This window comes from Salmo salar, chromosome 27 (genome assembly GCF_965601325.2).
Source record: "Salmo salar chromosome 27, fSalSal1, whole genome shotgun sequence".
Classification (NCBI taxonomy): domain Eukaryota; kingdom Metazoa; phylum Chordata; class Actinopteri; order Salmoniformes; family Salmonidae; genus Salmo; species Salmo salar.
In genome coordinates this window covers 44,722,149-44,866,327 of record NC_138317.1, presented here as the reverse complement: position 1 = coordinate 44,866,327, position 144,179 = coordinate 44,722,149, and the positions used below count along the sequence as shown (strand labels likewise).

General features: G+C 43.6%; 4 protein-coding genes and 1 long non-coding RNA gene across 15 annotated transcripts; 2 read left to right on the top strand and 3 right to left on the bottom strand.

Moving 5' to 3' along the window:
* Positions 1-9,050: 9,050 nt before the first annotated feature.
* On the bottom strand, positions 9,051-12,916 carry LOC106589133 (large ribosomal subunit protein eL30). Of its 2 annotated transcripts, none has more exons than XM_014178836.3 (5): positions 12,808-12,916; positions 12,646-12,694; positions 11,959-12,104; positions 10,400-10,530; positions 9,051-9,147 (listed from the first exon to the last, which is right to left on the bottom strand). In XM_014178836.3, the coding sequence occupies exons 2-5, from the start codon at positions 12,664-12,666 to the stop codon at positions 9,095-9,097; spliced, it is 351 nt and encodes a 116-aa protein (XP_014034311.1). In that variant the 5' UTR covers positions 12,667-12,694; positions 12,808-12,916; the 3' UTR covers positions 9,051-9,094. The 2 variants fall into 2 exon arrangements, with proteins under 2 accessions (XP_014034311.1, XP_014034312.1); XM_014178837.3 differs by having other exon boundaries at positions 12,646-12,690; positions 12,808-12,862.
* Positions 12,917-31,477: 18,561 nt separating this feature from the next.
* Positions 31,478-34,010, bottom strand: LOC145864413 (uncharacterized). Of its 3 annotated transcripts, none has more exons than XR_014382972.1 (7): positions 33,962-34,010; positions 32,693-33,846; positions 32,455-32,614; positions 32,102-32,368; positions 31,978-32,059; positions 31,637-31,858; positions 31,478-31,550 (listed from the first exon to the last, which is right to left on the bottom strand). It is a non-coding gene; the product is annotated as an uncharacterized LOC145864413 (long non-coding RNA). The 3 variants fall into 3 exon arrangements; XR_014382971.1 differs by having other exon boundaries at positions 32,693-33,887; positions 33,929-34,001; XR_014382970.1 differs by lacking the exon at positions 33,962-34,010 and having other exon boundaries at positions 32,693-33,955.
* Positions 34,011-34,062: 52 nt separating this feature from the next.
* LOC106590679 (serine/threonine-protein kinase 3) lies at positions 34,063-72,690 on the bottom strand. 8 transcript variants are annotated; one of them, XM_082970258.1, is made up of 14 exons: positions 72,504-72,690; positions 71,576-71,656; positions 71,132-71,260; positions 69,518-69,632; positions 69,208-69,372; positions 67,711-67,878; positions 54,388-54,525; positions 44,782-44,904; positions 42,454-42,658; positions 40,516-40,703; positions 34,524-35,221; positions 34,405-34,478; positions 34,167-34,240; positions 34,063-34,121 (listed from the first exon to the last, which is right to left on the bottom strand). In XM_082970258.1, exons 1-11 carry the CDS (start codon positions 72,524-72,526, stop codon positions 35,060-35,062), a joined length of 1,497 nt encoding a protein of 498 aa, XP_082826384.1. In that variant the 5' UTR covers positions 72,527-72,690; the 3' UTR covers positions 34,063-34,121; positions 34,167-34,240; positions 34,405-34,478; positions 34,524-35,059. The 8 variants fall into 8 exon arrangements, with proteins under 8 accessions (XP_082826384.1, XP_082826385.1, XP_082826381.1 ...); XM_082970257.1 differs by lacking the exon at positions 34,167-34,240 and having other exon boundaries at positions 34,071-34,121; positions 34,368-34,478; positions 34,524-34,597; positions 34,643-35,221; XM_082970259.1 differs by lacking the exon at positions 34,167-34,240 and having other exon boundaries at positions 34,070-34,121; positions 34,368-34,437; positions 34,475-35,221.
* Positions 72,691-74,280: 1,590 nt separating this feature from the next.
* On the top strand, positions 74,281-76,933 carry LOC106589136 (DNA-directed RNA polymerases I, II, and III subunit RPABC4). Its single transcript, XM_014178838.3, has 4 exons — positions 74,281-74,394; positions 74,937-75,005; positions 75,526-75,618; positions 76,702-76,933. The coding sequence occupies exons 2-4, from the start codon at positions 74,945-74,947 to the stop codon at positions 76,722-76,724; spliced, it is 177 nt and encodes a 58-aa protein (XP_014034313.1). The 5' UTR covers positions 74,281-74,394; positions 74,937-74,944; the 3' UTR covers positions 76,725-76,933.
* Positions 76,934-83,247: 6,314 nt separating this feature from the next.
* Positions 83,248-108,931, top strand: spag1a (sperm associated antigen 1a). The gene is made up of 8 exons (XM_045709620.2): positions 83,248-84,207; positions 87,293-87,392; positions 88,498-88,650; positions 88,860-88,996; positions 94,095-94,236; positions 96,143-96,269; positions 102,230-102,367; positions 105,230-108,931. Exons 1-8 carry the CDS (start codon positions 83,868-83,870, stop codon positions 105,233-105,235), a joined length of 1,143 nt encoding a protein of 380 aa, XP_045565576.1. The 5' UTR covers positions 83,248-83,867; the 3' UTR covers positions 105,236-108,931.
* Positions 108,932-144,179: the final 35,248 nt, after the last annotated feature.

Here is a 144,179-nt window from a genome sequence, read left to right as displayed (position 1 = left end):
TATTCTATCCTGTGGCAATAGGCCGTGTCATTATAGAATGTAGCTGTATTCTATCCTGTGTCACTATAGAATGTGGCTGTATTCTATCCTGTGGCAGTAGGCCGTGTCATTATAGAATGTAGCTGTAATCTATCCTGTAGGCCGTGTCATTATAGAATGTAGCTGTATTCTATCCTGTAGGCCGTGTCATTATAGAATGTAGCTGTATTCTATCCTGTAGGCCGTGTCATTATAGAATGTAGCTGTATTCTATCCTGTGGCAATAGGCCGTGTCATTATAGAATGTAGCTGTATTCTATCCTGTAGGCCGTGTCATTATAGAATGTGGCTGTATTCTATCCTGTAGGCCGTGTCATTATAGAATGTAGCTGTATTCTATCCTGTGTCACTATAGAATGTGGCTGTATTCTATCCTGTGGCAGTAGGCCGTGTCATTATAGAATGTAGCTGTAATCTATCCTGTAGGCCGTGTCATTATAGAATGTAGCTGTATTCTATCCTGTAGGCCGTGTCATTATAGAATGTAGCTGTATTCTATCCTGTGGCAATAGGCCGTGTCATTATAGAATGTAGCTGTATTCTATCCTGTAGGCCGTGTCATTATAGAATGTGGCTGTATTCTATCCTGTAGGCCGTGTCATTATAGAATGTGGCTGTATTCTATCCTGTAGGCCGTGTCATTATAGAATGTGGCTGTATTCTATCCTGTAGGCCGTGTCATTATAGAATGTAGCTGTATTCTATCCTGTGTCACTATAGAATGTAGCTGTATTCTATCCTGTGGCAATAGGCCGTGTCATTATAGAATGTAGCTGTATTCTATCCTGTAGGCCGTGTCATTATAGAATGTGGCTGTATTCTATCCTGTAGGCCGTGTCATTATAGAATGTAGCTGTATTCTATCCTGTGTCACTATAGAATGTGGCTGTATTCTATCCTGTGGCAGTAGGCCGTGTCATTATAGAATGTAGCTGTAATCTATCCTGTAGGCCGTGTCATTATAGAATGTAGCTGTATTCTATCCTGTAGGCCGTGTCATTATAGAATGTAGCTGTATTCTATCCTGTGGCAATAGGCCGTGTCATTATAGAATGTAGCTGTATTCTATCCTGTAGGCCGTGTCATTATAGAATGTGGCTGTATTCTATCCTGTAGGCCGTGTCATTATAGAATGTGGCTGTATTCTATCCTGTAGGCCGTGTCATTATAGAATGTGGCTGTATTCTATCCTGTAGGCCGTGTCATTATAGAATGTAGCTGTATTCTATCCTGTGTCACTATTGAATGTGGCTGTATTCTATCCTGTAGGCCGTGTCATTATAGAATGTGGCCGTATTCTATCCTGTAGGCCGTGTCATTATAGAATGTAGCTGTATTCTATCCTGTGTCACTATAGAATGTGGCTGTATTCTATCCTGTAGGCCGTGTCATTATAGAATGTAGCTGTATTCTATCCTGTGTCACTATAGAATGTGGCTGTATTCTATCCTGTAGGCCGTGTCATTATAGAATGTAGTTGTAATCTATCCTGTAGGCCGTGTCATTATAGAATGTAGCTGTATTCTATCCTGTAGGCCGTGTCATTATAGAATGTGGCCGTATTCTATCCTGTGGCAGTAGGCCGTGTCATTATAGAATGTAGCTGTATTCTATCCTGTAGGCCGTGTCATTATAGAATGTAGCTGTATTCTATCCTGTAGGCCGTGTCATTATAGAATGTAGCCGTATTCTATCCTGTGGCAGTAGGCCGTGTCATTATAGAATGTAGCTCTATTCTATCCTGTAGGCCGTGTCATTATAGAATGTAGCTGTATTCTATCCTGTGGCAGTAGGCCGTGTCATTATAGAATGTAGCTGTATTCTATCCTGTGGCAGTAGGCCGTGTCATTATAGAATGTAGCTGTATTCTATCCTGTAGGCCGTGTCATTATAGAATGTAGCTGTATTCTATCCTGTAGGCCGTGTCATTATAGAATGTAGCTGTATTCTATCCTGTAGGCCGTGTCATTATAGAATGTAGCTGTATTCTATCCTGTAGGCCGTGTCATTATAGAATGTGGCCGTATTCTATCCTGTGGCAGTAGGCCGTGTCATTATAGAATGTAGTTGTATTCTATCCTGTAGGCCGTGTCATTATAGAATGTAGATGTATTCTATCCTGTGGCAGTAGGCCGTGTCATTATAGAATGTAGCTGTATTCTATCCTGTAGGCCGTGTCATTATAGAATGTAGCTGTATTCTATCCTGTAGGCCGTGTCATTATAGAATGTAGCTGTATTCTATCCTGTAGGCCGTGTCATTATAGAATGTAGCTGTATTCTATCCTGTAGGCCGTGTCATTATAGAATGTGGCTGTATTCTATCCTGTAGGCCGTTTCATTATAGAATGTAGCCGTATTCTATCCTGTGGCAGTAGGCCGTGTCATTATAGAATGTAGCTGTATTCTATCCTGTAGGCCGTGTCATTATAGAATGTAGCTGTATTCTATCCTGTAGAACGTGTCATTATAGAATGTAGCTGTATTCTATCCTGTGTCACTATAGAATGTGGCTGTATTCTATCCTGTGGCAGTAGGCCGTGTCATTATAGAATGTAGCTGTAATCTATCCTGTAGGCCGTGTCATTATAGAATGTAGCTGTATTCTATCCTGTAGAACGTGTCATTATAGAATGTGGCTGTATTCTATCCTGTAGGCCGTGTCATTATAGAATGTGGCTGTATTCTATCCTGTAGGCCGTGTCATTATAGAATGTAGCTGTATTCTATCTTGTGTCACTATAGAATGTGGCTGTATTCTATCCTGTGGCAGTAGGCCGTGTCATTATAGAATGTAGCTGTAATCTATCCTGTAGGCCGTGTCATTATAGAATGTAGCTGTATTCTATCCTGTAGGCCGTGTCATTATAGAATGTAGCTGTATTCTATCCTGTAGGCCGTGTCATTATAGAATGTAGCTGTATTCTATCCTGTGGCAATAGGCCGTGTCATTATAGAATGTAGCTGTATTCTATCCTGTGTCACTATAGAATGTGGCTGTATTCTATCCTGTGGCAGTAGGCCGTGTCATTATAGAATGTAGCTGTAATCTATCCTGTAGGCCGTGTCATTATAGAATGTAGCTGTATTCTATCCTGTAGGCCGTGTCATTATAGAATGTAGCTGTATTCTATCCTGTAGGCCGTGTCATTATAGAATGTAGCTGTATTCTATCCTGTGGCAATAGGCCGTGTCATTATAGAATGTAGCTGTATTCTATCCTGTAGGCCGTGTCATTATAGAATGTGGCTGTATTCTATCCTGTAGGCCGTGTCATTATAGAATGTAGCTGTATTCTATCCTGTGTCACTATAGAATGTGGCTGTATTCTATCCTGTGGCAGTAGGCCGTGTCATTATAGAATGTAGCTATAATCTATCCTGTAGGCCGTGTCATTATAGAATGTAGCTGTATTCTATCCTGTAGGCCGTGTCATTATAGAATGTAGCTGTATTCTATCCTGTGGCAATAGGCCGTGTCATTATAGAATGTAGCTGTATTCTATCCTGTAGGCCGTGTCATTATAGAATGTGGCTGTATTCTATCCTGTAGGCCGTGTCATTATAGAATGTGGCTGTATTCTATCCTGTAGGCCGTGTCATTATAGAATGTGGCTGTATTCTATCCTGTAGGCCGTGTCATTATAGAATGTAGCTGTATTCTATCCTGTGTCACTATAGAATGTGGCTGTATTCTATCCTGTGGCAGTAGGCCGTGTCATTATAGAATGTAGCTGTAATCTATCCTGTAGACCGTGTCATTATAGAATGTAGCTGTATTCTATCCTGTAGGCCGTGTCATTATAGAATGTAGCTGTATTCTATCCTGTGGCAATAGGCCGTGTCATTATAGAATGTAGTTGTATTCTATCCTGTAGGCCGTGTCATTATAGAATGTAGCTGTATTCTATCCTGTAGGCCGTGTCATTATAGAATGTAGCTCTATTCTATCCTGTAGGCCGTGTCATTATAGAATGTAGCTGTATTCTATCCTGTGGCAGTAGGCCGTGTCATTATAGAATGTAGCTGTATTCTATCCTGTGGCAGTAGGCCGTGTCATTATAGAATGTAGCTGTATTCTATCCTGTAGGCCGTGTCATTATAGAATGTAGCTGTATTCTATCCTGTAGGCCGTGTCATTATAGAATGTAATTATAGAATGTAGCTGTATTCTATCCTGTAGGCCGTGTCATTATAGAATGTAGCTGTATTCTATCCTGTAGGCCGTGTCATTATAGAATGTAGCTCTATTCTATCCTGTAGCCGTGTCATTATAGAATGTAGCTGTATTCTATCCTGTGGCAGTAGGCCGTGTCATTATAGAATGTAGCTGTATTCTATCCTGTGGCAGTAGGCCGTGTCATTATAGAATGTAGCTGTATTCTATCCTGTAGGCCGTGTCATTATAGAATGTGGCTGTATTCTATCCTGTAGGCGGTGTCATTATAGAATGTGGCTGTATTCTATCCTGTAGGCCGTGTCATTATAGAATGTGGCTGTATTCTATCCTGTAGGCCGTGTCATTATAGAATGTGGCTGTATTCTATCCTGTGGCAGTAGGCCGTGTCATTATAGAATGTAGCTGTATTCTATCCTGTGGCAGTAGGCCGTGTCATTATAGAATGTAGCTGTATTCTATCCTGTGGCAGTAGGCCGTGTCATTATAGAATGTAGCTGTATTCTATCCTGTAGGCCGTGTCATTATAGAATGTAGCTGTATTCTATCCTGTAGGCCGTGTCATTATAGAATGTAGCTGTATTCTATCCTGTAGGCCGTGTCATTATAGAATGTGGCTGTATTCTATCCTGTAGGCCGTGTCATTATAGAATGTAGCTGTATTCTATCCTGTAGGCCGTGTCATTATAGAATGTAGCTGTATTCTATCCTGTAGGCCGTGTCATTATAGAATGTAGCTGTATTCTATCCTGTGGCAGTAGGCCGTGTCATTATAGAATGTAGCTGTATTCTATCCTGTAGGCCGTGTCATTATAGAATGTAGCTGTATTCTATCCTGTGGCAGTAGGCCGTGTCATTATAGAATGTAGCTGTATTCTATCCTGTAGGCCGTGTCATTATAGAATGTAGCCGTATTCTATCCTGTGGCAGTAGGCCGTGTCATTATAGAATGTAGCTGTATTCTATCCTGTAGGCCGTGTCATTATAGAATGTAGCCGTATTCTATCCTGTGGCAGTAGGCCATGTCATTATAGAATGTAGCCGTATTCTATCCTGTGGCAGTAGGCCGTGTCATTATAGAATGTAGCCGTATTCTATCCTGTGTCATTATAGAATGTAGCTGTATTCTATCCTGTAGGCCGTGTCATTATAGAATGTGGCTGTATTCTATCCTGTAGGCCGTGTCATTATAGAATGTAGCTGTATTCTATCCTGTAGGCCGTGTCATTATAGAATGTAGCCGTATTCTATCCTGTGGCAGTAGGCCGTGTCATTATAGAATGTAGCTGTATTCTATCCTGTAGGCCGTGTCATTATAGAATGTAGCCGTATTCTATCCTGTGGCAGTAGGCCATGTCATTATAGAATGTAGCCGTATTCTATCCTGTGGCAGTAGGCCGTGTCATTATAGAATGTAGCCGTATTCTATCCTGTGGCAGTAGGCCGTGTCATTATAGAATGTAGCTGTATTCTATCCTGTGGCAGTAGGCCGTGTCATTATAGAATGTAGCCGTATTCTATCCTGTGGCAGTAGGCCGTGTCATTATAGAATGTAGCTGTATTCTATCCTGTAGGCCGTGTCATTATAGAATGTGGCTGTATTCTATCCTGTAGGCCGTGTCACTATAGAATGTAGCCGTATTCTATCCTGTGGCAGTAGGCCGTGTCATTATAGAATGTGGCTGTATTCTATCCTGTAGGCCGTGTCATTATAGAATGTAGCTGTATTCTATCCTGTAGGCCGTGTCATTATAGAATGTAGCCGTATTCTATCCTGTGGCAGTAGGCCGTGTCATTATAGAATGTAGCTGTATTCTATCCTGTAGGCCGTGTCATTATAGAATGTAGCCGTATTCTATCCTGTGGCAGTAGGCCGTGTCATTATAGAATGTAGCCGTATTCTATCCTGTGGCAGTAGGCCGTGTCATTATAGAATGTAGCTGTATTCTATCCTGTGGCAGTAGGCCGTGTCATTATAGAATGTAGCTGTATTCTATCCTGTAGGCCGTGTCATTATAGAATGTGGCTGTATTCTATCCTGTAGGCCGTGTCATTATAGAATGTAGCTGTATTCTATCCTGTGTCACTGTGGCTGTATTCTATCCTGTAGGCCGTGTCATTATAGAATGTAGCTGTATTCTATCCTGTAGGCCGTGTCATTATAGAATGTAGCTGTATTCTATCCTGTAGGCCGTGTCATTATAGAATGTAGCCGTATTCTATCCTGTGGCAGTAGGCCGTGTCATTATAGAATGTGGCTGTATTCTATCCTGTAGGCCGTGTCATTATAGAATGTAGCTGTATTCTACCTGTGGCAGTAGGCCGTGTCATTATAGAATGTAGCTGTATTCTATCCTGTAGGCCGTGTCATTATAGAATGTAGCTGTATTCTATCCTGTAGGCCGTGTCATTATAGAATGTAGCCGTATTCTATCCTGTGGCAGTAGGCCGTGTCATTATAGAATGTAGCCGTATTCTATCCTGTGGCAGTAGGCCGTGTCATTATAGAATGTAGCTGTATTCTATCCTGTGGCAGTAGGCCGTGTCATTATAGAATGTAGCTGTATTCTATCCTGTAGGCCGTGTCATTATAGAATGTGGCTGTATTCTATCCGGTAGGCCGTGTCATTATAGAATGTAGCTGTATTCTATCCTGTGTCACTGTGGCTGTATTCTATCCTGTAGGCCGTGTCATTATAGAATGTAGCTGTATTCTATCCTGTAGGCCGTGTCATTATAGAATGTAGCTGTATTCTATCCTGTAGGCCGTGTCATTATAGAATGTAGCCGTATTCTATCCTGTGGCAGTAGGCCGTGTCATTATAGAATGTAGCCGTATTCTATCCTGTGGCAGTAGGCCGTGTCATTATAGAATGTAGCCGTATTCTATCCTGTGGCAGTAGGCGTGTCATTATAGAATGTAGCTGTATTCTATCCTGTAGGCCGTGTCATTATAGAATGTAGCTGTATTCTATCCTGTAGGCCGTGTCATTATAGAATGTGGCTGTATTCTATCCTGTAGGCCGTGTCATTATAGAATGTGGCTGTATTCTATCCTGTGGCAGTAGGCCGTTTCATTATAGAATGTAGCTGTATTCTATCCTGTAGGCCGTGTCATTATAGAATGTAGCTGTATTCTATCCTGTAGGCCGTGTCATTATAGAATGTAGCTGTATTCTATCCTGTAGGCCGTGTCATTATAGAATGTAGCCGTATTCTATCCTGTGGCAGTAGGCCGTGTCATTATAGAATGTAGCCGTATTCTATCCTGTGGCAGTAGGCCGTGTCATTATAGAATGTAGCTGTATTCTATCCTGTGGCAGTAGGCCGTGTCATTATAGAATGTAGCTGTATTCTATCCTGTAGGCCGTGTCATTATAGAATGTGGCTGTATTCTATCCGGTAGGCCGTGTCATTATAGAATGTAGCTGTATTCTATCCTGTGTCACTGTGGCTGTATTCTATCCTGTAGGCCGTGTCATTATAGAATGTAGCTGTATTCTATCCTGTAGGCCGTGTCATTATAGAATGTAGCTGTATTCTATCCTGTAGGCCGTGTCATTATAGAATGTAGCCGTATTCTATCCTGTGGCAGTAGGCCGTGTCATTATAGAATGTAGCCGTATTCTATCCTGTGGCAGTAGGCCGTGTCATTATAGAATGTAGCCGTATTCTATCCTGTGGCAGTAGGCGTGTCATTATAGAATGTAGCTGTATTCTATCCTGTAGGCCGTGTCATTATAGAATGTAGCTGTATTCTATCCTGTAGGCCGTGTCATTATAGAATGTAGCTGTATTCTATCCTGTAGGCCGTGTCATTATAGAATGTGGCCGTATTCTATCCTGTAGGCCGTGTCATTATAGAATGTAGCTGTATTCTATCCTGTAGGCCGTGTCATTATAGAATGTGGCTGTATTCTATCCTGTAGGCCGTGTCATTATAGAATGTAGCTGTATTCTATCCTGTGGCAGTAGGCCGTGTCATTATAGAATGTAGCCGTATTCTATCCTGTGGCAGTAGGCCGTGTCATTATAGAATGTAGCTGTATTCTATCCTGTGGCAGTAGGCCGTGTCATTATAGAATGTAGCTGTATTCTATCCTGTAGGCCGTGTCATTATAGAATGTGGCTGTATTCTATCCTGTAGGCCGTGTCATTATAGAATGTGGCTGTATTCTATCCTGTAGGCCGTGTCATTATAGAATGTAGCTCTATTCTATCCTGTAGGCCGTGTCATTATAGAATGTAGCTGTATTCTATCCTGTGTCACTGTGGCTGTATTCTATCCTGTAGGCCGTGTCATTATAGAATGTAGCTGTATTCTATCCTGTAGGCCGTGTCATTATAGAATGTAGCTGTATTCTATCCTGTGGCAGTAGGCCGTGTCACTATAGAATGTAGCTGTATTCTATCCTGTGGCAGTAGGCCGTGTCATTATAGAATGTGGCTGTATTCTATCCTGTAGGCCGTGTCATTATAGAATGTAGCTCTATTCTATCCTGTAGGCCGTGTCATTATAGAATGTAGCTGTATTCTATCCTGTAGGCCGTGTCATTATAGAATGTGGCTGTATTCTATCCTGTAGGCCGTGTCATTATAGAATGTGGCTGTATTCTATCCTGTGGCAGTAGGCCGTGTCATTATAGAATGTAGCTGTATTCTATCCTGTGGCAGTAGGCCGTGTCATTATAGAATGTAGTTGTATTCTATCCTGTAGGCCGTGTCATTATAGAATGTAGTTTTATTCTATCCTGTGGCAGTAGGCCGTATTCTAACAGTCTACTGCAACAGGACAAGTAGCTAAATGTTTGTGCACAGAAAGACAGACCAAAGAAACACCATTTCAACCAAGTTTATTTGTAACATTTAGAGTGAAATGTCTACTTCTCCCCCTGCGGCTGGTCTGGCATACTCCTGATGATGTCAGAATCACCTGTTAACAGACCAATAATACATGAGCATACAAGATCCAATCAACAACAGGTGATATAGGTAAAACCAGGTGTGTAAAGCACTACATTCCTAAAGAAAATTGTATTTTACTCCATACATTTTGAATGCTTAGGACAGGAAAACGGTCTGATTCACACACTTAAAGGGAACTTCCCTCCGGCAGACTCACTAAACATATATGCTTCATTTGTACATTTTTGGAGTGTGCCCCTGGCTATCGGTAAATAGAAAATGTGGTCATCTGCTTTGCTTAATATAAGGAATTTGAAATGATTTACACATATCAAAAGTACAAGTATATTTAAAAACCAATACTTTCAGACTATTACTCAAATAGTATTTTACTGGGCGACTTGAGTCATTTTCTATTAAAGTATCTGTACTTTTTCCACAACTGCTTAAACCTTAAGTTTGGCAGAGTCTAAACCCTGTCTGAGCTATATGGAATTGTTTTAAGGTCATACCAAGGACCATTTTGCAGTTTGATTTAAGACCCCTTGATAGCCAGATCCACATACTTCTGTGGTGTAACTAGCCAGCCCATAAGAGAGCATTGTGGATTTTGTTGACGACTTGATTTCCATGTTGCTACCATCCTTACTCTAAAAAGCCAAAATGAAACAGTTTTATTTAACAGTAAATGACAGGAATGATGGTTATAGTGGATTTTCCCTGTAGTGTTTTTTTTTTTTTTTTGCATCTGACTTTGGGTTTTGTACACCAGAAAATACAATATTTGTGGTTATAGAAAACATTTCACATCGGTTTAGATGGCACAATGACTCTACACTATACTTGTTTTGTCACAAAATGAAATTAGGCAAACTAATAGAATTTTAGCAACCAGGAAATAGTGGAGCAATTTCTGCATAGTGCGTCTTTAACTTGAGGAGAACTAAGGCAGTGTCACCAATGAAGCAGGAAGTAACTGACGGGAGCAGAACGCCCAGTCAGTTCAGATGCACCATTGGATGTTTAGCACGTGAATCACTAGCGCTGGTCAGACCACCATATATCCAATTGGTGAGCAACAGTGCAAGACAAAAAGATCTACACATTCGTGAAAAACGATTAAATCAAACATATTCATGTGAAAGTAGAGCAGTTTGATAAGGTTGTTTACCATCTTTTGAAAACGATAAAGAAAAATACGCATCAAACTGCTCACTACTAAAGGATTGTCCACAGAATGGGCGTGGTAAACAGGACATGCAGTCTGATTGGACACCTACCGGGGTCGATGATAGCCAGTGTGCACACCCGGAAGTACTTTCCGCAGGCCGTGCCCAGCTCGATGTTGTTCCCACTGTAGTGATGGACGCCAGTCTTGGCCAACATGGCATAGTACTCCACTTCAGACTTCCTGAGGACGGACAAATACCTTTTAGCAAAGTATGACCACAGGTGGGTAGGTAGGTGTGTGTGTGTGTATATATATATGATGTGTATTCATAAAATCGGATTCCATTGCAAAACCCTTTGCAAGGGGAACTGTTAAAAACCTTTTACTCCGGGGACTTACATGAATTCGTCCAACAGCAACTGTAGTTTCCATTTGGTGTAAACAGTTTCCATCGCAAATGTTGAGTAACAGAATCCGACTAATGAAAACAATGCCACTTAATATAATGTTTTCATATCCTACATTACTCATCCCCCCCCCCCCTCCGAGTGGCGCAGCGGTATATGGCACTGCATGTCAGTGCTAGAGGCGTCACTACAGACCCTGGTTCGATTCCGGGCTGAATCACAACCGGCTGATAGGGTTGCGCACATTTGGCCCAGCATCGTCCGGGTTTGGCCGTCATTGTAAAATAAGAATTTGTTCTTAACTGACTTGTCTAGTTAAATAAAGGTACAAAAAGGCTAGGTTGTTTTCTCAAAGTGTCTGATTGCTGAATGACCAACTGCAGGTGCAGCCAGTAACACAATCAGCCCTCATTTGAATGTTCCTCCTGTTCTTACACACCTGCAAGCAGACCAATACAGGTGTGCCTTTGTAGGAGGAGTACAGAAAAATGAATTACCCATAACAACACTTGATATGCTTATTTTTGGTTAATTCAATGTGACTTGTTCGATATCTATTTGAAACACTTATGGAAGTAGAAATTGAAGTATTCCTAGGATTACCCCATCACACCAAGCCTAACTTCTGGGCTGCTTTGAAAACGCATTCAAATGGTCCCAGACACTATGGTGGATGAGGGCCCTGATGTGTATTCATTAAATCGGATTCCGTTGCAAGACTCGATGTCTATGTTAAAACCCTTTGCAACGGGAACTGTTAAAAACCTTTTACTCCAGGGACTTACATGAATTCGTCCAACAGCAACTGTAGTTTCCATTTGGTGTAAACAGTTTCCGGTGCAAAAATGTTTAGTAACAGAATCCGACTAATGAAAACAATGCCACTTTATATAATGTTTACTTACCCTACATTACTCATCTCGTATGTATATACACTGTACTCTATACCATCTACTGCATCTTGCCTATGCTGTTCGGCCATCACTCATTTATATATTTGTATGCACATATTCGTATTCATTCCTTTACACTTGTGTGTACAAGGTAGTTGTGAAATTGTTAAGTTATATTACTTGTTAGATATTACTGCAAGGTCAGAACTAGAAGCACAAGCATTTCACTACACTCGCATTAACATCTGCTAACCATGTGTATGTGACTAGTACAGGCTAGTACAGTAAACTTTAGCTCACCAAAGTTTGCGTGAAGTGTATTATTGATCGTTTTAAGTAATACTGCTCCATAATTGTGATGTAGTTACCTGAGGGCAGGTGTGTTGTTGGCCAGGATGACCAGCTTGGCTTTACCCTGGCGGATCATCTTCTGGGACTGCTTGTATCCCAGAACATATTTACCGCTTTTCATCACCAGCTGGAGACGGGAGTTGATGGACTCCAGGGACTTTTTCTGTCATGTGAAGAAACATGTCAACTATGAATATATCCCACATCCAGTGAACCAAACATGATACGGTCGGTCTTCTAATTGAGATACATGTGATTTCAGTGTATATAACATGCTAGTTTATTTCATCTGTTTGGCTGATTACCAACCAGCCAGCAGAGTAACTTTAACTAATTACACACCAACATGGTGTTGAAGAACAGCTGTTAATTAACTAAGTGGATTTAATCAGACATATTAAACGATAACAGTACTGTTACATCGCGTTTCTCGATAAAACCAACACAAAATACCCCCCCCCCCCCCAAAAAAAATGCTGTCATTGAAATGGCCGTTTGGCTGATGAATTAAACGTTAACTAGTCGGTAGAGTTAGCTATATGGCTAGATGAAACAAGTTGGTCAAAACTAAAAGCTAGACACGTCCTGGGAATTAGAAAAGTGTATGTCGGGTTAAGTTGAACATATGTCGGGTTAACATAAGGCAGTTAGCTCAACATGTGATGGTTTAGCCCAGATAGCACCACGCGTTCAGCGCGACTCACCGTCTTCTTAGCGGCAACCATCGCTGTGATTTACTCCGTTCTGGTCTTTCTGAACAAAATGTGACAAATGGACAATCTTACGTTAGTAATTAACCGAGTGATGTGCACCAAAATGGCGTAAATACATTCATTTTTAAAGATTAAACACAGAGCTCAACTTACAAGTACGTCGCTCCAATATGGCCTGGGAAAGAAAGGAAGTCCCAGCGTGCTTTGCGGCCGGTTGGGGGTGACCATGCGGTACCGCCCGGGGCGGGGCGGCGCGGATCCGCTGATCTGGGGCGAATGGGTACTACATAAAACCGGTGTGCGCCGGTTTCAGGTGATTTGGAGATCAGATCCGGTACACAGCGGCAATTCCCAACCCGAGCATGTTATCGCGAGAAAGCAAAGGTCAATACGCTACAGATCTAGAAACAGCTTTTATAATGGAAAGTGTTAATTTACCAACTAGAGGACAAACACAGAACTGATCCTTGGTCTGTTTTTAAGAGTCTGCTGTTTGTGTCATAATAAATGGCACAGAAGGAAGAGAAAGGTCCACCTCGGCGGATAATATCTCTCTCTCAATGAGTTTGTCGAATTATATCAACAACAAAAATGACTGGGTTATTTTCTACGTGAGGTTTATTTGATGGAATAGAAGTTTCGTAATGCTGAAGTTGATAAGAGTGATACTGATATAAGTAGACCACGTCACTTCCCGGAAACTTTATATCGGAGTTGTCTCGACATGGCTATGCATATTCATGAGGCTAGTCGCATCTCTCTCTGCATTGACATCATCAACCTTTATCGATTATTTAAAAAAAGTATTATTTCAATAATATTTAGCCCTATCATGTGCGGCACAGTCCCGCATTTTGTCCCAAACAATCACGTCCCAAATTTTATCAACAAATTTAAACACAACAAAACAAGTTGATTTGTCCCGTATTTCAGTCAGACATTCCCGACTGGTCTCTTGCAATCACATTGAGCTTATGAAAAGAGTTATAGACTATCATAAGGGATGTGGAAGAGGAAGCCCCTGGTGATGTTGAACACTTGAGTTCTGATATTTTGCAGAGCACAAGAGGAGATGTAGGTCAATAGGCCGATCCTCAACTAACCCTATTTCTCACATCTTTTCGGGCTGAATTTGGAGAGGACAGTGAGGCCTAACAACTTACAAACCACGTGCTGCTGATTAAGAGCTACAACAGTAACTACATAGCCGTATTAGACTGAAAGGTAAGTAACTACATAGCCGTATTAGACTGAAAGGTAAGTAACTACATAGCCGTATTAGACTGAAAGGTAAGTAACTACATAGCCGTATTAGACTGAAAGGTAAGTAACTACATAGCCGTATTAGACTGAAAGGTAAGTAACTACATAGCCGTATTAGACTGAAAGGTAAGTAACTACATAGCCGTATTAGACTGAAAGGTAAGTAACTACATAGCCGAATTAGACTGAAAGGTAAGTAACTACATAGCCGTATTAGACTGAAAGGTAAGTAACTACATAGCCGTATTAGACTGAAAGGTAAGTAACTACATAGCCGTATTAGACTGAAAGGTAAGTAACTACATAGCCGTATTAGACTGAAAGGTAATTTCTTCAAACTTGAGGCTCTCCATCCTCATTATTTGCTCACCATATTGGCTGCTACTCCACTCAATCCTGTTTTAAAAGTCTCCCATCCTAACTGATTTACATTACCTGAGACCAACCAGAAAAGTTTCCTCGGCCAAATATTACCAGATTTCCACCAAATTTTGCTTGAGGGAAAAAAAGAGTAGGAGTTGTGATTGAATTGTTCATTGGGTGCGGTGGACTTCAGGGGTGCAGTGCTGTCTCCCAGGGCGTCGGTCCGCCACATCTCACAATGGTGCTCATTTAGTAAAGTTAGATCAAAGCTGAATCAATTTCATGGAAGATCACAATGATTAATTAGTATTCTACATAACTACAGTGCATTCAGAAAGTATTCAGACCCCTTCACTTTTTCCTAGTTTTGTTACGTTACAGGCTTATTCTAAAATGGATTGAAAAACAATTTTTCCTCACCATTCTACACACAATACCCCACAATGACAAAACGAAAACATTTTTATTTTTTGCACATTTATAATATATATATATGATATATATATATTAGGAGAGTCTGACATTCGGAAAGTATCAGATCCTTTCCTTTTTCCACATTTTGTTACATTACAGCCTTATTTTAAAGTGGATTTTTTATAAACAAATTAATCTGCATACAACACCCCATAATGACATAGCAAAAAACATTTTTTTATACATTTTTGCAAATGTATAAAAATAACTAAACAGAAATACCTTATTTACATAAGTATTCAGACCCTTTGGTATGAGACTCTAAATTGAGTTCAGGTGCATCCTGTTTCCATTGATCATCCTTGAGATGTTTCTACAACTTGATTGGAGTCCACCTGTGGTAAATTCAACTGATTGGACATGATTTGGAAAGGCACACACCTGTCTATATAAGGTCCCACAGTTGACAGTGCATGTCAGAGCAAAAACCAAGCCATGAGGTCGAAGGAATTGTCCCTCCAGCGCTGAGACAGAATTGTGTCGAGGCACAGATCTGGGGAAGGGTACTAAAACATTTCTGCAGCATTGAAGGTACCCAAGAACACAGTGGTCTCCATTATTCTTAAATGGAAGAAGTTTGGAACCACCAAGACTCTTCCTAGAGCTGGCCGCCCGGCCAAACTGAGCAATCGGGGGAGAAGGGCCTTGGTCAGGGAGGTGACCACGAACCTGATGGTCACTCTGACAGAGCTCCAGAGTTCCTCTGTGAAGATGGGAGAACCTTCCAGAAGGACAACGATCTCTGCAGCACTCCACCAATCAGGCCTTATTGGTAGAGTGGCCAGACGGAAGACACTTCTCAGTAAAAGGCACATGACAGCCCACTTGTAGTTTGCCAAAAAGCACCTAAAGAACTATCAGACCATGAGAAACAAGATTCTCTGGTCTGATGAAACCAAGATTGAACTCTTTTGGCCTGATTGCCAAGCGTCACGTCTGGAGGATACCTGGCACCATCCCCTACGGTGAAGCATGGTGGTGGCAGCATCATGCTGTGGGGATGTTTTTCAGCAGCAGGGACTGGGAGACTAGTCAGGATCGATGGAAAGATGAACGGAGCAAAGTACAGAGATCATTGATGAAAACCTGCTCCAGAGCGCTGAGGACCTCAGACTGGGGCGAAGGTTCACCTTCCAACAGGACAACGACCCTAAACACACAGCCAAGACAACGCAGGAGTGGCTTCGGGACAAGTCTCTGAATGTCCTTGAGTGGCCCAGCCAGAACCCAGATTTGAACCTGATCGAATATCTCTGGAGAGACCTGAAAATAGCTGTGCAGCAATGCTCCCCATCCAACCTGACAGCTTGAGAGGATCTACAGAGAAGAATGAGAGAAACTCCCCAAATACAGGTGTGCCAAGCTTGTAGCGTCATACCCAAGAAGACTCGTGGCTGTAATCGCTGCCAAAGGTGCTTCAACAAAGTACTGAGTAAAAGGTCTGAATACTTATGCAAATGTGATATTTCCCATTTTTAATACATTTGCAAAAAATTAAAAAAAAACAGTTTTTGCTTTGTCATTATGGGGTATTGTGATGTCATTATGGGGTATTGTGATGTCATTATGGGGTATTGTGATGTCATTATGGGGTATTGTGATGTCATTATGGGGTATTGTGATGTCATTATGGGGTATTGTGATGTCATTATGGGGTATTGTGATGTCATTATGGGGTATTGTGTGTAGATTGATGAAAAGAAAGAACAATTTCATAAATTTTGAATAAGGCTGTAACATAATGTGGAAAAAGTAAAGGTTCTGAATAATTTTCGAAGGTACTATCTAATTAAGGCAAGTGACACTAGCATCGTATAACGTTACTGTTACACCAAAAACACCACCTAATTTCTCAAGAGATTTTAGGATGGTTAGATGAATAGGATGGTTAGCTGAATAGGATGGTTAGATGAATAGGATGGTTAGATGAATAGGATGGTTAGATGAATAGATTTTAGGATGGTTAGCTGAATAGTTCTAAAAAAATTATCATACTCAACAGCGCACGCCACTAGGCAAAATGTGCTTAAGGCTATATAGCTAGTTAACACCATCTGCTCTAACCTGCTCACTAACAGTAATTCAAGAAGATTTACATCCATATTCCAATGAGACTGATTGAGATCAAATGATTTGCATGTAGATGCAGTTTGGACATTTCACTGGTAAGGGACTACATTATTTCAAATGAGGGATCTCTCTGAAATGAAAATGGATGGCCCTCCCTTCAGTAAAATATATTTTTACCATACCTGAAAAAAAAAAAACTAGTGACCCTCCCCTCTACCCAAAATAATAATCAAAACAAAGTGAATATCAGAGAACACTCCACCATTTACCCTCACGTCTAGGGCAGACCAGAGTAGTTTTATAAACTGTTCTTCATTTTGTAAACATTACATGGCAAAGTAGCCAGAAGGTTGTGGATTCGCAATCCACCGCAGACAAGGGTGTGTGAAAAGATAACCATTATAATAAAAGCACTGCATGAATCTATCATCTTATTTGAGAAAAGGTGTTGTTACACGTGGTCTGCCACTGCGAGGACGATCAGCTGTCCGTCCTGTCTCCCTGTAGCACTGTCTTAGGCGTCTCACAGTACGAACATTGCAATTTATTGCCCTGGCCACATCTGCAGTCCTCATGCCTCCTTGCAGCATGCCTAATGCACGTTCACACAGATGAGCAGGGACCCTGGGCATCTTTCTTTTGGTGTTTTTCAGAGTCAGTAGAAAGGCCTCTTTAGTGTCCTAAGTTTTCATAACTGTGACCTTAATTGCCTACCGTCTGTAAGCTGTTAGTGTCTTAACAACCGTTCCACAGGTGCACCTGTTCATTAATTGTTTATGGTTCATTGAACAAGCATGGGAAACAGAGTTTAAACCCTTTACAATGAAGATCTGTGAAGTTATTTGGATTTTTATTAATTATCTTTGAAAGACAGGGTCCTGAAAAAGGGACGTTTCTTTTTGTTGCTGAGTTTAGATGCGTGTTGACTGGTTAGGACATGGTAATATAAGAGCATATGCTAGGCTAAATTACCAAACTAGTCATGCATAGCTCACCACATGATCCTCAAACATGATAGTGAAAGAATCCAACATCAGGCTACTTTTCAAGGAAAGTAATTTGTCTCCTATAGAAGGTTGTAGCGTAGCCTCCATAATAATCAGAGACACAAACTAAAGATATCCCATATGCATCGATCACGTTTTCCCCCGGCATTTTACAGCTTTTTTCTAGCATAAAGCATTGTGTACTACAGCGTTGCTATAGATCGCTTTATAGAAATCAGGTCCAATTATTTAACAAAAAACCCACAATACCCTCCACGTGCCCCCTCACTTCGAGCCCTGGTTTTAATTTAACACATCAAATCAAATGTATTTATATAGCCCTTCTTACATCAGCTGATATCTCAAAGTGCTGTACAGAAACCCAGCCTAAAACCCCAAACAATGCAGGTGTAGAAGCACGGTGGCTAGGAAAAACTCCCTAGAAAGGCCAAAACCTAGGAAGAAACCTAGAGAGGAACCAGGCTATGAGGGGTGGGCCAGTCCTCTTCTGGCTGTGCCGGGTGGAGATTATAACAGAACATGGCCTAGATGTTCAAATGTTCATAAATGACCAGCATGGTCAAATAATAATCATAGTAGTTGTCGAGGGTGCAACAAGTCAGCAACTCAAGAGTAAGTGTCAGTTGGCTTTTTCATAGCCGATCTCTGAGAGTATCTCTACCTCTAACACATCAAGCTCTTCACTGACACGGAGATATTTAAGGAGTGTATGGTAACTAGGATTGAATAGCAGCGCCGGGGTTACTGAGATTTCCCACTCAAACCCACTCCTTTTTCCAGGAATAAATAACTGAGAAACCGGTAAATTATAATACATTATTTATATGAACAGCATGATGTAATATGGAACTGTTAAATGATATGCAATGTCTAAATCTGGCTTCTCTTTGGCCTTCTCTCTGCTATCTGCATGATCAATCATCAACGCTCAGGGATGGGACAGACAGTGCATTTCAGTACGGAGTGCAGTTCACAATGCATGTAGACCCATCATCTCATCATGGTTACATTTTTCTTGTGACAGGTTGTCGCAACACAATCTCACACTCAATTTGTGTACATATGTACAAAAAGTATTTCAGTAGATTCCGTGAGTTTTGTGCGGCTTTAATTCGTAGGAAAATGTAATTATTGGGGGCAAACTTCGGAACAAACTTTTGAAAGTTATTAGAGCAATGCATGATGGGCAATGGTGTTCTACACTTCCTTTTGTGTCACATTTATTTATATAAAAAACAAAAACAGGTTGTCACCGAAATAATTATAATAGTAGCCTGTATATAGTCTCATTACTAACCTGTTCCCCTGTATATAGCCTCATTACTAACCGGTACCCCCTGTATATAGCCTCATTACTAACCTGTTCCCCTGTATATAGCCTCATTACTAACCTGTATATAGCCTCATTACTAACCTGTTCCCCTGTATATAGCCTCATTACTAACCTGTACCCCCTGTATATAGCCTCATTACTAACCTGTATATAGCCTCATTACTAACCTGTTCCCCTGTATATAGCCTCATTACTAACCTGTTCCCCTGTATATAGCCTCATTACTAACCTGTATATAGCCTCATTACTAACCTGTTCCCCTGTATATAGCCTCATTACTAACCTGTACCCCCTGTATATAGCCTCATTACTAACCTGTACCCCCTGTATATAGCCTCATTACTAACCTGTACCCCTGTATATAGCCTCATTACTAACCGGTACCCCTGTATATAGCCTCATTACTAACCTGTTCCCCTGTATATAGCCTCATTACTAACCTGTTCCCCTGTATATAGCCTCATTACTAACCTGTTCCCCTGTATATAGCCTCATTACTAACCTGTATATAGCCTCATTACTAACCTGTATATAGCCTCATTACTAACCTGTATATAGCCTCATTACTAACCTGTTCCCCTGTATATAGCCTCATTACTAACCTGTATATAGCCTCATTACTAACCTGTACCCCCTGTTTATAGCCTCATTACTAACCTGTACCCCTGTATATAGCCTCATTACTAACCTGTATATAGCCTCATTACTAACCTGTTCCCCTGTATATAGCCTCATTACTAACCTGTTCCCCTGTATATAGCCTCATTACTAACCTGTTCCCCTGTATATAGCCTCATTACTAACCTGTTCCCCTGTATATAGCCTCATTACTAACCTGTATATAGCCTCATTACTAACCTGTATATAGCCTCATTACTAACCTGTATATAGCCTCATTACTAACCTGTTCCCCTGTATATAGCCTCATTACTAACCTGTTCCCCTGTATATAGCCTCATTACTAACCTGTATATAGCCTCATTACTAACCTGTTCCCCTGTATATAGCCTCATTACTAACCTGTTCCCCTGTATATAGCCTCATTACTAACCTGTACCCCTGTATATAGCCTCATTACTAACCTGTACCCCTGTATATAGCCTCATTACTAATCTGTTCCCCTGTATATAGCCTCATTACTAACCTGTACCCCCTGTATATAGCCTCATTACTAACCGGTACCCCCTGTATATAGCCTCATTACTAACCTGTACCCCTGTATATAGCCTCATTACTAACCTGTATATAGCCTCATTACTAACCTGTTCCCCTGTATATAGCCTCATTACTAACCTGTACCCCCTGTATATAGCCTCATTACTAACCGGTACCCCCTGTATATAGTCTCATTACTAACCTGTTCCCCTGTATATAGTCTCATTACTAACCTGTTCCCCTGTATATAGCCTCATTACTAACCTGTTCCCCCTGTATATAGCCTCATTACTAACCTGTTCCCCTGTATATAGCCTCATTACTAACCTGTTCCCCTGTATATAGCCTCATTACTAACCTGTACCCCTGTATATAGTCTCATTACTAACCTGTACCCCTGTATATAGCCTCATTACTAACCTGTTCCCCTGTATATAGCCTCATTACTAACCTGTTCCCCTGTATATAGCCTCATTACTAACCGGTACCCCCTGTATATAGCCTCATTACTAACCTGTTCCCCCTGTATATAGTCTCATTACTAACCTGTTCCCCCCTGTATATAGCCTCATTACTAACCGGTACCCCCTGTATATAGCCTCATTACTAACCGGTACCCCCTGTATATAGCCTCATTACTAACCTGTACCCCCTGTATATAGCCTCATTACTAACCTGTTCCCCTTTATATAGCCTCATTACTAACCTGTACCCCTGTATATAGCCTCATTACTAACCGGTACCCCCTGTATATAGCCTCATTACTAACCTGTACCCCTGTATATAGCCTCATTACTAACCGGTGCCCCCTGTATATAGCCTCATTACTAACCTGTACCCCTGTATATAGCCTCATTACTAACCGGTACCCACCGGTATATAGCCTCATTAATAACCAGTTCCCCTGTATATAGCCTCATTACTAACCTGTTCCCCCTGTATATAGCCTCATTACTAACCGGTACCCCCTGTATATAGCCTCATTACCAACCTGTTCCCCCTGTATATAGCCTCATTACTAACCTGTTCCCCTGTATATAGCCTCATTACTAACCTGTACCCCCTGTATATAGCCTCATTACTAACCTGTCCCCCTGTATATAGCCTCATTACTAACCTGTACCCCTGTATATAGCCTCATTACTAACCTGTTCCCCTGTATATAGCCTCATTACTAACCTGTTCCCCTGTATATAGCCTCATTACTAACCTGTACCCCTGTATATAGCCTCATTACTAACCTGTTCCCCTGTATATAGCCTCATTACTAACCTGTACCCCTGTATATAGCCTCATTACTAACCTGTACCCCCTGTATATAGCCTCATTACTAACCTGTTCCCCTGTATATAGCCTCATTACTAACCTGTTCCCCTGTATATAGCCTCATTACTAACCGGTGCCCCCCCTGTATATAGCCTCATTACTAACCTGTTCCCCTGTATATAGCCTCATTACTAACCTGTTCCCCTGTATATAGTCTCATTACTAACCTGTACCCCTGTATATAGCCTCATTACTAACCTGTACCCCTGTATATAGCCTCATTACTAACCTGTTCCCCTGTATATAGCCTCATTACTAACCTGTTCCCCTGTATATAGTCTCATTACTAACCTGTACCCCTGTATATAGCCTCATTACTAACCTGTACCCCTGTATATAGCCTCATTACTAACCTGTTCCCCTGTATATAGCCTCATTACTAACCTGTACCCCCTGTATATAGCCTCATTACTAACCTGTACCCCTGTATATAGCCTCATTACTAACCTGTACCCCCCTGTATATAGCCTCATTACTAACCTGTACCCCCTGTATATAGCCTCATTACTAACCTGTACCCCTGTATATAGCCTCATTACTAACCTGTACCCCCTGTATATAGCCTCATTACTAACCGGTACCCCCTGTATATAGCCTCATTACTAACCGGTACCCCCTGTATATAGCCTCATTACTAACCTGTACCCCTGTATATAGCCTCATTACTAACCTGTACCCCCTGTATATAGCCTCATTACTAACCTGTACCCCCTGTATATAGCCTCATTACTAACCGGTACCCCCTGTATATAGCCTCATTACTAACCTGTACCCCCTGTATATAGCCTCATTACTAACCGGTGCCCCCCTGTATATAGTCTCATTACTAACCTGTTCCCCTGTATATAGCCTCATTACTAACCGGTGCCCCCCTGTATATAGTCTCATTACTAACCTGTTCCCCTGTATATAGCCTCATTACTAACCTGTACCCCCTGTATATAGCCTCATTACTAACCGGTACCCCCTGTATATAGCCTCATTACTAACCTGTACCCCCTGTATATAGCCTCATTACTAACCGGTACCCCCTGTATATAGCCTCATTACTAACCGGTACCCCCTGTATATAGCCTCATTACTAACCGGTACCCCCTGTATATAGCCTCATTACTAACCTGTACCCCCTGTATATAGCCTCATTACTAACCGGTACCCCCTGTATATAGCCTCATTACTAACCGGTACCCCCTGTATATAGCCTCATTACTAACCGGTACCCCCTGTATATAGCCTCATTACTAACCTGTACCCCTTGTATATAGTCTCATTACTAACCGGTACCCCCTGTATATAGCCTCATTACTAACCGGTACCCCCTGTATATAGCCTCATTACTAACCGGTACCCCCTGTATATAGCCTCTTTACTAACCGGTACCCCCTGTATATAGCCTCATTACTAACCGGTACCCCTGTATATAGCCTCATTACTAACCGGTACCCCCTGTATATAGCCTCATTACTAACCGGTACCCCTGTATATAGCCTCATTACTAACCGGTACCCCCTGTATATAGCCTCATTACTAACCTGTACCCCCTGTATATAGCCTCATTACTAACCTGTACCCCCTGTATATAGCCTCATTACTAACCTGTTCCCCTGTATATAGTCTCATTACTAACCGGTGCCCCCCCTGTATATAGTCTCATTACTAACCGGTACCCCCCTGTATATAGCCTCATTACTAACCGGTACCCCCTGTATATAGCCTCATTACTAACCGGTACCCCCTGCATATAGCCTCATTACTAACCGGTACCCCCTGCATATAGCCTCATTACTTACCTGTACCCCCCTTAGGGGCTCGTAAGCATTTCACTGTGAGGTCTACACCTGTTGTATCCGGGCATGTGACTAATAAAATTGATTTGATTTGAAATAAGCAGGGACACAGGGATAGATTCACTCATTCCAGAATGGGAAATAGTGAAATATAACTAACTGTGTAAATTAATCATGGACATTGAAACTATAGGGTTGTTCAGGGACCTTGGACATTAAGGGATGTGTTACATTAAGGGATAGGAGGGACAGCTATGTGGAAGAGAGGGGTCAGAGACATTAAGGGATAGGAGGGACAGCTATGTGGAAGAGAGGGGTCAGAGACATTAAGGGATAGGAGGGACAGCTATGTGGAAGAGAGGGGTCAGAGACATTAAGGGATAGGAGGGACAGCTATGTGGAAGAGAGGGGTCAGAGACATTAAGCTGTCATTCTTGTTTAGTTTTTTCATTAATGTGATGTTATGTCTGGCCTATGTCATGTCTCACTGCATCTTCTAGTACGCAAAGTAAATATCTCTGAAAATCAGACAAAGGAATATCTAATCTTATCCACTCCTCCGACAGCCTCTCCCTCCCCTCCGACAGCCTCCCCCCCCCTCCGACAGCCTCTCCCTCCCCTCCGACAGCCTCTCCCTCCCCTCCGACAGCCTCTATCCTCCTACAGCCTCTCCCCTCCCCTCCGACAGCCTCTCCCCTCCCCTCCGACAGCCTCTCCCTCCCCTCCGACAGCCTCTCCCCTCCGACAGCCTCTCCCCTCCGACAGCCTCTCCCCTCCGACAGCCTCACCCCTCCGACAGCCTCACCCCTCCGACAGCCTCTCCACGCTCCCCACTCATTTTAAATTCAGGCTGTAACAAAATGCGGAAAAAGTTGAGCGATGTAAATACAATCTGAAGGCACAATGTCTCAGGAAAGAGAGTCTGGGTTTCAATAATCAGTAGCGAAACCTGGACCTAGAGGCCGTGTGGTGAAAGGATCTGTAGCTCCTACAGGCCTCCACGAAGAAGACTATTTGTTTAGGCATTTAGTCAGACAAACCCCACTGAGTTCAACAATAAATAGTGAATTTATCCTCAAGCCGACTACATTGTTCCTCTTAATTTGGCTATTTGATGTGTAATTTTTACAAGTTTATAAATAGCAGCTAAATACTGTATATAGCTATAGATAGTACACTGCCTAATGAAACAATCCCTAGTTAACTAGTGCTGAGGGTGGACTGGTAGTACACTGCCTAATGAAACAATCCCTAGTTAACTAGTGCTGAGGGTGGACTGGTAGTACACTGCCTAATGAAACAATCCCTAGTTAACTAGTGCTGAGGGTGGACTGGTAGTACACTGCCTAATGAAACAATCCCTAGTTAACTAGTGCTGAGGGTGGACTGGTAGTACACTGCCTTATGAAACAATCCCTAGTTAACTAGTGCTGAGGGTGGACTGGTAGTACACTGCCTAATGAAACAATCCCTAGTTAACTAGTGCTGAGGGTGGACTGGTAGTACACTGCCTAATGAAACAATCCCTAGTTAACTAGTGCTGAGGGTGGACTGGTAGTACACTGCCTAATGAAACAATCCCTAGTTAACTAGTGCTGAGGGTGGACTGGTAGTACACTGCCTTATGAAACAATCCCTAGTTAACTAGTGCTGAGGGTGGACTGGTAGTACACTGCCTAATGAAACAATCCCTAGTTAACTAGTGCTGAGGGTGGACTGGTAGTACACTGCCTAATGAAACAATCCCTAGTTAACTAGTGCTGAGGGTGGACTGGTAGTACACTGCCTAATGAAACAATCCCTAGTTAACTAGTGCTGAGGGTGGACTGGTAGTACACTGCCTAATGAAACAATCCCTAGTTAACTAGTGTTGAGGGTGGACTGGTAGCACACTGCCTAATGAAACAATCCCTAGTTAACTAGTGCTGAGGGTGGACTGGTAGTACACTGCCTAATGAAACAATCCCTAGTTAACTAGTGCTGAGGGTGGACTGGTAGTACACTGCCTAATGAAACAATCCCTAGTTAACTAGTGCTGAGGGTGGACTGGTAGTACACTGCCTAATGAAACAATCCCTAGTTAACTAGTGCTGAGGGTGGACTGACTATTATTTGACATTAATAGACAGGTTGTACTTAACTTTCTATCCAAGCTGGGAGAGAGTGAGAGGACATCTCATGTCATGCAGGCTCAGGTGGCCCACGCTCAGGTGGCCCACGCTCAGGTGGCCCACGCTCAGGTGGCCTGTACAGGACAGTTGTGTGTGTTTGTGTGTGTATATATTTGTTTTAAACAAAACTATTATATAACCTGAAAAACTGGAATTTCCTACTTTAATTACTGAACAAGTAATTCCATTATTGCCGCCAGCAGTATAAATGGCACCCGGGCAACACTGCATATTGCTTTATTAAATATTAGGATATATATTTTTTCAAACAACCAATATATATTGAAGCGTTAGCTAAAGCAAAGCTATTAGGCTACATGTGTTTCAATGAAACATGGTGAAACCCCAAAATTGCCCTCGCTAGAAGCCTGTGTTTCAGACATAAGGAAGTGGATGGCTGCAAACTTTCTACTTTTAAACACGGACAAAACAGAGATGCTTGTTCTAGGTCCCAAGAAACAAAGAGATCTTCTGTTGAATCTGACAATTAATCTGGATGGTTGTACAGTCGTCTCAAATAAAACTGTGAAGGACCTCGGCGTTACTCTGGACCCTGATCTCTCTTTTAAAGAACATATCAAGACTGTTTCAAGGACAGCTTTTTTTCCATCTACGTAACATTGCAAAAATCAGAAACTTTCTGTCCAAAAATGATGCAGAAAAATGAATCCATGCCTTTGTTACTTCTAGGTTAGACTACTGCAATGCTCTACTTTCCGGCTACCCGGACAAAGCACTAAATAAACTTCAGTTAGTGCTAAATAATGCTATAATCCTGACGAGAACCAAAAAATTTGATCATATTACTCCAGTGCTAGCCTCCCTACACTGGCTTCCTGTTAATGCAAGGACTGATTTTACTGCTAACCTACAAAGCATTACATGGGCTTGCTCCTACCTATCTCTCCGATTTGGTCCTGCCGTACATACCTACACGTACGCTATGGTCACAAGACGCAGGCCTCCTAATTGTCCCTAGAATTTCTAAGCAAACGGCTGGAGGTAGGGCTTTCTCCTATAGAGATCCATTTTTATGGAATGGTCTGCCTACCCATGTGAGAGACGCAGACGCAGACTCAGTCTCAACCTTTAAGTTTTTACTGAAGACTCATCTCTTCAGTAGGTCCTATGATTGAGTGTAGTCTGGCCCAGGAGTGTGAAGGTGAACGGAAAGGCTCTGGAGCAACGAACCACCCTTGCTGTCTCTGCCTGGCCGGTTCCCCTCTCTCCACTGGGATTCTCTGCCTCTAACCCTATTACAGGGGAGGAGTCACTGACTTACTGGTGTTCTTCCATGCCGTCCCTAGGAGGGGTGCGTCACTTGAGTGGGTTGAGTCACTGACGTGGTCTTCCTGTCTGGGTTGGCGCCCCCCTCGAGTTCGTGCCGTGGGGGAGATCTTCGTGGGCTATACTCGGCCTTGTCTCAGGATAGTAAGTTGGTGGTTGAAGACATCCCTCTAGTGGTGCGGGGGCTGTGCTTTGGCAAAGTGGGTGGGGTTATATCCTGCCTGTTTGGCCGTCTGGGGGTATCATCGGATGGGGCCACAGTGTCTCCTGACCCCTCCTGTCTCAGCCTCCAGTATTTATGCTGCAGTAGTTTATGTGTCGGGGGGCTGGGGTCAGTCTATTATATCTGGAGTATTTCTCCTGTCTTATCCGGTGTCCTGTGTGAATTTAAGTATGCTCTCTCTAATTCTCTTTCTTTCTCTCTCGGAGGACCTGAGCCCTAGGACCATGCCTCAGGACTACCTGGCATGATGACTCCTTGCTGTCCCCAGTCCACCTGGCCGTGCTGCTGCTCCAGTTTCAACTGTTCTGCCTGCGGCTATGGAACCCTGACCTGTTCACCGGACGTGCTACCTGTCCCAGACCTGCTGTTTTCAACTCTCTAGAGACAGCAGGAGCGGTAGAGATACTCTCAATGATCGACTATGAAAAGCCAACTGACATTTACTCCTGAGGTGCTGACTTGTTGCACCCTCGACAACTACTATGATTATTATTATTTGACCATGCTGGTCATTTATGAACATTTGAACATCTTGGCCATGTTCTGTTATAATCTCCACCCGGCACAGCCAGAAGAGGACTGGCCACCCCTCATAGCCTGGTTCCTCTCTAGGTTTCTTCCTAGGTTTTGGCCTTTCTAGGGAGTTTTTCCTAGCCACCGTGCTTCTACACCTGCATTGCTTGCTGTTTGGGGGTTTTAGGCTGGGTTTATGTACAGCACTTTGAGATATCAGCTGATGTAAGAAGGGCTACATAAATACATTTGATAGGAGCTGCTCTCTGTCTGTAGGAATATACAGTCAGAGGCAGTGTTCCAAATGCACCCTATACCCTGTGTAGTACCTATAGTTCCGGGTCAAAAGTAGTGCACTACATAGGGGACAGTGTTCCATTTGGGACAGAACCAGAGTATGGAAATCTTATGACAATGAGAGCACGTTAAGACTCATGAAGCACTAAGAGTACAGGAAACCTAAAGCCTGTGTCTACATTATAGCAGGGGCGGAAATCCCGGGGGGGACACGACCCCCCCATCCTGGGAAAAATATGATTTGTCCCCCCCAATATATCACTGAACATAACTATGTAATTTAAATAATATTAATAATACGCAATGAAAGCAATTGTGCTGATTATAGACACTTAATAGCGCATTTTTAAGTTTCAAAAGATTGCGACCCCCCCCCCCACCCTTTGCCTCACAATGGTTTGATCCACTGCCAGTTCCTTAGCTTGCTACGTAACTGCCGTGAGGTTCATCCAGTCAATCGTGCACACACACACTAGCTGAATATGCAGAGCTAGCGCGCAAATATTAACTATTAAGCTAGCTAGTACCTATTCCATTTATGTGGCGTGGTCAAAGATGGAATCAGCATGCAGATGATGTAAGTTAGTGCTTCAAAGTCCCTGTGATAAGGTTAGCGATAAACTGAAGTCCAAACTGAACAGAACTACACTCTCTTCTACCATTGTCTTAAATATATTTAATGGTCTCGTTGCAAAAGCTAAATTGTCGCAAGGGAACTTATTTATTTATTTTATTTCACCTTTATTTAACCCGGGTAGCAAAGATTATAGCAAACACCACTGAAACTGAATTGGTGCTCGCTAGCTTTGCAAATTCAGCTATTGTTGGAAGCCAGCCAATATGAAACAAACTATTAAAATTACAAAAGGTTGCAGCATATGTTGTGTAAATGGTGAACTCATACAGCTGTCAACTCTTGTCATTTTAATCCGTTTCACATTTGCTAGCTACCTTTTAGATCGAAGCCCATATAGAATGATTGAAGATGATAGAAGCCCATCTCCTACTGTAAATAACCTACACACTGTGTGTGTAGCCAGCCAGCCAGGTAGAAAAATGGCAGAAAAATAAAAGACGGACATCAGAGTATTTTTCAGTACACCAAAACGCATAGTAAGAACCCTAGTAGCCTAATATATCAAAGACAAGTTGATAAAATGTTCATAAGAAAGAAATGAAATTCTAATGGAAATGTTTCACAATGATGTCATTAGGCAGAGCAGGCAACAGATGGCACACAGACAGCAGAGTTGGGGACAGATATGCAGGGACAGACTGGCAGAGACAGGGAGTCTCAGGTAAGTTTGTTGAGTCTTTGTTTGGCAACATTATGAAAGGGTCTCAATTTTTTTTACTTGTAAAATAGGAACACAATTGGAAAATGCCACGGATACCCCCACTCTCAACTTAAACTGGTGACTGAACTAAGATTTGTTAAAGGCAATGGTATTGCTGTTGTGATTAGTTGTGTAGTTTTGGGTACCGGTAGTTAGGAGTACGGCAAACACCTTATTTATTTTGGTTCCTCAATATACATTTACCATATTACAATGTAGGCTATGTGTTACAGCACTACTTGTGGTGTCCCCCTCAGGAATTGCTCTTGAGAAAATTTCATGTAATTGTCCCCTCCAAAGTTGATATCAGATTTTCACCCCTGCATTACAGGGAAAACAATAGTAAACAACTGGCTCAGAATATCAAGCAGAACAGGGAAGGATAAACAACTGGCTCAGAATATCAAGCAGAACAGGAGTTAACTTCATGGAAGACATTCACATAAGATCACATCCCCTCCATTCGGTTTTCAGGTCGAGTTCCTAAACGGGAGAAAAGATTCTGTCCACTCAGATCACATGAATTCATTCCTTTAAAAAAAAAACAAAAAAAACCCCACGTATTTTAAGGCATTTATTCTCATCAAGTTAGTCTTTGGTAGTCCGACAAACTTCCAACAGTTGTTTTGTAACTGGATTATATACAGTATTACATCATGATATATATCAAATACACACCACAGGGTTTCCATCGATGCACTGCTCTATCATCCCCCAGGCGGGCTGCCACGACCATAGTGGAATGTACCAACTGGTGTAGAATAGTAGGGCTATATTCAAGGGTACATGTAGAACGTCCCCCACCCATGTGGAAGCTAGGTGAACTGCAACATCTAGGCTGCATTCCAAACAACTCCAATCCCCTGCCCCGCATCCCATTTCCCTGTAACATGGTGGCTATCTGGGTTTCAGGGAATGTCCCTACCCATAACACTTACCTAACCGTGAACATTTTAAAATGTTCAACTTCAAATGGGGTAACGTTAGAGTTACATTCTCAGGACCTATTGTCGTTATGGCTAGACTGTACTAGGATACCGGATAGCATGGACAATGGTGGTGGACGTCCGAAGGACCCCGGATAACAATTCACTTTCAGTTTCGTCCAACTTTCAACAGCCGTAAAAAAAAAAAAATGTTGTTATTGAAAATATATTTTATAGCGATTTAGACGGTTTCTCACAAACATTATTGTTTTCTCACAAACTGAAATTGAGTGTAGAATTTTATCACCTGGAAATGACTGAGCCATTTCGACATCGGCCGCTTCCCCCAATCTGCCATTTCTCGTTGACGACCACGCCTCTTAGTGACGCCGACGTCAGGAGGGTGAAGCTTCCCCGTCTTCACAACATAAACTAGCTTTTCCTGTCAACTAGAACGTCTGCAGTTTAGAATGCGTTGTTGTATGCTCCTTTAACATTATTTCCATATCGCCGGTCATTTCCCAAGAGGCAAATAAACCCACAGTATTGATCAATCAGAGGATGCTTTGAAGTGGAAAAACGTATCTTTAAGGAAATATGGTTAATCAATCACACTTTGGGATATAAGGTTACCTACAGGTTCATCATTAACAGAGGGGTATAAGGTTACCTACCTACAGGTTCATCATTAACAGAGGGGTATAAGGTTACCTACAGGTTCATCATTAACAGAGGGGTATAAGGTTACCTACCTACAGGTTCATCATTAACAGAGGGGTATAAGGTTACCTACAGGTTCATCATTAACAGAGGGGTATAAGGTTACCTACAGGTTCATAATTAACAGAGGGGTATAAGGTTACCTACAGGTTCATAATTAACAGAGGGGTATAAGGTTACCTACCTACAGGTTCATCATTAACAGAGGGGTATAAGGTTACCTACAGGTTCATAATTAACAGAGGGGTATAAGGTTACCTACCTACAGGTTCATCATTAACAGAGGGGTATAAGGTTACCTACCTACAGGTTCATCATTAACAGAGGGGTATAAGGTTACCTACAGGTTCATAATTAACAGAGGGGTATAAGGTTACCTACAGGTTCATAATTAACAGAGGGGTATAAGGTTACCTACAGGTTCATAATTAACAGAGGGGTATAAGGTTACCTACAGGTTCATCATTAACAGAGGGGTATAAGGTTACCTACAGGTTCATAATTAACAGAGGGGTATAAGGTTACCTACCTACAGGTTCATAATTAACAGAGGGGTATAAGGTTACCTACAGGTTCATAATTAACAGAGGGGTATAAGGTTACCTACAGGTTCATCATTAACAGAGGGGTATAAGGTTACCTACCTACAGGTTCATCATTAACAGAGGGGTATAAGGTTACCTACCTACAGGTTCATAATTAACAGAGGGGTATAAGGTTACCTACCTACAGGTTCATCATTAACAGAGGGGTATAAGGTTACCTACAGGTTCATCATTAACAGAGGGGTATAAGGTTACCTACCTACAGGTTCATCATTAACAGAGGGGTATAAGGTTACCTACAGGTTCATAATTAACAGAGGGGTATAAGGTTACCTACAGGTTCATCATTAACAGAGGGGTATAAGGTTACCTACAGGTTCATAATTAACAGAGGGGTATAAGGTTACCTACAGGTTCATAATTAACAGAGGGGTATAAGGTTACCTACCTACAGGTTCATCATTAACAGAGGGGTATAAGGTTACCTACCTACAGGTTCATAATTAACAGAGGGGTATAAGGTTACCTACCTACAGGTTCATCATTAACAGAGGGGTATAAGGTTACCTACAGGTTCATCATTAACAGAGGGGTATAAGGTTACCTACCTACAGAGTTCATAATTAACAGAGGGGTATAAGGTTACCTACAGGTTCATCATTAACAGAGGGGTATAAGGTTACCTACAGGTTCATCATTAACAGAGGGGTATAAGGTTACCTACAGGTTCATCATTAACAGAGGGGTATAAGGTTACCTACAGGTTCATCATTAACAGAGGGGTATAAGGTTACCTACCTACAGGTTCATCATTAACAGAGGGGTATAAGGTTACCTACCTACAGGTTCATCATTAACAGAGGGGTATAAGGTTACCTACAGGTTCATAATTAACAGAGGGGTATAAGGTTACCTACCTACAGGTTCATCATTAACAGAGGGGTATAAGGTTACCTACCTACAGGTTCATCATTAACAGAGGGGTATAAGGTTACCTACCTACAGGTTCATAATTAACAGAGGGGTATAAGGTTACCTACCTACAGGTTCATCATTAACAGAGGGGTATAAGGTTACCTACCTACAGGTTCATCATTAACAGAGGGGTATAAGGTTACCTACCTACAGGTTCATCATTAACAGAGGGGTATAAGGTTACCTACCTACAGGTTCATAATTAACAGAGGGGTATAAGGTTACCTACAGGTTCATAATTAACAGAGGGGTATAAGGTTACCTACAGGTTCATCATTAACAGAGGGGTATAAGGTTACCTACCTACAGGTTCATAATTAACAGAGGGGTATAAGGTTACCTACCTACAGGTTCATAATTAACAGAGGGGTATAAGGTTACCTACCTACAGGTTCATCATTAACAGAGGGGTATAAGGTTACCTACCTACAGGTTCATCATTAACAGAGGGGTATAAGGTTACCTACCTACAGGTTCATCATTAACAGAGGGGTATAAGGTTACCTACAGGTTCATAATTAACAGAGGGGTATAAGGTTACCTACCTACAGGTTCATCATTAACAGAGGGGTATAAGGTTACCTACCTACAGGTTCATAATTAACAGAGGGGTATAAGGTTACCTACAGGTTCATCATTAACAGAGGGGTATAAGGTTACCTACAGGTTCATCATTAACAGAGGGGTATAAGGTTACCTACAGGTTCATCATTAACAGAGGGGTATAAGGTTACCTACCTACAGGTTCATCATTAACAGAGGGGTATATGGTTACCTACAGGTTCATAATTAACAGAGGGGTATAAGGTTACCTACAGGTTCATCATTAACAGAGGGGTATAAGGTTACCTACAGGTTCATAATTAACAGAGGGGTATATGGTTACCTACAGGTTCATCATTAACAGAGGGGTATAAGGTTACCTACCTACAGGTTCATCATTAACAGAGGGGTATATGGTTACCTACAGGTTCATAATTAACAGAGGGGTATAAGGTTACCTACAGGTTCATCATTAACAGAGGGGTATAAGGTTACCTACCTACAGGTTCATCATTAACAGAGGGGTATATGGTTACCTACAGGTTCATAATTAACAGAGGGGTATAAGGTTACCTACAGGTTCATCATTAACAGAGGGGTATATGGTTACCTACAGGTTCATAATTAACAGAGGGGTATAAGGTTACCTACAGGTTCATCATTAACAGAGGGGTATAAGGTTACCTACAGGTTCATAATTAACAGAGGGGTATAAGGTTACCTACAGGTTCATCATTAACAGAGGGGTATAAGGTTACCTACCTACAGGTTCATCATTAACAGAGGGGTATAAGGTTACCTACCTACAGGTTCATCATTAACAGAGGGGTATAAGGTTACCTACAGGTTCATCATTAACAGAGGGGTATAAGGTTACCTACAGGTTCATAATTAACAGAGGGGTATAAGGTTACCTACCTACAGGTTCATAATTAACAGAGGGGTATATGGTTACCTACAGGTTCATAATTAACAGAGGGGTATAAGGTTACCTACCTACAGGTTCATCATTAACAGAGGGGTATAAGGTTACCTACCTACAGGTTCATCATTAACAGAGGGGTATAAGGTTACCTACAGGTTCATAATTAACAGAGGGGTATATGGTTACCTACAGGTTCATAATTAACAGAGGGGTATAAGGTTACCTACCTACAGGTTCATAATTAACAGAGGGGTATAAGGTTACCTACCTACAGGTTCATCATTAACAGAGGGGTATAAGGTTACCTACAGGTTCATCATTAACAGAGGGGTATAAGGTTACCTACCTACAGGTTCATAATTAACAGAGGGGTATAAGGTTACCTACCTACAGGTTCATCATTAACAGAGGGGTATAAGGTTACCTACCTACAGGTTCATCATTAACAGAGGGGTATAAGGTTACCTACCTACAGGTTCATCATTAACAGAGGGGTATAAGGTTACCTACAGGTTCATAATTAACAGAGGGGTATAAGGTTACCTACAGGTTCATCATTAACAGAGGGGTATAAGGTTACCTACCTACAGGTTCATCATTAACAGAGGGGTATAAGGTTACCTACCTACAGGTTCATCATTAACAGAGGGGTATAAGGTTACCTACAGGTTCATCATTAACAGAGGGGTATAAGGTTACCTACCTACAGGTTCATCATTAACAGAGGGGTATAAGGTTACCTACCTACAGGTTCATAATTAACAGAGGGGTATAAGGTTACCTACCTACAGGTTCATAATTAACAATAATTGTTTAAAATAGTCCTGAGGCCCAGCAGAGCCATGGGAAGATAGAATAACTCCAGGTCACACTGACTACCGGGGTGGTGATGAGAGACAAAAATGGAGGACATTTTAGGAGCACAGGGTGAATAAAATTCCAGACAGGTGTCAGGTCTCTCCTCTCCCTTGGTCAGGTCTTAACAGAAAGCACCAGGTCAGAATGCCTTCCTCAGCAGTTCTGCTGCCAGAGTGCTGATCTAGGATCAGTTCTGTCTTTCAGATCGTAAGGAATGAGATTACATGGAAAGTGGACAACCTTAAGCCCAGATCAGCACTGTATGAACACGGGCCCAGGTCAGAATGTGATCCTCAGGTCATGCTCTTCAGAAGTTCTGCTGTCTGCGTTTCTTGGCGTCCATTGCGTCGAGGATGGGTTGTCTCTTGGCGGTGTAGCGCCGACGCAGCTCCTCGATCTCTCGCTCCATCATGGGGTCCAGAGCCGTCAGACGGAGCTGCAGCTCCTCAAAGTCAAGGTTCTTCAGCTGCTTAGACAGAGAACACACACACACACACACACACACACACGAGAACACACACACACACACACACACACACGGAGAAAGGCAACTTTAGAACACGGCACAACATAAATCACTGTGTCAGTTAGGAAGTAAAGACCAAGGGATGGACAGAGATGAAGTCACGCGACTATTGATCACACAGATAATGTCACGCGACTATTGATCACCGAGATAATTTGATTCCTATTGATCAGAGATGACATCACATACTACTAATCACAGAGATAATATTATATTCCTATTGATCACAGACATGCCATTACATGCCACCAGGGGTCTTTTCACAGTCCCCAAATCCAGAACAAATTCAATAAAGGGTACAGTATTATATAGAGCCCTTATTGCATGGAACTCCCTTCCATCTCATATTGCTCAAATGAACAGCAAACCTGGTTTCAGAAAACAGATGAAGCAACACCTCACAACGCCTCTCCCCTATTGGACCCAGATAGTTTGTGTGTATTGATATGTGGGCTACGTGTGCCTTTAAAAAAATGTTTTGTAGTTCTGTCCTTGAGCTGCTCTTGTCTATTAAGGTTCTGTATTATGTTTCATGTTTTGTGTGGAGCCCCAGGAAGAGTAGCTGCTGCTTTTGCAACAGCAAATGGAGATCCTAATAAAATACCAAATACCACTTTTTAAATGTATTTATCTGTATATGTTATGTACCTATGTACACTACCGGTCAAAAGTTTGGACACACCTACTCATTCAAGGGTTTTTCTTTATTTTTACTATTTTCTACATTGTAGAATAATAGTGAAGAAATCAAAACTGTGAAATAACACATATGGAATCATGTAGTAACCAAAAAAAAAAGTGTTAAACAAATCAAAATAGATTTTATATTTGAGATTCTTCGAAGTAGCCACCCTTTGCCTTGATGACAGCTTTGCACACACTTGGCATTCTCTCAACCAGCTTCACCTGGAATGCTTTTCCAACAGTCTTGAATGAGTTCCCACATATGCTGAGCACTTGTTGTCTGCTTTTCCTTCACTCTGCGGTCCAACTCATCCCAAACCATCTTAATTGAGTTGAGGTCGAGGGATTGCGGAGGCCTGGACATTTGATGCAGCACTCCATCACTCTCCTTCTTGGTCAAATAGCCCTTACACAGCCTGGAGGTGTTTTGGGTCGTTCTCCTGTTGAAAAACAAATGATAGTCCCACTAAGCCCAAACCAGATGGGATGGCGTATCGCTGCAGAATGCTGTGGTAGCATGCTGGTAAAGTCTGCCTTGAATTCTAAATAAATCACAGTGTCACCAGCAAAGCACCCCCACACCTCCTCCTCCATGCTTCACGGTGGGAACCACACATGCGGAGATCATCCGTTCACCTACTCTGAGTCTCACAAAGACACGGTGGTTGGAACCAAAAAATTACAATTTGGACTCATATGTAATTGGTCTTTTACCAAATAGGGCTATCTTCTGTATACCAAACCTACCTTGTCACAACACAACTGATTGGCTCAAACACATTAAGGATAGAAATTACACAAATTAATTTAACAAGGCACACCTGTTAATTGAAATGCATTCCAGGTGACTACCTCATGAAGCTGGTTCAGAGAATGCCAAGAGTGTGCAAAGCTGTCATCAAGGCAAAGCTTGGCTACTTTGAAGAATCTCAAACACTTTTTTGGTTACTACATGATTCCATATGTGTTATTTCATAGTTTTGATGTCTTCACTATTATTGTACAATGTAGAAAATAGTACAAATAAAGAAAACCCTGGAATGAGTAGGTGTGTCCAAACTTTTCACTGGTACTGTAGTTCTATAGATGGTTCTACATGCTGTTCTATGGATGGCCCTAGATGTTGTTCTATATGTAGATCTATGGATGGTTCTATATGTAGTTCTATGGATGGTTCTATATGTAGTTCTATGGATGGTTCTATATGTAGTTCTATGGATGGTTCTATATGTAACTCTATGGATGGTTCTATATGTAGTTCTATGGATGGTTCTATATGTAGTTCTATGGATGGTTCTATATGTAACTCTATGGATGGTTCTATATGTAGTTCTATGGATGGTTCTATATGTAACTCTATGGATGGTTCTATATGTAGTTCTATGGATGGTTCTATATGTAGATCTATGGATGGTTCTATATGTAGTTCTATATGTAACTCTATGGATGGTTCTATATGTAGTTCTATGGATGGTTCTATATGTAGTTCTATGGATGGTTCTATATGTAGTTCTATGGATGGTTCTATATGTAGTTCTATATGTAACTCTATGGATGGTTCTATATGTAGTTCTATGGATGGTTCTATATGTAGTTCTATATGTAACTCTATGGATGGTTCTATATGTAGTTCTATGGATGGTTCTATATGTAGTTCTATGGATGGTTCTATATGTAGTTCTATATGTAACTCTATGGATGGTTCTATATGTAGATCCATGGATGGTTCTATATGTAGTTCTATGGATGGTTCTATATGTAACTCTATGGATGGTTCTATATGTAACTCTATGGATGGTTCTATATGTAGTTCTATGGATGGTTCTATATGTAGTTCTATATGTAACTCTATGGATGGTTCTATATGTAGATCCATGGATGGTTCTATATGTAGATCCATGGATGGTTCTATATGTAGTTCTATGGATGGTTCTATATGTAGTTCTATGGATGGTTCTATATGTAGTTCCATGGATGGTTCTATATGTAACTCTATGGATGGTTCTATATGTAACTCTATGGATGGTTCTATATGTAGTTCTATGGATGGTTCTATATGTAGTTCTATATGTAACTCTATGGATGGTTCTATATGTAACTCTATGGATGGTTCTATATGTAGATCTATGGATGGTTCTATATGTAACTCTATGGATGGTTCTATATGTAACTCTATGGATGGTTCTATATGTAGTTCTATGGATGGTTCTATATGTAGTTCTATATGTAACTCTATGGATGGTTCTATATGTAACTCTATGGATGGTTCTATATGTAGTTCTATGGATGGTTCTATATGTAGTTCTATGGATGGTTCTATATGTAACTCTATGGATGGTTCTATATGTAACTCTATGGATGGTTCTATATGTAGTTCTATATGTAACTCTATGGATGGTTCTATATGTAGTTCTATGGATGGTTCTATATGTAGTTCTATGGATGGTTCTATATGTAGTTCTATGGATGGTTCTATATGTTGTTCTATGGATGGTTCTATATGTAGTTCTATGGATGGTTCTATATGTAGTTCTATGGATGGTTCTATATGTAGTTCTATGGATGGTTCTATATGTAGTTCTATGGATGGTTCTATATGTAGTTCTATGGATGGTTCTATATGTTGTTCTATGGATGGTTCTATGGATGGTTCTATATGTAGTTCCATGGATGGTTCTATATGTAGTTCTATGGATGGTTCTATATGTAGTTCTATATGTAACTCTATGGATGGTTCTATATGTAGTTCTATATGTAACTCTATGGATGGTTCTATATGTAGTTCTATGGATGGTTCTATATGTAGTTCTATATGTAGTTCTATGGATGGTTCTATATGTAGTTCTATATGTAACTCTATGGATGGTTCTATATGTAGTTCTATGGATGGTTCTATATGTAGTTCTATATGTAGTTCTATGGATGGTTCTATATGTAGTTCTATATGTAACTCTATGGATGGTTCTATATGTAGTTCTATGGATGGTTCTATATGTAGTTCTATGGATGGTTCTATATGTAACTCTATGGATGGTTCTATATGTAGATCTATGGATGGTTCTATATGTAGTTCTATATGTAGTTCTATGGATGGTTCTATATGTAGTTCCATGGATGGTTCTATATGTAGTTCTATGGATGGTTCTATATGTAGTTCTATATGTAGATCTATGGATGGTTCTATATGTAGTTCTATGGATGGTTCTATATGTAGTTCTATGGATGGTTCTATATGTTGTTCTATATGTAACTCTATGGATGGTTCTATATGTAGTTCTATGGATGGTTCTATATGTAGTTCCATGGATGGTTCTATATGTAGTTCTATGGATGGTTCTATATGTAGTTCTATATGTAGTTCTATGGATGGTTCTATATGTAGTTCTATGGATGGTTCTATATGTAACTCTATGGATGGTTCTATATGTTGTTCTATGGATGGTTCTATATGTAGTTCTATGGATGGTTCTATATGTAGCTCTATGGATGGTTCTATATGTTGTTCTATGGATGGTTCTATATGTAGTTCTATGGATGGTTCTATATGTAACTCTATGGATGGTTCTATATGTTGTTCTATGGATGGTTCTATATGTAGTTCTATGGATGGTTCTATATGTAACTCTATGGATGGTTCTATATGTAGTTCTATGGATGGTTCTATATGTAGTTCTATGGATGGTTCTATATGTAGTTCCATGGATGGTTCTATATGTAGTTCTATATGTAGTTCTATGGATGGTTCTATATGTAGTTCTATGGATGGTTCTATATGTAGTTCTATGGATGGTTCTATATGTAACTCTATGGATGGTTCTATATGTAGTTCTATGGATGGTTCTATATGTAGTTCTATGGATGGTTCTATATGTAGTTCTATATGTAGTTCTATGGATGGTTCTATATGTAGTTCTATGGATGGTTCTATATGTAGTTCTATGGATGGTTCTATATGTAGTTCTATATGTAGTTCTATGGATGGTTCTATATGTAACTCTATGGATGGTTCTATATGTAGTTCTATGGATGGTTCTATATGTAGTTCTATGGATGGTTCTATATGTAGTTCTATGGATGGTTCTATATGTAGTTCTATGGATGGTTCTATATGTAGTTCTATGGATGGTTCTATATGTAGTTCTATATGTAGTTCTATATGTAACTCTATGGATGGTTCTATATGTAGTTCTATGGATGGTTCTATATGTAGTTCTATATGTAGTTCTATATGTAACTCTATGGATGGTTCTATATGTAGTTCCATGGAAGGGTGATTAGGTGTATAGATGGTTCTATATGTAGTTCCATGGAAGGGTGATTAGGTGTATAGATGGTTCTATATGTAGTTCCATGGAAGGGTGATTAGGTGTATAGATGGTTCTATATGTAGTTCCATGGAAGGGTGATTAGGTGTATAGATGGTTCTATATGTAGTTCCATGGAAGGGTGATTAGGTGTATAGATGGTTCTATATGTAGATCTATGGAAGGGTGATTAGGTGTATAGATGGTTCTATATGTAGTTCCATGGAAGGGTGATTAGGTGTAACTCACAAAGTCAAAGTCTCCGTCCTGAGGAACCTTCCAGTTGTCAGGGAAGACGTTCTTAGCCTGGCTGATGTGATAGGCTGGTTCCTGCTGCTGGTTATGGTTATAGCTCTCCTGTTGGACCTTATTAGAGTCCTGCTTGTCAAAGTAGTCCATGAAGGAGGGTCTCAGGGCCTGCTGGGGGGTGGGGTATCCTAATAGAAAGAAGGAAACATTTACTTTACTCTTTTAGTTTCTGTGTCCAGTATGAAGGAAGGTGGAGGTAGTTTCTGTGTCCAGTATGAAGGAAGTTGGAGCTAGTTTCTGTGTCCAGTATGAAGGAAGTTGGAGCTAGTTTCTGTGTCCAGTATGAAGGAAGTTGGAGCTAGTTTCTGTGTCCAGTATGAAGGAAGTTGGAGCTAGTTTCTGTGTCCAGTATGAAGGAAGGTGGAGCTAGTTTCTGTGTCCAGTATGAAGGAAGGTGGAGCTAGTTTCTGTGTCCAGTATGAAGGAAGTTGGAGCTAGTTTCGTGAGCCGCACGAAACTGGAAGCCTATGGGTATCTGCTAGCATGTTCCATATGCACAAAAAGCTAATTTCTCACAAATGTGTTCAAATTTGTTTATATCCCTGTTAGTGAGCCTTCCCCCCCCCAAGACAATCCACCTGACAGGTGTGGCATATCAAGAAGCTGATTAAACAGCATGATCATTACACAGGTGCACCTTGCGCTGGGGACAATAAAAGGCCACTAAAATGTGCAGTTTTGTCATAACACAATGCCAAAGATATCTATATTTTTGAGGGAGCGTGCAATTGGCATGCTGCCTACAGGAATGTCCACCAGAGCTGTTGCCAGATAATTCAATGTTAATTTCTCTACCACAAGCCGCCTCCCATATTGTTTTAGAGAATTTGGCAGTACGTCCAACCGGCATCACAAACGCAGACCACATGTAACCACGCCAGCCCAGGACCTCCACATCCGGCTTCTTCACCTTACGGAATATTCTGAGACCAGCCACCCGGACAGCTGATGAAATAGAATAGTTCTGTCTGTAATAAAGCCCTTTTGTGGGGAAAAACTCATTCAGATTGGCAGGACCTGTCTCCCCAGTGGGTAGGCCTATGGCTGCGCCCCTGCCCAGTCTTGTGAAATCCATAGATTAGGGTGTAATGAAGTTATTTCAATTGACTGACTTCCTTATATGAACTGTAACTCAGGAATTGTTGTATTTTGCATTGATATATTTGTTTACAGTAGCAACATTGCTATACTAAAGACAGATAAAGCTACAGGACAGGGCATGGGGGTTGGAGCTTGGGGGTTTAAGTCTTTCTCCATGTGCATCTTGTCTCAAATCAAATAAAAATGTATCACAAAATCTAGATAATGTCAGCTACAGCACTACGCTGACAGCTCACTGTAGTAAATATAACTAAATATAACTAAATATAATAACTAAATATAATAAATAATAAATATTACTAAATATAACAAATAACAAATATAATAAATAATAAATATTACTAAATATAACAAATAACAAATATAATAACTAAATATAATAAATAATAAATATTACTAAATATAACAAATAACAAATATAATAACTAAATATAATAAATAATAAATATTACTAAATATAACAAATAACAAATATAATAAATAATTAAATATAACAAATATAACTAAATATAACATAATAAATATTACTAAATATAACTAAATATAATAAATATCTAAATATAACTAAATATAATAAATATAACTAAATATAACATAATAAATATTACTAAATATAACAAATATAACTAAATATAACATAATAAATATTACTAAATATAATAAATATAATAAATATAACTAAATATACTAAATATAATAAATATAACTAAATATAATTAAATATAATAAGTATACTATGCTACAGCCTACGGTACTATCTTGACAAGCTCTACTCACTCCTCATGGAGCCTTCGTCGTTGCCCTCCTCCTCCTCCTCATCACTGTTGATGACCATGGTTCCCAGGTCTGCCTCTAACATGGTACTGCCGTGTTTGATCATGGTCTGAGCCCCGTCACTCATGGTGCTGGTAGCTCTCATGGTCCCAGCTCCCTCTGGTCCAGACTTCACCATGGTGTGGGAGTCCACTTCCACCTCCTCTTCCTGGTCGCAGAGAGAGAGAGGACAGTCAGGAGAATCAAACTAACTTGTAAAGCCCTTTTTACATCAGCAGGTGGACAGTAAGGTACTGGGATTCATTCATACAAATACCCACTAACTGCGGAAAGTGCGGGCCCAAACCTGAGCTGTGAAGAAGGACATGTTACCCAGCAAATATATCAAGTGTGTGCTGGCTCATTATACTGCTTTCATACGAGGTATCTATTAACACAAAAACAACCTTTTAAGTGAAAAATAAGCATTGGTCTTAACCTTCCTGGGCAAGGTGGGACGCTTGCTCCCTGGGCAGTGGAATCGCGTGGCGCGAAATACAAATACCTCATAAATGCTATAACTTCAATTTCTCAAACATATGACTATTTTACACCATTTTAAAGACAAGACTCTCGTTAATCTAACCACATTGTCCGATTTCAAAAAGGCTTTACAGCGAAAGCAAAACATTAGATTATGTCAGGAGAGTACCCTGCCAAAAATAATCACACAGCCATTTTCAAAACAAGCATATATGTCACAAAAACCAAAACCACAGCTAAATGCAGCACTAACCTTTGATGATCTTCATCAGATGACAACCCTAGGACATTATGTTATACAATACATGCATGTTTTGTTCAATCAAGTTCATATTTATATAAAAAAAAAACAGCTTTTTACATTAGCACTTGATGTTCAGAACTAGCATACCCACCGAAAACTTCCGGTGAATTTATTAAATTACTCACGATTAACGTTCACAAAATACATAAATTATTTAAAGAATTATAGATACAGAACTCCTTTATGCAATCGCGGTGTCAGATTAAAAAAATAGCTTTTCGGCGAAAGCACATTTTGCAATATTCTTAGTAGATAGCCCAGCCATCACGGCTAGCTAATTTGACACCCACCAAGTTTGGCCCTCACCAAACTCAGATTTACTATAAGAAAAATTGGATTACCTTTGCTGTTCTTCGTCAGAATGCACTCCCAGGACTTCTACTTCAACAACAAATGTTGTTTTGGTTCCAAATAATCCATAGTTAAAGTCAAATAGCTCCGTTTTGTTTGTGCGTTCAGGTCAGTATCCGAAGGGTGACGCGCGAGCGCATTTCGTGACAAAAAAATTCAAAATATTCCATTACCGTACTTCGAAGCATGTCAAACGCTGTTTAAAATCAATTTTTATGCTATTTTTCTCGTAAAAAAGCGATAATAATCCAACCGGGGGACGTTGTATTCATTCAAATACTGAAAGAAAAACATGGAGTCGTCTCGTGGACGCGCATCTCCAGTGTCATTGTTCCCTGCCTGACCACTCACAAAAACTCCTGCTGTTTTTCGTCCAGAGACTGCAGAGACGTCATTCCACTTTCTGGCGCCTTCTGAGAGCCAATGGAAGCCTTAGAAAATGTCACGTTACAGCACAGATGCTGTATTTTTGATAAAGATGCCACAGAAGGAGAACAAATTGTCAGACAGGGCACTTCCTGTATGGAATCTTCTCAGGTTTTGGCCTGCCATATGAGTTCTGTTATACTCACAGACACCATTCAAACAGTTTTAGAAACTTTAGAGTGTTTTCTATTCATATGCATATTCTCGTTTCTGGGCAAGAGTAGTAACCAGTTTAAATCGGGTACGTTTTTTTATCCGGCCGTGCAAATACTTGTAGAATCTATGCGAAGACGCATTGAATCTGTTCTGGCTCATGGTGGACCAACGCCCTGTTAAGACACTGTTGGTGTTTCCTTTATTTTGACAGTTACATGTAGCTTGTATGTGAAGTGTTAAAGTCAGCTGTTCTCTACCTCTAGCTAGCTAACGGTAAAAGTAATGTGTGTAAACGTTCCATGACCCAATGAAGCTTCCTTTTCTGTGCCTGTTCAGCAGACTGGTTTTAGCTAACTATTACGCTACGTTTTAGTGGTGTCACATTGGCTTAGATGGACTGGTAGGAATATTTGAATATAACATTCAGCATCAACCAATCTCTACTTGTAGTTGACTATCATCAGAACTATAACGGCCCTAGAAGCCCTGCCATTAAGACAGCTTGGTGAACATGTCTGAACCCAGCTGCATTAATGGCTGTGTACGTAGATCCCTGACTATACTATACGCACAGAGTCGTCCTCTTCCTCCAGCTCTCTCTGCTGCTCCTGTTGTCTCTTAGCCTTCATCTCCATGGACTCAGTGATCAGGTCTCTCAGGATGATGACTGGCTTGGCTGCCGTGATGAAGGGATGCTACAGGAGAGAGAGAGAGAGAGCGAGAGGAGGAAGGCAGTTAGTTGGTGAAGCTCCACATGCCTGCCAGTGGTTTAATATGTTGGTAGAGGAAGGGACAGCGTAGACAGATACATGTCAAGGTGCTACGCTCTGATGAGCTACAGAAGACCACACTATGATGCTCTACCAGTATACAGGAGTCTGTCTGTCTGTCTGTCTGACCTAGTATACAGGAGGAGTGTGTCTGTCTGACCCAGTATACAGGAGTCTGCCTGCCTGCCTGCCTGTCTGTCTTAGTATACAGGAGTCTGTCTGACCTGTGGTAGTCGTTTGTCTGTCTGCGTCTCTCCTGCCAAAGCAGCAGCTACTCTTTCTGGGATCCAGCAGAATTAAGGCAGTTTATAAAATGTTAAAAACATTACAATACCTTCACAGATCTCACAACACACTGTGACCTCAAGCCCCTACTCCACCACAGTACCAAATCCATGTGTGTGTATAGTGCGTATGTTATCATGTGTCTGTGCCTATGTTTGTGTTGCATCAGTCCCCGTTGTTCCATAAGGTGTTTTTTATCTGCTTTTTAAATCCATTTTTACTGCTGCATCAGTTACTTGATGTGGAATAGAGTTCCATGTAGTCATGGCTCTATGTAGTACTGTGCTCCTCCCATAGTCTGTTCTGGACTTGGGGACTGTGAAGAGACCTCTGGTGGCATGTCTTGTGGGGTATGTATGGGTGTCTGAGCTGTGTGCCAGTAGTTTAAACAGACCTCTGGTGGCATGTCTTGTGGGGTATGTATGGGTGTCTGAGCTGTGTGCCAGTAGTTTAAACAGACCTCTGGTGGCATGTCTTGTGGGGTATGGATGGGTGTCTGAGCTGTGTGCCAGTAGTTTAAACAGACCTCTGGTGGCATGTCTTGTAGGGTATGTATGGGTGTCTATGAGCTGTGTGCCAGTAGTTTAAACAGACCTCTGGTGGCATGTCTTGTGGGGTATGTATGGGTGTATGAGCTGTGTGCCAGTAGTTTAAACAGACCTCTGGTGGCATGTCTTGTGGGGTATGTATGGGTGTATGAGCTGTGTGCCAGTAGTTTAAACAGACCTCTGGTGGCATGTCTTGTGGGGTATGGATGGGTGTCTGAGCTGTGTGCCAGTAGTTTAAACAGACCTCTGGTGGCATGTCTTGTGGGGTATGTATGGGTGTCTGAGCTGTGTGCCAGTAGTTTAAACAGACCTCTGGTGGCATGTCTTGTGGGGTATGTATGGGTGTCTGAGCTGTGTGCCAGTAGTTTAAACAGACCTCTGGTGGCATGTCTTGTGGGGTATGGATGGGTGTCTGAGCTGTGTGCCAGTAGTTTAAACAGACCTCTGGTGGCATGTCTTGTGGGGTATGTATGGGTGTATGAGCTGTGTGCCAGTAGTTTAAACAGACCTCTGGTGGCATGTCTTGTGGGGTATGTATGGGTGTCTGAGCTGTGTGCCAGTAGTTTAAACAGACCTCTGGTGGCATGTCTTGTGGGGTATGTATGGGTGTCTGAGCTGTGTGCCAGTAGTTTAAACAGACCTCTTGTGGCATGTCTTGTAGGGTATGTATGGGTGTCTGAGCTGTGTGCCAGTAGTTTAAACAGACCTCTGGTGGCATGTCTTGTGGGGTATGTATGGGTGTCTGAGCTGTGTGCCAGTAGTTTAAACAGACCTCTGGTGGCATGTCTTGTGGGGTATGTATGGGTGTCTGAGCTGTGTGCCAGTAGTTTAAACAGACCTCTGGTGGCATGTCTTGTGGGGTATGGATGGGTATCTGAGCTGTGTGCCAGTAGTTTAAACAGACCTCTGGTGGCATGTCTTGTGGGGTATGTATGGGTGTCTGAGCTGTGTGCCAGTAGTTTAAACAGACCTCTGGTGGCATGTCTTGTGGGGTATGGATGGGTGTCTGAGCTGTGTGCCAGTAGTTTAAACAGACCTCTGGTGGCATGTCTTGTGGGGTATGGATGGGTGTCTGAGCTGTGTGCCAGTAGTTTAAACAGACCTCTGGTGGCATGTCTTGTGGGGTATGTATGGGTGTCTGAGCTGTGTGCCAGTAGTTTAAACAGACCTCTGGTGGCATGTCTTGTGGGGTATGTATGGGTGTCTGAGCTGTGTGCCAGTAGTTTAAACAGACCTCTGGTGGCATGTCTTGTGGGGTATGGATGGGTGTCTGAGCTGTGTGCCAGTAGTTTAGACAGACAGCTCAGTACATTCAACATGTCAATACCTCTCATAAATACAAGTAGTGATGAAGTCAATCTCTCTTCCACTTTGAGCCAGGAGAGATTGACATTCATATTATTAATGTTTGCTCTCTGTGTAGTGGTGTGTGTGTGTATATCTCACCTGTACTAGTGGTGTGTGTGTGTATATCTCACCTGTACTAGTGGTGTGTGTGTGTATATCTCACCTGTACTAGTGGTGTGTGTGTGTATATCTCACCTGTACTAGTGGTGTGTGTGTGTGGGATATCTCACCTGTACTAGTGGTGTGTGTGTGTGATATCTCACCTGTACTAGTGGTGTGTGTGTGTGTGGGGGATATCTCACCTGTACTAGTGGTGTGTGTGTGTGTGGATATCTCACCTGTACTAGTGGTGTGTGTGTGTGTGTGTGGTGTGTGTATATCTCACCTGTACTAGTGGTGTGTGTGTGTATATCTCACCTGTACTAGTGGTGTGTGTGTGTGATATCTCACCTGTACTAGTGGTGTGTGTGTGTAATATCTCACCTGTACTAGTGGTGTGTGTGTGTGTGTGAATATCTCACCTGTACTAGTGGTGTGTGTGTGTGTGTGAATATCTCACCTGTACTAGTGGTGTGTGTGTGTGTATATCTCACCTGTACTAGTGGTGTGTGTGTGTGTGTGTGCTGTGGTGTGTGTGTGTGTGTCGCCCTGTCTGTGGTGTGTGTGTGTGTGTGTATATATCTCACCTGTACTAGTGGTGTGTGTGTGTGTGTGTGTGTCCCCGTCGTGGTGTGTGTGTGTGTGTGAGTGATATCTCACCTGTACTAGTGGTGTGTGTGTGTGTGTATATATCTCACCTGTACTAGTGGTGTGTGTGTGTGTGTGTGTATATCTCACCTGTACTAGTGGTGTGTGTGTGTGTGTGTGTATATCTCACCTGTACTAGTGGTGTGTGTGTGTGTGTGTATATATCTCACCTGTACTAGTGGTGTGTGTGTGTGTATATATCTCACCTGTACTAGTGGTGTGTGTGTGTGTGTGATATCTCACCTGTACTAGTGGTGTGTGTGTGTGTGTGTATATATCTCACCTGTACTAGTGGTGTGTGTGTGTGTGTATATCTCACCTGTACTAGTGGTGTGTGTGTGTGTATATCTCACCTGTACTAGTGGTGTGTGTGTGTGTGTATATCTCACCTGTACTAGTGGTGTGTGTGTGTGTATATCTCACCTGTACTAGTGGTGTGTGTGTGTTATATATCTCACCTGTACTAGTGGTGTGTGTGTGTGTATATATCTCACCTGTACTAGTGGTGTGTGTGTGTGTTATATATCTCACCTGTACTAGTGGTGTGTGTGTGTGTGTGTATATCTCACCTGTACTAGTGTGTGTGTGTGTGTGTGTGTATATCTCACCTGTACTAGTGGTGTGTGTGTGTGTGTATATATCTCACCTGTACTAGTGGTGTGTGTGTGTGTGTATATATCTCACCTGTACTAGTGGTGTGTGTGTGTATATATCTCACCTGTACTAGTGGTGTGTGTGTGTGTTATATATATCTCACCTGTACTAGTGGTGTGTGTGTGTGTATGTATATATCTCACCTGTACTAGTGGTGTGTGTGTGTGTGTGTATATATCTCACCTGTACTAGTGGTGTGTGTGTGTGTGTTATATATCTCACCTGTACTAGTGGTGTGTGTGTGTGTATATATCTCACCTGTACTAGTGGTGTGTGTGTGTGTATATATCTCACCTGTACTAGTGGTGTGTGTGTGTGTGTATATATCTCACCTGTACTAGTGGTGTGTGTGTGTGTGTATATATCTCACCTGTACTAGTGGTGTGTGTGTGTGATATATCTCACCTGTACTAGTGGTGTGTGTGTGTGTATATATCTCACCTGTACTAGTGGTGTGTGTGTGTGTGTGTGTGTGTATATATCTCACCTGTACTAGTGGTGTGTGTGTGTGTATATATCTCACCTGTACTAGTGGTGTGTGTGTGTGTATATATCTCACCTGTACTAGTGGTGTGTGTGTGTGTGTTATATATCTCACCTGTACTAGTGGTGTGTGTGTGTGTGTGTGTATATATCTCACCTGTACTAGTGGTGTGTGTGTGTGTGTGTGTGTGTATATATCTCACCTGTACTAGTGGTGTGTGTGTGTTATATCTCACCTGTACTAGTGGTGTGTGTGTGTGTATATCTCACCTGTACTAGTGGTGTGTGTGTGTGTATATATATCTCACCTGTACTAGTGGTGTGTGTGTGTGTATATATCTCACCTGTACTAGTGGTGTGTGTGTGTGTGTGTATATATCTCACCTGTACTAGTGGTGTGTGTGTGTGTGTATATATCTCACCTGTACTAGTGGTGTGTGTGTGTATATATCTCACCTGTACTAGTGGTGTGTGTGTGTATATATCTCACCTGTACTAGTGGTGTGTGTGTGTATGTATATATCTCACCTGTACTAGTGGTGTGTGTGTGTGTATATATCTCACCTGTACTAGTGGTGTGTGTGTGTGTGTGTGATATATCTCACCTGTACTAGTGGTGTGTGTGTGTGTGTTATATATCTCACCTGTACTAGTGGTGTGTGTGTGTGGTATGTATATATCTCACCTGTACTAGTGGTGTGTGTGTGTGTATATATCTCACCTGTACTAGTGGTGTGTGTGTGTGTGTGTGTATATATCTCACCTGTACTAGTGGTGTGTGTGTGTGTGTATATATCTCACCTGTACTAGTGGTGTGTGTGTGTGTATATATCTCACCTGTACTAGTGGTGTGTGTGTGTGTGTGTATATATCTCACCTGTACTAGTGGTGTGTGTGTGTGTGTGTATATATCTCACCTGTACTAGTGGTGTGTGTGTGTGTGTATATATCTCACCTGTACTAGTGGTGTGTGTGTGTGTGGATATATCTCACCTGTACTAGTGGTGTGTGTGTGTATATATCTCACCTGTACTAGTGGTGTGTGTGTGTATATATCTCACCTGTACTAGTGGTGTGTGTGTGTGTGTGTATATATCTCACCTGTACTAGTGGTGTGTGTGTGTATGTATATATCTCACCTGTACTAGTGGTGTGTGTGTGTGTGTGTATATATCTCACCTGTACTAGTGGTGTGTGTGTGTATGTATATATCTCACCTGTACTAGTGGTGTGTGTGTGTGTGTGTATATATCTCACCTGTACTAGTGGTGTGTGTGTGTATGTATATATCTCACCTGTACTAGTGGTGTGTGTGTGTGTATATATCTCACCTGTACTAGTGGTGTGTGTGTGTGTATATATCTCACCTGTACTAGTGGTGTGTGTGTGTGTATATATCTCACCTGTACTAGTGGTGTGTGTGTGTGTGTGTATATATCTCACCTGTACTAGTGGTGTGTGTGTGTATGTATATATCTCACCTGTACTAGTGGTGTGTGTGTGTGTGTGTATATATCTCACCTGTACTAGTGGTGTGTGTGTGTGTGTGTGTATATATCTCACCTGTACTAGTGGTGTGTGTGTGTGTGTGTATATATCTCACCTGTACTAGTGGTGTGTGTGTGTATGTGTATATCTCACCTGTACTAGTGGTGTGTGTGTGTGTGTGTATATATCTCACCTGTACTAGTGGTGTGTGTGTGTATGTATATATCTCACCTGTACTAGTGGTGTGTGTGTGTGTGTGTATATATCTCACCTGTACTAGTGGTGTGTGTGTGTGTGTGTATATATCTCACCTGTACTAGTGGTGTGTGTGTGTGTGTGTGTGTATATATCTCACCTGTACTAGTGGTGTGTGTGTGTGTGTATATATCTCACCTGTACTAGTGGTGTGTGTGTGTGTGTATATATCTCACCTGTACTAGTGGTGTGTGTGTGTGTGTGTATATATCTCACCTGTACTAGTGGTGTGTGTGTGTGTATATCTCACCTGTACTAGTGGTGTGTGTGTGTGTGTGTGTATATCTCACCTGTACTAGTGGTGTGTGTGTGTGTGTGTATATCTCACCTGTACTAGTGGTGTGTGTGTGTGTATGTATATATCACCTGTACTAGTGGTGTGTGTGTGTGTATATATCTCACCTGTACTAGTGGTGTGTGTGTGTGTGTGTATATATCTCACCTGTACTAGTGGTGTGTGTGTGTGTGTGTATATATCTCACCTGTACTAGTGGTGTGTGTGTGTGTGTATATATCTCACCTGTACTAGTGGTGTGTGTGTGTGTGTATATATCTCACCTGTACTAGTGGTGTGTGTGTGTGTGTATATATCTCACCTGTACTAGTGGTGTGTGTGTGTATATATCTCACCTGTACTAGTGGTGTGTGTGTGTATATATCTCACCTGTACTAGTGGTGTGTGTGTGTATATATCTCACCTGTACTAGTGGTGTGTGTGTGTATATATCTCACCTGTACTAGTGGTGTGTGTGTGTATATATCTCACCTGTACTAGTGGTGTGTGTGTGTGTATATCTCACCTGTACTAGTGGTGTGTGTGTGTATATCTCACCTGTACTAGTGGTGTGTGTGTGTATATCTCACCTGTACTAGTGGTGTGCGTGTGTATATCTCACCTGTACTAGTGGTGTGTGTGTGTGTATATCTCACCTGTAGTAGTGTGTGTGCGTGTGTATATCTCACCTGTAGTAGTGTGTGTGCGTGCGTGTATCTCACCTGTAGTAGTGTGCGTGTGTATCTCACCTGTAGTAGTGTGCGTGTGATCTCACCTGTAGTAGTGTGCGTGTGATCTCACCTGTAGTAGTGTGCTGTATCTCACCTGTAGTAGTGTGCTGTATCTCACCTGTAGTAGTGTGCTGTATCTCACCTGTAGTAGTGTGCGTATCTCACCTGTAGTAGTGTGCGTATCTCACCTGTAGTAGTGTGCGTATCTCACCTGTAGTAGTGTGCGTATCTCACCTGTAGTAGTGTGCGTATCTCACCTGTAGTAGTGTGCGTATCTCACCTGTAGTAGTGTGCGTATCTCACCTGTAGTAGTGTGCGTATCTCACCTGTAGTAGTGTGCGTATCTCACCTGTAGTAGTGTGCGTATCTCACCTGTAGTAGTGTGTGTATCTCACCTGTAGTAGTGTGTGTATCTCACCTGTAGTAGTGTGTGTATCTCACCTGTAGTAGTGTGTGTATCTCACCTGTAGTAGTGTGTGTATCTCACCTGTAGTAGTGTGTATATCACCTGTAGTAGAGTGTATATCACCTGTAGTAGTGTGTATATCACCTGTAGTAGTGTGTATATCACCTGTAGTAGTGTGTATATCACCTGTAGTAGTGTGTATCTCACCTGTAGTAGTGTGTATCTCACCTGTAGTAGAGTGTATATCACCTGTAGTAGTAGTAGTAGTGTATATATCACCTGTAGTAGTGTGTATCTCACCTGTAGTAGTGTATATCTCACCTGTAGTAGTAGTAGTAGTGTATATCTCACCTGTAGTAGTAGTAGTAGTAGCGTGTATCTCACCTGTAGTAGTAGTAGTAGTAGTAGTGTATATATCACCTGTAGTAGTGTATATCTCACCTGTAGTAGTAGTAGTAGTAGCGTGTATCTCACCTGTAGTAGTAGTAGTAGTAGTGTATATCTCACCTGTAGTAGTAGTAGTAGTAGTAGTAGTAGTAGTGTATATATATCACCTGTAGTAGTGTATATCTCACCTGTAGTAGTAGTAGTAGTGTGATATCTCACCTGTAGTAGTAGTAGTAGTAGTGTGTATCTCACCTGTAGTAGAGTGTATATCACCTGTAGTAGTGTGTATATCACCTGTAGTAGTAGTAGTAGTAGTAGTGTATATATCACCTGTAGTAGTGTATATCACCTGTAGTAGTGTGTATATCACCTGTAGTAGTGTGTATCTCACCTGTAGTAGTAGTAGTAGTAGCGTGTATCTCACCTGTAGTAGTAGTAGTAGTGTATATATCACCTGTAGTAGTGTATATCTCACCTGTAGTAGTGTGTGGATCTCACCTGTAGTAGTAGTAGTAGTAGTAGTAGTAGTAGTGTATATATCACCTGTAGTAGTGTATATCTCACCTGTAGTAGTAGTAGTAGTAGTAGTGATCTCACCTGTAGTAGTAGTAGTAGTAGTAGTGTATATCTCACCTGTAGTAGAGTGTATCTCACCTGTAGTAGAGTGTATATCACCTGTAGTAGTGTGTATATCACCTGTAGTAGTGTGTATATCACCTGTAGTAGTAGTAGTAGTAGTAGTAGTAGTAGTAGTAGTAGTAGTGTATATATCACCTGTAGTAGTGTATATCTCACCTGTAGTAGTGTGTGTGTATCTCACCTGTAGTAGTGTGTATCTCACCTGTAGTAGTAGTAGTAGTGTATATCTCACCTGTAGTAGTAGTAGTAGTAGTGTATATATATCACCTGTAGTAGTGTATATCTCACCTGTAGTAGTAGTAGTAGTGTATATCTCACCTGTAGTAGTAGTAGTAGTAGCGTGTATCTCACCTGTAGTAGTAGTAGTAGTAGTGATATATATCACCTGTAGTAGTGTATATCTCACCTGTAGTAGTGTGTGTGTATCTCACCTGTAGTAGTAGTAGTAGTAGTAGTAGTAGTAGTGTATATATCACCTGTAGTAGTGTATATCTCACCTGTAGTAGTAGTAGTAGTGTATATCTCACCTGTAGTAGTAGTAGTAGTGTATATATCACCTGTAGTAGTGTGTATATCACCTGTAGTAGAGTGTATCTCACCTGTAGTAGAGTGTATCTCACCTGTAGTAGAGTGTATCTCACCTGTAGTAGAGTATATATCACCTGTAGTAGTAGTAGTAGTAGTAGTAGTAGTAGTAGTAATAGTAGTAGTGTATATCTCACCTGTAGTAGTAGTAGTGTATATATATCACCTGTAGTAGTGTATATCTCACCTGTAGTAGTAGTAGTAGTAGTAGTAGTAGTAGTAGTGTATATCTCACCTGTAGTAGTAGTAGTAGTGTATATATATCACCTGTAGTAGTGTATATCCCACCTGTAGTAGTAGTAGTAGTAGTAGTAGTGTATATATATCACCTGTAGTAGTGTATATCTCACCTGTAGTAGTAGTAGTAGTAGTGTATATATCTCACCTGTAGTAGTAGTAGTAGTGTATATATATCACCTGTAGTAGTGTATATCTCACCTGTAGTAGTAGTAGTGTATATATCTCACCTGTAGTAGTAGTAGTAGTGTATATATATCACCTGTAGTAGTGTATATCTCACCTGTAGTAGTAGTAGTAGTAGTAGTGTATATATATCACCTGTAGTAGTGTATATCTCACCTGTAGTAGCTGCGTGGCTGTAGCTCTCTGTTCTGGGTTCTTCACCAGACATTTCTTTACAAAGTGTGTGAAGTCGTCTGTCCATAACTCAGGCTTCCTGAACGTCGGTGGTGGGTTGGTGGGGATCATGAAAATAGCCTGACAGTAATACAGAGGAAGGAGAGACAGGAAACACCTAGTGAAGCAGGTAGTATAGAAGCCTCTCTGTAACCCCCTAATGAATGTCTATTGGTACGGCACCTCTCTGTAACCCCTTAATGAATGTCTATTGGTACAGCACCTCTCTGTAACCCCCTAATGAATGTCTATTGGTACAGCACCTCTCTGTAACCCCCTAATGAATGTCTATTGGTACAGCACCTCTCTGTAACCCCCTAATGAATGTCTATTGGTACAGCACCTCTCTGTAACCCCCTAATGAATGTCTATTGGTACGGCACCTCTCTGTAACCCTAATGAATGTCTATTGGTACAGCACCTCTCTGTAACCCTAATGAATGTCTATTGGTACAGCACCTCTCTGTAACCCCCTAATGAATGTCTATTGGTACGGCACCTCTCTGTAACCCTAATGAATGTCTATTGGTACAGCACCTCTCTGTAACCCCCTAATGAATGTCTATTGGTACAGCACCTCTCTGTAACCCCCTAATGAATGTCTATTGGTACGGCACCTCTCTGTAACCCTAATGAATGTCTATTGGTACGGCACCTCTCTGTAACCCCTAATGAATGTCTATTGGTACAGCACCTCTCTGTAACCCCCTAATGAATGTCTATTGGTACAGCACCTCTCTGTAACCCCCTAATGAATGTCTATTGGTACAGCACCTCTCTGTAACCCCCTAATGAATGTCTATTGGTACGGCAGCTCTCTGTAACCCCCTAATGAATGTCTATTGGTACAGCACCTCTCTGTAACCCCTAATGAATGTCTATTGGTACGGCACCTCTCTGTAACCCTAATGAATGTCTATTGGTACGGCACCTCTCTGTAACCCCCTAATGAATGTCTATTGGTACGGCACCTCTCTGTAAACCCTAATGAATGTCTATTGGTACAGCACCTCTCTGTAACCCCCTAATGAATGTCTATTGGTACGGCACCTCTCTGTAACCCTAATGAATGTCTATTGGTACGGCACCTCTCTGTAACCCTAATGAATGTCTATTGGTACGGCACCTCTCTGTAACCCCCTAATGAATGTCTATTGGTACGGCACCTCTCTGTAACCCTAATGAATGTCTATTGGTACGGCACCTCTCTGTAACCCCCTAATGAATGTCTATTGGTACGGCACCTCTCTGTAACCCCCTAATGAATGTCTATTGGTACAGCACCTCTCTGTAACCCCTAATGAATGTCTATTGGTACAGCACCTCTCTGTAACCCCTAATGAATGTCTATTGGTACAACACCTCTCTGTAACCCCCTAATGAATGTCTATTGGTACGGCACCTCTCTGTAACCCCCTAATGAATGTCTATTGGTACAGCACCTCTCTGTAACCCCCTAATGAATGTCTATTGGTACAGCACCTCTCTGTAACCCCCTAATGAATGTCTATTGGTACAGCACCTCTCTGTAACCCCCTAATGAATGTCTATTGGTACGGCACCTCTCTGTAACCCTAATGAATGTCTATTGGTACAGCACCTCTCTGTAACCCCCTAATGAATGTCTATTGGTACAGCACCTCTCTGTAACCCCCTAATGAATGTCTATTGGTACGGCACCTCTCTGTAACCCTAATGAATGTCTATTGGTACAGCACCTCTCTGTAACCCCCTAATGAATGTCTATTGGTACAGCACCTCTCTGTAACCCCCTAATGAATGTCTATTGGTACGGCACCTCTCTGTAACCCTAATGAATGTCTATTGGTACGGCACCTCTCTGTAACCCCTAATGAATGTCTATTGGTACAGCACCTCTCTGTAACCCCCTAATGAATGTCTATTGGTACAGCACCTCTCTGTAACCCCCTAATGAATGTCTATTGGTACAGCACCTCTCTGTAACCCCCTAATGAATGTCTATTGGTACGGCACCTCTCTGTAACCCCCTAATGAATGTCTATTGGTACAGCACCTCTCTGTAACCCCTAATGAATGTCTATTGGTACAGCACCTCTCTGTAACCCCTAATGAATGTCTATTGGTACAGCACCTCTCTGTAACCCCCTAATGAATGTCTATTGGTACAGCACCTCTCTGTAACCCCCTAATGAATGTCTATTGGTACAGCACCTCTCTGTAACCCCTAACCCCTAATGAATGTCTATTGGTACAACACCTCTCTGTAACCCCCTAATGAATGTCTATTGGTACAGCACCTCTCTGTAACCCCCTAATGAATGTCTATTGGTACAGCACCTCTCTGTAACCCCCTAATGAATGTCTATTGGTACAGCACCTCTCTGTAACCCCTAATGAATGTCTATTGGTACAGCACCTCTCTGTAACCCCCTAATGAATGTCTATTGGTACAGCACCTCTCTGTAACCCCTAATGAATGTCTATTGGTACAGCACCTCTCTGTAACCCTAATGAATGTCTATTGGTACAGCACCTCTCTGTAACCCTAATGAATGTCTATTGGTACAGCACCTCTCTGTAAACCCTAATGAATGTCTATTGGTACAGCACCTCTCTGTAACCCTAATGAATGTCTATTGGTACAGCACCTCTCTGTAAACCCTAATGAATGTCTATTGGTACAGCACCTCTCTGTAACCCTAATGAATGTCTATTGGTACAGCACCTCTCTGTAACCCTAATGAATGTCTATTGGTACAGCACCTCTCTGTAACCCTAATGAATGTCTATTGGTACAGCACCTCTCTGTAACCCTAATGAATGTCTTGGTACGGCACCTCTCTGTAAACCCCTAATGAATGTCTATTGGTACAGCACCTCTCTGTAACCCTAATGAATGTCTATTGGTACAGCACCTCTCTGTAACCCCCTAATGAATGTCTATTGGTACGGCACCTCTCTGTAACCCCCTAATGAATGTCTATTGGTACGGCACCTCTCTGTAACCCTAATGAATGTCTATTGGTACGGCACCTCTCTGTAACCCCCTAATGAATGTCTATTGGTACGGCACCTCTCTGTAACCCCCTAATGAATGTCTATTGGTACGGCACCTCTCTGTAACCCCCTAATGAATGTCTATTGGTACAGCACCTCTCTGTAACCCCTAATGAATGTCTATTGGTACAGCACCTCTCTGTAACCCCCTAATGAATGTCTATTGGTACAGCACCTCTCTGTAACCCCCTAATGAATGTCTATTGGTACAGCACCTCTCTGTAACCCCCTAATGAATGTCTATTGGTACAGCACCTCTCTGTAACCCCTAATGAATGTCTATTGGTACAGCACCTCTCTGTAACCCTAATGAATGTCTATTGGTACAGCACCTCTCTGTAACCCCTAATGAATGTCTATTGGTACAGCACCTCTCTGTAACCCCCTAATGAATGTCTATTGGTACAGCACCTCTCTGTAACCCCCTAATGAATGTCTATTGGTACAGCACCTCTCTGTAACCCCTAATGAATGTCTATTGGTACAGCACCTCTCTGTAACCCCCTAATGAATGTCTATTGGTACAGCACCTCTCTGTAACCCCCTAATGAATGTCTATTGGTACGGCACCTCTCTGTAACCCTAATGAATGTCTATTGGTACAGCACCTCTCTGTAACCCTAATGAATGTCTATTGGTACAGCACCTCTCTGTAACCCCCTAATGAATGTCTATTGGTACGGCACCTCTCTGTAACCCTAATGAATGTCTATTGGTACAGCACCTCTCTGTAACCCCCTAATGAATGTCTATTGGTACAGCACCTCTCTGTAACCCTAATGAATGTCTATTGGTACAGCACCTCTCTGTAACCCTAATGAATGTCTATTGGTACAGCACCTCTCTGTAACCCCCTAATGAATGTCTATTGGTACAGCACCTCTCTGTAACCCCCTAATGAATGTCTATTGGTACGGCACCTCTCTGTAACCCTAATGAATGTCTATTGGTACGGCACCTCTCTGTAACCCCTAATGAATGTCTATTGGTACAGCACCTCTCTGTAACCCCCTAATGAATGTCTATTGGTACAGCACCTCTCTGTAACCCCCTAATGAATGTCTATTGGTACAGCACCTCTCTGTAACCCCCTAATGAATGTCTATTGGTACGGCAGCTCTCTGTAACCCCCTAATGAATGTCTATTGGTACAGCACCTCTCTGTAACCCCTAATGAATGTCTATTGGTACAGCACCTCTCTGTAACCCCTAATGAATGTCTATTGGTACAGCACCTCTCTGTAACCCCCTAATGAATGTCTATTGGTACAGCACCTCTCTGTAACCCCTAATGAATGTCTATTGGTACAGCACCTCTCTGTAACCCCTAATGAATGTCTATTGGTACAGCACCTCTCTGTAACCCCTAATGAATGTCTATTGGTACAGCACCTCTCTGTAACCCTAATGAATGTCTATTGGTACAGCACCTCTCTGTAACCCCTAATGAATGTCTATTGGTACAGCACCTCTCTGTAACCCTAATGAATGTCTATTGGTACAGCACCTCTGTAACCCTAATGAATGTCTATTGGTACAGCACCTCTCTGTAACCCCTAATGAATGTCTATTGGTACAGCACCTCTCTGTAACCCTAATGAATGTCTATTGGTACAGCACCTCTCTGTAACCCTAATGAATGTCTATTGGTACAGCACCTCTCTGTAACGCCCTAATGAATGTCTATTGGTACAGCACCTCTCTGTAACCCTAATGAATGTCTATTGGTACAGCACCTCTCTGTAACCCTAATGAATGTCTATTGGTACAGCACCTCTCTGTAAACCCTAATGAATGTCTATTGGTACAGCACCTCTCTGTAACCCTAATGAATGTCTATTGGTACAGCACCTCTCTGTAAACCCTAATGAATGTCTATTGGTACAGCACCTCTCTGTAACCCTAATGAATGTCTATTGGTACAGCACCTCTCTGTAACCCTAATGAATGTCTATTGGTACAGCACCTCTCTGTAACCCTAATGAATGTCTATTGGTACAGCACCTCTCTGTAACCCTAATGAATGTCTTGGTACGGCACCTCTCTGTAAACCCCTAATGAATGTCTATTGGTACAGCACCTCTCTGTAACCCTAATGAATGTCTATTGGTACAGCACCTCTCTGTAACCCCCTAATGAATGTCTATTGGTACGGCACCTCTCTGTAACCCCCTAATGAATGTCTATTGGTACGGCACCTCTCTGTAACCCCTAATGAATGTCTATTGGTACAGCACCTCTCTGTAACCCCCTAATGAATGTCTATTGGTACAGCACCTCTCTGTAACCCCTAATGAATGTCTATTGGTACAGCACCTCTCTGTAACCCCCTAATGAATGTCTATTGGTACAGCACCTCTCTGTAACCCCCTAATGAATGTCTATTGGTACAGCACCTCTCTGTAACCCTAATGAATGTCTATTGGTACAGCACCTCTGTAACCCTAATGAATGTCTATTGGTACGGCACCTCTCTGTAACCCCTAATGAATGTCTATTGGTACAGCACCTCTCTGTAACCCTAATGAATGTCTATTGGTACAGCACCTCTCTGTAACCCCCTAATGAATGTCTATTGGTACAGCACCTCTCTGTAACCCCCTAATGAATGTCTATTGGTACAGCACCTCTCTGTAACCCGAATGAATGTCTATTGGTACAGCACCTCTCTGTAACCCGAATGAATGTCTATTGGTACAGCACCTCTCTGTAACCCTAATGAATGTCTATTGGTACAGCACCTCTCTGTAACCCTAATGAATGTCTATTGGTACAGCACCTCTCTGTAACCCCCTAATGAATGTCTATTGGTACAGCACCTCTCTGTAACCCCCTAATGAATGTCTATTGGTACAGCACCTCTCTGTAACCCTAATGAATGTCTATTGGTACAGCACCTCTCTGTAACCCTAATGAATGTCTATTGGTACAGCACCTCTCTGTAACCCCTAATGAATGTCTATTGGTACGGCACCTCTCTGTAACCCCTAATGAATGTCTATTGGTACAGCACCTCTCTGTAACCCTAATGAATGTCTATTGGTACAGCACCTCTCTGTAACCCTAATGAATGTCTATTGGTACAGCACCTCTCTGTAACCCTAATGAATGTCTATTGGTACAGCACCTCTCTGTAACCCCCTAATGAATGTCTATTGGTACAGCACCTCTCTGTAACCCCCTAATGAATGTCTATTGGTACAGCACCTCTCTGTAACCCTAAGGAATGTCTATTGGTACAGCACCTCTCTGTAACCCTAATGAATGTCTATTGGTACAGCACCTCTCTGTAAACCCTAATGAATGTCTATTGGTACAGCACCTCTCTGTAAACCCTAATGAATGTCTATTGGTACAGCACCTCTCTGTAACCCTAATGAATGTCTATTGGTACAGCACCTCTCTGTAACCCTAATGAATGTCTATTGGTACAGCACCTCTCTGTAACCCTAATGAATGTCTATTGGTACGGCACCTCTCTGTAAACCCCTAATGAATGTCTATTGGTACAGCACCTCTCTGTAACCCTAATGAATGTCTATTGGTACAGCACCTCTCTGTAACCCTAATGAATGTCTATTGGTACAGCACCTCTCTGTAACCCTAATGAATGTCTATTGGTACAGCACCTCTCTGTAACCCTAATGAATGTCTATTGGTACAGCACCTCTCTGTAAACCCTAATGAATGTCTATTGGTACGGCACCTCTCTGTAACCCCTAATGAATGTCTATTGGTACAGCACCTCTCTGTAACCCCCTAATGAATGTCTATTGGTACAGCACCTCTCTGTAACCCCCTAATGAATGTCTATTGGTACAGCACCTCTCTGTAACCCCCTAATGAATGTCTATTGGTACGGCAGCTCTCTGTAACCCCCTAATGAATGTCTATTGGTACAGCACCTCTCTGTAACCCCTAATGAATGTCTATTGGTACAGCACCTCTCTGTAACCCTAATGAATGTCTATTGGTACAGCACCTCTCTGTAACGCCCTAATGAATGTCTATTGGTACAGCACCTCTCTGTAACCCTAATGAATGTCTATTGGTACAGCACCTCTCTGTAACCCTAATGAATGTCTATTGGTACAGCACCTCTCTGTAAACCCTAATGAATGTCTATTGGTACAGCACCTCTCTGTAACCCTAATGAATGTCTATTGGTACAGCACCTCTCTGTAAACCCTAATGAATGTCTATTGGTACAGCACCTCTCTGTAACCCTAATGAATGTCTATTGGTACAGCACCTCTCTGTAACCCTAATGAATGTCTATTGGTACAGCACCTCTCTGTAACCCTAATGAATGTCTATTGGTACAGCACCTCTCTGTAACCCTAATGAATGTCTTGGTACGGCACCTCTCTGTAAACCCCTAATGAATGTCTATTGGTACAGCACCTCTCTGTAACCCTAATGAATGTCTATTGGTACAGCACCTCTCTGTAACCCCCTAATGAATGTCTATTGGTACGGCACCTCTCTGTAACCCCCTAATGAATGTCTATTGGTACGGCACCTCTCTGTAACCCTAATGAATGTCTATTGGTACAGCACCTCTCTGTAACCCCCTAATGAATGTCTATTGGTACGGCACCTCTCTGTAACCCCCTAATGAATGTCTATTGGTACGGCACCTCTCTGTAACCCTAATGAATGTCTATTGGTACAGCACCTCTCTGTAACCCTAATGAATGTCTATTGGTACAGCACCTCTCTGTAACCCCCTAATGAATGTCTATTGGTACGGCACCTCTCTGTAACCCTAATGAATGTCTATTGGTACAGCACCTCTCTGTAACCCCCTAATGAATGTCTATTGGTACAGCACCTCTCTGTAACCCTAATGAATGTCTATTGGTACAGCACCTCTCTGTAACCCTAATGAATGTCTATTGGTACAGCACCTCTCTGTAACCCCCTAATGAATGTCTATTGGTACAGCACCTCTCTGTAACCCCCTAATGAATGTCTATTGGTACGGCACCTCTCTGTAACCCTAATGAATGTCTATTGGTACGGCACCTCTCTGTAACCCCTAATGAATGTCTATTGGTACAGCACCTCTCTGTAACCCCCTAATGAATGTCTATTGGTACAGCACCTCTCTGTAACCCCCTAATGAATGTCTATTGGTACAGCACCTCTCTGTAACCCCCTAATGAATGTCTATTGGTACGGCAGCTCTCTGTAACCCCCTAATGAATGTCTATTGGTACAGCACCTCTCTGTAACCCCTAATGAATGTCTATTGGTACAGCACCTCTCTGTAACCCCTAATGAATGTCTATTGGTACAGCACCTCTCTGTAACCCCCTAATGAATGTCTATTGGTACAGCACCTCTCTGTAACCCCCTAATGAATGTCTATTGGTACAACACCTCTCTGTAACCCCCTAATGAATGTCTATTGGTACAGCACCTCTCTGTAACCCCTAATGAATGTCTATTGGTACAGCACCTCTCTGTAACCCTAATGAATGTCTATTGGTACAGCACCTCTGTAACCCTAATGAATGTCTATTGGTACAGCACCTCTCTGTAACCCCCTAATGAATGTCTATTGGTACAGCACCTCTCTGTAACCCCCTAATGAATGTCTATTGGTACGGCACCTCTCTGTAACCCTAATGAATGTCTATTGGTACAGCACCTCTCTGTAACCCTAATGAATGTCTATTGGTACAGCACCTCTCTGTAACCCCCTAATGAATGTCTATTGGTACGGCACCTCTCTGTAACCCTAATGAATGTCTATTGGTACAGCACCTCTCTGTAACCCCCTAATGAATGTCTATTGGTACAGCACCTCTCTGTAACCCTAATGAATGTCTATTGGTACAGCACCTCTCTGTAACCCTAATGAATGTCTATTGGTACAGCACCTCTCTGTAACCCCCTAATGAATGTCTATTGGTACAGCACCTCTCTGTAACCCCCTAATGAATGTCTATTGGTACGGCACCTCTCTGTAACCCTAATGAATGTCTATTGGTACGGCACCTCTCTGTAACCCCTAATGAATGTCTATTGGTACAGCACCTCTCTGTAACCCCCTAATGAATGTCTATTGGTACAGCACCTCTCTGTAACCCCCTAATGAATGTCTATTGGTACAGCACCTCTCTGTAACCCCCTAATGAATGTCTATTGGTACGGCAGCTCTCTGTAACCCCCTAATGAATGTCTATTGGTACAGCACCTCTCTGTAACCCCTAATGAATGTCTATTGGTACAGCACCTCTCTGTAACCCCTAATGAATGTCTATTGGTACAACACCTCTCTGTAACCCCCTAATGAATGTCTATTGGTACAGCACCTCTCTGTAAGCCCCTAATGAATGTCTATTGGTACAGCACCTCTCTGTAACCCCCTAATGAATGTCTATTGGTACAGCACCTCTCTGTAACCCCCTAATGAATGTCTATTGGTACAACACCTCTCTGTAACCCCCTAATGAATGTCTATTGGTACAGCACCTCTCTGTAACCCCTAATGAATGTCTATTGGTACAGCACCTCTCTGTAACCCTAATGAATGTCTATTGGTACAGCACCTCTGTAACCCTAATGAATGTCTATTGGTACAGCACCTCTCTGTAACCCCTAATGAATGTCTATTGGTACAGCACCTCTCTGTAACCCTAATGAATGTCTATTGGTACAGCACCTCTCTGTAACCCTAATGAATGTCTATTGGTACAGCACCTCTCTGTAACGCCCTAATGAATGTCTATTGGTACAGCACCTCTCTGTAACCCTAATGAATGTCTATTGGTACAGCACCTCTCTGTAACCCTAATGAATGTCTATTGGTACAGCACCTCTCTGTAAACCCTAATGAATGTCTATTGGTACAGCACCTCTCTGTAACCCTAATGAATGTCTATTGGTACAGCACCTCTCTGTAAACCCTAATGAATGTCTATTGGTACAGCACCTCTCTGTAACCCTAATGAATGTCTATTGGTACAGCACCTCTCTGTAACCCTAATGAATGTCTATTGGTACAGCACCTCTCTGTAACCCTAATGAATGTCTATTGGTACAGCACCTCTCTGTAACCCTAATGAATGTCTTGGTACGGCACCTCTCTGTAAACCCCTAATGAATGTCTATTGGTACAGCACCTCTCTGTAACCCTAATGAATGTCTATTGGTACAGCACCTCTCTGTAACCCCCTAATGAATGTCTATTGGTACGGCACCTCTCTGTAACCCCCTAATGAATGTCTATTGGTACGGCACCTCTCTGTAACCCTAATGAATGTCTATTGGTACAGCACCTCTCTGTAACCCCCTAATGAATGTCTATTGGTACGGCACCTCTCTGTAACCCCCTAATGAATGTCTATTGGTACGGCACCTCTCTGTAACCCCCTAATGAATGTCTATTGGTACAGCACCTCTCTGTAACCCCTAATGAATGTCTATTGGTACAGCACCTCTCTGTAACCCCTAATGAATGTCTATTGGTACAACACCTCTCTGTAACCCCCTAATGAATGTCTATTGGTACAGCACCTCTCTGTAACCCCCTAATGAATGTCTATTGGTACAGCACCTCTCTGTAACCCTAATGAATGTCTATTGGTACAGCACCTCTGTAACCCTAATGAATGTCTATTGGTACAGCACCTCTCTGTAACCCCTAATGAATGTCTATTGGTACAGCACCTCTCTGTAACCCTAATGAATGTCTATTGGTACAGCACCTCTCTGTAACCCCCTAATGAATGTCTATTGGTACAGCACCTCTCTGTAACCCCCTAATGAATGTCTATTGGTACAGCACCTCTCTGTAACCCGAATGAATGTCTATTGGTACAGCACCTCTCTGTAACCCGAATGAATGTCTATTGGTACAGCACCTCTCTGTAACCCTAATGAATGTCTATTGGTACAGCACCTCTCTGTAACCCTAATGAATGTCTATTGGTACAGCACCTCTCTGTAACCCCCTAATGAATGTCTATTGGTACAGCACCTCTCTGTAACCCCCTAATGAATGTCTATTGGTACAGCACCTCTCTGTAACCCTAATGAATGTCTATTGGTACAGCACCTCTCTGTAACCCTAATGAATGTCTATTGGTACAGCACCTCTCTGTAACCCTAATGAATGTCTATTGGTACGGCACCTCTCTGTAAACCCCTAATGAATGTCTATTGGTACAGCACCTCTCTGTAACCCTAATGAATGTCTATTGGTACAGCACCTCTCTGTAACCCTAATGAATGTCTATTGGTACAGCACCTCTCTGTAACCCTAATGAATGTCTATTGGTACAGCACCTCTCTGTAACCCCCTAATGAATGTCTATTGGTACAGCACCTCTCTGTAACCCCCTAATGAATGTCTATTGGTACAGCACCTCTCTGTAACCCTAAGGAATGTCTATTGGTACAGCACCTCTCTGTAACCCTAATGAATGTCTATTGGTACAGCACCTCTCTGTAAACCCTAATGAATGTCTATTGGTACAGCACCTCTCTGTAAACCCTAATGAATGTCTATTGGTACAGCACCTCTCTGTAACCCTAATGAATGTCTATTGGTACAGCACCTCTCTGTAACCCTAATGAATGTCTATTGGTACAGCACCTCTCTGTAACCCTAATGAATGTCTATTGGTACGGCACCTCTCTGTAAACCCCTAATGAATGTCTATTGGTACAGCACCTCTCTGTAACCCTAATGAATGTCTATTGGTACAGCACCTCTCTGTAACCCTAATGAATGTCTATTGGTACAGCACCTCTCTGTAACCCTAATGAATGTCTATTGGTACAGCACCTCTCTGTAACCCTAATGAATGTCTATTGGTACAGCACCTCTCTGTAAACCCTAATGAATGTCTATTGGTACGGCACCTCTCTGTAAACCCCTAATGAATGTCTATTGGTACAGCACCTCTCTGTAAACCTAATGAATGTCTATTGGTACGGCACCTGCAAGGCACCCGACCGCAAGGCGCTACAAAGTGTGTTGAGGAAAGCCCAGTTCATCACTGGGGCCGAGCTCCCTGCAATCCAGGACCTTTATACCAGGCGGTGTCAGAGGAAGGTCCAAAAATGTGTCAGACTCCAGCCACCCAAGTCATAAACTATTCTGTGTGCTACCGCACGGCAAGCGATACCGCTGCACTAAGCGTGGAACCAACAGGACCCTGAACAGCTTCTACCCCCAAGCCATAAAACTGCTAAACAAGACCGCTAAACAGCTAATCAAATGGCAACCCAGACTACCTGCAGCGAGCCTTTTTCCACTGACTCTATGCACACACACAGTATCATTCAAAAGTTTGGACACACCTACTCATTCAAGAGTTTTTCTTTTTACTATTTTCTACATTGTAGAATAATAGTGAAGACATCACAACTATTAAAACACATATGGAGTCATGTAGTAACCAAAAAAAAAAGTGTTAAACAAATCAAAATATATTTTATATTCTTCAAAGTAGCCACCCTGCTAAGCATATGCGGGAACTCAGCATATGTGAGAACTCCTTCAAGACTGATGGAAAACCATTCCAGGTTAAGCTGGTTGAGAGAATGCCAAGAGTGTGCAAAGCTGTCATCGAGGTAAAGCGTGGCTACTTTGAAGAATCACAAATATATTTTGATTTGTTTATCACTTTTTTTTAGTAACTATATGATTCCATATGTGTTATTTCACAGTTGTGATGTCTTCACTATTATTCTACAATGTAGAAATAGTAAAAATAAAGAAAACCCTGGAATGACCAGTCAAAAGTTGACACCTACTCATTCCAGGGTTTATCTTCATTTTTACTATTTTCTACATTGTAGAATAATAGTGAAGACATCAAAACTATGAAATAACACATATGGAATCATATAGTAACTAAAAATGGGTTATAAAATATATTTGGAATAATCTCAAGTATATTTGTTTATTTGTGATTCTGAGACATCCAGGTGTTTGTGGAGTATTCCAGATGTCTTATTTTTCAGGTATAGTCACCAGCTAGATGAATTATAATCAACATGTAGACTAACATTTTACATTTTGATCATTTAGCAGACGCTCTTATCCAAAGCGACTTACAGTAGTGAATGCATACATTTAATTTCATGCATTTTTTTTTGTACTGGCCCCCCGTGGGAATCGAACCCACAATCCTGGCGTTGCACACACCATGCTCTACCAACTGAGCCACACGGGAAGGCCACTGTCCTGCCCAAACTCAGACTCACCCTCATGGGATGGATATCAGCGTAGGGAGGTTTGCCCTCAGCCATCTCTATAGAGGTGATGCCCAGGGACCAGATGTCTGCCACACAGTTATATCCGATCTCCTGGATGACCTCTGGAGCCATCCAGAACGGAGTCCCGATCACCGTGTTCCGCTTTGCCATCGTGTCCTAGACAGGGACAGAATAATACGAACATTAGTCTAATCCATATAGAAACTTCTGTGATTCACTGCTACAATCACTACAATAAAGGCAAGGATAATCTATATATAAACTTCTGTGATTCACTGCTACAATCACTACAATAAAGGCAAGGATAATCTATATATAAACTTCTGTGATTCACTGCTACAATCACTACAATAAAGGCAAGGATAATCTATATATAAACTTCTGTGATTCACTGCTACAATCACTACAATAAAGGCAAGGATAATCTATATATAAACTTCTGTGATTCACTGCTACAATCACTACAATAAAGGCAAGGATAATCTATATATAAACTTCTGTGATTCACTGCTACAATCACTACAATAAAGGCAAGGATAATCTATATATAAACTTCTGTGATTCACTGCTACAATCACTACAATAAAGGCAAGGATAATCTATATATAAACTTCTGTGATTCACTGCTACAATCACTACAATAAAGGCAAGGATAATCTATATATAAACTTCTGTGATTCACTGCTACAATCACTACAATAAAGGCAAGGATAATCTATATATAAACTTCTGTGATTCACTGCTACAATCACTACAATAAAGGCAAGGATAATCTATATATAAACTTCTGTGATTCACTGCTACAATCACTACAATAAAGGCAAGGATAATCTATATATAAACTTCTGTGATTCACTGCTACAATCACTACAATAAAGGCAAGGATAATCTATATATATACTTCTGTGATTCACTGCTACAATCACTACAATAAAGGCAAGGATAATCTATATATAAACTTCTGTGATTCACTGCTACAATCACTACAATAAAGGCAAGGATAATCTATATATAAACTTCTGTGATTCACTGCTACAATCACTACAATAAAGGCAAGGATAATCTATATATAAACTTCTGTGATTCACTGCTACAATCACTACAATAAAGGCAAGGATAATCTATATATAAACTTCTGTGATTCACTGCTACAATCACTACAATAAAGGCAAGGATAATCTATATATAAACTTCTGTGATTCACTGCTACAATCACTACAATAAAGGCAAGGATAATCTATATATAAACTTCTGTGATTCACTGCTACAGTCACTACAATAAAGTCATGGATAATAAGAACTCCTGATAAAACTGACACCAGATTATATCGTTAGACACAGTCAGAATTCACTTCAGCGAGACAGAGAGTTGAAGACAGACAGACAGACAGACAGGCAGGCAGGCAGGCAGGCAGGCAGGCAGGCAGGCAGGCAGGCAGACAGACAGGCAGGCAGGCAGACAGGCAGGCAGACAGGCAGACAGACCGTGAGTTGTCCCGCTACTCCAAAGTCAGCCAGTTTGGCATGGCCCTCTGTGTTGAGGAGAATGTTGCCTGCTTTTATGTCTCTGTGGATCTTCCTCATGAAATGCAGATACTCCAGACCTTTCAATGTGGACTTGAGGATGGTGGCGATCTCATCCTCTGTGAGCTATACAAGAGGAGACGGTATTAATGATTCATTCTGATAATTCAGTAGTCTATGAATACACATTAACATGAGACATGAATGGTAAAAGGTTACCCGAAGCACCAAAGGTCATCTTTATTCTCACACTTTTCGTCAATATACTGACCGTCTTATTGCGTAGTCTGATGATGTCTGAAACAGAGCCAGCTCCACAGTACTCCATCACTATCCACAGGTCTGTGTTCTTAAAGTAGCTGCCATAGTACTTCACCACATAGGGACTGGACAGGAGACAGAACAAACATTTACTGGTTCTGCCATAGTACTTCACCACATAGGGACTGGACAGGAGACAGAATAAACATTTACTGGTGAAAGGTGACCAAACAGAGTGTGGTACTGGTTATAGTAACAGAGTGTGGTACTGGTTATAGTAACAGAGTGTGGTACTGGTTATAGTAACAGAGTGTGGTACTGGTTATAGTAACAGAGTGTGGTACTGGTTATAGTAACAGAGTGTGGTACTGGTTATAGTAACAGTGTGTGGTACTGGTTATAGTAACAGTGTGTGGTACTGGTTATAGTAACAGTGTGTGGTACTGGTTATAGTAACAGAGTGTGGTACTGGTTATAGTAACAGAGTGTGGTACTGGTTATAGTAACAGTGTGTGGTACTGGTTATAGTAACAGAGTGTGGTGTACTGGTTATAGTAACAGAGTGTGGTACTGGTTATAGTAACAGAGTGTGGTACTGGTTATAGTAACAGAGTGTGGTACTGGTTATAGTAACAGTGTGTGGTACTGGTTATAGTAACAGAGTGTGGTGTACTGGTTATAGTAACAGAGTGTGGTACTGGTTATAGTAACAGAGTGTGGTACTGGTTATAGTAACAGAGTGTGGTACTGGTTATAGTAACAGAGTGTGGTACTGGTTATAGTAACAGAGTGTGGTACTGGTTATAGTAACAGAGTGTGGTACTGGTTATAGTAACAGAGTGTGGTACTGGTTATAGTAACAGAGTGTGGTACTGGTTATAGTAACAGAGTGTGGTACTGGTTATAGTAACAGAGTGTGGTACTGGTTATAGTAACAGAGTGTGGTACTGGTTATAGTAACAGAGTGTGGTACTGGTTATAGTAACAGAGTGTGGTACTGGTTATAGTAACAGAGTGTGGTACTGGTTATAGTAACAGAGTGTGGTACTGGTTATAGTAACAGAGTGTGGTACTGTGTGTGGTACTGGTTATAGTAACAGAGTGTGGTACTGGTTATAGTAACAGAGTGTGGTACTGGTTATAGTAACAGAGTGTGGTACTGGTTATAGTAACAGTGTGTGGTACTGTGTGTGGTACTGGTTATAGTAACAGAGTGTGTGGTACTGGTTATAGTAACAGAGTGTGGTACTGGTTATAGTAACAGTGTGTGGTACTGGTTATAGTAACAGAGTGTGGTGTACTGGTTATAGTAACAGAGTGTGGTACTGGTTATAGTAACAGTGTGTGGTACTGGTTATAGTAACAGAGTGTGGTACTGGTTATAGTAACAGAGTGTGGTACTGGTTATAGTAACAGAGTGTGGTACTGGTTATAGTAACAGAGTGTGGTACTGGTTATAGTAACAGAGTGTGGTACTGTGTGTGGTACTGGTTATAGTAACAGAGTGTGGTACTGGTTATAGTATATTGAAAAATAGCCATGTGATTATGGAGGAGGAGACAATTCTCCTCTCACTAGCCTCTGGAGCCATGCTAGTCTATCCTCTCTCATACATACAGAGTACCTGTCACACTGCTGCATGATGGATATCTCCTTGATGATCTCCTGGAGGTCTGACTCAACAGGCACCTGTTTGATAGCCACCACCTGGCCCGACTCCTTATGGATGGCTTTAAACACACTGCCATAGGACCTGGAGGAGATCAAGAAAAACTGTGGAAATGATGCAGAAAGTACCAAAGACCAGGGCCCAGATTCACAAAACACTTATTATGCAAAAACGTAAGCATCTAATAAGAAAAAAATAATAAGTTCATAAGATAGTTTTTGTAAGGGCAATACCTCAACAATATCTTACTATACATACAAAGTGGTTCCATCAGCTGTTGCATAAATTATCTAGTCATTATTATAAGGTCAATTTTCATGAACATCTCTTTATTTTCATTATAAGTGTTATTCAGGTTATAATGCTGTAAGGAAATGTACGATGAATGAATATTTGTACCCTTCACCAAGTTTTTCCAGAACATCAAAAACCTCCTCTGGTTGTTTTGTGAGACTGTCTTCACTCAGTTTCTTCAGCTTGCTGTGGAGGAAGTTTGAGCATGAACAAATAGAAATATAATGAATAGAACAGACATCCCCAATTTAAAGTCAATGATGGTAGACTGGCAGCCATTGAGTGTACCCATGCCTGGAAGTAAAAGCAGGAAGTGTACCCTTCAATCTGCACTGTGATTTGTTGAGTGAAGAAGAAAGGAAAAAAAAGACATTTCAAGAGCTACATCAGTTAGCGTCATATGAATTAGCATTCTACATTACCATGGCAATCCAGCATCAGTTTTAAGAACATTTTAAATTAGTATGGACATGATTGCACCACAATACCAGGCAGCAATTGCGAGTTTAGCCATTCGTTTTTCTAGTCAAATTGCCCGGGTTAGAGGTTTCAATATCTTTCTATTAATAATTCAATTTCTACAGCATGAACAACATGACTGGGATTGTGGAACTGGGTCTACGTGGATTTTAATGTAATTTATGTCAAAGTATCTAGCTAGCTTTTCAGGCAAAAATGTAAACATTACAAGAACATATAATAATTTTCAGCTAATGTTAGACCGTTTCTGTCTAACTAGACAACTAGCTAACGGTAGCTAGCTAGCCGTTAGCTAAATTAAGGTAATCATAAAATGTCTAGTTAGATAACTACAAGTCAAAATTTGACTAAAAATGGTGAAGTTAACACTCTAGCTAGCTAGCTGGCTTATAAAACATGACAAATATTGTTAGCAAACTCGCTAATGTGTCTAGCTGGTTAACGTAGCCAACGTTACAGATAGAAAACTATTTGCTACAGCTATCAAGGCTAACGTTACTTCATTTAGCTAGCTAGCTAGCTTCTACTCTTCCAAGCGAGCGTATTCACACACCTTTTGGGCGCTGTCGGCTCCATGGTTTACAACTTCAGATAGTCACCCTGGAGATGAAAACGTTAAAATATAACAAATTCAAACTAATATTTGTGATATTTTCATTTTCTGTCGTTGTTTTCAGGCAAAAGGGCCAGCTGTAGTGTCAAATATTCTTCTTCTTTAAGTTTTATCGGCGCATACAACGCCACCTACTGTACTGGAGTGTGAGGCCACTCCACACTTACCACCTCCGATACTTCACCCTCCATCACTTCCATTTCTGCTCCTGTCTTCAGCTCACTCTGCTTACACTTTCTACCATTCTTCTTTAACAAACCATCTCCCATCTCCTTTTTTTTTTTAACCGATTCAAGATTACCCTCTTCCTCCCTCTCTCTCTTAGACCTCCTCTGTCTCTCTTTTTTCCCTCCATTCCTCCTCTGTATTCCAAGTATATGTGTCCTTATGATAATCCTGGTCTTCTCCTGACATATATATTGTTCTTGCCATTTAACAGACTGCCACAATCTCTGTAGCGCTCCCACAGTACATCCAACTGGGTAAAGAAGCTGCTTTGTCTTAATGTTCATCTTTATCAAGATCTACCTCTACGCTTTTCCATTTAAAAAAAAAAAAGCGCACTCTTCCAAACACATCCACCCTTCCACACATCCCCCAGTTGAGTTTCCCTTCCTGTAGAAAAACAGAATTACCTCCATGAACCTTTCTTTGCATTCTAGCCAACGCTCTCTTTCTCTGAAAGACTATCAAGGAATCAAATGTCAAATTATTTTTTAAAGTTTTCATTATCACAATGGCCTTATCACATGCTTCAGTCCACCAAGGAACTGTATTTCGTCTACCCCCCCCCCCCCCCCTCATATTGGAATAGCCTATAAAGCATCTTCAAAGATTTTTTATAACTAACCCATTTTATAACTAACTCATTATGTGGCAGTATTAAAGATAATCAATACAAACCACAGCCTGTCATTTGCAATGGGAACAGTCATAGTGGGCAGAACAAGCAACGAGTTAGCCTATTGGCATGTTCTAGCATATTTTAGCATTTTTCCGTTAGGGAACAACTACTCTGTGAAGTGTTCATGTGCAATAGCTCAATTTTATTTCATTTAACCTTTATTTAACTAGGCCTGTCAGTTATTTACAAAGACGGCCTACCAAAAGACAAAAGGCCTCCTGCATTTGTTTTAAACTTTGGCAAAGGGTGAAGTCTACAATACTTAATCCACTCTGTTTGTAACATATTTTAGTTTTGGGAACAGAAAACTGTATTGATATCAAATGTTTCAACGACGAGAACATTTTTGTAGAATTTCGACCAAAATCCATCTCTTCCCATCTTCCCACACTGCCCGCCACTGGGCTTCCTCTCATCACCATATTTGGTAGTGAATGGAAACGCCAAACGGATGCTTCACATTTATACATCCGGTGAAATATCTGTGTCATTGTTCTATCTGTGGCGGTATCGTCTTCGGATTTGCAGTGTGTAACGGCGCTTACATGAACCGAACAGCGCCCTCTGCTGTTCTGGAGCTATGAACTTAAAATCATCCAGTCCCGTCCAGAAAAAACAACAAAGTATAAGCTAGTGACAAACATAAATAGACTCCTATCTACCGATTGTTATATTTAATTTGACATCAAACTGACAGAAAATATATTGAACAAAGCGTTAATGTAAATAAGAATTTGTTCTTATTAACTGACTTGCCTATTTAAATAAAGGTTAAAAATAATAAATTAAAACTAGCCAAGCATGATGGACCAATTACAATGGAGGATTAGGTAACCAATCACGAATCATGTTGTTGCGACGTCCAGTACGACTGCGCACGTTGGCATGAGAGAAACAAAAAAACATATTGATCAACTTTCTAAACCGGTAGGCTACCTAAATGACAAATTATTTCATATTGCATTGGTTTTAAACAGGCGATATATTCTTTGACATTTCTCCGTTATCATTTTGAAGTTAGCCTGCTAACGCTAGCCAGGAAACCATTCATAGCAGGCTAGTTAGTGAAGGCTAAACTACAGATACAAGGGGCTAGTTATCATAATATTTGGCTAAATTGCTGTGAGATAATTATGCTTTTGGCTCACTTAGCAAACCTGTAATATGTTAGCTAGTCATTACAATCTCATTTATAAGCCATGCTGGTTCCGCTATTTCACAGAAATGTGACATATGGCCACACACACACACACACACACACACACACACAATACACATGTTCACAGTTCTGCGTGGTCGTACAGGAGTGGCCTGAGGGCATACACTTATTGTATTGTGAAATGTATTGTTTTTAAAATTGCATAACTGCCTTCATTTTGCTGGACCCCAGGAAGGCAGCAGCTAGTGGGGATCCATAATAAATACACTCTCAAATGGTACTGGCAATGTTTAATCAGATTTTTCTCCAGATTCAAGCATGGATGCTCAAAAAGACGTCCAACCCCCAAAGCAACAGCCTATGATCTACATATGTGGGGGTAATGTCTGCTCTTCTGAAACTAATATTCTACTCTGGCACCCCTATGGTGGAACAAGCTCCCTCACGACGCCAGGACAGCGGAGTCAATCACCACCTTCCGGAGACACCTGAAACCCCACCTCTTTAAGGAATACCTGGGATAGGATAAAGTAATCCTTCTAACCCCCCCCCCCCCCACTTAAAAGATATAGATGTACTATTGTAAAGTGGTTGTTCCACTGGGTATCATAAGGTGAATGCACCAATTTGTAAGTCGCTCTGGATAAGAGCGTCTGCTAAATGACTTAAATGTAATGTAAATGTATTTTCCGAAAATCCATGCTTTGTCTTTGTACTGTAACTAAGACTGTTAGTGACTTTTCATAACATGCCCCCTCAGTTGTCTACTCTTGTTTTGTTCACCCATATCTATACATGTATCTACGTGGTTTATGTACTACTGCAGCTCCTACCTTACAGAATGCTTACCACTATGTCTGATGTAGTGGCGGCTGAAATGTTGTTTTCTCTCCAAACAGAATGCCACACTGAAAATGAAATTAAGGCTCGTGATCCAATCAGATGCAGAGAGTGTGGATACAGAATCATGTACAAGAAGAGAACAAAGAGATGTATCCTTTTAAATAGTGTTTCTGCTGCACTTATTTTGCTGTGGCGCTGCTATTTGCCACAGAAAAATAATTGCCGCCAAGCAAAAAAAAAAGATGGAATGTGAAAATATATTTCTGCTGAGGCGCACTTTGAAGATGCTATATTAGTATGCATTTTACTTTTCCTGTACAAACAAAACGAGTGATTAATAGAAAAATCTGACAAGCCCATAGTAGAATACTTGATCTATTTACCTAGTCGGCTTGTGTGTTCTATGCGAAAGGAATATTCTATTGTGGCGCAAGTTATGAGTGCCATAGGGCATTGTGTCATGAAGCAGTGCGGCTTGGTTGGGTTGTGTTTCGGAGGACACCCGAGTCCGTACGGGAGTTGCAGCGATGAGACAAGATTGTAACTACCAATTGGATACCATGAAATTGGGGAGAAAAAGGGCAAAAAAAAAAATGTTGTATATTTATTTTATTTTATGTGTGCCATAGGGAATATAGATTCTGACAAGCAGTCAATGAACAACAATTCTTGCAGTTGCAAAAACAAATATTCCCAATATGTTAAAAGAATTCTAACAAAAAGTTTTACCAATGTGTTATCGGGCTCATTTCTGGAGGTGGAAATTCTATTTTAGATGGTGTCTGCATACTTTTATTGTCATTCATTTTGGAGTAGAATGACCTTTTTAAAAAGGTAACCAGAACGGAGCTTCGGTCCTTCTACATAAGAATTCTAGGAGGGACACCCCCCCCCTCCCCCTCCCCCTCCACAGCCTTTTCCCCCTCACACTGCTGCACATTTATCCAGAGGAAACACTGCTTTTAAATATATGCACAGAATGTTCACAGATTTGAAATTGATGCTTTGAAACCTCTGTTTCGAGTGAATCATTAGTGTACATTATAGAAAATTGCCCTGCGGTAGACTAACGTCCTGTCCAGGGGGGGTGTTCTTGTACTGACTCACGCTACAGAAACAGGAGTTAGGCTCCTGCTCATATGAGCCGTTATAACTCGCACAAGCCAAGGCTACTTACTGTATGAAATTATATTTTCCATTCTTCTTGCTATTCCTCGACTCCCAGACTCCAGTGGTTGTGTTTGACGCGCGGTGAAGTGGACGACGACAACATTTGACTCATTTTTGTTCTGTTCGTTTTTTAGTGTGTCACAGTGTTGCACCAAGTCACCAACACTTCATATTCTTTCTAGGAAACCCCACAGGCTTGGGAAGCACTACCACTATGGGTGCCCAGTTGGTTGATTCATGTTCCTGCAACTGTAATCAATGATAGAAATGGTTTATAAAATACATTTTGATTGATTGAACTTGTGGTTTTTGCACATCAAGAAAAGAAACAGTGAACAATATTTTATCATTTGAAAATAAAAATATGCAAATGTATTAATTCGAAACAACAGAATCTATATTAATCAGATTTAAACAACAGTTGCCCTTAGACTCAACAACCCTGAAGCAACTATCAGCAGACAAAAATAATCACAAAAAAATAGATATTGGACACTGTTAAAACATTTGCATGGAGAAAAGCACCAGGAATGGACGGCTTTCTCATAGAATTAACATTTTGGGACAAAGTAGCCCCCCCCTTATTTACACAAATGACAACACACGTCACTCAATTCAGTACTTCCTAGTTCCATGTATGAAACAGTTATTTCAGTTATGTTAAAATCTGGAGAGTCCCCTGTTCATTATAGATCCATAAGTTTAATAAATTGTGACAAAATAATAACAAAGCTCATAAGCAATAGAATGGCAAAAGTCTTACCAGATTTTATACATATCAATCAAACAGGGGTTTATTAAACATTTACACAAACAAATACAAGAACATGTTTCAGTTTAATACAAATACGCTAAAAAAACAAGATCTAGATTGATCAATAATGGCTGTTGATGCCGGCTTTCGGCCGTCTTCAATGGCCGTTTCTATTCAAAACTTTGGAAGCTTTTAACTTTCCAGCTGAAATAATACATTTAATAAAAACATTTCTATAAATGTCCTAAAACAAAAATATACACAAATAATACATTATCTGATAAAATTGCTTTAGAAAGGGGCACAAGACAGGGATGTTTTCTCCCACTCTCATGTTTGCACTGGAAATTGAACCGCTTCCAGAAAGAATTAGACAGGACACAAACATATCAGTGTTGATAAACATGAATATCAACAAAACATATTTGCAGATGATCCCCCTCATATACCTGACCAATATTCAAAACTCGACCCCTTGCTAAAAATATTTTCAGAATGTTCTAAAATCTCAGGATATAAAATGTATGTGGATTCAAAAAGAAAGAAAGCATAAATCATGATCTACAGCTTTAAGTTAGGGGGTTCCTTACTGAGCCCTGGACGACCAGGTGAGGGGTCCTTACTGAGCCCTGGACGACCAGGTGAGGGGTCCTTACTGAGCCCTGGACGACCAGGTGAGGGGTCCTTACTGAGCCCTGGACGACCAGGTGAGGGGTCCTTACTGAGCCCTGGACGACCAGGTGAGGGGTTCCTTACTGAGACCTGGACGACCAGGTGAGGGGTCCTTACTGAGCCCTGGACGACCAGGTGAGGGGTCCTTACTGAGACCTGGACGACCAGGTGAGGGGTCCTTACTGAGCCCTGGACGACCAGGTGAGGGGTCCTTACTGAGCCCTGGATGACCAGGTGGGGGGTCCTTACTGAGCCCTGGATGACCAGGTGAGGGGTCCTTACTGAGCCCTGGACGACCAGGTGAGGGGTCCTTACTGAGCCCTGGACGACCAGGTGAGGGGTCCTTACTGAGCCCTGGACGACCAGGTGAGGGGTCCTTACTGAGCCCTGGACGACCAGGTGAGGGGTCCTTACTGAGCCCTGGACGACCAGGTGAGGGGTCCTTACTGAGCCCTGGACGACCAGGTGAGGGGTCCTTACTGAGCCCTGGACGACCAGGTGAGGGGTCCTTACTGAGCCCTGGACGACCAGGTGAGGGGTCCTTACTGAGCCCTGGACGACCAGGTGAGGGGTCCTTACTGAGCCCTGGACGACCAGGTGAGGGGTCCTTACAGAGCCCTGGACGACCAGGTGAGGGGTCCTTACTGAGCCCTGGACGACCAGGTGAGGGGTCCTTACTGAGCCCTGGACGACCAGGTGAGGGGTCCTTACTGAGACCTGGACGACCAGGTGAGGGGTCCTTACTGAGCCCTGGACGACCAGGTGAGGGGTCCTTACTGAGACCTGGACGACCAGGTGAGGAGAGTTCCTTACTGAGACCTAGACAACCAGGTGAGGGGAGTTCCTTACTGAGACCTAGACAACCAGGTGAGGGGAGTTCCTTACTGAGATCTAGACAACCAGGTGAGGGGAGACCTAGACAACCAGGTGAGGGGAGTTTCTTACTGAGACCTAGACAACCAGGTGAGGGGAGTTCCTTACTGAGACCTGGACAACCAGGTGAGGGGAGACCTAGACAACCAGGCGAGGGGAGTTCCTTACTGAGACCTAGACAACCAGGTGAGGGGAGTTCCTTACTGAGACCTAGACAACCAGGTGAGGGGAGTTCCTTACTGAGACCTAGACAACCAGGTGAGGGGCGTTCCTTACTAATTAGTGACCTTAATTCATCAATCAAGTATTCTATTCTCGTTCTGAGAAATGAAGGCTATTCCATGTTAGAAATTGCCAAGAAACTGAAGAAGCGACTCCGGGATGCTGGCCTTCTAGGCAGAGTTCCTCTGTCCAGTGTCTGTGTTCTTTTGCCCATCTTAATCTTTTCTTTTTATTGGCCAGTCTGAGATATGGCTTTTCCTTTGCAACTCTGCCTAGAAGGCCAGCATCCCGGAGTCGCCTCTTCACTGTTGACGTTGAGACTGGTGTTTTGCGGGTACTATTTAATGAAGCTGCCAGTTGAGGACTTGTGAGGCGTCTGTTTCTCAAACTAGACACTCTAATGTACTTGTCCTCTTGTTCAGTTGTGCACCGGGGCCTCCCACTCCTCTTTCTATTCTGGTTAGAGACAGTTTGCGCTGTTCTGTGAAGGGAGTAGTACACAGCGTTGTACGAGATATTCAGTTTCTTGGCAATTTCTCGCATGGAATAGCCTTCATTTCTCAGAACGAGAATAGGCTGACGAGTTTCAGAAGAAAGTCTGTAATCGAACCTACAAATGCTGATGCTCCAGATACTCAACTAGTCTAAAGAAGGCCCGTTTTATTGCTTCTTTAATTAGAACAACAGTTTTCAGCCGTATCCAGCTACAATAGTCATTTACAACATTAACGATGTCTTCACTGTATTTCTGATCAATTTGATGTTATTTTAATAGTAAAAAAAAAAAAGAGCTTTTCTTTCAAAAACAAGGACATTTCTAAGTGACCCCAAACTTTTGAACGGTAGTGTACATGTTTTCTGCTGGTTAAGACATCTCCACTACAGGACCTTGATGAGTGTGCATGAAGAGAATTCTCTTGGTAGATAATGCGGTCGGCATTTTGATTGTAAGGAATTCTAAGTCAGGTGAACAAAAGTACTTGAGTTCCGGTGTGATCACAACAACATACAGGAACTCAAGTCCTTTTATTCACCTGACTTAGAATTCCTTACGATCAAATGCCGACCGCATTATCTACCAAGAGAATTCTCTTCGATTATAATCACAGTCGTGTATATCCCCCCCTCCAAGCAGACACATCGACGGCCCTGAATGAACTTCAGGTAAACTGGAAACCACATATCCTGAAGCTGCATTTATTGTAGCTGGGGATTTTAACAAGGCTAATCTGAAAACAAGGCACCCTAAATTTTATCAGCATATCGAAAGTGCTATCCAGGGCTGGCAAAAAGCCCTCCCTCGCTCCTCCTTTCAGCAAATCTGACCACGACTCCATTTTGTTGCTCCCAGCCTATAGGCAGAAACTAAAACAGGAAGCGCCCGTGCTCAGGTCTGTTCAACACTGGTCCGACCTAATCAGATTTCACGCTTCAGGATTGCTTCGATCACGTGGACTGGGATATGTTCCGGATAGCCTCAGACAACAACATTTATGTATACGCTGACTCGGTGAGCGAGTTTATTAGCAAGTGCATCGGTGATGTTGTACTCCCTGTGACTATTAAAACCTTCCCCAACCAGAAACCGTGGCTTGATGGCAGCATTCGCGCAAAACTGAAAGCGCGAACCGCTGCTTTTAATCAGGGCAAGGTGACCGGAAACGTGACCGAATACAAACAGTGTAGCTATTCCCTCCGTAAGGCAATCAAACAAGCAGAGCGTCAGTATAGAGACAAAGTGGAGTCGCAATTCAATGACTCAGACACGAGAGGTATGTGGCAGGGTCTACAGTCAATCACGGACTACAAAAAGAAAACCAACCCCGTCGCGGACCCCGATGTCTTGCTCGCAGACAAACTAAACAACTTCTTTGCTCGCTTTGAGGACAGTACAGTGCCACCCGACACGGCCCGCTACCAAAACCTGCGGGCTCTCCTTCCCGCTACCGCAGCCAACGTGAGTAAAACATTTAAACGTGTTAAACCCTCGCAAGGCTGCCGGCCCAGACAGCATCCCCGGCCGCGTCCTCAGAGCATGCGCAGACCAGCTGGCTGGTGTGTTTACGGACATATTCAATCAATCCATATCGCAGTCTGCTGTTCCCACATGCTTCAAGAGGGCCACCATTGTTCCTGTTCCCAAGAAAGCTAAGGTAACTGAGCTAAATGACTATCGCCCCGTAGCACTCACTTCCGTCATCATGAAGTGCTTTGAGAGACTAGTCAAGGATCATATCACCTCCACCCTACCTGATACCCTAGACCCACTCCAATTTGCTTACCGCCCCAATAGGTCCACAGACGATGCAATCGCCATCACACTACACACTGCCCTATCCCATCTGGACAAGAGGAATACCTATGTAAGAATGCTGTTCATCGACTACAGCTCAGCATTCAACACCATAGTACCCTCCAAACTCGTCATTAAGCTCGGGGCCCTGGATCTCGACCCCGCCCTGTGCATCTGGGTCCTGGACTTCCTGACGGGCCGCCCCCAGGTGGTGAGGGTAGGAAACAACATCTCCACCCCGCTGATCCTCAACACTGGGGCCCCCACAAGGGTGCGTTCTCAGCCCTCTCCTGTACTCCCTGTTCACCTATGACTGCGTGGCCATGCACACTTCCAACTCAATCATCAAGTTTGCAGACGACACTACAGTGGTAGGCTTGATTACCAACAACGACGAGACGGCCTACAGGGAGGAGGTGAGGGCCCTCGGAGTGTGGTGTCAGGAAAACAACCTCTCACTCAACGTCAACAAAACAAAGGAGATGATCGTGGACTTCAGGAAACAGCAGAGGGAGCACAACCCTATCAATATCGAAGGGACAGCAGTGGAGAAGGTGGAAAGTTTTAAGTTCCTCGGCGTACACATCACGGACAAACTGAAATGGTCCACCCACACAGACAGTGTGGTGAAGAAGGCGCAACAGCGCCTCTTCAACCTCAGGAGGCTGAAGACATTTGGCTTGTCACCAAAAACACTCACAAACTTTTACAGATGCACAATCGAGAGCATCCTGTCGGGCTGCATCGCCGCCTGGTACGGCAACTGCACCGCCCTCAACCGCAAGGCTCTCCAGAGGGTGGTGCGGTCTGCACAACGCATCACCGGGGGCAAACTACCTGCCCTTCAGGACACCTACACCACCCGATGTCACAGGAAGGCCAAAATATAATCAAGGACATCAACCACCCGAGCCACTGCCTGTTCACCCCGCTATCATCCAGAAGGCAAGGACAGTACTGGTGCATCAAAGCTGGGACCGAGAGACTGAAAAACAGCTTCTATCTCAAGGCCATCAGACTGTTAAACAGCCACATCACTAACATTGAGTGGCTGCTGCCAACATACTGACTCATCTCTAGCCACTTTAATAATTAAACATTGGATGTAATAAATGTATCACTACCCACCTTAAACAATGCCACTTTATTTAATGTTTTCATACCCTACATTACTCATCTCATACTGTACTCTATACCATCTACTGCATCTTGCCTATGCCGTTCGGCCATCGCTCATCCATATATTTATATGTACATATTCTTATTCATTCCTTTACACTTGTGTGTAAAAGGTAGTTGTTGTGAAATTGTTAGATTACTTGTTAGATATTACTGCACGGTCGGAACTAGAAGCACAAGCATTTCGCTACACTCGCATTAACATCTGCTAACCATGTGTATGTGACCAATAAAATTTGATTTGATTTGTAGAATAGTGTCATGTTTCTAATGGCCAAGACATCTCCACTACAGGACCTTGATGAGTGTGGATGTTGAATAGTATCATGTTTATTGTAGTGGCTGAAGGGTTCAGTTGTCTGTTTGTCCCTAAGGAGTCCAAAGTAGGTTAGGAGTTTCCTAGTCTTGGAGTATAACCTTACACATCTATAAATATGCTAATTCTAAGTTAGGAGTTTTCTAGTGTAGGAGTATAATATATAAATATCTATAAATATGCTAATTAGAGGAGTTCCAGCGGAGTTCCTCCTCAGCTGGGCCTGTCGGAGTATGAACGCTTAGGGGCCAGCAGGGTCCTACCTCAAATATGCTAATTATAAGTTAGGAGTTACCTAGTCTAGGAGTATAATATATAAATATCTATAAATATGCTAATTATAAGTTAGGAGTTTCCTAGTCTAGGAGTATAACCTATAAATATCTATAAATATGCTAATTATTTCGACACCCTAAAGAGATACTGGAGCAATAGCACTCATCATTACTACTTACTGGATACGACTTTGAACTGAATACAGAGGCCTATGGGCCCTGGTCAGAAGTAGGGTACTTCATAGGGAATAGGATGCCATTTGGGATGTATAGTAGTGCACTACTTAGGGAATAGGATTCCATTTAGGATGTAGCATATTTTCACTGGTTTCCCAGAGAGTTCTGTTCCTGGAGTGTCCCCAGAGGTAGATCCTCATTCTTCCCTGACATCACCAAACTGCTGGCAGCATAATTGGCTCCTCTCTCCTCCTGCCAAGCACCAGTTCTCCGGCATGCAGTGGCCTCATGAAAACATCTCTCCTCAGCACTGCAATGCAACAACACCGCCCCCCCTTTTGTGACGTCACTGCCGACTCCACCAGTAGGGGCGTGTCCTGACACCAGATCTTACATCCAGCTTATAGACTAGGCTGCTGCTCTAGGGGGAGGAAAGCTTTGACACCGCAGCGTGTACAGAGATAATAATGGGAAATGCACAGGATAAGCCCTCTGGAACTGGAGGGGCTAAAACGGACCAGGCCACCCCAGGATTCAGGAGGAGAAGCAGGGCCGGGAGTACGGAGAAGCCCAAGGCAGGGAAGGGTCCCCCAGAGAAGGGGTCGATGTCCAACGGAGCCACCCAGGGGGACAGGAACCAGAGTAAGGACATCCCACCAGACACCAGCTATCTGGACGCTCCCGCTGGAGCTCTGCCGTCCCACCTGGGCCGGCTGAAGAACGAGGGTAACCACCTCTTCAAAAACGGACAGTTTGCAGATGCTGTGGAGAAATACTCTGCGGCCATCGATGGCTGCTGTGACGCAGGTGGAGTACAATCAATAGCAGTGGCTTGTTACAGAGTTAGATGTCTCAGGATGGGGTTTAGTCTCAGAGTTCATGACCTCATACATGTCTTTGATGTGTGTTTCATCTCAGCAGGCAGCAGCATGTTACTCAATCAGGACCGGCTCTAGCCTTTTGGGGGCCCTAAGCTAGATTTGGTTGGGGGGCCTCACACCTTATGTAAACGGGTGTTTGAAAAAACAGAAATTTCAGCCTGTTTTAGTGGGATGGAGTTTTGGCCTTCCATGGTGACATCACCATGTGTTAAATTAGTTAATAGACCAATAAGAAAGAGAGTTCCCAACCTCTCTCTCAGACCACTCCCAGACAGTTCCAGCAAAATCCTTGATTAAGAAATGGCCTTTTGCTAAGAAGCCTATTTTAGTTAATTTTGAACCATTTTAATTTAAAATGGTTCACTTAAATGTTACAAGAAATGATTTAATATTGAGATAAAAACTGCTGCATTAAAGCATGTTTCCTGCAATTCTTATTCTACACATTTTGACATGGGGCAGAGAGAAAGTTGCAATTGTACAACACATTTTATGCAATTCTACACATTTTGCCATGAGGTGGAGATATTTATTTAGCAGTTTTAGAGCAAATTTCCTGCAATTCTACACATTTTACCATGACTTATGACATGTTAATGATATCTGAGTGAGAATGACGAACAAAATCAATGGGGGGCCCCCCCCCTGGAGGTCAGGGCCCCTGGACACGTGCCCTGCGTGCCCGGGCGGTATTTGGCCATGATTACTACAAGTTTAGATAGTTGGCAAAAGAATTGTTAGCTGACGGCTAATTGAGTGACTGTCGATGATGGACATAAGACAAACCGCTGATACACAACCACGTTTCTAAATGACACCTTGGTGCGTATTCTACTATTTTAACTCTCAATAGTACGTTGAGACCCCGACTGAGTTCCTAATTTACAACAAACAACAAAAGTGTCAAAAGGCCCTAAGTGACCGATTATATCGCTTATACCTGGAACCTGCCCTGAACTCAATATTTCAGGTTCCAGCAGTGAAGGAAAGTGGGTTAGGGTTAGTGCAAAATCCCTTTAGTACAACTGAGGAAACAGGCCTACACTAGATGTTTTAAACAGGAAACAGGCCTACACTAGATGTTTTAAACAGGAAACAGGCCTACACTAGATGTTTTAAACAGGAAACAGCCCTACACTAGATGTTTTAAACAGGAAACAGCCCTACACTAGATGTTTTAAACAGGAAACAGGCCTACACTAGATGTTTTAAACAGGAAACAGCCCTACACTAGATGTTTTAAACAGGAAACAGCCCTACACTAGATGTTTTAAACAGGAAACAGCCCTACACTAGATGTTTTAAACAGGAAACAGGCCTACACTAGATGTTTTAAACAGGAAACAGGCCTACACTAGATGTTTTAACAGGAAACAGCCCTACACTAGATGTTTTAACAGGACACAGCCCTACACTAGATGTTTTAAACAGGAAACAGGCCTACACTAGATGTTTTAAACAGGAAACAGGCCTACACTAGATGTTTTAAACAGGAAACAGGCCTACACTAGATGTTTTAACAGGACACAGCCCTACACTAGATGTTTTAAACAGGAAACAGGCCTACACTAGATGTTTTAAACAGGAAACAGGCCTACACTAGATGTTTTAAACAGGAAACAGCCCTACACTAGATGTTTTAAACAGGAAACAGCCCTACACTAGATGTTTTAAACAGGAAACAGCCCTACACTAGATGTTTTAAACAGGAAACAGCCCTACACTAGATGTTTTAACAGGACACAGCCCTACACTAGATGTTTTAAACAGGACACAGGGCTAGACTAGATGTTTTAACAGGAAACAGGCCTAAGAGGCCCACTGTTAGTGATGTAGGATATTGTGGGTACTTGAATAATGACAGTGAAGGTAGTCATAAGGTCCTGCGACAGGAAGATCATGTTCCTCCCAGCTGCTGGGTGTGTGTCATGGAGGAAAGGGGTATTAGACCCAGGTTCACATTAAGTGTCACTCGTTCCTAGTTTCTACAGGGTCCATTTCCTGGCACACAGGCCTCTTTGTTGTCATTGGGCGTTTTCATCACAGTCATCCCAGAGCCCTCATCAGCCAATCCCTATTGCTGGTAGCGTGCCTGGAGCAGAGGCTAGTGAAATGCTGCTGCGTAGGCATTAACATTACACTCCTGCAAATTGGATTCAGTTGAATTTCCAAAACGTCTTGAAAGCTTATGGTTGGCAACACAAATAGATGCTAGTAGCAGGGGGAAAACACAACAGCCAACAACATTATCCAGACTGACAGGAATCCATCACTACTGTGTAATGACTGATGATGGGCAACAATGGCTGATGCTGCAGATTGAAGTCCTTGGAGAAAAGGCAGTGGAAAGCTTTTTCCTTGTAAATGGATTGACCGTGCAAACTGTACAGTGCGCACACACACACGCACACACACACACACACACACACAACACCATAGTCTGTCCTATTAACACGTTTGACTGAGATCTGAGCAGAGTACGGACAAAATGCTTTCTGCTATTTTCGTTGCTCGCTTTCTTCTTTTTTAAATTATATTTTTTATTTAAATGACTTTGAAATACAAGTTGTGTTTGTTGTTAAAGGTATAGAGAGTGGAGAGGACCTGTGTATTCTCTACTCTAACAGAGCTGTTTGTTGTTAAAGGTATAGAGAGTGGAGAGGACCTGTGTATTCTCTACTCTAACAGAGCTGCTTGTTGTTAAAGGTATAGAGAGTGGAGAGGTCCTGTGTATTCTCTACTCTAACAGAGCTGCTTGTTGTTAAAGGTATAGAGAGTGGAGAGGACCTGTGTATTCTCTACTCTAACAGAGCTGCTTGTTGTTAAAGGTATAGAGAGTGGAGAGGTCCTGTGTATTCTCTACTCTAACAGAGCTGCTTGTTGTTAAAGGTATAGAGAGTGGAGAGGTCCTGTGTATTCTCTACTCTAACAGAGCTGCTTGTTGTTAAAGGTATAGAGAGTGGAGAGGACCTGTGTATTCTCTACTCTAACAGAGCTGCTTGTTGTTAAAGGTATAGAGAGTGGAGAGGACCTGTGTATTCTCTACTCTAACAGAGCTGCTTGCTACCTGAAGGATGGGAGCAACACAGAGTGTATCCAGGACTGCACCAGGTGAGGAGGCCTTGCTATCGTCCCTTCTACAGGCCAATACTCTTCTACATCTGTGTCCCAAATGGCACCCTATTCCAGATATAGTGCATTACTGTTGACCAGGGCCCTGGTTGTAGTGCACTATATAGGGAATATGGTGCCATTTGAAACACATTCCACCTCTCCCTGGGCTCAGTAAACATGTTAACAGTAGCAGGAGTATTAGGCTGTCTGAGAGAGACGAGGGCAGACGAGAGAGAGAGACAGAGAGAGAGAGACAGAGAGAGACAGAGAGAGAGAGAGGCAGAGAGAGACGAGAGAGCGAGAGCGAGAGAGAGACAGAGAGAGACAGACGAGAGAGAGACAGAGAGAGAGGACAGAGAGACGAGAGAGACAGACAGAGAGAGAGACAGAGAGAGACAGAGTATTAGGCTGTCTGAGAGAGACAGAGAGAGAGACAGAGAGAGAGAGTATTAGGCTGTCTGAGAGAGAGAGAGAGAGAGAGAGCAGATTTCCAGTCTGTATTAAACTCATTAATGCTCATCATGTGGTTGTTGTAGTAGTGTTTAACACATGTTCGTGGCACTACAAACACATTATTCACAGACTGTCTGCCTCTGTTCACAGACCGTCTGCCTCTGTTTACAGACCGTCTGCCTCTGTTCACAGACCGTCTGCCTCTGTTCACAGACCGTCTGCCTCTGTTCACAGACCGTCTGCCTCTGTTTACAGACCGTCTGCCTCTGTTCACAGACCGTCTGCCTCTGTTTACAGACCGTCTGCCTCTGTTCACAGACCGTCTGCCTCTGTTCACAGACCGTCTGCCTCTGTTCACAGAGCGTCTGCCTCTGTTCACAGACCGTCTGCCTCTGTTCACAGACCGTCTGCCTCTGTTCACAGACCGTCTGCCTCTGTTTATAGGTTAGACAAATGGCATGTGTTTTAGGTTTCCATCCACACACACTATCACGTGTTTCTAAATGGCAGACATTATCTGCTGCAGCCTAGAGTGTGTCAGAAGTCTTGTCCCACCACCTGGAACACAACGTGACCAAACGCAAAATGGGGGTTGTGATCCTCTCTCTGTCTCTCTCTCTCTCTCTCTCTCTGATCCTATTAACCCCAGGGCATTGGAGCTGCAGCCCTTCTCCCTGAAGCCCCTCCTTCGCAGGGCCACGGCCTATGAGTCAATGGAACGTTACCGACAGGCCTACGTGGATTTTAAGACTGTTCTGCAGATAGACATTGGGGTGCAGGCGGCACACGACAGTGTCCACAGGTAAACCAAGGATTTAAAGCAGCCCCCCTCAGAGGACATTGTGTATGTATGGCCATACAACCATGATAGTGTCTTACAGAAAATGGAGGTTCCCTTGCAGTGAAATTCTGATGTGAAAATGAACTTGCAGTTGTCTCTGCTCATGTCAAGATGGTGTCAGGGTTTATTTTAGGATGTGAACTGTGTGACCTGAGTGTGTTTTCCTCCAGGATCACCAAGCAGCTTATTGAGCAGGACGGCCCTGACTGGAGACAGAAGCTTCCAGAGATCCCTCTAGTCCCACTGTCAGCTCAGCAGCACCACAGGCAGAAAGACCCCAGTGCTGAACTGGTCCAGGCTAGAGAAGGTCAGAGGTCACTTCCTGTTTACTGGCTAGCCACATCACTTCCTGCTTACTGGCTAGCCACATCACTTCCTGGTTACTGGCTAGCCACATCACTTCCTGGTTACTGGCTAGCCACATCACTTCCTGGTTACTGGCTAGCCACATCACTTCCTGGTTACTGGCTAGCCACATCACTTCCTGGTTACTGGCTAGCCATACCGTGAAAGGACCAGATATGGAAGACTACTTTCTGTCCACTAGTTCAGACCGAGCAGATATCAAACAGTTTGAACATGACTGGGTATTGAACCTGGGTTGTCCGTGCAATTCAAGACAGCTTTAGTCCACTGAGCTAAAGCCTAAACAATACACAAGTCTTCAGGTCTGAGGAAAGGTTTACTCGTCACAATGAAACATATGCGTCGTTGACCAAATCCATCCAAGTAGCTGAAGTTGTGTTCTTGATCTAATAGCTGCGACATATAGGTATATAAGTGTGTCACAGGGAATCTGAGTGAATGGTAGACGTATTCCTAATGAGGTGTTAATGAATTATGTAGAGTGTAACCTGATACCCACGGGTCAGCCAGTCACAGTGACAATGGCACCAGAGGCGGACGGCTGACGTTTTACGGGCTCCTAACCAATTGTTTTTTTATTTTTTTTTATTTTTTGCGTTGTTTGTAACTTATTTGTACATAATGTTTCTGACCGAAAAGAGCTTCTGGATATCAGAACAGCAGTTATTCACTTCGAACTGGACAAAGATTTTTTTCTTTAATGAGTCTGACGCGATGGATATTCTGTTGCTCCCAGACCAGGTCCAAATCCCCGTCATTCACATGAAGAGGAGACGGAGATCCGATTCCCAGACTTTCCATAACAAAACCATCACCTACAGAGAGATGAACCTGGAGAAGAGTCCCCTAAGCAAGCTGGTCCTGGGGCTCTGTTCACAAACACAAACACACCCCACAGAGCCATCACCTACAGAGAGATGAACCTGGAGAAGAGTCCCCCTAAGCAAGCTGGTCCTGGGGCTCTGTTCACAAACACAAACTGACCCCACAGAGCCCCAGGACAGCAACACAACTAGACTCAACCAAATCATGAGGACACTAAAAGATAATTACTTGGAAAGAATTAACAAAAAAACTGAGCAAACTAGAATGCTATTTGACCCTAAACAGAGAGAACACAGTGGCAGAATACCTGACCACTGTGGCTGACCCAAAATTAAGGAAAGCTTTGACTATGTACAGACTCAGTGAGCATAGCCTTGCTATTGAGAAAGGTTGCCGTAGGCAGACCTGGCTCTCAAGAGAAGACAGGCTATGTGCCCACTGCCCACAAAATGAGGTGGAAACTGAGCTGCACTTCCGAACCTCCTGCCAAATGTATGACCATATTTCAGACACATATTTCCCTCAGATTACACAGACCCACAAAGATTTTTTGGGGGGATAAACTCCCATATCTACTGGGTGAAATACCACAGTGTTCCATCACAGCAGCAAGATTTGTAACGTGTTGCCACAAGAAAAGGGCAACCAGTGAAGAACAAACACCATTGTAAATACAACCCATATTTATGTTTATTTATTTTCCCTTTTGTACTTGAACTATTTGCACATCGTTGCAACACTGTATATAGACATAATATGACATTTGAAATGTCTTAATTTTTTGGGAATTTTATACTTACTGTTCACCTTTTATTGTTTATTTCACTTTTGTTTATTTTCCATTTGACTTGCTTTCATAATGTAAACATATGTTTCCCATGCCAAGGCCCCTTGAATTGAATTGAAATTATAAAGGGGGCACAGATCTGGGTGCCTTGTGAGAATTCGTCGGCGAGTGGGTAACCCGCCTCTACCATCCGTTCTACTGGCCAACGTGCAATCACTGGAGAATAAACTGGATGAGCTCCGTTCGAGACTATCCTACCAACAGAGACATTAAAAATTGTAATATCTTATGTTTCACCGACGACACAGATAATATACAGTTGGCTGGGTTTTCCGTGCATTGGCAATACAGAACAGCGACCTCTGGTAAGACGAAGAGTGGTGCTCGCCTGAGGTAAAGTACCTCATGACAAGCTGTAGACCACACGATCTACCAAGAGAGTTCTCATCTATATTTTTCATTGCTGCCTATTTACCACCACAAACCGATGCTGGCACTAAGACTGCACTCAACGAGCTGTATAAGGCCATACATTATTTACATTTTTTATTTTTTATTTAACCTTTATTTAACTATGCAAGTCAGTAAAGAACAAATTCTTATTCACAATGTCGGCCTACCCCGGCCAAACCCAGATGACGCTGGGCCAATTGTGCGCCGCCCTTTGGGACTCCCAATCGCGGCCGGATGTGATACAGCCTGGATTCGAACCAGGAACTGTAGTGACACCTCTTGCATTGAGATGCATTGCCTTAGACCGCATTGCCACTCAGGAGCAAACAAGAAAATGTTCATCCAGAAGCGGCGCTCCTAGTGCCCGGGGACTTTAATGCAGGCAAACTTAAATCAGTTTTACCTCCTTTCTACCAGCATGTTAAATGTACAACCAGGGTGAAAAAAACTCTAGACCACCTTTACTCCACACACAGAGACGCATACAAAGCTCTCCCTCGCCCTCCATTTAGCAAATCTGACCATAATTCTATCCTCCTGATTACTTCTTACAAGCAAAAACTAAAGCAGGAAATACCAGTGACTCGCTCAATACGGAAGTGGTCAGATGACGTGGATGCTAAGCTACAGGACTGTTTTGCTGCACAGACTGGAATATATTCCGGGATTCATCCAATGGCATTGAGGAGTATACCACCTCAGCCACCGGCTTCATCAATAAGTACATTGAGGACGTCGTCCCGACAGTGACCGTACGTACATATCCCAACCAGAAGCCATGGATTACAGGCAACATCCGCACTGAAATAAAGGCTAGAGCTTCCGCTTTCAAGGAGCAAGACGCTTATAAGAAATCCCGCTATTCCCTCAGACAAACCATCAAACAGGCAAAAGCGTCCTGGACTTTCTGACGGGCCGCCCCCAGGTGGTAAGGGTAGGCAACAACACATCTGTCACGCAGATCCTCAACACGGGGGCCCCTCAGGCGTGCATGCTTAGTCCCCTCCTGTCATCCCTGTTCACTCACGACTGCATGGCCAAGCATGACTCCAACAGCATCATTAAATTTGCTGATGACATAATGGTGGTAGGCCTGATCACCGACAACGATGAGACAGCCTATAGGGAGAGAACTGGCAGTGTGGTGCCAGGACAACAACTTCTCCCTCAACGTGAGCAAGACAAAGGAGCTGATCGTGGACTACAGGAAAAGGAGACCCGAACACGCCCCCATTCTCATCGACGGGGCTGTAGTGGAGCGGGTCAAGATCTTCAAGTTCCCTGGTGTCCACATCACCAACAAACTATCATGGTCCAAACACACCAAGACAGTTGTAAAGAGGGCACGACAAAACCTATTCCCCCTCAGGAGACTGAAAAGATTTGGCATGGGAAACCAGATCCTCAAAAAATTATACAGCTGCACCATCAAGAGCATCCTGCCTGGTTGCATCACCGTTACAGAGGGTAGTGCGAACGGCCCAGTACATCACCGGGGCCAAGCTTCCTCCCATCCAGGAGCTCTATACCAGGCGGTGTCAGAGGAAGGCCCCAAAAATGTTCAAAGACTCCAGCCACCCTAGTCATAGACTGTTCTTTCTGCTACCGCACGGCAAGTGGTATCGGAGCACCAAGTCTAGGACCAAAAGACTCCTTAACAGATCCCCTTTTTTGTTTTTACACTCGCTGGAGTGTAACCTGATACCCACGGGTCATTCCAGTCACAGTGTGGTAGATATGTAGAGTGTAACCTGATACCCACGGGTCATTCCAGTCACAGTGTGGTAGATATGTAGAGTGTAACCTGATACCCACGGGTCAGCCAGTCACAGTGTGGTAGATATGTAGAGTGTAACCTGATACCCACGGGTCATTCCAGTCACAGTGTGGTAGATATGTAGAGTGTAACCTGATACCCACGGGTCATTCCAGTCACAGTGTGGTAGATATGTAGAGTGTAACCTGATACCCACGGGTCATTCCAGTCACAGTGTGGTAGATATGTAGAGTGTAACCTGATACCCACGGGTCATTCCAGTCACAGTGTGGTAGATATGTAGAGTGTAACCTGATACCCACGGGTCAGCCAGTCACAGTGTGGTAGATATGTAGAGTGTAACCTGATACCCATGGGTCATTCCAGTCACAGTGTGGTAGATATGTAGAGTGTAACCTGATACCCACGGGTCAGCCAGTCACAGTGTGGTAGATATGTAGAGTGTAACCTGATACCCACGGGTCATTCCAGTCACAGTGTGGTAGATATGTAGAGTGTAACCTGATACCCACGGGTCATTCCAGTCACAGTGTGGTAGATATGTAGAGTGTAACCTGATACCCACGGGTCATTCCAGTCACAGTGTGGTAGATATGTAGAGTGTAACCTGATACCCACGGGTCAGCCAGTCACAGTGTGGTAGATATGTAGAGTGTAACCTGATACCCACGGGTCATTCCAGTCACAGTGTGGTAGATATGTAGAGTGTAACCTGATACCCACGGGTCAGCCAGTCACAGTGTGGTAGATATGTAGAGTGTAACCTGATACCCAGATTCAGACTGGTAGAAAGAGATTGTCCATGCAGATTATTCAGAAATAGATACAGATGAATAAAACAGGGTCTGTCATGTGAGACACCAGCACTCCTTTTAAAGGCAGCACCTTAATCTGACTTCTCTACCCAGACTACCCAGGGTGCTGAATATGAAATGTTACATCTGTTGAGTTGGCCAGAATGTTGTGCTGTGGATTAGACGCGGTTCATCAAGTCACAGCTCTGTTAAACTCAACAGAGGCTCAACCAGTCAGCTTTTGCTCATTGACATTGGAAGTCATTGTAGGAAAGTTTTTTATAGTTACAGTCAGCTAGAAGTAGTTTAATTAGTTAGAAAAACAAATCATATTGCTCTGAGTCTGCAGATTTCCTCTTGCATCACTGCTGATAACTGCTTCTCTCTCTCTCTCTCTCCGCAGCCAAAAAAGCAGAGGCTCGCTTTGCCTCTCTCAAGACAGAAGGAAATGAGCATGTGAGGAAAAGCCAGTTCCATGACGGTCTAGAGAAGTACAGCGAATGCCTTAAGATCAAACCTGACGAGTGTTCCTGCTTTACCAACAGGTGACCTCTAACCCTGCTAGCATACTAACCCTAACCCTGCTAGCATACTAACCCTAACCCTGCTAGTATACTAACCCTAACCAGCATACTAACCCTGCTAGCATACTAACCCTAACCCTGCTAGTATACTAACCCTAACCCTGCTAGCATACTAACCCTAACCCTGCTAGCATACTAACCCTAACCAGCATACTAACCCTGCTAGCATACTAACCCTAACCCTGCTATCATACTAGCCCTGCTAGCATACTAACCCTGCTAGCATACTAACCCTGCTAGCATACTAACCCTAACCAGCATACTAACCCTAACCAGCATACTAACCCTGCTAGCATACTAACCCTAACCAGCATACTAACCCTGCTAGCATACTAACCCTAACCCTGCTAGCATACTAACCTGCTAGCATACTAACCCTGCTAGCATACTAACCCTGCTAGCATACTAACCCTGCTAGCACACTAACCCTGCTAGCATACTAACCCTGCTAGCATACTAACCCTAACCCTGCTAGCATACTAACCCTGCTAGCATACTAACCCTAACCCTGCTAGCATACTAACCCTAACCAGCATACTAACCCTAACCAGCATACTAACCCTGCTAGCATACTAACCCTAACCAGCATACTAACCCTGCTAGCATACTAACCCTAACCTTGCTAGCATACTAACCCTAACCCTGCTAGCATACTAACCTGCTAGCATACTAACCCTAACCCAGCTAGCATACTAACCCTAACCTGACAAGTGTTCCTGCTTTACCAACAGGTGACCCATAACCCTGCTAGCATACTAACCTTTTATTTTAACTAGGCAGCCAAACCCAGATGACACTGGGCCAACTGTGCGCCTCCCTATGGGACTCCCAATCACTGCCGGTTGTGATACAGCCTGGAATTGAACCAGGGTCTGTAGTGACGCCTCTAGCACTGAGATGCAGTGCCTTAGACCGCTGCGCCACTCGGGAGTCCATTAACCCTGCTAGCACACTAACCCTAATCCTGCTAGCATACTAACCCTGCTAGCATACTAACCCTAACCCTGCTAGCATACTAACTCTGCTAGCACACTAACCCTAACCCTGCTAGCATACTAACCCTGCTAGCACACTAACCCTGCTAGCATACTAATCCTGCTAGCATACTAACCCTAACCCTGCTAGCATACTAACCCTGCTAGCACACTAACCCTACTAGCATACTAACCCTGCTAGCATACTAATCCTGCTAGCATACTAACCCTAACCCTGCTAGCATACTAACCCTGCTAGCACACTAACCCTGCTAGCATACTAACCCTGCTAGCATACTAACCCTGCTAGCACACTAACCCTGCTAGCATACTAACCCTGCTACCATACTAACCCTGCTAGCATACTAACCCTGCTAGCATACTAACCCTGCTAGCATACTAACCCTGCTACCATACTAACCCTGCTAGCATACTAACCCTGCTAGCATACTAACCCTGCTAGCATACTAACCCTGCTAGCATACTAACCCTGCTAGCATACTAACCCTAACCTTAACCTGACAAGTGTTCCTGCTTTAGCAACAGGTGACCCATAACCCTTCCGATCAAACCTAAGTTAATACTTACAGTAGATAATAGGAAGTGCTTACAGACAAGATTTACATTTGAGTTATTTAGCAGATGCTTTTATCCAGAGCCACTTACAGTTTGTGAATTCATCATAACCACATATCTCAGTCAAGTCAATTTTTCCTCAGTAATGTCCATGCTAGTAGAGGGAAGTCAAGTGCGAGTGGCATTTATTTGATTTATTTTTTATATGATTGTAAGCACAGTTCTTTATCAGTGTAGTACTGTACACAAAAATCGCCATGACACATGACCACTTTCAAGCCCACTATCAGTCCTTAACCCCTACCCTTCACCTCCAGAGCCATCTGTTATCTGAGACTGGGTTGTTTTGAAGAGGCCAAACAGGACTGTGACTCCGCCCTCAAGCTGGAACCAACCAATAAGAAGGCCTTCTATAGACGTGCGCTGGCGTTTAAAGGCTTACAGGTGGTTATCTATTATTCAAAGTCCTAGTTGGTTCAGCACATGTTTTTTGTGTGAAGAACAAGGAAAACCAATGAACACTGTGTTTTCCAAAAACAGAAAAACGGCTTGTTTTTTTGTTAACTCAGCAGATAAACCAAAAACAATTAACAAGTGGGTGGGGTTACATGTGGAATGCATTTCATTGGCAAAATGCACAACCAACACTTCCTGTTCCTTCAAAATAGGTGTTCACCCTTCTAACTTCATCTACTATCTATTAAGTCATCAATTAATAGCTATTTATTCATCTATTAATGTCAAGATAAAGTGATATTTCTCCATTTGTATTTTAGATTTAAGATTATAAGATAGTCACAACAATGATAGTGTTTATTGATCTATTAATGAACTGCAGTTACTGTAAATGGTTAGCTCACTGATATGTCATGGTCATGGTGCCCTAATTAACCATTAGTAATCTGAGCATCATAGACTATATCATTTCTGAAGAGGTGGGATTTCAGAATGAGCGGTGCTGTAGCTCTGCTGATGGTGCTGTTCTGTCTGTTGAGGGCTCAGGAAAGGAGGAGAGGAGGGTTCAGAGAATGAAATCATTCAACAGAGTGACAGTGAAGAGGTAGAGAGCAGGGTGAGATATTCAGATTAAGAGCCAAAGGCCTGAAGGCTACAGAAACCTACAAATGACTGGCCGGGACACCACTCACACACCTGCAGTACACTCCTCTCCCGCCTCCTTTTCCTGTCTGCCAAGTACTCACTCACAAACATAACATTTAGGGAAAATCTAGACCTGTATTCACAGTGTCTCAGAGTAGCATTGCTGATCTAGGATTAATGATCAGTTCCTCCTTGTCCATGTGATTATTTTATTTCACCTTTATTTAACCAGGTAGGCCAGTTGAGAACAAGTCCTTTATTTAACCAGGTAGGCCAGTTGAGAACAAGTCCTTTATTTAACCAGGTAGGCCAGTTGAGAACAAGTCCTTTATTTAACCTGGTAGGCCAGTTGAGAACAAGTTCTCATTTACAACTGCGACCTGACCAAGATAAAGCAAAGCAGTTCGACACATACAACAACACAGAGTTACACATGGAATAAACAAACATACAATCAATAATATAGTAGAAAAATCTATATACACTGTGTGCAAATGAGGTGAGGTAAGGGAGGTAAGGCAATAAATAGGCCATGGTGGCGAAGTAATTACAATATAGCAGTTAAACACTGGAGTGATAGATGTGCAGAAGATGAATGTGCAAGTAGAGATACTAGGGTGCAAAGGAGCAAAATAAATAAATAACAGTATGGGGATGAGGTAGATAGATGGGCTGTTTACAGATGGGCTATGTACAGCTGCAGTGATCTGTGAACTGCTCTGACAGCTGGTGCTTAAAGTTAGTGAGGAAGATATGAGTCTCCAGCTTCAGAGATTTTTGCAGTTCGTTCCAGTCATTGGCAGCAGAAAACTGGAAGGAAAGGCGGCCAAAGGAGGAATTGGCTTTGGTGGTGACCAGTGAAATATACCTGCTGGAGCGCGTGCTGAGGGTGGGTGTTGCTATGGTGACCAGTGAGCTGAGATAAGGTGGGGCTTTACCTAGCAAAGACTTATAGATGACCTGGAGCCAGTGGGTTTGGTGATGAATATGAAGCGAGGGCCAGCCAACGAGAGCATACAGGTCACAGTGGTGGGTAGTATATGGGGCTTTGGTGACAAAACGGATGGCACTGTGATAGACTGCATCCAATTTGCTGAGTAGAGTGTTGGAAGGTATTTTGATGTATACAGAGAAGAGAGTCGGCCCGAGAATTGAACCCTGTGGCACGCCCATAGAGACTGCCAGAGGTCCGGACAACAGGCCCTCCGCTTTGACACACTGAACTCTGTCTGAGTAGTTGGTGAACCAGGCGAGGCAGTCATTTGATAAACCAAGGCTGTTGAGTCTGCGGATAAGAATGTGGTGATTGACAGAGTCGAAAGCCTTGACCAGGTCTATTAATACAGCTGCACAGTATTGTCTCTTATCAATGGAGGTTATGATATCGTTTAAGACCTTGAGCGTGGCTGAGGTGCACCCATGACCAGCTCGGAAACCAGATTGCATAGCGGAGAAGGTACGGTGGGATTCAAAATGGTTGGTGATCTGTTTGTTAACTTGGCTTTCGAAGACCTTAGAAAGGCAGGGTAGGATGAATATAGGTTTGTAGCAGTTTGGGTCTAGAGTGTCACCCCCTTTGAAGAGGGGGATGACCGTAGCAGCTTTCCAATCTTTGGGGATGTCAGACGATACGAAAGACGGGTTGAACAGGCTAGTAATAGGGGTTGCAACAATTTCGGCGGATAATTTTAGAAAGAGAGGGTCCAGATTGTCTAGCCCGGCTGATTTGTAAGGGATCCAGATTTTGCAGCTCTTTCAGAACATCAGCTATCTAGATTTGGGTGAAGGAGAAATGGGGGAGGCTTGGGCAAGTTGCTGTGGGGGGTGCAGGGCTGTTGACCGGGGTAGGGGTAGCCAGGTGGAAAGCATGGCCAGCCGTAGAAAAATGCTTATTGAAATTCTCAATTATCGTGGATGTATCTGTGGTGACAGTATTTCCTAGCCTCAGTGCAGTAGGCAGCTGGGAGGAGGTGCTCTTACTCTCCACGGACTTTACAGTGTACCAAAACGTTTTGGAATTAGTGCTACAGGATGCACATTTCTGTTAGAAAAAGCTAACCGTTAGCTTTCCTAACTGACTGTGTATATTGGTTCCTAACTTCCCTGAAAAGTTGCATATTGCGGGGGCTATTCGATGCTAATTCAGTACGCCACAGGATGTTTTTGTGCTGGTCAAGGGCAGTCAGGTCTGGAGTGAACCAAGGGCTATATCTGTTCCTGGTTTTACATTTTTTGAATGGGGCATGCTTATTTAAGATGGTGAGGAAAGCACTTTTAAAGAATAACCAGGCATCCTCTACTGACGGGATGAGGTCAATGTCCTTCCAGGATACCCGGGCCAGGTCGATTAGAAAGGCCTGCTCTCAGAAGTGTTTCAGGGAGCGTTTAACAGTGATGAGTGGAGGTCGTTTGACTGCAGAGCCATTACGGACGCAGGCAATGAGGCAGTGATCACTGAGATCCTGGTTGGAGACAGCAGAGGTGTATTTGGAGGGCAGGTTGGTTAGGATGATATCTATGAGGGTGCCCGTGTTTACGGATTTGGGGTTGTACCTGGTAGGTTCCTTGATAATTTGTGTGAGATTGAGGGCATCAAGTTTAGATTGTTGGATGGCCGGGGTGTTAAGCATGTCCCAGTTTAGGTCACCTAACAGCACGAGCTCTGAAGATAGATGGGGGACAATCAATTCACATATGGTGTCCAGGGCACAGTTGGGGGGAAGGTAGTCTATAGCAAGCGGCAACGGTGAGAGACTTGTTTCTGGAAAGGTGAATTTTTAAAAGTAGAAGCTCAAGTTGTTTGGGCACAAACCTGGAGAGTAAGACAGATCTCTGCAGGCTGTCTCTGCAGTAGATTGCAACTTCGCCCCCCTTCGGCAGTTTTATCTTGTCGGAAAATGTTATAGTTAGGGATGGAAATGTCAGGGATTTTGGTGGTCTTCCTAAGCCAGGATTCAGACACGGTCAGGATACATCTATCTACAGTGGAACTATATATGGAAAGACATCTATCAACAGTGGAACTACACTACCGTTCAAAAGTTTCGGGACCCTTATAAATGTCCTTGTTTTTGAAAGAAAAGCACATGTTTTTGTCCATTAAAATAACATCAAATTGATCAGAAAAAACCCCACCAGTCTCAACGTCAACAGTGAATAGAGGCGACTCTGGGATGCTCTGGGAGGCAGAGTTCCTCTGTTCAGTGTCTGTGTTCTTTTGCCCATCTTAGTCTTTTCTTTTTACTGGCCAGTCTGAGATATGGCTTTTTCTTTGCAACTCTGCCTAGAAGGCCAGCATCCCGGAGTTGCCTCTTCACTGTTGATGTTGAGACTGGTGTTTTGCGGGTACTATTTAATGAAGCTGCCATTTGAGGACTTTTGAGGCGTCTGTTTTTCAAACTAGACAATCTAATGTGCTTGTCCTCTTGTTCAGTTGTGCACCGGGGCCTCCCACTCCTCTTTCTATTCTGGTTAGAGCCAGTTTGCGCTGTTCTGTGAAGGGAGTAGTACACAGCGTCGTACGAGATGTTCAGTTTCTTGGAATTTCTCACAAGAAATAGCCTTAATTTCTCAGAACGAGAATAGATTGACGAGTTTCAGAAGAAAGTTCTTTGTTTCTGGCCATTTTGAGCCTGTAATTGAACCCACAAATGTTGATGCTCCAGATTCTCAACTAGTCTAAAGAAGGCCAGTTTTATTGCTTCTTTAATCAGAACAACAGTTTTCAGCTGTGCTAACATAATTGCAAAAGGGTTTTCTAATGATCAATTAGCCTTTTAAAATGATGAACTTGGATTAGCTAACACAACTTGCCATTGGAACACAGGAGTGATGGTTGCTGATAATGGGCCTCTGTACACCTATGTAGATATTCCATAAAAAAATCAGCCGTTTCCAGCTACAGTAGTCATTTACAACATTAACAATGTCTACACTGTATTTCTGATCAATTTGATGTTATTTTAATGCACAAAAAATGTGCTTAAAAACAAGGACATTTCTAAGAGGCCCCAAACTTTTGAACGGTAGTGTACGTACAGACAGGGACACACTCCAACATAGTTTATAAAGGCAGTATTTGTTTAGTGAGTCAAAATAAAACTTATAAACAATATAAATAGTAAAGTAAGGTAAAGATACCCCAAATATCTACTTAAATAGTCCTTTAAAGTATTTTTACTTAAGTACTTTACACCACTGGCATTAATATATGACTTAATAGGTATTAATAAATGTTTTAATAGATAGTAGATTAATAGAATGAAGTTAGAAGGATGAACTCCTATTTTGAAGGGACAGGAAGTGTTGCATTTGGAAAATGACAGGCATTCTACATGTAACCGCACCCACTTGTGAAAATAGAAACATCAAGTCGTTTTTTTGTTTATATGCAAAAAAACAAGATGACAAAAAAAACAAGCAATTTTTTTGGTCAATGTAAAAAAACAAACAATAAAAGCCTTTTTCACGTTGCGGATTTTTCTGTTATAAACTTGGAAAAAATTGTTTTGTGCCCATGTTTTTGTGTGAAGAACAAGGAAAACCAATGAACACTATCGCCCTTGAGGATAGAAGAGATGCAACATGTTTTTAATGATTATTGTCCAGTCATGTGGTCCAGTGCTGCAGAGAAAGGCCTAGTTAAGCTGCAACTGGCCCAGAACAGAGCAGCACGTCTTTCTCTTCATAGTAATCAGAGGGCTGATATAAATACTATGGATGCCAGTCTCTCTTGGCTAAGAGTTGAGGAAAGACTGACTGCATCACTTATTCTTTTTATAAGAAACATTGTGTTGAAAAATCCCAAATTGTTTGCATAGTCAACTTACACGCAGCTCCAGAACAAATCCAAGAAAGCGTACAGTATTATATAGAGCCAATAATGCATGGAACCCCGTTCCATCTCATATTGCTCAAATGAACAGAAAACCTGGTTTAACAAAACTAATAAAGCAACACCTCACGACACAACGCCTCTCCCCTATTGGACCTAGATAGTTTGTGTGTATTGATATGTAGGATATGTGTGCTGTTTTTTTTAAATGTATGTAGTTCTGTTCTTGTCTATTAGTGTTCTGTAACATGTCGTGTTTTGTGTGGACCCCAAGACGAGTAGTTGCTGGTATCGCGACGTCTAATGGGGATCCTAATAAAAACCAAATACCATTGATTTTGAACCTCTTTTTGACATTCTACCTCCCCCTCCTTCTCTCACTCTTTCTCCCCACACTCTCACCCTTTCTTCATCCTCACTCTCTTCTCCTCTACCCCGCTATCTTCTCCCGCTCTCCCTCCCTTCCCAGGACTACCTGTCTTCCAGCAGTGACCTCCAGGAGGTGTTACAGCTGGACCCTAACGTCCACGAGGCTGAACAGGAGCTGGAGACTGTGACAGGGCTGCTCAGACAGAGCCTCATGGACGGAGCCCAACACACACCCAGGGTAGGTACCCAATAAACACCCAGGGTAGGTGCCCAATAAACACCCAGGGTAGGTACCCAATAAACACCCAGGGTAGGTGCCCAATAAACACCCAGGGTAGGTACCCAATAAACACCCAGGGTAGGTACCCAATAAACACCCAGGGTAGGTACCAACTCACACCCAGGGTAGGTACCCAACACACACCCAGGGTAGGTACCAAAACACACACCCAGGGTAGGTAACCCAACACACACCCAGGGTATGTTCCAACACATCCAGGGTAGGTACCCAACTCACACCCAGGGTAGGTACCAACACACACCCAGGGTAGGTACCCAACACACCCAGGGTAGGTTCCAACTCACACCCAGGGTGGGTACCTAAACACACACCCAGGGTAGGTACCCAACACACCCAGGGTATGTACCAATCCACACCCAGGGTAGGTACCCAACACACCCAGGGTAGGTAACCCAACACACCCAGGGTAGGTACCAACACACCCAGGGTAGATACCCAACACAACCAGGGTAGGTACCCAACACACCCAGGGATGGTCCCAACACATCCAGGGTAGGTACCCAACACACCCAGGCTAGGTACCAACACATCCAGGGTAGGTGCCCAACACACCCAGGGTAGGTGCCAACACATCCAGGGTAGGTACCCAACTCACACCCAGGGTAGGTACCAACTCACACCCAGGGTAGGTCCCCAACACACCCAGGGTAGGTACCAACTCACACCCAGGGTAGGTCCCCAACACACCCAGGGTAGGTCCCCAACACACCAAGGGTAGGTCCCCAACACACCCAGGGTAGGTCCCCAACACACCCAGGGTAGGTCCCCAACACACCCAGGGTAGGTACCAACTCACACCCAGGGTAGGTCCCCAACACACCCAGGGTAGGTCCCCAACACACCCAGGGTAGGTCCCCAACACACCCAGGGTAGGTCCCCAACACACCCAGGGTAGGTAACCCAACTCTTTATTCCACCTCAGGTTTGATGTCACTCCTTCTGTGGCCTCCAACTGCTCTTAAACGCTTGCAAAACCAAATGCATGCTTTTCAACCGTTCGCTGCCCGCCCGTCCAGCATCACTACTCTGGACTGTTCTGACCTAGAATACGTGGACATCTACAAATACCTAGGTGTCTGGTTAGACTGTAAACTCTCCTTCCAGACTCACATCAAGCATCTCCAATCCAAAATTAAATCTAGAATCGGCTTTCTATTTCGCAAACAAAGCCTCCTTCACTCACACCGCCAAACATACCCTCGTAAAACTGACTATCCTACTAATCCTCAACTTCAGCGATGTCATTTACAAAATAGTCTCCAACACTCTAGTCAGCAAACTGGATGCAGTCTATCACAGTGCCATCCGTTTTGTCACCAAAGCCCCATATACTACCCTCCACTGCGACCTGTATGCTCTCGTCGGCAGGCCCTCGCTACATATTCGTCGCCAAACCCACTGGCTACAGGTCATCTATAAGTCTCTGCTAGGTAAAGCCCCGCCTTATCTCAGCTCACTGGTCACCATAGCAGCACCACCCGTAGCATGCGCTCCAGCAGGTATATCTCACTGGTCATCTCCAAAGCCAATTCCTACTTTGGCCTCCTTTCCTTCCAGTTCTCTGCTGCCAATGACTGGAACGAACTGCAAAAATCACTGAAACTGGAAACACTTATCTCCCTCACTAACTTTAAGCACCAGCTGTCAGAGCAGCTCACAGATCACTGCACCTGTACATAGCCCATCTGTCAATAGCCCATCCAATCTACCTACCTCATCCCCATATTGTTTTTATTTACTTTGCTGCTCTTTTGCACACCAGTATCATTACTTACACACCATCATCTGCACATCATCATCTGCTCATCTGTCACTCCAGTGTTCATTTGATAAATTGTAATTACTTTGCTACTATGGCCTATTTATTGTCTTACCTCCTCACGCCATTTGCACACACTGTATATAGACTTTCTTTTATTTCTACTGTATTATTGACTGTACGCTTGTTTATTCCATGTGTAACTCTTTGTTTTTGTTTCTGTCGCACTGCTTTGCTTTATCTTGGCCAGGTCGCAGTTGTAAATGAGAACTTGTTCTCAACTAGACTACCTGGTTAAATAAAGGACTTGTTCTCAACTGGCCTACCTGGTTAAATAAAGGACTTGTTCTCAACTAGCCCACCTGGTTACATAAAGGTTAAATAAAAACATAAATAAAACATGTCAGAGATGAGACTGAACTCTTTATTCCACCTCAGGTTTGATGTCAGAGATGAGACTGAACTCTTTATTCCACCTCAGGTTTGATGTCAGAGATGAGACTGAACTCTTTATTCCACCTCAGGTTTGATGTCAGAGATGAGACTGAACTCTTTATTCCACCTCAGGTTTGATGGCAGAGATGAGACTGAACTCTTTATTCCACCTCAGGTTTGATGTCAGAGATGAGACTGAACTCTTTATTCCACCTCAGGTTTGATGTCAGAGATGAGACTGAACTCTTTATTCCACCTCAGGTTTGATGGCAGAGATGAGACTGAACTCTTTATTCCACCTCAGGGTTGATGGCAGAGATGAGACTGAACTCTTTATTCCACCTCAGGTTTGATGTCAGAGATGAGACTGAACTCTTTATTCCACTTCAGGTTTGAATGCAGAGATGCGACTGAACTCTTTATTCCACCTCAGGTTTGATGGCAGAGATGAGACTGAACTCTTTATTCCACCTCAGGTTTGATGGCAGAGATGAGACTGAACTCTTTATTCCACCTCAGGTTTGATGGCAGAGATGAGACTGAACTCTTTATTCCACCTCAGGTTTGATGGCAGAGATGAGACTGAACTCTTTATTCCACCTCAGGTTTGATGGCAGAGATGAGACTGCCACAGTAGACTGTATAGGAGGCTGATGAAGAGCGAGACTGATGTAGACCTGGGAGTGGCCACAGGGAAGGCTGTTCAGGCCTCAACTCATCATCCCTCACAGAGTTGACATGGACTAAGGTGAACTATGCTGGATGTTGGGCTCTGACTCCATCTGCCTTCAAAGAGCATCATTAAAGCATCGCGTCGACGACGGCAGAGCGTTGTTCAGTAATTCATAGCAGGCAGCTGCATCCTTCATTTCCATTCTGGAGACTCTAAAGATACTTTAGATGCAATGCAGCTTCTTATATTTACATTTGTCATTTAGCAGATGCTCTTATCCAGAAAGACTTACAGTTAATGAGTCATTTAGCAGATGCTCTTATCCAGAGAGACTTGCAGTTAGTGCATTCTTTACCTCAGCATGCTCAGACTCCCTGCAGCAACACACTGTAGAGAAAGGATGCGTCACAAATTGTGCCCTACTCCCTATAAAATGCACTACGTTTGACCAGGGCTCATAGGTCCATAATCAAATGTAGTGCACTATATAGGGGATAGGGTGCCATTTGAGACTTAGACCAAATTCTTAAAAGCTAGGAGTGACTACCGTAAATTCCGGACTATAAGCTGCAACTTTTTTTCCCAGGCTTTAAACCTCGCGGCTTAAACAATGACGCGGCTAATATATGGATTTTTCCCGCTTTCAATTTTTTTTCTCACAAAAAAACACATTCTGTGATGTGCTCAGTTTTTTGGCGGCATGAAGCTTTCATTAGACCAATGAAATTGCCGAACGGGTTAAGGTCAAACAACTTTTTTGTTTACTGTTTAGATTAAATCGAGCACTCTCAAACTTCCCATCATTCTGATTACGGTAGTCATTTTGTCACCCTCATCATGGCAAAGACACGGAGAAATGCCTATGATGCAGCTTTCAAGTTGAAGGCGATTGATCTGGCTGTTGGAAAAGGAAATAGAGCTGCTGCACGGGAGCTTGGTCTTAATGAGTCGATGATAAGACGTTGGAAACAGCAGCGTGAGGAATTGACTCAGTGCAAAAAGACAACTAAAGCTTACTGCTAATTAATTGTTACAAGCCGTGTTTCGTTAAAGCCTATTTATTTTTGTTACAAGCCGTGTTTCGTTAAAGCCTGTGTAAAGTTAATTTGTTTCAATGTACCGGTTAGGCACCTGCGGCTTATGTGCGGCTTATGTGCGGCTTATTTATGTTCAAAATATATATATTTTTTTTTATTCAGTGGGTGAGGCTTATATTCAGGTGCGCTTAATAGTCCGGAAATTACGGTAGTTTTCTTGCAGAAGTATTTGATTTCTTCCCACTAACAGCAGATTATGCAGACCGGCTGTATTACAGATTGGAGAAGCGATCGACAGAAGCTCTAGAAGCACACTGGAACACAACGTGGGAGAGATGTGGTGTGCCTTATTGAGATTCAAGTTGAACCATATATTTGGGAAGTGTAATCTGAACCTCAGAGAAATATAACATCCTTGTATATATGTAATAAAACTGCTGCTTTGATACACTGCAGAATATTTTACATGAGGAAACCCCCCAAAAAATATATATATTGCCACTGTATTGACAGTCATGTATGTACCTTTTCAACCGTAAAAGGGCACTGTTGGCTAATTAATGCATAATGAAAGATGGACAACTGTGTATATCATGTACTGTATGCTTTTAATCTCAGGTTCAGTCTTGAACATGACCATGATTGTATGGTAAATGTTAGCTCTGATCCATGGCGTTAGAGGAATTGTAACGGCATGGACCAGAGCTAGGTAAATGTGTATAGTAGTAGTCGAAACACTGGTCTGCTAGTTTTCAGATGTTGCTCTACTGCTTTATAAAATCCCCAAACCTCCTTCAGATAGTTATCTGTTGAGATAAGAGGTCAACCTCCTTCAGATAGTTATCTGTTGAGATAGAGGTCAACCTCCTTCAGATCGTTATCTGTTGAGATAGAGGTCTACCTCCTTCAGATAGTTATCTGTTGAGATAGAGGTCTACCTCCTTCAGATAGTTATCTGTTGAGATAGAGGTCTACCTCCTTCAGATAGTTATCTGTAGAGATAGAGGTCAACCTCCTTCAGATCGTTATCTGTTGAGCTAGAGGTCTACCTCCTTCCTTCCTCATCTCTGTTGTTAGAGGTATTTCAGTCAGTGTCTGAAACTGGTGAATAACAAGCTGGGTGTGTGGAATGCATTGTGAATGTTCTGCTTTCACCACAGATTGGTCTGTTTAGAACATAGACCCCTCTGAGGTGGCTGTTCATGATTAAACACTTCTGCTTTGTACTGTATACCATGCATTCATTCTGAAAGATGTCTAGAGTTGACTTCATGCAGTCAGTGACTTTTTTTTATTTAATTTTTTTTTATTTAAAAAAAAGTTACAGTCCTACTGTAGGACTGATGATATGAAGCAACTTACTTGATGACTCTCAGTATTATAGTTGTCCCGATGACAAATCCATTTTGTATGTTCAACAACAAAATATTCGCCTGAGTGCCAGTCTGTTTGAGCTGTCATGCCAAACAGTTTGGTTTGAGCAATGGAGTTTGCCAGAGCAGAAACAGATCTGGGACCAGACTATAGAAGGACACAACAGATCTGGGACCAGGCTATAGAAGGAGACAACAGATCTGGGACCAGGCTATAGAAGGACACAACAGATCTGGGACCAGGCTATAGAAGGACACAACAGATCTGGGACCAGGCTATAGGAGGAGACAACAGATCTGGGACCAGGCTATAGAAGGAGACAACAGATCTGGGACCAGGCTATAGAAGGAGACAACAGATCTGGGACCAGGCTATAGAAGGAGACAACAGATCTGGGACCAGGCTATAGAAGGACACAACAGATCTGGGACCAGGCTATAGAAGGAGGCAACAGATCTGGGACCAGGCTATAGAAGGACACAACAGATCTGGGACCAGGCTATAGAAGGAGGCAACAGATCTGGGACCAGGCTAACAACTTACATTCAAAACTGAAAAAGGAAATATTCATTGTCCACTTAGAACTCGATTCATGGTTTTATTTTTGTGAAATATGCATTTACATACCAATTATGAAGCAAATTAGAAAACAAATATACAAATACCATAAGCTCCAATCGCTCTCTACAAGTTAGACACTAGTCTTCAAAGTATCATACAGAATCACATGAAGTGGGAAAAGGAGGGTCGAAACAAACGGACAAACTGCAGCTTGTGTCATGTTATCAATCCAGACTGGTAGTTGAGCAGCACCACAACAGCAGATAAAGGAACAGTTCAGTTTTTTTTTTTGTTTAGAACATCCATCCATGCATTCTGAGCATTGCAGGTACATGAACGTAGATTCGATTCTGACGGAACTGTTTCATTTAACATGTACTAAGACGTCAAAGAAGAGGTTTTCCTTCCTTTCTGAAGACGTCTTCCCCTCGTCTCGTTCCTGTTGATGAAACGATAGCCATTGCTGACGCTGAACCACTTGACTGTACCTTTATTACATACAGTGTAAAAGGGAACAGTACAGCTGAAGCCCCACCCCCCCCCCCCCCCACCCCCAAAAAATAATCGTTCTTTAAAATAAACACTAAGCTAAATGGCAATGTTTCTCATTAATAACTTAAGATCATGATCATTGACCCCTTGGCAAAATGGCAGAGTCACCATACTCTCGGGGTGTTCCAAATGGCACCCTATTCCCTATGTAGTGCACTTCAAAAGTAGTGTAGTACACTACAGTGTATAGGGAATAGAGCTCCATTGGGGACACCGCCTCTGTCTGCTCTGCAGAGCAACACTACACACCTCATCAAGGGTCTTTAGGAGTGAGGAGGGTTCATCCACAGTAGCCTGAGTACCGTTCTGTCTTTGGGAGGCTGGGGGGTTACCAGGTTGGTGTGTCCATTAGCATATCTTGACTTGTTGAATACAATTTTATTTATTTATTTTTATTTCACCTTTATTTAACCAGGTAGGCAAGTTGAGAACAAGTTCTCATTTACAATTGCAACCTGGCCAAGATAAAGCAAAGCAGTTTGACAACATACAACACAACACAGAGTTACACATGGAGTAAAACAAACCTACAGTCAATAATACAGTAGAACATTAAGTCTATATACAATGTGAGCAAATGAGGTGAGGTAAGGGAGGCAAAGGCAAAAAAGGCCATGATGGCGAAGTAAATACAATTTAGCAAGTAAAACACTGGAATGGTAGATTTGCAGTGGAAGAAAGTGCAAAGTAGAAGTAGAAATAATGGGGTGCAAAGGAGCAAAATAAATAAATAAATACAGTAGGGGAAGAGGTAGTTGTTTGGGCTAAATTATAGATGGGCTATGTACAGGTGCAGTAATCTGTGATGAGGGGGGTTGATGGTTAGCATCTCTTGACTTGATACATTTTTTTTTTGAATATTTAAAACATACAATATACTTTCAGTGAAACCACTCAACAACCACATCACACCAGTCAACTAACGGACTCCCATCCAGAGCGACACACAGAAGCAACCAGGGTCAACGCCCTGCTCAAGATCACGTCGACAGATCTCCCACAAGGTCAAAAACAGGGACCCGAACCAGCGATCCATCAACCACCGGCACAAGCTCCCAGCCGCCAGGCCACCAGCCCTCCAAGATCCCCCAAACGGTTCGCCAGGAGCTGCCCCTCAACCATCAGAGACCCCCCCCCCCCCCCCCCGCAACAGTGTCCCACCCAAGAAAAAAATGATAATACAAAAAATTATTCCCTTCCCCACCCCGAAGACCCCCCCCCCCCCCCCCAATGCACCAACAACCAACAAAAATGAACAAAAGAGAAAAAAAGATAAAGACCAAAAAAAACATGAAACACTTGACTTGTTAAACACAATGACGATGGGGAGGGTTAGTGTTACGTTCCCCAGTTTCTGTGTTGTTGTGGTGGGTTTGTATGTATGCGTATGTATTTCAGGAAATGGCTTCCTGGATTCCCCCAAGCAGCTGATTGGTCGGCCCCATTGCAGATTGGAGCTGACCCCGCCTTCTCATCAGGGGATACAGCTGTCTGCAATTACAGACTCCTTCTCCAGCTGTATAAAAGCCAGTGTTCCTTTACTCAGATGGAGAATTTATTGGTATGTCCTGTGTTGGTTGTCGCTCAGACGGAGAGCGTCTTGGTATGTCCTGTGTTGGTTGTCGCTCAGAGGGAGAGCGTCTTGGTATGTCCTGTGTTGGTTGTCGCTCAGAGGGGGAGCGTCTTGGTATGTCCTGTGTTGGTTGTCGCTCAGACGGAGAGCGTCTTGGTATGTCCTGTGTTGGTTGTCGCTCAGAGGGAGAGCGTCTTGGTATGTCCTGTGTTGGTTGTCGCTCAGAGGGGGAGCGTCTTGGTATGTCCTGTGTTGGTTGTTGCTCAGAGGGGGAGCGTCTTGGTATGTCCTGTGTTGGTTGTCGCTCAGAGGGAGAGCGTCTTGGTATGTCCTGTGTTGGTTGTCGCTCAGAGGGGGAGCGTCTTGGTATGTCCTGTGTTGGTTGTCGCTCAGAGGGGGAGCGTCTTGGTATGTCCTGTGTTGGTTGTCGCTCAGAGGGGGAGCGTCTTGGTATGTCCTGTGTTGGTTGTCGCTCAGACGGAGAGCGTCTTGGTATGTCCTGTGTTGGTTGTCGCTCAGAGGGGGAGCGTCTTGGTATGTCCTGTGTTGGTTGTCGCTCAGAGGGAGAGCGTCTTGGTATGTCCTGTGTTGGTTGTAAAGTATTTTGTAGCTGGTCCTGCTGAGGTATGTTTTTGTCACAGACTGTTTTGATTATTGAAATTGTACATGTTACATTAGTATTCTGTTTTTGTTCCCAGGGGGGAAGGGGAAGGCACCTAGGGAGTGTTTAGGCAAGAGGCCCGCGGGCATACATATACCCGTAGTAGTTTGCTGTCTATGCACACTAGGTAAGACCTGAGCGGACCACCGCCTGTATTTTGGTTAGTGCGCCAGGTGGCGCTAGTTAAGTAGGTTGTGGGTAGGTAGGAGGGGGGGGGGCTCTTCACTTTTACTTGCTTTGGTTCTGTCCAGCCTATTTTCCCCAATTTACCGTGTGAAGGAAATAAATTCCCTGTAAACGGTAATATATTCTGCCTCTGTCATTCTTACCCGCACCTGCAGTCACATATCTCTCATTCCATGGGGAGTTGCGTGTAGTAGGGTGTTGCGCTCCCTCCAAGAGGCGTGTATAACAGTTAGCATCTCTTGACTTGCGTTAGACACACTAATGATGGCGAGGTTAGCATCTTGATTTATTAAACACAAGGATGATAGGTTTTCAGTTTCAATGATGCCAAAGACGACACCATGCTTAACAAGTCAAGAGATGCTAACCATCCCCATAATCATTGAGATTAACAAGTCAAGTCTAGAGATGTTAAACAATGATGATGGTTAGCATGTCAAGGAAGTTGGGGCACGATTACAAAGTTATAATTTTCCTAATCTAATTTCAGATAATTTAATATCTGATCAATTAGTCTTTGAATGAATTAATTATTCTTTACCTCACGTCAGTCTCATTCCAAACGTCGTAAATTGTTGGTTATCTGCACGAACCCAGTCTTCACTGAGTCATCCATACATCAATTGTCTTAAATCATTTATTTACTAAGTAATTCACAGAAAGGCATAAACAGTTACAAGGAAATGATAGCGGAGTTTCCCTAGTGGGATAAATATATATATATATCGCTGCTTGGTGGACAAAAGGGAAGTGGGGGTCGACTGAGAAGACAATACAAAGTTGATAATTATAACAATTGAAATCCATGAACGCTCACTCATTCGGGAATAATTGCAATATATATTTACGCTCAGTGTGTCGTCGGGATCTCTGGAAAAGTTTGTTTCTGGGAGAGTTTGTCTGCCCTCTCTCTGCTGTGGTTAGAATGGGTAGTTCAGAGTATCATTCATTCATGTCGTTATAGAATAGCTGTTTCGGCGGTTGTCGGTCTTCGCGTTCAATGATACCGAATTCCTAACTGCAGACTAGTAATTAGCATCAAAGATTTGTTCTTATTCTGTCGGTATCGATAGTCTAAGAGTTTAACCACGTGGTATGGTTAAAAGATTCAGCAATCTACTCAAACCTTAGCTTCTACTCAGGTTTATGGTCTCTACTCAAACCTTGGCCCTCTCGTGGTTATCGAGGTAAGCTGGTCTCCTCTCAAACCTTGGCCCTCTCGTAGTTATCGAGGTAAGCTGGTCTCCTCTCAAACCTTGGCCCTCTCGTAGTTATCGAGGTAAGCTGGTCTCTACTCAAACCTTAGCCCTCTCGTGGTTATCGAGGTAAGCTGGTCTCTACTCAAACCTTAGCCCTCTCGTGGTTATCGAGGTAAGCTGGTCTCTACTCAAACCTTAGCCCTCTCGTGGTTATCGAGGTAAGCTGGTCTCTACTCAAATCTTGGCCCTCTCGTAGTTATCGAGGTAAGCTGGTCTCTACTCAAATCTTGGCCCTCTCGTTATCGAGGTAAGCTGGTCTCCTCTCAAACCTTAGCCCTCTTGTTATCGAGGTAAGCTGGTCTCCTCTCAAACCTTGGCCCTCTCGTAGTTATGGAGGTAAGCTGGCCTGAAGTGGGAAAGCCCAGGTGGGGGTTTTATTCAGAACATAGAAAAGGGGTGTCCCATGAGGCCGGGTCCTGACTGTGCTCAGGGGGTGGTCCTCTGATTTAGTTAAACTCCAAAGGGAATTGGAGTCTCCTTCATTAAACAGTCTAAAATCACATTACATAATTTCACAAATAGTTTCATCTTTACTCATTCATTTTATACAACAATTAGATGTATGTCTCATAACTGAAACTGTTGTATAAACAGGATTATGGTAATGTTGCTGTATTGTCTCTGAGTTTCACAAAATTGTACCAAACGGACCAGTTCGTAGCTGGATTCTTCACCGATCTTTTATACATTCTCCAGAACATAAATATTGTTCGGTTCTCCAGTTCTGGGAGGTGGAAGAAATTCCTTTGTTCTCTCTATGAAACTCACTCTCTCTCTATACTGTCTGGCCATGAGGAAGATTCTCCTCCAGGAATTTACGACCTCTCTGACCACAGCAGCCTGGGTGTAGGAGACAGAGGGGGATGGTGCTCGCTGTGTCCAGAGGGCAACGTCATGACAGAGCCCCCCTGGTGGTTTGGATCTTGTTTGTCCTGCAAGTTACAAATCAGCATAAAATCATGACCATGTGATGTCCTGTTTGTAGAATATCGTTGCAGTCCACTCTGATGGTTGAACTTGGTAGGCTTCTCTGAAAGCGGAGCAGTCCACCACAAGGATGGGGGGCGGGGGAGTGTGGGAGTGGTCCTGGTGGTGGGTGAGTCGGGGGCGGGGTGTTGGGGGCGGTGCGGCCCCGCTCTGGTGGTTTACCTTGGTAGGCTCTCTGACAGCGGGGCATGTCGCCACAAGGATGGGCCGTGGGTGTCCGGATTTGGGATCGCCGTTGAGGACCCGTCGTCTGGTCATCGTCCAGACTGGAAGATCTGGGAAGTAACTTAGGCAGATGTTAACAACGCACACACACTCATGAAATATATATAATTACATTCATTCCCCAATGAGCGGCGTTGTGGCACTAAGTGATGGTTGTATGGGGACTTTGTTTATGGCTCAATCACTTCCTAAGTGTCAAAGGAACTGAACCGAAAAGGAATGTTGCTGTTGTAGACGAATGAACCTCGTCACGTGTCTATTCGACGCTCGCTTCAACAGGTAAACCCTGTCAGAACCCGTAGCGTTCGGGTAGCCACCCAACGCGTCCTCTATGTCAGCTAGAAACGTCTCAGTATCGTTTGGCTGACCTGGAACGGGGTCAAAGGTGGGGAAATTCTTGACGAGTTTGTCAAGGTATTCCACGCCAAGCGGGCGGAGAGGGTTGGCTTCCTCTCGGCCCCAATTTCCTGTGGGGAAATTGGGGCTGAAAGGCCAAGAGGAGGAGCCAAGCTTTGGCTTTGTTGGCCAAGAGGCGCCATATAACTTAGTGCCGAATGGCCAAGAAGAGAAGACTGAGGGACACATGAGGGAGGCAAAGTCTGAAACCTGTCTTTACTCCTGTGAGTACAGGGCTCCGGTTGCTTGGATGGGTGGTCATGCTGTAGAGCGTGAGCATTCTGGACTTCCTCCAGATGGTACCTAAGGGTGGTATTCTGCTGCATTGCAGAGTCCACTTGAGCGCTTAGAGTACTGATTTTGGACACGTGAGTGTCACACCTGCTCCTTTCGGTCTCAAACTTATCTGTCATGGTTTGCAGATAGAGGTCTTGAGTACGGAGCGAGAGATTCAGTGATGAGATTTCTTCTGCTTGCTTAGAAATCAATATTTCCATCTTCATCACCTGAGTTCTCTCATCATTCATTTGGTCAGCGACTTCAATGAGTTCTGCTGATTTGTCATCCAAATTTGTCATTGTGTTCATTAACTGATCGTCTTTGGTCTGCAGCGTTTTGAGGAGAACCGTGTTACTTTGAGTAACGTTCAACAAAACAGCATGCATGTTATCAAGTTGAGCGCTCCTGTTTGTAGATAAATCTGAAGATTTATCTAGTTTGGCGTGGACATCATCGTATTTAGTTTTGGCTAAATCGAGTTGTTCCTGTAGCATATGATTTTGTTCCTGTAGAAGACAATTTTGTTGAAGAGCTTGTGCTTGTTCATCGTCATACGTTTTTGCAATTACATTTAATTGTTCAGTTTTCAAGCGCAGTTCCATAGCTAGCAGAATTTTTCCCTTTTCTGCATTTGTCATTGGTTTCCCTGTCCTCTCCACCTGTCCCTTTATGTCTACCGTTACCTGCTCGTGCTTCAATTGTGTACTGTATTGGACCGATGCCAATCTCGGATGGCAAGACATCAGGGCTAGACTGGAGAGAACCTTTAAGAACCCTGCGCCCGATGGTTGATTTTGGAAAGCGTTGTTGTCTGCTGTTTTTCCGCTAATGGAATAATTAGGGTTGGTATCGCTGCAATCCATTTATGGGTGGAGGTTCACTAATTAGCGGGCGAGTGGGGACTACCCCCTCTGATAGCTTGCACATTATTAGAACATTTGAAAGGATTTTTTTTTTCTCCTAATTTTCCAAAGTTTGGTTTTGGAATATGTTGGGAGCTGCAAAGACGATTTTAATCTATTTATAGACGTTGATGAACCATCAGTACTCTACCAGTACTGTGGGTGTTGGACGTGAATGAATTTGCAAAAGCAAATGTAATTAATCAATGATAGTGATTAATCAAACCTGGATAGGCTATCTGGGAATTAAACTTTAAATTAACCTGGGAAGTTGGTTCATCTAGGTTACTATTGCAAAGTTTAAGATGTCTCATTTAATTGGAAGAGCCTAGAAAGGTATGTTCGACAATTTAAATAATTAAATTGAATGAGACAATGATACCCAAGCAATTGAGATTGCTGGATTATCATAAAAGTAATGTTAGGTACATTCACCACTATGATACACTTTCCCCTCAGGCCAAAGCCATGTGGGATTTCCGCTGGAGACGGGACTGATTGATTGTGCTTTGCAAAAGCAAATTTGACTGATAGATCAAATTGAATGATAAATCAAACCTGTATAGGCTATCTGGGAATTAAACTTTACCTAACCTAAGAGCGTTGCTTCATTTAGATTAATGTGGAAAAAGTTTACAATGTCTCATTTAGAAAACTAATCAATTTGGATATTATTTAAAAGATCCACTTGAAAGGTAAATCTGGCCATTTCACTTGTTAGTTAAATTGAATGAGACGTTGATATCCAGTCAATCCACGTTTGGATTTCACCTACTTCTTTTTCCAAGAGATGTACTGGCGATTCTTCCCAACCAGTGATAGCACACGCTGAAATCAAATGGAACTACAAAGGGTGGGACTTCCGTCGTGCAAGGCGAAGGAATTTAAACGGGACACAGGAAGAGCATAATGTTTCCCCTTTGTTAGCTTAGCATCTCGTGCAAGCTAATCCTACTTTGTTCAGAAATCTCACTTCCAAGCACAAAATAGGGTCCCCTTCACCACTGGAAAGGGTGGGTTTACTAATGACGTCCCACATTAACCCATTCGGCATACTTTGCTAGCGTTATGTTGACCGGAGCGACACGGTACATAAATACAGATACGCCTATGGTCTGCCCACACTGTCTTAATGCGCCAGGCAGACAGAATACTTCGGCACACAGCCCTGCTACTACTGCTGCTGTTCTGTGGCATCGCTGAGGAGAAAGCCAGTGGAGTAGGTCTCCATTCTGCCAGGAGTGTGCAAAGCTGTAATCAAGGCAAACGGTGGCTACTTTGAAGAATCTCAAAAATAAAATATATTTTGATTTGTTTAACACTTTTTTTGGTTACTACATGATTCCATATGTGTTATTTAATAGTGTTGATGTCTTCACTATTATTCTACATTGTAGAACATAGTAAAAATAAAGAAAAGCCCTGGAATGAGTAGGTGTGTCCAAACTTTTGACTGGTACTGTATATTTAAACAATTGAAGTCGGACGTTTACATACACCTAAGCCAAATACATTTAAGCTCAGTTTTTCACAATTCCTGACATTTAATCCTAGTAAATATTCCCTGTCTTAGGTCAGTTAGGATCACCACTTTATTTTAAGAATGTAACCTTCCACAAGCTTCCCACAATAAGTTGGGTGAATTTTGGCCCATTCCTCCTGACAGAGCTGGAGTAACTGAGTCAGGTTTGTAGGCCTCCTTGCTCGCACACGCTTTTTCAGTTCTGCCCACAAATTGTCTATGGGATTGAGGTCAGGGCTTTGTGATGGCCACTCTAATACCTTGACTTTGTTGTCCTTAAGCCATTTTGCCACAACTTTGGAAGTATGCTTGGGGTCATTGTCCATTTGGATGACCCATTTGCGACCAAGCTTTAACTTCCTGACTGATGTCTTGAGATGTTGCTTCAATATATCAACATAGTTTTCCCACCTCATGATGCCATTTATTTAGTGAAGTGCACCAGTCCCTCCTGCAGCAAAGCACCCCCACAACAAGATGCTACCACCCCCTTCATCACGGTTGGGATGGTGTTCTTCGGCTTGCAAGCCTCCCCCCTTTTCCTCCAAACATAACAATGGTCATTATGGCCAAACTGTTCTATTTTTGTTTCATCAGACCAGAGGACATTTCTCCAAAAAGTATGATCTTTGTTCCCATGTGCAGTTGCAAACCGTAGTCTGGCTTTTTGATGGCGGTTTTGGAGCAGTGGCTTCTTCCTTGCTGAGCGACCTTTCAGGTTATGTCGATATAGGACTCGTTCTACAGTGGATATAGATACTTTTGTACCCGTTTCCTCCAGCATCTTCACATGGTCCTTTGCTGTTGTTATGTGATTGATTTGCACGTTTCACACCAAAGTACGTTCATCTCTAGGAGACAGAACGCGTCTCCTTCCTGAGCGTTATGACAGTTGCATGGTTCCATGGTGTTTATACTTGCGTACTATATTTTGTACAGATGAACGTGGTACCTTCAGGCGTTTGGAAATTGCTTCCAAGGATGAACCAGACTGCAAATGTTGCAAATGTTTTTCTGAGGACTTGGGTGATTTATTTTGATTTTCTCATGATGTCAAGCAAAGAGGCACTGAGTTTGAAGGTAGGCCTTGAAATACATCCACAGGTACACCTCCAATTGACTCAAATGATTTCAATTCGCCTATCAGAAGCTTCTAAAGCCATGACATCATTTTCTGGAATTTTCCAAGCTGTTTAAAGGCACAGTCAACTTAGTGTATGTAAACTTCTGACCCACTGGAATTGAGATACAGTGAAATAATCTGTCTGTAAACATTTGTTGGAAAAATTACTTTAAACAAGTTTTAATGACTCCAACCTAAGTGTATGTAAACTTCTGACTTCAACTGTATATAATGAACAAAAATATAAACGCAAAATGTAAAGTGTTGGTCCCATGTTTCATGAGCTGAAATAAAAGATCCCAGAAATGTTCTACAAATTTGTTACATCCTTGCGATGATGAATTTTCCCTCATCAATCTACACACAATACCCCATAATGACAAAGTGAAAATCGTTTTTTAGACATTTTTGCTAATTTATTACAAATAAAAAAACTGAAATATCTTATTTACATAAGTATTCAGACCCTTTGCTATGAGACTCGAAATTGAGCTCAGGTGCATCCTGTTTCCATTGATCATCCTTGAGATGTTTCTACATCTTGATTGGAGTCCACCTGTTCAATTGATTGGACATGATTTGGAAAGGCACACACCTGTCTATATAAGGTCCCACAATTGTCCGTAGAGCTCCGAGACAGGATTGTGTCAAGGCACAGATCTGAGGAAGTGTACCAAAAAATGTCTGCATTCTTAAAAATGTAAGAAGTTTGGAATCACCAAGACTCTTCCTAGAGCTGGCCGCCCGGCCAAACTGAGGAATTGGGGGGGGATGGGCCTTGGTCAGGGAGGTGACTCAGAACCCAATGGTCACTCTGACAGAGCTCCAGAGTTCCTCTGTGGAAGATGGGAGAACCTTCCAGAAGGACAACGATCTCTGCATCACTCCACCAATCCGGCCTTATATGGTAGAGTGGCCAGACGGAAGACACTCTCCTCAGTAAAAGGCACATGACAGCACGCTTGGAGTTTGCCGAAAGGCACCTAAAGGACTCTCAGACCATGAGAAACAAGGTTCTCTGGTCTGATGAAACCAAGATTGAACTCTTTGGCCTGAATAGGATCAGAGCTCTACTTCCGGCGCCGACAGAGATGGCCGCCTCGCTTCGCGTTCCTAGGAAACTATGCAGTATTTTGTTTTTTTATGTGTTACCCCAGGTAATCTTAGGTTTTATTACATACTATCGGGAGGAACTATTGGATATAAGAGCAACGTCAACTCACCAACATTACGACCAGGAATACGACTTTCCCGAGGCGGATCCTCTGTTTGGCCCACCACCCAGGACAACGGATCGGATCCCAGCCGGTGACCCAAAACAATGATGCCGTAGAAGTGGCAAACGGAGCGGTCTTCTGGTCAGGCTCCGTAGACGTGCACATTGCGCACTGCTCCCGAGCATACTACTCGCCAATGTCCAGTCTCTTGACAACAAGGTAGACGAAATCCGTGCAAGGGTAGCCTTCCAGAGAGACATCAGAGACTGTAACGTTCTTTGTTTCACGGAAACATGGCTCACTCGAGACACGCTATCGGAGTCGGTACAGCCAGCTGGTTTCTTCACGCATCGCGTCAACAGAAACAAGCATCTCTCTGGTAAGAAGAAGGTCGGGGGTGTATGCCTTATGATTAACGGGACGTGGTGTGATCATAACAACATACAGGAACTCAAGTCCTTCTGTTCACCTGACTTAGAATTCCTCACAATCAAATGCCGACCACATTATCTACCAAGAGAATTCTCTTCGATCATAATCACAGCCGCATATATCCCCTCCAAGCAGACACATCGATGGCCCTGAATGAACTTCATTTGACTCTATGTAAACTGGAAACCACATATCCTGAGGCTGCATTTATTGTAGCTGGGGATTTTAACAAGGCTAATCTGAAAACAGGTCTGTTCAACGCTGGTCCGATCAATCGGATTCCACGCTTCAAGATTGCTTCGATCACGTGGACTGGGAGAAAGACTCACAGCTGTAATCGCTCTTAGAGAGTTACCAAGAAAGACTCACAGCTGTAATCACTGCCAAAGGTGATTCTAACATGTATTGACTCAGGTCAGTGGTCACCAACCGGTCGATCCATGGCATTCCATGTCGATCACCAAACATTTCTATAAAAAAAAACAACGTTAAAGCATTGCGTTCCTATTTTTTTAATTCATTTCGCCCTTTTGGCAGTGGGTGCACTTGATTCTGCAGCCCTGTTGGCAGTGGGTGCACTTGATTCAGCAGCCCTGTTGGCAGTGGGTGAACGTGATTCAGCAGCCCTGTTGGCAGTGGGTGCATTTGATTCAGCAGCCCTGTTGGCAGTGGGTGCACTTGATTCTGCAGCCCTGTTGGCAGTGGGTGCACTTGATTCAGCAGCCCTGTTGGCAGTGGGTGAACGTGATTCAGCAGCCCTGTTGGCAGTGGGTGCACTTGATTCAGCAGCCCTGTTGGCAGTGGGTGCACTTGATTCAGCAGCCCTGTTGGCAGTGGGTGAACGTGATTCAGCAGCCCTGTTGGCAGTGGGTGCACTTGATTCAGCAGCGCTGTTGGCAGTGGGTGAACGTGATTCAGCAGCCCTGTTGGCAGTGGGTGCACTTGATTCAGCAGCCCTGTTGGCAGTGGGTGAACGTGATTCAGCAGCCCTGTTGGCAGTGGGTGCACTTGATTCTGCAGCCCTGTTGGCAGTGGGTGAACTTGATTCAGCAGCCCTGTTGGCAGTGGGTGCACTTGATTCAGCAGTCCTGTTGGCAGTGGGTGCACTTGATTCAGCAGCCCTGTTGGCAGTGGGTGAACGTGATTCAGCAGCGCTGTTGGCAGTGGGTGCACTTGATTCTGCAGCCCTGTTGGCTGTGGGTGCACTTGATTCAGCAGCCCTAGTGTCGGGAAGGCAAAGTGTTCCCATTTTTAACCATTTCACGTGTCTGATCAGATAGCTCAGATCACCATGTCTGCACAGTTTCCTTCGAACCATAGACTGTAAAAAGATGCCTCGAAACGCACAGCAAAGTTGATAAGCCTATTGTGAGATTTAAAACCATGACTAGAGAGACTCGGCGAATACAGAAAAGAGCTGCTGTTTTTATGAGTAAGTTCATGTTGAAGTTGTTCAGCACTGTCAACACTTTTATACGTCATAAAATGAGCATTCTCCCTACTTCCACTCAGGCCTCACCCAGCGCAGCAGCTGCAATGGAGTGTAGCAAGCTGCGTTACTATTAGCAGCTTGTCTTTTTAATATGGAGGAATATTTCACTTTCTCTGGTCATAAGAGTAACAACATGAATTGGTGCATGAGGCAGAAATAAAGCAGTGTGACTTGTGTTTCAGCATAAGCTGGAAGATTGTGTCCCCCTTTTCTCAGCGGAAAGGAGGGAGAGCGGCGTGAGGGAGAGCGGAGTCAAGGGAGAGCGAAGGGAGGGTGAGCGAAAGGAGGGAGAGCGAAGGGAGGGAGAGCGAAGGGAGGGAGAGCGAAGGGAGGGAGAGCGAAGGGAGGGAGAGCGGAGTGAGGGAGAGCGAAGGGAGGGAGAGCGAAGGGAGGGAGAGCGGAGTGAGGGAGAGCGAAGGGAGGGAGAGAGAGTCGGGTGAGAGAGTCGGGTGAGAGGCAGCCTCACCGCTGCTCCCTCCCTCCCCTCAGACTGACCATCAGATGCAGGCCATCAGTCCAGTAAAAATATATATATATATATATTACTATGCTCACTCAGCTGTGCCTCACAAGTAATACAACAAATTGTCTATTACCAGGGTGATCATATACCTACATTGTTTAAATATAATATAAATTTAAATATAATTTTACGACCAGTGTGGTACACCGCGGTGATATCTGTCGGGTTGCGTCAATTCGAATCTGGTATTGGAATAAAATAGTCAGTACAGAGTAACTACTCATTTCTTTGTACTTTAATTCATGCAAACTCTTGAATGGTAAATATGATGTTCGTATATACGGGCTCACTGAAACACCACGCAGGGCAGACAGAGAACTCACTATTCAACCACAAATTTCTTCTTTAATACTCTGACAGAGATAGTTTCCGCTCCTTGCTGGGCCTGTCAGAGTAGAGACTGGGTGTGGTTTAGACTTACTCCAGCCTATCGTTGGCGTGCAGGTTGGTCCCAGCCTCCTGGCTCATCACATGTTGCCAGGCGTTGGATCTTATCTTTTTAGTGTATACTCAAGAGTCAGCAACCACTCAATTTCCAGTGATTTACTTATACTGTTGTTTCTCCACTCTACCTGTTCCTCACATGCTCCCCTTGTGATGGGTTTCACAACCTCCTATCACTAAGTCAGCTGCCTACACCTTGTTACACAATGTTCTCTTTGTCTACCCATTATGCTGTCCTGTTTAAGTTCTGATATATTATAACCAGAATTATAGTTGCACATTCAATATCTGCAGAAGCATAAAACCGAAAAATAACCCCACATATCTCAGATGTACTCTAAGGTTATCCCCGTCGAGGGGCTTGTCCGCTCCTCTCTGTTCTCGTGGGGAAGTTTACAACTTTGTTTCCTGATACGGCCGCAGTGCTTGCAGAAGTGTCTGAAGGACAAGAGAAGTTAATCTTAGCTACAGTATCGCATGACTCCAAGGTGGAGGGAAGTTGCTCACTCACAGAGACTGCTGGCTCGAAAACATGAAAAGAATGGTCAATCAGGTTTGTTGATCGAATATGACGAGATATCGTCATATCTGCTTGAGTCAGATTTTTCACCAAGAGGTGTCGAAACATCTTTTTTCCCCAAGAGGTCCTGTCGACAGATAATCCTTGTGGATGACTGTGTTGCAGCCAGCGTTAGGAGAAGATAGTGTGGTCAGTGGAGATGGCATGGTTAACTGTGACCATACTTGGTTGGTTTACCAATCCATTATTGGGATCAAACGATCCATCAAATCTGCACCGAGTAGCAGGCGTTCAGATTCGAGGCTGGTAACATACATAGGGTGAACAAGCGATACGTCTTGGAAGTCTAGTTTCAGCATGAGTCGCATTGTGAGAGGCGAGTTAGTCTGAGTGAAACCTGAAAGTTCAGTGTCGCATCGATTCATTTTTAACCAACGTTTAGCTGGGATAAGCAATATTGTCGAGCCCGAATCAATTTGCACATCACAGTTTAAGCAGTCCTCCAGGACTGTTTCCAGGTATGGCCTCTTTGAGTTGCGTTTTGTGGTCATATTCCCCACAAAGTGGAGGGATTGTTCGCAACGATGTGATGTGTCATTTGTGTTCATGGTTAACACAGATCGACTCATCGGAGTTTGAGTGGAATTGGCAATTGCGATGTTTACCTTGTGCGTCGCAACATTTTGTTCTGAGTCTACTGTATAGTCAAAGCATTTGGGCTTGTTTCTTAATCGAGCAGGCCCTGGATAGGGTCTCGAGTGAGAGCGGGGGTAATTTGATTGTTTACGTCCTCGCAAATGGTGTTAATATTGGCGGACCTGTTGTCCAGCAAATCCACGACTAGTCATGGTGTCTCATCTTTTTCCTCTTTCTCAAATATATTGCGCTTCTGTAATTCTCTTAGCAGAACTTTTACAGAACATCGGTCTACGAATTGATCATTATTGAAACCTTTGTCAATTTTGCTACCCTTGTTACACTTGTGCTCGGACACTTTGCGTGGGTTGGGTGCAGGAACGTAGCGATCAGGTTGATTGTAGCAGTAGTCGTTTCGCTGGCGACGTACTTTATAGCTATTTTGACCGCTGTGTTTATTGTTATCGTGGTTTCGTGGTAGACACCGTTGTTGTGCGTCTCAAACGCTCCTATACCTGATAACCTCTAACTGGAGTGAATGTTCCTGTGTAATCTTAAAAACCGAGATGTCAGGGCTCTTAGCGCGGCTCACTTTTGATGCCTCAAAAGCAGTGCTCGCAAGCTCTGTGACTTCTGAGATTGGCAAACCAACGTTGGCTGTAGTGACCAAGTAGTTAATGAAGCAGGGATACATGTTCGACAGAAACATTTGTTTGAATGGCAATAGCTCCTCCATTCCTGTTTCAGTGAGTTGGCCAAAGTAAGCTGAACGAAGTCTACGATAGTATGGTTGTAGGTGTTCATTTTGAGCTTGTTTGACAGTGCACGCCAGCGAGCTGTTGTTCGCAAGTCGCAGAACCACTGAATTCTATTCTCAAAGCTGTGGCAAGTTTCGTTTAGTCGTTTTGCACGTGTGGCTGTTGTAGATGGATTAACCTTGTCACGTGTCTATTTGACATTCGCTTCAACAGATAAAGCCTGTCAATACCCATAGCATTCGGGTAGCCATCCAAGGCGTCCTCCATGTCTGCTAAGAACGTCTGAATGTCGTTTGGCTTTCCTGGAACGGGGTCAAAGGTGTGGAAGTTTTTGACAATTTTGTCAATGAGTTCTGTGCCAAGTCCGCGGGAGGGTTTGCTTCATCCTGTGGGGGAGAATGGGCCGAAAGACCAAGAGGAGAAGCCGAGCTTTGGCTTGGTTGTTGAGGGAGCACCCTATTACTCTGTGCCAAACGGTCAAGAGGAAAAGACTGAGGGACACCTGAGAGAGGTAAAGTCTGAAACCTTCTGTCTGGGTAGTCACACCGTAGAGCTTGACTGTTCTGGATTTCCTCCAGGTGGTACCTAAGGGTGGTATTCTGCTGCATAGCAGAGTTCACAGGGGCGCTTAAGGTACTTATTTTAGTCACGTGAGTGTCGCACTGCGTCCGTTCAGCCTCATACTTATCTGTCATGGTTTGCAGGTAGAGGTCTTGAGTGCGGAGCGAGAGATTCAGTGATGCGATTTCCTCCACTTGCTTAAAAATATTTTTTTTTCATCTTTGCCACCTGGGTTCTCTCATCAATCATTTAATCAGCGACTTCAACGAGTTCCGCTGTTTTTTTTTCATTCAACTTGGTCATTGTGTTCATTATTATTGATCATCTTTGGTCTGTAGCATTTGTACTGGAACATTACTGCTTTGAGTGTCGTTCATCAAAACCGCATGCATGTTATCAAGTTGCGCCCCTGTTTGTAGATAACTCAGATTTATCTAGTTTTGGGTTCTTACTTCGTTGTATTTAGTTTTGGCTAAATCGAGTTGTTCCTGTAGCATATATTCCTGTAGAAGACGATTTTGTTGAAGAGTTTGTGATCGATTGTCGTCATACGTTTTTGCCATTACTTTAAATTGTTCCGTTTTCAAAACGCAGTTCCAAAGATTCCTAGATGCCCTTCCAGACTCCCTCCACCTACACAAGGACGTCAGAGTACAAAAAAATCAGTTAATCACATAACTGAGGAACTCAATTTAACCTTTCACAATACCCTAGACGCAGTCGCACACCTAAAAACAAAAAACATTTGTCATAAGAAACTAGCTCCCTGGTATACAGAAAATACCCGAGCTCTGAAGCCAGCTTCCAGAAAATTGGAACGGAAATGGCGTTACATCAAACTGGAAGTCTTCCGACTAGCTTGGAGAGACAGTACCATGCAGTATCGAAGAGCCCTCACTGCTGCTCGATCATCCTATTTTTCCAACTTAATTGAGGAAAATAAGAACAATCCAAAATGTATTTTTGATACTGTCGCAAAGCTAACTAAAAAGCAGCATTCCCCAAGAGAGGATGGCTTTCATTTCAGCAGTGATAAATTCATGAACTTCTTTCAGGAAAAGATCATGATCATTAGCAAATTACGGACTCCTCTTTAAATCTGCGTATTCCTCCAAAGCTCAGTTGTCCTGAGTCTGCACAACTCTGCCAGGACCTAGGATCAAGGGAGACACTCAAGTGTTTAAGTACTATATCTCTTGACACATTGATGAAAATAATCATGGCCTCTAAACCTTCAAGCTGCACACTGGACCCTATTCCAACTAAACTACTGAAAGAGCTGCTTCCTGTGCTTGGCCCTCCTATGTTGAACATAATAAACGGCTCTCTATCCACCGGATGTGTACCAAACTCACTAAAACTGGCAGTAATAAAGCCTCTCTTGAAAAAGCCAAACCTTGACCCAGAAAATATAAAAAACAATCGGCCTTTATCGAATCTCTCATTCCTCTCAAAATGTTTTGAAAAAGCTGTTGCACAGCAACTCACTGCCTTCCTGAAGACAACCAATGTATACGAAACGCTTCAGTCTGGTTTTAGACCCCATCATAGCACTGAGACTGCACTTGTGAAGGTGGTAAATGACCTTTTAATGGCATCAGACCGAGGCTCTGCATCTGTCCTCATGCTCCTAGACCTTAGTGCTGCTTTTGATACCATTGATCACCACATTATTTTGGAGAGATTGGAAACCAAAATTGGTCCACACGGACAAGTTCTGGCCTGGTTTAGATCTTATCTGTCGGAAAGATATCAGTTTGTCTCTGTGGATGGTTTGTCCTCTGACAAATCAACTGTAAGTTTCGGTGTTCCTCAAGGCTCCGTTTTAGGACCACTATTGTTTTCACTGTATATTTTACCTCTTGGTGATGTCATTCGGAAACATAATGTTAACTTTCACTGCTATGCGGACGACACAGAGCTGTACATTTCGATGAAACATGGTGAAGCCCAAAAATTGCCCTCCCTGGAAGCCTGTGTTTCAGACATAAGGAAGTGGATGGCGGAAAATGTTCTACTTTTAAACTCGGACAAAACAGAGATGCTTGTTCTAGGTCCCAAGAAACAAAGAGATCTTCTGTTGAATCTGACAATTAATCTTCATGGTTGTACAGTCGTCTCAAATAAAACTGTGAAGGACCTCGGCGTTACTCTGGACCCTGATCTCTCTTTTGACAAACATATCAAGACTGTTTCAAGAACAGCTTTTTCCCATTCATATAACATTTCAAAAATCTAACTTTCTGTCCAAAAATGATGCAGAAAAATATATCCATGCTTTTGTCACTTCTAGGTTGGACTACTGCAATGCTCTACTTTCCGGCTACCCGGATAAAGCACTAAATAAACTTCAGTTAGTGCTAAACACGGCTGCAAGAATCTTGACTAGAACCAAAAAATGTGGATCATATTACTCTAGTGCTAGCCTCTCTACACTGGCTTCCTGTTAAGGCAAGGGCTGATTTCAAGGTTTTACTGCTAACCTACAAAGCATTACATGGGCATGCTCCAACCTATCTTTCCGATTTGGTCCTGCCGTACATACCGACACGTACGCTACGGTCACAAGACGCAGGCCTCCTTACTGTCCCTAGAATTTCTAAGCAAACAGCTGGAGGCAGGGCTTTCTCCTATAGAGCTCAGTTTTTATGGAATGGTCTGCCTACCCATGTGAGAGACGCAGACTCAGTCTCAACCTTTAAGTCTTTACTGAAGACTCATCTCTTCAGTAGGTCCTATGATTGAGTGTAGTCTGGCCCAGGAGTGTGAAGGTGAACGGAAAGGCTCTGGAGCAACGAACCACCCTTGCTGTCTCTGCCTGGCCGGTTCCCCTCTCTCCACTGGGATTCTCTGCCTCTACCCCTATTACAGGGGCTGAGTCACTGACTTACTGGTGCTCTTCCATGCCGTCCCTAGGAGGGGTGCGTCACTTGTGTGGGTTGAGTCACTGACGTGATCTTCCTGTCCGGGTTGGCACCCCCCCTTGGGTTGTGCTGTGGGGGAGATCTTCGTGGGCTATACTCGGCCTTGTCTCAGGATGGTAAGTTGGTGGTTGAAGATATCCCTCTAGTGGTGTGGGGGCTGTGCTTTGGCAAAGTGGGTGGGGTTATATCCTGCCTGTTTGGCCCTATCCGGGGGTATCATCGGATGGGGCCACAGTGTCTCCTGACCCCTCCTGTCTCAGCCTCCAGTATTTATGCTGCAGTAGTTTATGTGTCGGGGGGCTAGGGTCAGCAGGTAGCCTAATGGTTAGAGCGTTGTGTTAGGGTTTAACCAACTATTTGTTTGCATAACCAATATAATACAACTATTTAAACCTATATAATAAAAATAGTTGTGGTGCATAACTTATGAATACTAATGCTAAACATAAGAGGTTTATATTGTATTAACATAGATTGAGCGACCATATAATAGACATGACTAACTGGAGGATTGCTGGCTAGTAGGAGTGTAGGCTGAGTAGACTCGTGACACACACACACAATGCCTGGTTGTGGGGCCGCTCAAGGACAGGTGTACGGGAGGGGCTGGTAAAATGGAAGATAGCTGTAGCACAAAAGCAGGAACTGTCCTAACTGTAGCACAAGAACAGGCACTGTCCTTGGGTGTCTGACTCTCGGTTACACACACGAAGATAAGCTAGAAGACAACTATGCTTGGCAACAAAGATGCGTCTAGAGGCTGGGACCAGCCTGCACGCCAACGATAGGACGAGTAAGTTTAAACCACGCTCATCCTCCCTCTGACAGGCCAGCAGTGAGCGGGAACTATCTCTGTCAGAGTATTTAATGAAAAGCAAAGGATGTGTCACTCAGTTCTCTGTCTTCCCTGCGTGGTGTTTCAGTGAGCCCGTATATACGAACATCATATTTACCATAAATGTGTTTGCATTAATTAACCTCTCTAGGGTAGGGGCAGTATTTGCACGGCCGGATAAAAAACGTACCCGATTTAATCTGGTTATTACTACTGCCCAGAAACTAGAATATGCATATAATTGTTTGATTTGGATAGAAAACACCCTAAAGTTTCTAAAACTGTTTGAATGGTGTCTGTGAGTATAACAGAACTCATATGGCAGGCAAAAACCTGAGAAGATTCCTTACAGGAAGTGCCCTCCCTGACCATTTCTTGGCCTTCTACACTCTCTTTATTGAAAACTGAGGATCTCTGCTGTAACGTGACACTTCCTATGGCTCCCATAGGCTCTCAGAAGGCGGCAGAACGTTGAATGATGACTTTTCAGCCCATTGCTGAAAAACAGTAGCGCATTTGGATAGTGGTCGATCAGAGAACAATGAGACCGGTGGCGCGCGTGCAAGAGAAGAGTCCATTTTAGATTTTTTGTCTTTGAACGAAAACAGGGTTTCCCGGTCTGAATATTATCGCTTTTTTACGAGAAAAATCGCATAAAAATTGATTTTAAACAGCGGTTGACAAGCTTCGAAGTACGGTAATGGAATATTTAGACATTTTTTGTCACGAAACGCGTCGGGCCCGTCACCCTTCGGATAGTGTCTTGAACGCACGAACAAAACAGAGGATATTTGAACATAACTATGGATTATTTTGAACCAAACCAACATTTGTTATTGAAGTAGAAGTCCTGGGAGTGCATTCTGACGAAGAACAGCAAAGGTAATCCAATTTTTCTTATAGTAAATCTGAGTTTGGTGAGTGCCAAACTTGGTGGGTGTCAAAATAGCTAGCCCGTGATGGCGAGCTATCTACTCAGAATATTGCAAAATGTGCTTTTGCCGAAAAGCTAATTTAAAATCGGACATAGCGATTGCATAAAGGAGTTCTGTATCTATAATTCTTAAAATAATTGTTATGTTTTTTGTGAACGTTTATCATGAGTAATTTAGTAAATTCACCGGAAGTTTGCGGTGGGTATGCTAGTTCTGAACGTCACATGCTAATGTAAAAAGCTGTTTTTTGATATAAATATGAACTTGATTGAACAAAACATGCTTGTATTGTATATCATAATGTCCTAGGAGTGTCATCTGATGAAGATCATCAAAGGTTAGTGCTGCATTTAGCTGTGGTTTGGGTTTATGTGACATTATATGCTAGCTTGAAAAATGGGTGTCTGATTATTTCTGGCTGGGTACTCTGCTGACATAATCTAATGTTTTGCTTTCGTTGTAAAGCCTTTTTGAAATCGGACAGTGTGGTTAGATTAACGAGAGTCTTACATTACATTACATTATAGTCATTTAGCAGAGGCTCTTATCCAGAGCGACTTACAGTAGTGAATGCATACATTTCATACATTTCTTTTTTTTTTTTCTCTGTACTGGCCCCCCGTGGGAATCGAACCCACAACCCTGGCATTGCAAACACCATGCTCTACCAACTGAGCTACAGGGAAGGTATTGTCTTTAAAATGGTGTAAAATAGTCATATGTTTGAGAAATTGAAGTAATATCATTTCTAAGGTATTTGAATATCGCGCCACGGGATTCCACTGGCTGTTGAGTAGGTGGGACGATTGCGTCCCACATACCCTAGAGAGGTAAAAGTACAAAGAAATCAGAAGTTACTCTGTGTTAACTGTTTTATTCCAATACCAGATTCGAATTGACGCAACCTGACAATTGGACTAGTAACCGGAAGGTTGAAAGATCGAATCCCCGAGCTGACAAGTAAAAAATCTGTTGTTCTGCCCTTGAACAATAATAATTTGTTCTTAACTGACTTACCTAGTTAAATAAAGGTAAAAAAAATATCCGGTGTCCTGAGTGAATTTACGTATTCACTCTCTCGGAGGACCTGAGCCCTAGGACCATGCCTCAGGACTACCTGGCCTGATGACTCCTTGCTGTCCCCAGTCCACATGGTCGTGCTGCTGCTACAGTTTCAACTGTTCTGCCTGCGGCTATGGAACCCTGACCTGTTCACCGGACGTGCTACCTGTCCCAGACCTGCTGTTTTCAACTCTCTAGAGACCGCAGGAGAGGTAGAGATACTCTGAATGATCAGTTATGAAAAGCCAACTGACATTTACTCCTGAGGTGCTGACCTGTTGCACCCTCGACAACCACTGTGATTATTATTATTTGACCATGCTGGTCATCTATGAACATTTGAACATCTTGGTCATGTTCTGTTATAATCTCCACCCGGCACAGCCAGAAGAGGACTGGCCACCCCTCATAGCCTGGTTCCTCTCTAGTTTTGTTCCTAGGTTCTGGCCTTTCTAGGGAGTTTTTCCTAGCCACCGTGCTTCTACACCTGCATTGCTTGCTGTTTGGGGTTTTAGGCTGGGTTTCTGTACAGCACTTTGCGTCATCAGCTGATATAAGAAGGGCTTTATAAATACATTTGATTGATTGATTGATTCCACAGCTAGCTGTGTTTTTCCCTTTTCTGCTTTTGTCATTAGTTTCCCGGTTCTCTCCATCTGTCCCTTCATGTCAACCGTTTCTTGCTCGTGCTTCTGCTGTGCACTGGACCGATGTCAATCTCTGCTGGCGGCAGGGCTAAACTGGAGAGAACCTTTACAAGGCCTGTGCCTGATGGTTTATTTTGGAGGGCATCTGTTGCAATTTCTGCTTTGTTCTTGCCGTTGGCATAGTTTGGGTTTATATCGCTGCTGAGGTCAGCGAATCAATCTTTCTATGGATGAGGGTTCACTAATTAGCAGGGGAATGGGGCCCACTACCTCTGATAGCATGCACATTATAAAGTCAGACTCATTCTGAACAGGTTGCAGCCTACCAGGATACTTGGTTTTCTTTCCCTTGGCAGGTGTGCTTGTGTAAGCATGTGCAACGGAACAATTAATGAGGATTTATACTAGGATCACTTATTAAGGGTCCGAGCAAACTACCAGCCTTGGTAAAGTTGAAAATGTACACTGAAGCCCTTTGACTCTACAGCTACATTAATCAACCATTTCTCCCCAGAGGTCCATAGGTCATCCCTGTAGACTGTCCGAAGATAGTGCCTTACAGCTGTAGACTTTTCATGTAGTTATCAACTTAGGATAGTACCCTAAGCAACACACCGCTAACTAGGATCGCCCTTGATATGACATTAGACAAAATGCCATGATAGTCATTTAGCAAAGACTGTGGAAGTACACTACTGGTCAAAAGTTTTAGAACACCTACTCATTCAAGGGTGTTTTATTTGTACGATTTTCTCCATTGTAGAATATGATATCAAAACTATGAAATACACATATGGAATCATGTAGTAACCAAAAAAGTGTTAAACAAATCAAAATATATTTTATATTTGATATTCTTCAAATAGCCACCCTTTGCCTTTGATGACAGCTTTGCACACTAGTGGTATTCTCTCAACCAGCTTCACCTGGAATGTTTTTCCAACAGTCTTGAAGGAGTTCCCACATATGCTGAGCACTTGTTGGCTGCTTTTCCTTCACTCTCCGGTCAGACTCATCCCAAACCATCTCAATTTGGTTGAGGTTTGGGGATTGTGGAGGCCACGTCATCTGATGCAGCACTCCATCACTCTCCTTCTTGGTCAAATAGTCCTTACACAGCCTGGAGGTGTGTTGGGTTATTGTCCTGTTGAAGAACAAATGATAGTCCCACTAAGCCCAAACCAGATGGGATGGCGCATCGCTGCAGAATGCTGTGGTAGCCATGCTGGTTAAGTGTGCCTTGAATTATAAATAAATCACTGACAGTGTCACCAGCAAAGCACCCCCACACCATAACACCTCCTCCTCCATGCTTTACGGTGGGAAATACACATGCGGAGATCATCCGTTCACCCACACTGTCACGACTTCCGCCCAACTCGGTCCCTCTCCTTGTTCGGGCAGCGTTCGGCGGTCGACGTCACCGGTCTTCTAGCCATCGCCGCTCCACCTTTCATTTTCCATTTGTTTTGTCTTGGTTTTCCGCACACCTGGTTCACATTCCCTCATCTGACTAAATGTACGTTACCCTCTGTTCCCCCCATGTCTGTGTGTGGAATTGTTTGTTACGTGTGGTTCGCATCAGGCTGGTTTGCGCCGGGTATGTGTTTGACCTGTGAGTTTTGTTTATTGTACCGTTTGTGTACTTTGGGCGTTAACGCTGTTTTCCTTGAGCATGAATAAAGTGCGCCTGTTATCACCCATCTCTGCTCTCCTGCACCTGACTTACCTTCAACCAGTTGCGCACATCGTGACAGAATTCCACACCACTTATGGAGTCAGTAGGAGCAGGTACCCCTGTTGTAGGGGTCGAGGAGCGCGTCCGGGAGCAGATGGCGATGCTCCACCATCTCGGCGCTGTCATGGACCGCGTCGTCCAGACAATGGACCACTGGGAGAGACAGGGAGTCCCTCCAGTGCCCTCCCCAGCACAACAGGGGTCTCCACTACTCGCCTCTCCTGCACCCGGTCCCAGTGGGATTCGTCTCGCCCTTTCCGGGGAGTTTGATGGGACGGCGGCACGCTGCCAGGGGTTCCTGCTGCAGCTGGATCTATACCTGGCAACCGTCCACCCAGCTCCTTCGGGCCATGAGAGGGTGTCCGCCCTCGTCTCGTGCCTCTCGGGGAAAGCCCTGGAGTGGGCCAACGCCGTGTGGGGAGAAGGAGATGCGGCACTGGACCATTTCGAGGATTTCACCCGCCGCTTCCGAACATCTCTTCCATCTGAGGCAGTGGAAGAGGAGCGCCCAGGAGTTCGCAATGGACTTTCGGACCCTGGCCGCCGGCGTGGGACGGAACGTCAGGGCCCTGATCGACCACTATCGCTTCAGTTTGCGCGAGGACGTCCGTCGGGAGTTGGCCTGCAGGGACACCACCCTCACCTTTGACCAGCTGGTGGACCTGTCCATTTGGCTGGATAACCTGCTGGCCACCCGCGGACGTCCAGAGGGGGTCTGTTCCATCCCCCAGCACCACCGCTCCGATGCCCATGGAGCTGGGAGGTGCTGTGTGCAGGGAGACCGGAGGAGGTTCCGTCATGTGCACCATCTGTGGCCGCAGAGGTCACAATGCCGGTCGGTGCCGGGTTGGTTCCTCTGGGGGTCGAGGCAACAGGCAGGGCACTCTGGCGTCACCCCAGGTGAGCCGGCACCATTCTCACCAAGAGCCCTCTGTTGCACACCTGTTTTTGTATGTTACTTTTCCGGAGTTTTCCCCACATTCCCAGCAAAAGGCGCTCATCGATTCAGGCACAGCTGAGAATTTCATAGACAGATCATTCACAGATAGTTTAGGGATCCTCATTGTTCCAGTGGCTATGCCCTTCTCAGTTCACACCTTAGACAGTCGACCATTAGGGTCAGGGTTGGTTAGGGAGGCCACCGCTCCTCTGGGCATGGTGACGCAGGGGGTCACAAGGAGAGAATCGGTCTCTTCCTCATTGACTCTCCTACGTTGCCCATGGTGCTAGGCCTACCCCAGTTAGCCTCTCATGGCCCCACTGTTTCATGGCCACAGAGGGCTCTCACGGGGTGGTCGTGAGAGTGCTCGGGGAGGTGTTTAGGGGTTTCCGTTGGTGCTACTACGGTAGAAAGTCCAGACCAGGTCTCCACCGTGCGCATTTCCCCCGAATATTCCGATTTGGCTCTCGCCTTCTCCAAAAGGAAGGCAACACAATTACCACCCCATCATCGGCGGGATTGTGCGACAAATCTCCTGGTAGATGCTGCACTTCCCAGGAGTCACGTGTATCCCCTGTCACAGGCGGAGACGGTGGCTATGGAGACATATGTCTCCGAATCCCTGCGTCAGGGGTACATTCGGTCCTCCACTTCACCCGCCTCCTCAAATTTATTTTTTGTGAAGAAGAAGGAGGGGAGTCTGCGCCCATGTATTGACTATCGGGCTCTAAGCCAGATCACTGTGAAGTACAGTTACCCGGTACCTCTCATAGCCACAGCGATTGAGTCAATGCACGAGGCACGCTTCTTCACTAAACTAGATCTCAGGAGCGCTTACAACCTGGTGCGTATCCGGGAGGGAGACGAGTGGAAGACAGGGTTCAGTACCACCTCAGGGCATTATGAGTACCTCGTCATGCCGTACGGGTTGATGAATGCTCCGTCAGTCTTCCAAGCCTTTGTGGACAAGATTTTCAGGGACCTGCACAGGCAGGGTGTAGTGGTGTATATTGATGACATTCTGATATACTCCGCTGCACACGCCGAGCATGTGTCCTTGGTGCGCAGGGTGCTTGGTTGACTGTTGGAGCATGACCTGTATGTCAAGGCTGAGAAATGCCTGTTCTTCCAGCAGTCCATCTCCTTCCTAGGATACCGCATTTCCACCTCAGGGGTGGAGATGGAGAGTGGCCGCATTTCAGCTGTGCGTAATTGGCCGACTCCCACCACGGTAAAAGAGGTGCAGTGTTTTCTAGGGTTTGCCAATTACTACAGGAGGTTTATCCGGGGTTTTGGTCAGGTAGCAGCTCCCATTACCTCACTGCTGAAGGGGGGTACTGTTTGGTTGCAGTGGTCGGCTGAGGCGGACTGGGCTTTTGTTCACCTAAGGGCCCTGTTTACCTCGGCTCCCGTGCTGGCCCATCCGGATCCCTCTTTGGCGTTCACAGTGGAGGTGGACGCATCCGAGGCTGGATGTGCTCTCTCAGCGCTCAGGAACGCCACCGAAGCTCCGCCCCTGTGCCTTCTTCTCGAAGAAGCTCAGCCCGGAGGAGCGAAACTATGACGTGGGGGACCAGGAGCTGTTGGCTGTCGTCAAGGCTTTGAAGGCGTGGAGACATTGGCTTGAGGGGGCTAAACACCCTTTTCTCATCTGGACTGACCACCGGAGTACATCCGGGCAGCGAGGAGACTGAATCCTCGCCAGGCAAGGTGGGCCTTGTTTTTTACCTGTTTTGTTTTCACCCTTTCGTACAGACCAGGTTCCCAGAATGTCAAGGCAGATGCACTGTCCCGTCTGTATGACACAGAGGAGCGGCCCATGGATCCCACCCCCATACTCCCGGCCTCCTGCCTTGTGGCGCCGGTAGTGTGGGAGCTGGACGCGGACATTGAGCAGGCGTTACGTGCAGAGCCCACTCCCCTCCAGTGTCCCATTGGGCATCTGTACGTTCCGTCTGCTGTCCATGATCGGCTGCTCTATTGGGCTCACCCTCCTGTGGTCATCCAGGTATTGGTCGGACAGTGCGCTGTTTGAGTGGGAAGTACTGGTGGCCCACCTTGGCCAAGGACATGAGGGTTTCTATTTCCTCCTGCTCGGTGTGTGCCCAGTGTAAGGCTCCTAGGCAGCTGCCCAGAGGTAAGTTACACCCCTTACCCGTTCCACAACAGCCATGGTCTCTCCTGTCGATAGATTTTCTCCCAGATCTCCCCCCTCACAGGGTAACACCACGATCCTGGTCGTTGTGGACCATTTCTCCAAGTCCTGCCATCTCCTTCCTCTGCCCGGTCTCCCTACGGCTCTACAGACTGCGGAGGCCTTGTTCACTCACGTCTTCCGGCACTACGGGGTGCCTGAGGATATAGTGTCTGACCGAGGTCCCCAGTTGACGTCAAGGGTCTGGAGAGCATTCATGGAGCGTCTGGGGGTCTCGATCAGCCTTACCTCTGGTTTTCACCCAATAGTAACGGGCAGGTGGAGAGAGTTAACCAGGATGTGGGTAGGTTTCTGCAGTCTTATTGTCAGGAGTGGGCGGCGTTCGTGCCCTGGGCAGAGATGGCCCAGAACTCGCTTCGCCGCTCTTCCATTAACCTCTCTCCCTTCCAGTGCGTACTGGGGTATCAGCCGGTTCTGTCTCCTTGGCATCAGAGTCAGACCGAGGCTCCTGCGGTGGACGACTGGTTCTGGCGCGCGGAGGAGACATGGGACGCTGCCCATGTTCACCTTCGACGCGCCGTGCTGCGCCAGAAAGCCAGCGCATACCATCACCGCAGTGAGAACCCGGTGTTCGCACTGGGGGACCAGGTCTGGCTCTCGTCCCGAAACCTGCCCCTCCGCCTGCCCTGCCGGAAGCTGGGTCCGCGGTTTGTGGGGCCATTTAAAGCCCTGAGGAGACTGAACGAGGTGTGTTACAGGTTACAGCTCCCCCGGATTACCATATTAAACCCTTGTTCCATGTGTCTCTCCTCACCCCGGTGGTGGCTGGTCCGCTCCAGGAGTCTGAGGTGCGGGAGCTTCCCCTGCCCCCTCTGGACATCGAGGGGTCCCGGCGTACGCCGTTCGCTCCATACTGGATTTGAGGCGTCGGGCGAGGGGCCTTCAGTACCTCGTGGAGTGGGAGGGGTAAGGTCCAGAGGAGAGATGCTGGGTTCCGGTGGAGGATGTGTTGGACCCTTCAATGCTGCGGGAGTTCCACCATGTCCGTCCGGATCGCCCTGCACCTCGCCCTCCGGGTCGTCCCCAAGGCCGGTGTCGGCGCGCTGCTGGAGCCTCGCGTCAGGTGGGGTACTGTCACGACTTCCGCCGAAGTCGGTTCCTCTCCTTGTTCGGGCGGCGTTCGGCGGTCGACATCACCGGTCTTCTAGCCATCACCAATCCACTTTTCATTTTCCATTTGTTTTGTCTTGTTTTCCCGCACACCTTGTTTACATTCCCTCATTACTTGACGTGTATATAACCCTCTGTTTCCCCTAAGTCTGTGTATGGAATTGTTTATTGTAAAGTGTATGTGCACTTCAGTCTGGTTTGCTACGGGTTATTTCAACCCGTATTTTGTTGTTCGCGGTGCAGTTTGTGTTGCCTCATTAAACTGCTCCGGTTGTTACCCAGTTCTGCTCTCCTGCGCCTGACTTCCCTGCAGCCAGTTACGCACCTCTTACAGTTAGGATGCCAGAGACGTGACTCAGTGGTTCATTCTATTGGTTGGGATGCCAGAGACGTGACTCAGTGGTTCATTCTATTGGTTGGGATGCCAGAGACGTGACTCAGTGGTTCATTCTATTGGTTGGGATGCCAGAGACGTCACTCAGTGTTCATTCTATTGGTTAGGATGCAAAGTCGCGATTCAGTCGTATTTTTCTTCTATATCCACTGACGCGACCCAGTCGTTCGTTGTAACAGTTTTGTTCCAGGATGGCTGGCAACGTTCCTATCCTTTGCTTGCTAGCAAGCCAACTACGGCTAACACAGTCAGGTCAAAAAGTGCAGCCAGAATAACAGAAAAGTAGCTGCATTTGTGTTTGTCTAAGCTGTTTTCTAGTGATTTTTGGAGATACATCCATAACAATGAGCTAATGTTGCACAATTTCACCTGGCAGAGAACATTTTCTCTCTCGCCAGGACACTGTTCAGAGGAGCTAGCCAACTACACAGCTGAAACAATAACCTCAAACAGAAGCTGGAACGACAGTAAACTAGCTGTACTTCATTTAGTTTGGGGGAATCATGATTTCCACTGGCTGAGAAAACCTGTCTGTCTCGTCCTGACACGTTAATCCTCAATGGGACAGTAGAGATTGGATTGCTAAGGTCGGAGAGACAGACAGCAAGGTTAATACAAATCTCCGATGTTGAAAACCAACAGCTAGTCTAAACTTAAGGGGAGATTTATTTTATTTAACCTTTATTTAACTAGGGCAAGTCAGTTAAGAACAAATTCTTATTTTACAATAACGGCCTACCCCGGCCAAACCCTCCCCAAACCCGGACGACGCTGGGCCAATTGTGCGCCGCCCTATGGGACTCCCGATCACGGCCGGTTGTGATACAGCCCGAAATCGAACCAGGTTCTATAGTGATGCCTCTAGCACTGAGATGTAGTGCCTTAGACCGCTGAACCAGGGTCTATAGTGATGCCTCTAGCACTGAGATGTAGTGCCTTAGACCGCTGAACCAGGGTCTGTAGTGACTCCTCTAGCACTGAGATGTAGTGCCTTAGACCGCTGAACCAGGGTCTATAGTGATGCCTCTAGCACTGAGATGTAGTGCCTTAGACCGCTGAACCAGGGTCTGTAGTGACGCCTCTAGCACTGAGATGTAGTGCCTTAGACCGCTGAACCAGGGTCTGTAGTGACGCCTCTAGCACTGAGATGTAGTGCCTTAGACCGCTGAACCAGGGTCTGTAGTGACGCCTCCAGCACTGAGATGTAGTGCCTTAGACCGCTGAACCAGGGTCTGTAGTGACGCCTCCAGCACTGAGATGTAGTGCCTTAGACCGCTGAACCAGGGTCTGTAGTGACGCCTCTAGCACTGAGATGTAGTGCCTTAGACCGCTGAACCAGGGTCTGTAGTGACGCCTCTAGCACTGAGATGTAGTGCCTTAGACCGCTGAACCAGGGTCTGTAGTGACGCCTCCAGCACTGAGATGTAGTGCCTTAGACCGCTGAACCAGGGTCTGTAGTGACGCCTCCAGCACTGAGATGTAGTGCCTTAGACCGCTGAACCAGGGTCTATAGTGATGCCTCTAGCACTGAGATGTAGTGCCTTAGACCGCTGAACCAGGGTCTGTAGTGACGCCTCTAGCACTGAGATGTAGTGCCTTAGACCGCTGAACCAGGGTCTGTAGTGACGCCTCTAGCACTGAGATGTAGTGCCTTAGACCGCTGAACCAGGGTCTGTAGTGACGCCTCTAGCACTGAGATGTAGTGCCTTAGACCGCTGAACCCAGCACTGAGATGTAGTGCCTTAGACCGCTGAACCAGGGTCTGTAGTGATGCCTCTAGCACTGAGATGCAGTGCCTTAGACCGCTGCGCCACTCGGGAGCCCAATAAAATGTCTTGATGTTTTGTTTTTTTTACAGTGGAGCTGTTTATAAATGACCTGTTTGGTCTGATGAGACAGTGGATTGCGCAGTGAACTGTAACAAAGTAAATAGGCATTTCAACCTCACAGCCACCAGCTGGAATGGGGTTTCAACCAATCAGCATCCAGGATTAGACCCATCCATTGAATAATGTATTGTACTTTACTGTCCTGTGACTAGGTTGGCCATAGTGTCTGTCTCTCTGCAGAGCTGTAAATCAGGCTAATCCTATCACCTAGGAACTAGGCTACAGGCTGAAGGCAGCATGGTCTCAATACTGTGATATTAGTAACCCTCACCCTCGTTGCTCCTATCTGAAACACAACCAGGCTGATGATGATGTGGGGATTCAAATAGGCTGCATAGGGAACTATGTATCACCGTGGTTACAAGATGCTCTGCTGCATAGCTCACAAACAAGTGTGTGTGTGTGTGTGTGTGTGTGTGTGTGTGTGTGTGTGTGTGTGTGTGTGTGTGTCTAACCATGCTGCAGTGTCTGTCTGCTTGTATAGTCTAACCATGCTGCAGTGTCTGTCTGCTTGTATAGTCTAACCATGCTACAGTGTCTGTCTGCTTGTATAGTCTAACCATGCTGCAGTGTCTGTCTGTCTGCTTGTATAGTCTAACCATGCTGCAGTGTCTGTCTGCTTGTATAGTCTAACCATGTGCAGTGTCTGTCTGCTTGTATAGTCTAACCATGCTGCAGTGTCTGTCTGTCTGCTTGTATAGTCTAACCATGCTGCAGTGTCTGTCTGTCTGCTTGTATAGTCTAACCATGCTGCAGTGTCTGTCTGTCTGCTTGTATAGTCTAACCATGCTGCAGTGTCTGTCTGCTTGTATAGTCTAACCATGCTGCAGTGTCTGTCTGTCTGCTTGTATAGTCTAACCATGCTGCAGTGTCTGTCTGTCTGCTTGTATAGACTAACCATGCTGCAGTGTCTGTCTGCTTGTATAGACTAACCATGCTGCAGTGTCTGTCTGCTTGTATAGTCTAGCCATGCTGCAGTGTCTGTCTGTCTGCTTGTAAAGTCTAACCATGCTGCAGTGTCTGTCTGCTTGTATAGTCTAACCATGCTGCAGTGTCTGTCTGTCTGCTTGTATAGTCTAACCATGCTGCAGTGTCTGTCTGCTTGTATAGACTAACCATGCTGCAGTGTCTGTCTGTCTGCTTGTATAGTCTAACCATGCTGCAGTGTCTGTCTGCTTGTATAGTCTAACCATGCTGCAGTGTCTGTCTGTCTGCTTGTATAGTCTAACCATGCTGCAGTGTCTGTCTGCTTGTATAGTCTAACCATGCTGCAGTGTCTGTCTGCTTGTATAGACTAACCATGCTACAGTGTCTGTCTGTCTGCTTGTATAGTCTAACCATGCTGCAGTGTCTGTCTGTCTGCTTGTATAGTCTAACCATGCTGCAGTGTCTGTCTGCTTGTATAGTCTAGCCATGCTGCAGTGTCTGTCTGTCTGCTTGTATAGTCTAACCATGCTGCAGTGTCTGTCTGCTTGTATAGTCTAACCATGCTGCAGTGTCTGTCTGTCTGCTTGTATAGTCTAACCATGCTGCAGTGTCTGTCTGTCTGCTTGTATAGTCTAACCATGCTGCAGTGTCTGTCTGTCTGCTTGTATAGACTAACCATGCTGCAGTGTCTGTCTTCTTGTATAGTCTAACCATGCTGCAGTGTCTGTCTGTCTGCTTGTATAGTCTAACCATGCTGCAGTGTCTGTCTGTCTGCTTGTATAGTCTAACCATGCTGCAGTGTCTGTCTGCTTGTATAGTCTAACCATGCTGCAGTGTCTGTCTGTCTGCTTGTATAGTCTAACCATGCTGCAGTGTCTGTCTGCTTGTATAGTCTAACCATGCTGCAGTGTCTGTCTGTCTGCTTGTATAGACTAACCATGCTGCAGTGTCTGTCTGCTTGTATAGTCTAACCATGCTGCAGTGTCTGTCTGCTTGTATAGTCTAACCATGCTGCAGTGTCTGTCTGCTTGTATAGTCTAACCATGCTGCAGTGTCTGTCTGCTTGTATAGTCTAACCATGCTGCAGTGTCTGTCTGCTTGTATAGTCTAACCATGCTGCAGTGTCTGTCTGCTTGTATAGTCTAACCATGCTGCAGTGTCTGTCTGTCTGCTTGTATAGACTAACCATGCTGCAGTGTCTGTCTGCTTGTATAGTCTAACCATGCTGCAGTGTCTGTCTGCTTGTATAGTCTAACCATGCTGCAGTGTCTGTCTGTCTGCTTGTATAGTCTAACCATGCTGCAGTGTCTGTCTGCTTGTATAGTCTAACCATGCTGCAGTGTCTGTCTGCTTGTATAGTCTAACCATGCTGCAGTGTCTGTCTGCTTGTATAGTCTAACCATGCTGCAGTGTCTGTCTGCTTGTATAGTCTAACCATGCTGCAGTGTCTGTCTGCTTGTATAGTCTAACCATGCTGCAGTGTCTGTCTGTCTGCTTGTATAGTCTAACCATGCTGCAGTGTCTGTCTGCTTGTATAGTCTAACCATGCTGCAGTGTCTGTCTGTCTGCTTGTATAGTCTAACCATGCTGCAGTGTCTGTCTGTCTGCTTGTATAGTCTAACCATGCTGCAGTGTCTGTCTGTCTGCTTGTATAGACTAACCATGCTGCAGTGTCTGTCTGTCTTGTATAGTCTAACCATGCTGCAGTGTCTGTCTGCTTTGTATAGTCTAACCATGCTGCAGTGTCTGTCTGCTGTATAGTCTAACCATGCTGCAGTGTCTGTCTGCTTGTATAGTCTAACCATGCTGCAGTGTCTGTCTGTCTGCTTGTATAGTCTAACCATGCTGCAGTGTCTGTCTGTCTGCTTGTATAGTCTAACCATGCTGCAGTGTCTGTCTGTCTGCTTGTATAGTCTAACCATGCTGCAGTGTCTGTCTGCTTGTATAGTCTAACCATGCTGCAGTGTCTGTCTGCTTGTATAGTCTAACCATGCTGCAGTGTCTGTCTGTCTGCTTGTATAGTCTAACCATGCTGCAGTGTCTGTCTGTCTGCTTGTATAGTCTAACCATGCTGCAGTGTCTGTCTGCTTGTATAGTCTAACCATGCTGCAGTGTCTGTCTGTCTGCTTGTATAGACTAACCATGCTGCAGTGTCTGTCTGCTTGTATAGTCTAACCATGCTGCAGTGTCTGTCTGCTTGTATAGTCTAACCATGCTGCAGTGTCTGTCTGCTTGTATAGTCTAACCATGCTGCAGTGTCTGTCTTCTTGTATAGTCTAACCATGCTGCAGTGTCTGTCTGCTTGTATAGTCTAGCCATGCTGCAGTGTCTGTCTGCTTGTATAGTCTAACCATGCTGCAGTGTCTGTCTGCTTGTATAGTCTAACCATGCTGCAGTGTCTGTCTGCTTGTATAGACTAACCATGCTACAGTGTCTGTCTGTCTGCTTGTATAGTCTAACCATGCTGCAGTGTCTGTCTGCTTGTATAGACTAACCATGCTGCAGTGTCTGTCTGTCTGCTTGTATAGTCTAACCATGCTGCAGTGTCTGTCTGCTTGTATAGTCTAACCATGCTGCAGTGTCTGTCTGCTTGTATAGTCTAACCATGCTGCAGTGTCTGTCTGTCTGCTTGTATAGACTAACCATGCTGCAGTGTCTGTCTGCTTGTATAGTCTAACCATGCTGCAGTGTCTGTCTGTCTGCTTGTATAGTCTAACCATGCTGCAGTGTCTGTCTGCTTGTATAGTCTAACCATGCTACAGTGTCTGTCTGTCTGCTTGTATAGTCTAACCATGCTGCAGTGTCTGTCTGTCTGCTTGTATAGTCTAACCATGCTGCAGTGTCTGTCTGTCTGCTTGTATAGTCTAACCATGCTGCAGTGTCTGTCTGCTTGTATAGTCTAACCATGCTACAGTGTCTGTCTGCTTGTATAGTCTAACCATGCTGCAGTGTCTGTCTGTCTGCTTGTATAGACTAACCATGCTGCAGTGTCTGTCTGTCTGCTTGTATAGTCTAACCATGCTGCAGTGTCTGTCTGTCTGCTTGTATAGTCTAACCATGCTGCAGTGTCTGTCTGCTTGTATAGTCTAACCATGCTGCAGTGTCTGTCTGCTTGTATAGACTAACCATGCTGCAGTGTCTGTCTGTCTGCTTGTATAGTCTAACCATGCTGCAGTGTCTGTCTGCTTGTATAGTCTAACCATGCTGCAGTGTCTGTCTGTCTGCTTGTATAGACTAACCATGCTGCAGTGTCTGTCTGTCTGCTTGTATAGTCTAACCATGCTGCAGTGTCTGTCTGCTTGTATAGTCTAACCATGCTGCAGTGTCTGTCTGCTTGTATAGTCTAACCATGCTGCAGTGTCTGTCTGCTTGTATAGTCTAACCATGCTACAGTGTCTGTCTGCTTGTATAGTCTAACCATGCTGCAGTGTCTGTCTGTCTGCTTGTATAGTCTAACCATGCTGCAGTGTCTGTCTGTCTGCTTGTATAGTCTAACCATGCTGCAGTGTCTGTCTGCTTGTATAGTCTAACCATGCTGCAGTGTCTGTCTGCTTGTATAGTCTAACCATGCTGCAGTGTCTGTCTGCTTGTATAGTCTAACCATGCTGCAGTGTCTGTCTGCTTGTATAGTCTAACCATGCTGCAGTGTCTGTCTGTCTGCTTGTATAGTCTAGCCATGCTACAGTGTCTGTCTGCTTGTATAGTCTAACCATGCTGCAGTGTCTGTCTGTCTGCTTGTATAGTCTAACCATGCTGCAGTGTCTGTCTGTCTGCTTGTATAGTCTAACCATGCTGCAGTGTCTGTCTGCTTGTATAGTCTAACCATGCTGCAGTGTCTGTCTGTCTGCTTGTATAGTCTAACCATGCTGCAGTGTCTGTCTGCTTGTATAGTCTAACCATGCTGCAGTGTCTGTCTGCTTGTATAGACTAACCATGCTGCAGTGTCTGTCTGTCTGCTTGTATAGTCTAACCATGCTGCAGTGTCTGTCTGTCTGCTTGTATAGTCTAGCCATGCTGCAGTGTCTGTCTGTCTGCTTGTATAGTCT

Excerpts from the sequence above, each read along its gene's own strand:
- LOC106589133 (XM_014178836.3), bottom strand. The coding sequence starts at position 12,666 with ATGGTTGCCGCTAAGAAGACG. Across the intron at positions 12,105-12,645 it reads TGGTTGCCGCTAAGAAGACG|AAAAAGTCCCTGGAGTCCAT; the intron begins GTGAGTCGCGCT and ends TTCACATGACAG. Across the intron at positions 9,148-10,399 it reads ACTGGCTATCATCGACCCCG|GTGATTCTGACATCATCAGG; the intron begins GTAGGTGTCCAA and ends GTCTGTTAACAG.
- LOC106590679 (XM_082970258.1), bottom strand. The coding sequence starts at position 72,526 with ATGGAGCCGACAGCGCCCAAAAG. Across the intron at positions 71,261-71,575 it reads CTGGAAAAACTTGGTGAAGG|GTCCTATGGCAGTGTGTTTA; the intron begins GTACAAATATTC and ends GATCTCCTCCAG. Across the intron at positions 67,879-69,207 it reads GAGTAGCGGGACAACTCACG|GACACGATGGCAAAGCGGAA; the intron begins GTCTGTCTGCCT and ends GTCCCTGTCTAG.
- LOC106589136 (XM_014178838.3), top strand. The coding sequence starts at position 74,945 with ATGGATGCTCAAAAAGACGTCCAACCCCCAAAGCAACAGCCTATGATC. Across the intron at positions 75,006-75,525 it reads TATGATCTACATATGTGGGG|AATGCCACACTGAAAATGAA; the intron begins GTAATGTCTGCT and ends CTCTCCAAACAG. Across the intron at positions 75,619-76,701 it reads CAAGAAGAGAACAAAGAGAT|TGGTTGTGTTTGACGCGCGG; the intron begins GTATCCTTTTAA and ends CCCAGACTCCAG.
- spag1a (XM_045709620.2), top strand. The coding sequence starts at position 83,868 with ATGGGAAATGCACAGGATAAGCCCTCTGGAACTGGAGGGGCTAAAACG. Across the intron at positions 87,393-88,497 it reads TGTATCCAGGACTGCACCAG|GGCATTGGAGCTGCAGCCCT; the intron begins GTGAGGAGGCCT and ends TATTAACCCCAG. Across the intron at positions 88,651-88,859 it reads GCACACGACAGTGTCCACAG|GATCACCAAGCAGCTTATTG; the intron begins GTAAACCAAGGA and ends GTTTTCCTCCAG.